This window comes from Aythya fuligula, chromosome 16, assembly GCF_009819795.1.
Source record: "Aythya fuligula isolate bAytFul2 chromosome 16, bAytFul2.pri, whole genome shotgun sequence".
NCBI lineage: Eukaryota > Metazoa > Chordata > Aves > Anseriformes > Anatidae > Aythya > Aythya fuligula.
In genome coordinates this window covers 10,793,116-10,936,567 of record NC_045574.1, presented here as the reverse complement: position 1 = coordinate 10,936,567, position 143,452 = coordinate 10,793,116, and the positions used below count along the sequence as shown (strand labels likewise).

Sequence of the window (143,452 nt, the reverse complement as noted above, 5' to 3'; positions counted from 1 at the left end):
GGCTGCCCGTGCAGACCTACCCTCTGAAGCAGCGAGTCCAGCTCTGTGGTTTCTGGCACTGCAGAACTGACTCCAATGGCAGGAACCCATGGGAACAGCTGGATCCTGCCGGGCATTGCTGAGAGTCTCATTTGTCTTCCTGTCATGGGCATGAGGTTCAACTACCTTTTTCCCCTCTCTCTATTTATTGAAGAACATGATAAAACTCATGCAAATGGTTAAGTATTTGGAAGTATTTCTGCTTGGCAGAGTATCCTTCTCTTCTTGTCTTCACAGCACTTTACTTTGGGGACACACATGCTCACTGAATTCATGTCTGTGGTGCCTTTGCACTGAGCGGATTCCAGTCAGCCTAATCACAAAGCTGGGCAAAGGGAAAACTGAATTTTCAAACTGATGACACATTTATACCAGAATTGTAACTTTATAATATTAATGTATCATTTAACTTACATGTATACTTTGGAATGTTTATAACTTCTGTAAATCATAGGCGAGAGCGGCCAAGAGAGTGCCACACAACATTCCTAGCACAACTTGTAAAATAAATACAACAATCGCAGAAGAACAACATTCCCTGCTACAAAATGGGAACCGTAGCCGCTCTGCTGCAGATGGGAAAAGCGCTCAGCAAAGTCTCCATGAAGCCCAGGCACACGCAGAGGCACTGGAGCGGAGTTTGCCCTGCACTGCCCCCAGTGCTCCAGCTGCCGTGGAGATTTCGAAGGACAAAACGCCAGCAGGCCTGTGTGAATGAAGCATCACGTCTCTGGGAAGTGACACCAGAGCTTTGCTGGCCGTCCTGCTTGGCATCGTTGTCTGCATCTGTGTGGTTTTGTGACATTTCCTTCCCTCCTACAGGGTGTCTACTGAAAAGCCATCCCCACTCCACACAGAGCACTGTGACCTCTGCATGCGGGTACCTTGAACAGAATAAAACCCTACTGTTTCCTGGCCCATAAAATCCCGTGGCTGATTTCTGACCTATTAACCTTCAGTTTTTCTTTTCAGGTTTATAGGACTTTTATGACTTGACCAGCGGACTGTAAAATACACATTTAAATGCATTCAACTCAGATAACAATCTCATCATTAAAACAGCCTAGCTTCTTTGTTTGAAGTTAATCACTCTCAAATTCTTCTGGATTCATCAGCACACTAACCAATACCTGTTTTTTCTCCCTAAAGTTGGCACTGTAACATAACACAAAGACCTTCAGCTCTTAGAAAATAGCATAGAAGACTGCAAATCTTATTGAAAATTCTCTTCATCTTTAGAGAAGAATCTACAGAAAAGTCAAATCCAAATTTGAATTCAGGACATCTTCAAACATTAAAAATTGATCACGTTCTGAGATCCAGGTGGAAGGATGACTGCTTTTCGAGTTTTATTATGCTAAAAGTACAGTGGAGCAGCAAGCACAATGTGGTAACATTGCACAGGCAGCAAAATACCAAAATAACACCAAGGACAGGAGACTGTTTTAATGTACTTTCTGGTAAGTTATTTAACATGCTTTTGTTGGCAGTGCAGCTGGTTTGGGGCTTTGGATCAGGCCTGGATTACTTAGAGCAGGCGGTAGGCAGTGCCTCTCATGTAATGGTCGTTCCCAAATACAGCTGAACGCCGGTGTAACGGGACACTCGGTTCTGTTTCTCTTCTCTAACACTGACACCACGAGTATCCCAGTGTGTCCTTGAGTTTGGAAGAAAAAAAACACACAACATTTCACTGCAGCTGCGGATGCTGAACTGGGGTCCCCCGTTGCTCCTATCACCAGCAGGAAGGATGGGACCCAGAGCTCCGTCTTGGACTGTAGGAGCCAAATGAGTTATGGGGAAAGTAAAGGTGATGGCAGAAATGGGCTGGTGGAGTCCAGGGCTGGCAGGGTCTGGGCACTGTTTGGGACAGGTGGAGAAGAGCTGCCTACAGCAGAACCAGCCCCTCCAGCTGCATGATGTTGCTGCTCAGTAACTTCACCCTGGAAACTTTTGCCAGGTTAACAAGCCCAAAACTGCATTTCCTTCTCTCCACAGTTGGATCCTTTCTTTTTATGGCCAACAATGAAAAGTTTTACTTTAACACATTGCCTAATTTACAGTGGGTTCTGTCCATCATACACTGAAATGCTCATTTTTGGAGTCAAATATAACTGTGCCTGTGCTCATACACTTTCTGTATGCAATCCTTGGCCTCTGCATTTAAGAAATGCAACCCTAGGAGGTGTTTATAGAAGGCTAAATATAGGTTTATCTGTTCTAGTCTTTCCATGAAAGATCTTTTTCCTTCAACACATGCAGATTAAATACACGGAGCAATATTAGTTAACACTTAAGTTATGTCACGCTCCTAAAAACGCCAGGAAATTCCGTTTTGAAGTTGATGTTCCAGCCCTAACTCCTGTTGACTTTATATTTCTTTTCTCTCACAGGCATGAACTGAGGAAGGAGTGTGGCTGGAAGCAGAGTGACACCGCTTCAGGCAGGCACCTCCCGTTAATCTCGTTAGGTGCACGCTGTGGGTTCACTCGGGCCCTCACGGAAAGCAAGAGCAGAAATCCCACTGTTCTCAGCAGCCCAGAACATATCAAAAGCTATATCTGCCATTCTAGTGCATTAAATCCTGGTTAAATGAAGGAAAATGAACCAAACTTTGGGGAATTTACGTCAGAGCAGCTGTTTGTGTGCATCTTCTGCTGGTCTTAACTCTCACACTTTGGGTTTTCCTGTTAGCGTTCGCAATAACGTCATTGCATCATAGTCCTAGTGTTTAATATTCCCTCTTTCAAAATATGAAGTTGCAGCTGACTCCCTGTATCCTTCTGGGATAAATGCAGAAAAAGCTTTACTTAACAGCTGCTATATATTATTATTATTACCTATTACATCATATCTTATTACGGCTCTATTACAAGTTTCCCCTAAAATCTAATCACATTCTGAAATTGTTTACAGCGAAACTAGAAATGGGCCCGAGACATAAAGTTCACATCCCAGCATGGGTCTGAACTTTCTTGAAGTTCAGCTTTATTCAGAGGCAGCGTTTAACTCTCTTGCTCCTGGCAGACGGGAGCGATGGCCAAGGCTGGCTGTGCGCGGCGGTACCGCAGCTGGGAGCATGCGTCGGGGCACCAGAGATGCTCCTGCACAGAGCAGATCTGGCATGGTGGCAGCCGAGACAGGGCTGCACCCTGTGGTGTGTCCATGCCCATGCTCTGAGACCCAGAGGCAGAGGGATAAGGAATAAAATTCTGGCCCCATATATGTTCTGCACTCAGGTCTGCCCAATGAAATGGGTTTGAGAGACTTCACAAACCTCCAGGGACCCAGCCCAGCCCTCGGAAGCCTCACCAGGATGCCTGAACTTCTCTTTCCTCACCTCCTACCATCCAGCCCTGCACAGACTGGGGAACAGCCCCTCGGCGAGACAACAGCAGTGCTGCAGGGAAGTGCCCGTGTGGCTGCTCTTACGGGAGCAGCTGCTGCTGCGGTGGGTAAACCTTCACAGGCTCACTCCCTGAGCAGAACTGCGTGCTCATAAAGGTGGAATAAAAACAATCAAGGTCACCAGCCTCATCCACACACGAACGTTTCTATAGGTCTTCGCTTTACAGCTACGATATTAAGTAGTTTGGCTAACTTTTTAGAAATGTTACTATTTTCTCGACAAAATGTCAAGTAAGTTTTCAGGGGGGAATACTTCATAACTGAAGTATGTTTTCCTAAGGGCAATAAACCACTAAGAAATGTACTTTTTTCCCACCCAGCCTTTGAGCCAAAACTTTCACATGTTTTTCAAAGAAATAAAATTATAGGTGTTTTTCTGTAGTAGGGTGAAGTACCACCTGGGTGGCAGTGGTAGAAAGCTGGGCAAACTTTATAAATCTAGAAGGGGGAGATTGTTTTGGCATGCCTTAGGGTTACAGCCTGGGTTTCCTATGCATAATTTTAAAAGGAGTTGCTCAAAGCATCAGGAAACTCTTGCTGGTACACTATACCCAGTGTACGACTCTTGCCTCTTTAGACTCACGGAAGATTGCCGGGGCTGAAAAGAGGATTTTTTCAATGCAGTGCACAGTAGAGTCAAGAGGCAGGCTTTTAATTATTTCTGTATCTGACAAACCCACGGCCCTTTCACATGCTCATTTAAGCGACCAGAAAAATGTAAAGTGAATTGGAAATAATGAGTTGGTCAGCACGGTTTAATTTGGTTTCCGTGCTGAGGTTAAGGTGGGTTCCCAGAGACTGCTGGCCACGAGGAGGGCAGCCTTGGGCTGGTGTCTGGGACACCTCCAGTGCACTCTTGGCTCTGCAAAACCAATGGGAGGTTTGTTGGCTTTTTGGAATTACTGGTGAAAATCTGAGCAGCTGGAAATGCACTTTGGTTTTGGTCATTTTAATCTTTGGCGTCACAGTGCTCGGAATGCGTGTAAATACTTTTTCTTATTGAAATAAGAGAGAAAATGAATCAACTGAATATCCGTTCATCCACGAACACTTTACACTGGAATGGGAAAGTGAGGAAAAGTGAAGGACAAAGACACTTTTGCTAACGCACCTAAAAGCAGTGCAAGACCACCGTGAGTTAAGGAGCATATAGCTGGGACACCTAGCACCTTGACGGAACAATCCGGGTATTTTTTTAAATATTAAAAAATAGGCAACATAAAATCTCTCTCCTGGAAATCAGTCAGAAGAAAAACTAAAGAAAAGCTACAGAGGAAATCTCATTCTCTGGCCCTCTCTGCATGCTGGCTTCCTATGTGCTGGGCTGGGGAAACTCTGAATCCTGTGGAAGAAATCCATGGAGAGGAAGCAACAGCAATCACAAATTATAAAAGATGGGGCTGGTTTTAATCAGGGCTGACTCTTCACAAATAACAAACGGGAAGGAGAGGTTAAAGCGGGGCATAAGGCTAAGCCAATAAAGCCTTTTTTGAGACAAAATAAGAAGGGTGTATTTCAATATGCCACAGCGAAGGGAAAGTCAAACGAACTAACGTGTCTAGGGTGTAAAAACACTGTCTGACTCCAGGCATATGAGCCTGCGCTGATGCACAGCTCATGGCAAGAAGCAGGCTCCTAATTTAAGAGCTCTGAGTAACCTCGTCGGAAGGTTACACAGTCAGGCCAGATCTTAATTGAATTAGACATCCAAATTTAGACAGAGCAAATGTCCACGCTGCCTCTATCTCCTTCCCACCCCTTAATGTGCACTTTCAGCATTTGCATAAGAGCATTGTAGCATTTTTCCAGACTTTTTGGGGGAAATTACCATTTTTTTGGAAAGCCGTATTAGTGAGAAAGGTGTGATTTAAGTGTGATATAGATTTAGCGCACAGTTTTTAACAATCTTTCTGCAGACAGCATCTAAGGAGCCCTTAAATTGCCGTGCTTGTTTTGCTGAAACCCCGATGTATTCAGAGACTGAATAACCAGGCTGGAAACGAGGGAGTTCTGGGGACAGAGGGCAAAGTTTCAGGAGGAGATCTCAATCTGATGCGCATGTGGGGCATTGGCACTAGATTGCTTAGTGTTGCAGCACCAAGGCCAATAAATGATTCCAGAAAGCTGTGTAAATGCGTCGGGTACCAGCAGCTGTTAGAGCCAAGGAAAAAAGCAGCCCTCTGGATTTCTGTGACAGATATTGGCAACACCTAGGGTAGGATCTTCCAAGACCACAGCAGAATTTTCAGTGCTTACTGGATTTTTTCAGTATAAAGCTGAGGTTTGTGTGGGTTGCTCCTTAGTGTCTTTCAAGTAACTAGCCTGCTGCTATGCAAACATTTGGGGTATGCAGTGGCCTGTGTGGATGCTGTCTTGATTTATCGTAAACCCCGGGAAGAACTCCTATAGCACCTGAAAGCAATCTTTCAGCAACTCAAGGAAGCAGAGTTGGTTTTTAATTCCCCCGTGTTCAGTAAGAAAGCAGGAAACCATACATACACACATATATATTTATATATATTTATATATAGGGAGAGGAGATATAGAAGGGCAAGGGAGTTATGAAACCAGAGATAGGTAAAATGCAAAGCTATTAAAATGCACCTATTGCTGGCTACTAAATGGCAGGTGAGATCTTTTCTGGGTGTTGCAGTATATTATTGGAAATTTATTCCACATTTTGCAACACTGGCTGCTCCATTAACTGATCTCACTAGGAAAAAATCATCTCATAAAATAAATATGACCCCATGGCGTGTGCTAGCCTTTCAAGGACTGAAATCAGTTCCTAGAGATCAAATGGTTTTCATGAGTCTGGAATTTTAAGATCCATAGAGGGTGAATCTCAATGTCAATAATCTTAAATCAGGGTCAAAATTAGCATAAAATTTTAAAAGGAAGTCAAAAAATCTACATTGGCTTGATAAATTATCTGAAAGAAGTGAAACTCCCTGGATATTATGCTATTTTAATAAAAGAGATCACAGCATTTCCCTGGAAGGAATTATATGCCACAGTAAAGCATAGGTGGTTAAACAACAGGAAATTCATGAAGCCAAGCAGAAACCTAGTGATTGTGCAAGTTTATTAGTGAGTTAGATTTGCATTGGATCAAATACACCAACGACCAACTCTATTTTTCCCAGAGTGACTGAGAATAAAAGGATCAGTTTCAAGTAATGTAGTTGCCCTTTGCTGAAGTTGATTTGGAACAGATCTTCCTAAGTATAAATCTTTTATTAAAACAGAAATCATTAAAAAATGATGAAATGTGAGCTAGAGCTCTTGCAGCGAGGCAGCGCTGCCTGTGGTTTCCAGACACCAGAGATTGCCCTGGTCTCCTGCTCTCGGTGGCTCTCCAGGATGCCAGAGCCCAAAGGTTTGACTCGGTGTGCACCAAATGAGGGATGCAAACAATTATTCATGCAGAAAACTCACTGGTGTGAGATTGTTTCCTTTAGAGAAAATAAATTTTCAAAGCCTGAGCTTCATGATTCTTCACCCCTGAAGCAAGTAATTTTCAGCAGTACAGGGAGGGAAAACCAAGTTTGTCTGGAATACAATTTTCTTTCCTAGGACTGAAGGATTGACTTGGCCAGAAGAAAAAGACTAAATCCATCCTGAAGGTAGGAGTTGAGTGTGCAAGTGACACAAGCCAGTGCCTCACCTGCTCTCCGGCAGTGGTGCACATGCTGCAGAGAGAGAAATCACAGATGTGCTGTGAATCGCCGTGCTGAAGGTGGGTTCCCAGAGCCCTCGAGCCTGTGATTCAGTACAGCTTGAACCGAGACATGTCCTCCGTCTGAGAAACTGCGCTAAATTCATTCCTATGACTAATTTTTCTCTGCATCTAATGTCTTAAGTGTTTTCTTTCTTTTTTTTTTTTTTTTCATTTTCTTCCTTCCTTCCTTCCTTCCTTCCTTCCTTCCTTCCTTCCTTCCTTCCTTCCTTCCTTCCTTCCTTCCTTCCTTCCTCTCTCTCTCTCTCTCTCTCTCTCTCTCTCTCTCTCTCTCTCTCCTTTTCTTTCCCCACAGATTACAGTTCAGCACAGCACTAAGGGAAACATTCATCCAGCAACACCAGTAATTGTGACAGTGGCTCATGCAGCTCCAACCCTTTCAGCCCCTACCTGTGCTCCCACAGAGGGAAGCAATACTTCCTTGACGTAGTGGCTCTCCACAGTGCTACAGGTGCTTGGCTTCACCCTGGATGGGAAATCTGCAGCATCTTTGCTGAGATCCAAGAATCAAATTAGGTCTCTGCTTTTTTGTGAGCTCAGGTTTCCATCTCCATCTCACATTGGAGCCCAGGTGCCCTATGTGGAGAGCCAGCTTGGGATTTGCAAGGAGGGAGGGCAAGGAAACCTAGTGCTGGGGAGCAGACCCCCGCTTTGCATTGCCCCTGTGCTCACCCAGCACCACATCCTTTGGGTGTCTGCACTTGAAGAATTGATCCAAAAGGCGTGGAGACCCAGCCAATCTCTACTCCCTTGCACTGCTTCTCCCCTCTGTGAAGGGGAGAAACATGACATGTGGCCCTGTCATTTGGTTTTCCATCCAGAAAGCTTTACCCCAACTTCTGTTTTCTTAGGCAGGCTTGCATTTAATTAGAAGGAGACTATCAGCAGTAAAAGTAACCCTCTTAGATATGCTGAATCTGTTCCCAGCTTTGGCCTGTCCGTGACTTCCCTATGCACGATTTCCTCCAGGATTCCGCCCTAAACCGAGACCCACTGTGATGCAACACCACTTCCAGCGCAGGAGATAGGGTAATGCTGGCTTGACAAGTGAAATTAGTTATTGCATTCCATTAATTTTGAGTCATGCGCCCAGCCCATGGAAGCTAGGAGAACATTGTGAAAAACAAACTCACTACATTGTACTGTAATATTGTTCTTGGCCCGAGTCGGAGGCAGCCTGCTGGGGTCCTTCTCAGCAGCCGAGCTCCACAGCGGCTCCTCCGCTAGCATCAGTCGAGCAGCTGCTGCCTTTGGAGAGAGAAAGAGCAGTTTGGTCTTCGTCTGGGATCCTAACAAGGACAGCAAGGGCCTCCATGGGATCTTTACATGCAAGTTTAACTTGGGAGGGCGGTGATGTTGGCTCCTCAGGCTTTTGAGTGTTTAGCTCCAATTATATATTTACTTGCAATTGCTAAGTGAGTGTTTGGAGCATTTCCTGTGCAAAACTCAGCTCCCGGAGTGTGCCATGGGAACGGCTGCGGCAGTGCAGCGGTTTTGGTAGTGCTGAGAGCAAACGATCTCCATAAAGACCCTGCGACAACCACATGAAATCTTTCACTCCACAGCATTCATCTCAAAGCCCGCAGTAGCATCTTCCCAGTTGTCAGGCTGCGTGTGACTCAGAGCAAAACTCTGCCCATCCCAGACTTTGTACAAAAACTTTGAGCGTGAGTCAGCCCCGTTCCCCCCGGGGAGCACAATTACTGTCAGCAGGCGTCTGCTGCGCCAGGCCCCGCTCAGCGACCACGTCCAGGGGACTCTCCCATGGGAACCCGTGGTGGAGACACCTGGGCATGGCGCTGGCCTGGCACCGCGTAGGTAAGCCCGTGACTCACTGCGGTGGCTGTCTTGTAATGCTGACTTTATCAGACCACGGGGCACTGATGTGAATCTGCCAGACTTGAGGGGAATGGGATAAAGCAGAGCTTCCCAGGCTTGTCCATAGGGCGATCTCATGTTGTGACGGAAAGATATTTTGCTCCTCCTTCAGTAAGGACGGTGGCTAAGGCCTGAGGAGACAAAACTAATGGATAAGATTTTACAGTATTACAGCAGGGAGCAGACCCTGCATCCTCAGCTCGCAGGCCAGGACAGCAGTCCCCATCCCAGTCCCCGTTGTTTCTCTTCAGTCTTCTCCTGGCAGAGTGAAACAGGCTGGGCCTCCACGAGAACTGACTTCAGCTACTTTGGTGAACAGACCTTTCGTCCCAGCTGTAGTGAGCGCAGCGGTGCCCTGAGTCCTTCCCAAATGTGCGGTTTGGTCTCAGGCACGCAGGCCTCACCCCTCCTGGAGAGCCAGGAGGCACAGCTGGCGGCTTCCCCAGGGCCACCCAGGAGCCTCCGCATCGCCTCTTCACTACCAATGTCAACAGAGCGCTTCCCAACCCCACCTCTTTTCCTTATCACCCGTTTTCCATCTCCCTCTGACAGATAATGAAGCATATGAGTGCTGTCTCGTCTCAGGTATCAGTCTGGGGCATCAGAAATCTTCCCTGCAGTGAATGGAGGAGCTTTGGTGCGGTTTGGGGGGCAGCTGCTTGCACGCCACGGGCTGCTGGCAGGCACGGCTTCTGGCTGTTCCCCCGATGAGCTGTCCGCTGTCAGGCTGCTTGTTTTGTGTGGGAAGAGGAACAAGGAGACCGGCAACGGAGATAAAGTTAACTGTGCTGGCAACGTGGAAAGCCTTTCACTGAGCACAAGGACAAAGCGAGGAGGATGTATCAGCAGGAGCACAGTGGTCGTGGGAGACAGGGGAGAGATAAAGAGCCTCCCACTGCCCCTGGGCATCCCACTTGCACGTGCCCCTGCTCTGACCTTGTGGAAGAAGCAGGGGGATGAGGAGAGCTCCGTCCCCACAAGAGTCCTGTCAATGTTGGTTTCCAGTGGAGAGCCTTTCAGTTTGCGTTACTGTTTTCAGGGGAGAAGATCTATTCTCAGCATAGTCCCAGATTTCTGAGAACTGAAACATTGTTAACCTCATTTCTTCATCATTTTTGAACATAAAAATTCACCTATGGAAACCACTGGTCATTTCTGAGTGCCACTTGTCCTTGGAGGAAGAAGAAACAGAAAGCAAAGTTCCAGAAGGACAGCTCCCTTCCTGGGGAGCACAGGAGCTTCTTTTTGCTCTCAGTGTCCTGAAATGGTTCTGAGCCTCTGGCTGGCAGAAGACACCACGCTTACATGATGGTCTGCACCCTGGTCCTCGGGAGATGCTGCAGTACCACTTCAAGGGCACGTCAGTGCACACACCTGCTGGGTGCTCTTCGTGGGCCCACAGGATCCATTTTTGAAGAAAACCCTTCCATTGCACCAGGGTGAGTGGTGCTGAGCATCTCAAAATTTCACATCTGGGTGAATGAAGTTGCACTGTCTCCCATTCTGCAACCAAGAATGTGAACCCAAATCATACTGAAGACCAAAGCCTGGCTCTTCCCTTCCCTGTTCTAACCATGGAACTGGCACCAACAGCCTGGGAGCACAGCCCTGGTAGGAAATTCAAAGTTATAGTGAGCTCAGCGACAGGAGGGAGCAACCCAGTCTACCTGTTGTGAAAATCCAGGTAATAAATATTAATGCATCGAGGCTCTGAGAACAGCAAGGGAAATCAAATCAGAAGCCTTTTGCAGAATTGCAGAGATTACAGTGAAATTTCATTTAAAATAGTCAATAAAGGTTGTTCTGTTTTTACTATTTCATTTCAGTCACATCAAAACTTTTCAGCTTGGGAAGAAAAGAGCAGCTTTGTTTTAACAGTCTCAGTTGGATTTGTTCTGATTTATGTTACTTGCAAAAAAAAAAAAAAAAAAAAAAGTATATATTTTTTTTTTTAGTAAGAACTGCAGTTTCCAAAATTCTGAGAAAAAATGTCATTTTCTGACCCAGGACTTCACAAGCTCATGCTTTGTCCAGGGTGGAGCCGGGACCACATTTAGGCCAGCAATTACAGAGGCACGGCCACCCCGCCCGGGGCTGGAGCTGATGGATTTGGTAGCCGTTTCCCCGCATGCTGTGCAAATTGCTGCAGAGAACAAACCCTGAGAACAACCGTGATGGAGTGACTGCCTGTTCTCTGAGGGCTCCACATAAATCTCCACAGCCTCTCTAACCACTGACCCAGACCGTGCCAGGCTCTCATTAAGGCCTGGAAGCCTTCTTGGGGCGTACAGTGGGATGTCCCTTAATGCTTCCTGCAGCGAAACCCCAGCCTCTGTCTTGCCAACATCCTACACCCAACCGCACACTGAAGTCAGTAGGAATTTAGCATGCAGGGGTCTTGTAAGGTCAAGGTTAGTGTGGATTTTGATCCATCCTGCTTGCAGTTTTTGGAACAGAGCAGTCCCACAGCCACGTAAGAGAACTAAGCTCCCTGTCTAGGCTGCTGAACACACACATATGAGGCAGCACTTCACCTCAAGAGGCTCGCAGAGGAGCCCAGAGTGGTGTGCTGCTGACTCTCATGGGATATAATCCCATTACGCTGCTGTGCAGTTGTAACTGATGGCAAGAAAGCTTGGTGTGTTGGGAGGACAACAATTTTGCAACCACTTGTGAGAAACAAATTTTAGAATGACACAGATTTTACCAAAAGATTTGTTCTTGATACGTCTTGCAGAGAAAAACAACTGATTATAAAGGCTCTGAAATGGACGGTACATCTTAATTTTAAAAACAGAGATGATCACAAACTACATTTTATAACTTATCAGCTCAACAGCATCACTGGTGCAAAATGCCATGTTATATTCATTAGCTGGTAGTTTCCTAGGATCACTCATCCAGGGCCTGGGCATTTGGTGAAAATCTTTGGCTGTAACAGACTGTCTCTTAGGCTTCTTCCTCATGTACATCAGGCTTGAAAACACAGCTAATAAAGGCCAGATGGCTGCAGGCTCCTTCTCACACCCATAATATTGATGGGAACATTCTGGAGGGAGTGGATTCTGCATGAGTCTCTGCCTTGTGCATGACATGATGATAACCACATTTCATCCTTTGCGCTGTTTGGTACTAACTCAATTAAAATGTTTCCTGGATTTCTAGCAAATGAATGAAGTGCAGCTCAAAAGAAAATACATCCAGCCCTTATTATAAAAGGTTGTACTCATCACAAGGCATTTGAGTGTCTTATTTCTGATAGTGGGGAAATCCTTTTATTACTGAATTTGTTTGGGAAGATTTTGAACAATTCATTATAAAATCACATTCATGTCTACCAGAACATACAGAAACTACAGGTTCAGGATTTAGCATTAAATGGCACGACTACTAGGCAGAATGCTTTGATCTGGAATAAAGCATGAAGTGTGATGAAGTGTGCTCTCCAAAGCCACATAGGCCTTGCAGTTAGATTCTGTCTGACTAGGCTAATTAAGAAGACTAATTAATGCCAAAAAATAATTCTCTGGAATGCTGCAGATATCACAGATACTGAACTATTGCACAGGATATTGCACAGGATTAGATGCTGTCTCTGTTGGTAAATTCCTCATGATTAGTAATCTCATCTTTTATATTTAGGTTTTAATAAGGAACTGTCTTCATTTTGAAGCCAGTTCCTTTTAAAGCTGCAAGAAAAAAGTAATTAAATCTGACAGAACTCACTTTCATGCCATATACTGCAGGCTATCTCATGACATGGAGACCTAGTCATATTTTTGTTATAAGGAGGTGATTTATTTTTGCAAGTATTTCCACTGGAGTCAGAGTTTTCCCAAATTCTGCATTTCTTTGGTTAAATGAGACCACTGCCTCTCTCTACTCTAGCTTTGTGCTCTGCAGCACTGCTGGCTGCACACCCTGTGTATGTTGACATGTAATGGTTTGAACATTTGACATTTATATGTAGCTGGCATTTGTTTTGTTGCCTTGCAACCATCTGGTTCCAGAAGAAACTCATAAACTGATCTTGAATCATGCAACCACCAGACAGCAAACAGATAGAGCTGTAGGACTCTGACAGCACATTTATCACACTTCTGTCATAGCTGACACAAACACTGCACTGCACTGTCTTCTCCTATCTCTATCACGCAGACCTGTGAGGGCTGCATTTTAAAAAGAGGATTTGATTCTTCACAGCACAGGGAGCTTGCGGCTTGCACTGACTTTGGCACATCCCTTTAAGGCTTGCTGTTAGCCCAAGAAAGCTCTGCAAGAAGCAGTAAGTGCAGTGTAAGATAGTTAAAAGTTACATTTCTAGCTCGTGTTGATTCTGTTGGTGTTGGCACACCTAAGCAAAGTGGACTGGCAGTGACACGCTGTTACCCCCTGGCTCCATCCACAGAAGCAGAGGGGAAGCAAAGCAGCCTGCTCAGAGGTTTCTACAGGACAGATAACACTTGGGCCAGAATATTCTTGCCACAAAAGCTGTACTGTTTATTGGTAGGTGGTTTGCTCAGTGGATTAACTGATACACGAATGGAAAGTTTCTAGGAACAAAGCATGTTCTTGCAAATAGAGCAAGGCTAGTGCAATTGCGCTTTTTTTTTTTTTTTTTTTTTTTTTTTTTTCCCTGTGGTTTATGTAATAAGACAGTGGCTCCCCTGCCATTCCACTTGCTTGTCTTCCCCTTTTTATTTCCAGTTCCTAACTCCCTGGTCTTGTGTCGATGAAGCAAAGAGATCACCTTTCTCAATAAAAAGAACTGAAAAATGCAGGAAGACCAGTTTATTAAATCCTAAGAACTTTTACTCACACGTTATGTAATACCATTTTTAACAACCATCTTGCCCTGTAATTAGATCCCCATAATTCATCATATAACTGGTACCTCCTCTTTCCAAATTAAACATTGCTTTTCCTATAATTGGATAATATTAGAGTACTAGAGCAGTTTGGGTTAAGATTTCATCATTGGAATCCACTTTTATTTTCAGCTTCCATAAATGTGTACACAAACACATTACACACTAATGCAAAAGAATGACTTTTACATTATAAAATTCAGCAAATAATAGTAGCTGTCACTGGAGGGCACCTACCTGAAATTCTGACCTGGCTAAACATGCCAAAGAGGAAAAGTAAGTGCTTGAGATAATTGGAAACGATTCTTTTGCAATTACTAACTCTTTTTGCCGTCCCTTCCATTTTCTTACTCTTCAGTATGTCAGAAGACAGAGAGCATTTTGTTGCTTCAGCCTTCAAATACTACCACTATTAAGGACAGTTCAAAGTTCCTGTTAAATATTCTCATCATCAGCATTCTCATGCTGATGACTTTATCCCCCAAGACAGCACAAGTTACAATGTCAATTAACAAAGTGCCTGCAAAAAGTTTTATTGGGTCATACTGATTTTTTGAAGCTCTATGGTGTGTGTATGTGTGCGTGCGTGCATGCATGCTCGGGCTGGGTAACCAGGTACGGAGCTGCCCAAGTTCAGACAGTTCAGCACTGACATCAGCAGTTACTTTGCTCGGTATTCTTATGATAAAGAATTATAGGAGAACAGGGTCTCTGCTATGCTAAGGATTTCACGGACTTAGAACTAGAAGCCATTCCTGCGCCAAGGATCCTTATATGTACATAGACAAGACAGTAAAGGAGAGGATGGATGCACAGGCAGTTATGGATGCAAAGCAGGAACAGAGCTTTGTTATCAAGATAGGCCTGAACCTGACAGAGGCAGCAATTTTCAGTGCCCTTTAAAGGTATTCGGTCTTTGGGGAGTGCTTAAAATCTTCTTTAAAATTGCATCTCTGTAAGGGGTAGATAAAAAGAGAAGCATTGCAAAGAGCCAAGGAGTTATATCCAAGCCATTTGCACTGTTTACAGCAGCTGAAAGGCTGTTTCAGCTAAAGGACATTCACAAGTAGAGTTCTTTGAATTTTAAGTTTAGTTTAAAATATTGATTATTTAAATTCTTCTGGTGTGGAAACATCAACAACAACAACAGGAAATCCTTCTCAATCCTTTTCTATTCTGTACACATAAATTGGAACAGAATGCTTATTAAGAAGCCAGTGGATGATTTCAATAACCAGGGTCATTTGGTAGACTAAGCTATCTTTAGGGGAAAACATGTTTACTGCATGAAGATTAAAAGTCCCACGTTAGTGTCTGGGATATTCTCCAGCCCACCACTGAGACGTGCAGTGGGCATTACTCGTTTTTCCATACCACATGAAATGCTATATTCTGGCTATATATTCAGGGAAGTAGAGAAGTTCTGCCTCAGCTGAGACTATGCTTCACTTGGCTTTATGAAAGAAAAGTACTAAGAAACAGAGATGGCCAGTAACTTAGGGCACATTACTGAGTGTCTACTGAGTATCTGCTTCTGTGTGATGGTGGCTGCTTGGTGCCTATATTGCAGCTACACTGAAACAGCAGGAGATTCAAGCCTGGCTTTTCCCAACATCACAGCAAAGCCTGGCTTCCTCTTGCCTTACAGCCAGGTGCTGGAGCACCTACACTTCCCTCTTTTCTACTTATATTTTTCTCTTCCTTAGGTGATATTGAACAATGTATTTAAACACTCTGTTATTTATTAGTTCCACGTAAAAGTGCATACAGCAGAATTTCCCTCACTGGTGGCTTATCGGCCTTGGTTCTTATCCTGCTCATGCTACATCGAGAATATCTTCAACACCAGTTTATGGTGTTTTTATTTCCTGGACTCTCAATTTACTGCAAACCACAGGTGAAAAAACTCTTCACAAAGAAACGCAATGAAATTACTCTCCACAGGGAAATTCTTCCTCTTTAAGAAAACAAACTCCAAGGAAGAAGCTGCGAGAGGCAGAGCTCTGGAAACCATTCACATGGCTGGGCTCTGCAGGCCGCAGCTGTTCTAAGGCCTGCACATTGAAAACATATTTGAGCAGTGTGACAGATAAGAGCAAAGAGGACACAGGAGAACTGTCCTAGCCTATTTTCTTCCAGTTGCTGGCACTCTGTCACTTCCTAGGAGGGCCCCCACTCCTGCCTCAATGGGCACGTTCTGGAGGCTTTGTTCTGAGGCCTGCTCTTGTCATGGCCAATATGTCTCAAAGCCTGGGCTAAGTCCTGGAAGCACGCAGGCTTTACAATTTAAAGCGTTACAGACAGGGGCTCAGGAGGGATCTGTCTCCTGAGGGACAAACAGCAATAGCAGCGCTCCGACCAGGCCGCAGGCTGCAACAACAAAGTCTCACAATGGCTTACCATGCCTTGGTGTCCCGGGTGAGGAAGAAGAAGGTGGTGACTGCAAGCGCCCTGAGCACTGCCATGGCACAGGGCTCTGGCAGGGATGCTACTGCCTGGTAACTTTGGTCTTTGATGGATTTCAGCGATCTGCCGGCAAATCCTTGATGTGTTTTCCAGCTGAGGTTGGCACGAGGCCTCTCGGCGGGCAGCACAGCACGGCCTACATCTAGAAGCACAAACGGCGTGAGAGGATTTCTTGCTGTTTGTCGCGGCAACACGGCAGTCGCGCTGAGGCCCATTTCCAAACAAGATGGAGCTATTCAAAAAGCATTTCCAAGCAATTTAAATCTGGGCTTGAAAACCTCTCCACCTTGACCTTCTTCCTGCAGACACCTCTCTGTGGGTATGTGAGCAGCAAACCACAACCGGAGGGGAATACTGGTCATGAGGAGGGAACATAGAAGTGGCTGTGTAACATGGGCATCAGAAGCATTTGTCTTATCGCTGTTTTACTCCCCAACAGATTTCTTCTATACTTTTCCCCTCATGTATTTTTACCTATTTTCCTATATTTTTTTATAGTTTTATACCAAAGGTAAAAAGATCAATGTCTGTTCAGTCTCCAGTAACCCAATAACTTATCAATCAATGGAAACAGAGGAGAAGAAAGTTCCAGATTTTTTCAAGATCTTTGCAGCAATTTTTAGAAGTGCATTTTTTAATCCTTTTCATTCAAACCAGCCAACACAAAAGTCATTCTTAGGTAATATTTAAGGAGATATTTCACTCAAGTTCTGAACACTCTTGGAATGTTTTCAAAGGAGAAAATGAAGGAAAGTCCACCATTAACAGGCAGTTAGAGAAATTTTCAGATTACTTTCAGTTTCTTACTTATCTTGGCACTCCATTAAAATAATTACGTTTGCTACAGTAACAGAGAGATTGATTAGACAGAAAACCTTATTGTTAGCATGTTTAACATTATATTTACCCCACTTAGCAGCTTTTGATTCAGTGAGACAGTGTGTTGAGTGCATAACCTTAACAATAAAAAAATAGAAAGTAATTTCTGTAAGGAGGCTTCAATTTTAGTAGTAGTAGTATAATAATTATAAAGGGGAACTCTGGTTGAATCTAATTTTTCTTGGGATTAGAAGGCTTTTAATTATTACTTGGAATCAAGCTTGCTAGCCTAGCATGAAGGAACACATTAAAGCAGAGATTTTAAAAGAGCCTAAGGAGTACATATATCATTAAATTTCAGTGACACGAGCAGCTTAGCTCCTTGCCTCCTTTGAACATCTGAAGCTTTCTTATTCATTAAAAAGAAAAAAAAATAAAAAAATCTGGGAAATTTAGAAAAAAATATTAATTTTGTCACCTTTTTTTTTTTTTTTTTTTTTTTTTAAATGGGTATATTGATCCAATGCAAACCTATCCTCCTCTCTCACAAGCCCTTCCTGCAGATTTAACTTGCCTATGAGCAATTTTCTTTAGTCCTAGGAAACGTTTATTGAAATCCAATGTTTCCTCAAAGTAAGAACCTTTCAGAACCGTAGTGGGTGGGTTCTCTGATCATTTCCAGAGACAGAGAGAAATGCGCATCAGCATCAGTCAAGGACTGCATGATGGGATGAACTCTAAAAATGAGAACCTGAACTCTAAAAATGTAACCGATAGCTGTCATTTCTCTCTTATCTGGTAAATGGACACACTACGTTGGTCACCCTTGTACTCAGGCAGACTCTCCCAAATGCAAACCAATGCAGTCCCTCGGGCAATGCTACTACTGCTCTGAAACCTGTCCCTATGACTGAGCTCTGCTAACCCCTTTGGAATGTAATTAGACAAAGCTGCTGCACTAAAAGTGGCATTTATCTTTAATTCTTTCTCCCCCAAAGTTTCCACTGGATTCCCATTACAGACAGAATATTGGCAACTGTTCAGACTAAACACCAGAGTGAATTTGCTTGGCTCCAAATAAGACATTTCTGTGTCGAAAGCTAAACTATGTTGCTGTTTTTCCACCTGTTAATGTGTAGATTATATAATAAAGACATTTTTCTTTTTCTTTTTCTTTCTTTCTTTCTTTCTTTCTTTCTTTCTTTCTTTCTTTCTTTCTTTCTTTCTTTCTTTCTTTCTTTCTTTCTTTCTTCTTGTTCTTATGATTGTATTTGATGTGGAAGACATTGTGATTTTTTTTGCTTCATAGAATAATGCCAATTCTTTTATCAAGAAGATCAAAAAATAATATTTGAAACCATGGGCATTTTTTCTTGCTGCTTACAGAGCTGTTTTTAGTGGTAAATCTTACAGAAATTTTACTCCAAAGCCATTTTTAAGGTTTACAGCTTTGGCAATACAAGAGTTCAGTCCTAAAATCTGGATAGTTGTGGGTAGTGCTGCTGGAAGTCCAGATGTGTGCATCCCAATTTGTGTGTTTTGGGTTGCCTTAATTTCAGGCTAGCCAGCTTGCAACATCTTTTGAAATTCCCAGCTTCCTGGGATGGTATAGTCAGAATATTTGAAGACCAGTCCCAACATATAATGAAAGGGCAAGTACAAGTGGTGAGATGCCCAAATCGTTGGTCTTGCCATGCAAGTTGATAACAGGCTGTGCTATAACCACTGTGTGATTATTTTCTTCAATGGGCTCAAGCTGTATACACTGTAGCAGCATGGATATTACATACTGCATCCACTAGTGCAGCTGGGATTTATATTTTCAGACTGCTCTTGAACACAGAATGGCAATTTCTTGTTACCTTTTAATCTCTCCTTAAACAAAGTCATAGTTCTTAAACAGTCACCTCTGAGACAGGGAGAGAAATATTTTCCTAACAATTACTGAAGTCTGCTTAGCTGGCCATTTGAAAGTGACAGACATTTAAAAATATACAATAATAGTAATCTTTAAAAATACTTTATTTTAAAAATATTATTTGGGGAAAAAAAAAAAGTCCTTGCTCTCTTTATTCAGCAGGAAATGCCACACAATTATCTTTATTTTCTTACTGTTTGTGGGTTGGATTGAAAATCATTGTTTTAGATGAATTTACCTAGCAGCAATTAACATTTAATTTCCTTTAAAAATATAGAAACAAGACTAAAATACCCATTGGGGGATCATTTCTCCTTGATTAAAGTTTAGAAGTGGACAGAAAGGTTGATGTTCAATGCATTAATCAAGAAATAAGAGAATGAAAACTTACACTTGCTATTCCAGAAGCGGCTCAGAAACCATTTTAGCTTACTTTTATTATCAGAGAAATAAGTGTCTTACATACATACAGGGGTGACCACAGCTCAGTGAAGCTGTGGTCTTCCATGAAGGACTGAAGCAGACTTCCCACCAAATTCAGTAGACCTTGGCTTGGGCATGACTGTAAGGTGGACAAATATTTCTACACTCTGTATTTTGTGTTTCCTTTTATGTAAAAGGAAAGATGGGATTCAAATATTATAACTTGCAAAATTCTAATAGTATTTATTCAAATTCTAATAGTATTTACAATCTGCATTAATGTATTGTCTACTACTACAAATATCTGATGCTAGCCTGCTTGTGACCCTGAGAGTCCATGTACTGGAGTTGCCTAGAAAGGTAAATATTTTTGTATTAGAAACCTTTTATCTCAAAGGCTCAACAGGGAGATTTATCAAGGCCATCATATTCTGTTGTGCTGTACTTAGAGGCCTTACAAAGAGGAATAATAAGAAACAATTGTGCAAAAATTCCAGAAGGAAATACGTAACTACTGAGAGAAATGATGCATCGAGTAAGGTGGCACTGCCAGCATAAAGAACGATATTTTTAAAGGGAGTGTACTCCTACATTCCCGGCAACATTTATTTATTTAATGAGAAGCGTGAACTTTACACCTTCAGAAAGACCTAGCTAAAAGGATTAAGAAACATTTACATTCTCCAAGCTTAAAAAGATCTTAGAGGGTGGCTGTTTCCTTACAGTTGCATTATGCATGGCAGTAAATGCTAATTTCCACATACACTGACTTGTGCACAAACACTTACTGGGACATCCAGATATGAGCACGACTGAAAGCCCATTGCTGTTTCTGCTTGAGAGACTTACAGCAGTGGTTTTCTTTCCAAGAACATGACCCAGAATCCACAGTTCTATTTTTCTGTCTTCACAATTTTGTCTACTTTCCTCATTAGCAACTGGACACCTAATGTACTATTGCAGGCTAAAGGCTGATGCAACTCCTTTTTTAGGGTGATGATTTCAACGACAGTGCCTGTGTATGAACAGCCTTTTTAAGCAAGAGAAGAGCAAACAGCTAGAAAAACAAAAATGTAAAGTGCTTATGCAAAAATCTGTCATGGACATCTGGACCACCCTTGTCCAGCTCAGGAAATGTAACACCAGTCATGCCTGTAAGTGAAAAGAATCAATTGCACTTTGTGTGTTCAGAGGATCAAAGGTCCCCCTGTCAGCTCTGCATTTCAGGCTGGGCAGCTCCTCACAGAGCTGGGGTCCTGGTGCAGGTCCCTGCCTCCCCTGTGCTGCATCCCAGCTGCAGGCTCCTGCTGCCTGCATTGTGAGGTGTTTCCAGCGTTCCTCTATCTGAGACTTCTTACCATCCATGCAATCAGGCAGCTACTGACTGTGATGCTGCAGCGGCGATGCAGTGAAAGGGAAAGGCAGGCACTGAGAGTCACAGAAGTCACTTCTTTCAGTGAAAGCTTGATTTCTGAGCCTAACAATATCATTCTTTACAGCACACATAAAACTCTCTGGGATACTGAGATAAAGATCTTTATTCTGTAAATGCACAGCACCTTAGCCCTAGGGTTCTGGGACATATAGGCTTTGTAGTGATGCAATACAGAGCTCAGATTTATAATAATCTTATTTTGGAATACCTAAACTGCCACTGATGCAATTGACTGTACTGGCTGAAAAGCATTGGTATGACTAAACAGAGAAACATAGCTTGATTTAGATTGAGATATTTTTGTAAAAACAAAGCTTTACTAAATACAACATGAGGGGAAATTTGCTGTATTTATAGTTCAAATACCAAAGAAATTTCTCTCCCCAACAGTACTGGGTCTAGACATCTGTTTTTCATGCTTAAAATACAAGTGCTGTAACAGCAAACCAGTTCACAACTGCATGAATTGAAACTGTCTAGAAACAAGAATAAAAATGACTTATCCTCCAAGGCAAGCAAAAAGCAGGAGGTAAAAGCCTCTTGCAATTAGTGGTGGAAAATAAAATTAGTTTTTCGAAATTATTACAGCCATAAGTAAGATGGACTCCCTCCCAGTGAAGCCACAGGCAAAACACAGTCTGGACTGCTCTTCACACACTGGTCCCTAAATAGCTGGGAATGATTGGGACATTTTTGTTTGTAAGGCTCTCAGCTATCTCATAAAACCACATTAGAAAATGCCAGGATAGGTTTTGTGTTCTATCCCCCCTTCCCCCAGTAGAAGAAAGCTGTGCATCCGTCAAAAAGCAGTCTAAATCCAAGTCCCTCTTCACCTGTCTGAGGTTACATCTATCTTCTCTCAGGTCTATTCTTTGTATAATGAACTACACTGTCTACTGACTTAATCCTCCTGAGAGTCATTGATTTACAGCTTCAAATGTAACATGGATAGCATGAAAAGAACCATCTATAAAGAAATACATATGGCCAAATTCACTGGCTACCCTGGACAATGTTCCTTTAAGTTTAAAGCCTCTATTGTGCTAAATACCCAGCTGTTAACAATCTCTTCTAGAGGCTATTGAATGCAGGAAGGACATGTTTTTAGCAATTAGAAAAATAGTAGGACACTTACACATGGCAATATTTAGCAGAGTTTGTTTGGTTAATAGGTCAGCAGTTTGGGACAGTTGGTGGTTGTTATGGGGCAGCAAGGAGGGTTTGTGCAATGAGGCATACTGGAAAGCATGCTGCACTGCCAGATACCACAGGGCACTCACAGATGAAAGTGTGCTCTATAAGCCAAGGCACTCAAAAGACATCCCTTATTCCACCATTTGCTTCTACCTTTAAAAATGCTTTGAAAACTCTGCCACAGGTTTGAACACTGGCAGGAAAAGTGCACACATAAAGCAGAAAAGATGCAAATGGTGGAATAATGTTTCAGGCACATGAGTACTACATATATGGGGCTTGAACTGAAGTTTGTGTCCTTAAGTATTTTTGGGGTAGAGCAAGAATTAAAGAAATGATTAAGCGCTTTCCTGAGCAGGGCACCAGCCCTGACTGCTGTTCGCAGATTCCTACATAGATTATTCCAATTCTTTGCAGGAACAGAACATGCAAGGGACAGGGCTCATGCAGTGAGCAGGTGCACGCTAACATTGCTTCTAGAGGAGACGTGTCTGCTGCAACGATTTATGATGCGTTCCTCACAGTAGCATGAATTTGGCTGGTGGCCTTTGTAATTTATCTATGCTGATATCATTCTCTGCCTTGAGAACATTTATCTTCCTGAACATAAAGAGTAAATGATTGTTTTAACGAGGAGAAAACAAGCCTTATTGTAACAGCCCTGGATGAGGGACTACAGAAAGGCTTGGATTTTTAACACACTTCAATCTGTTTTCACAGCTGTTTATGGTTACTATAGTCACTGAACAAATACATGGTTATTTTACCTTTCTTTACTGATGGCCCAAGTTCCCTTGCATTTCCTCTGTCCTTGCAGAATGGCAGGAGCTGTGCTTGGAGCCACAGACTTTTGCAGCCAGCCAGTTCTGTGCAGTTTTCTGCATGCAGTGGTGCAATTGGCACTTCTTACATTGAAATCTTACACTGAAAATTGGATTACATGGAATACAGAAGGGCCATGTCCAATCTAAACAATCTGTCCACTGATCTCAGTGGTGGTTTTCAACCTTTTAGGATTCATGGACCCTAATGGAGTCTACTGACAATAGACATGCCTCTCAGTTATTTTTTGCAGAACCCTTAGAAGTAGTTCAGACTCACCACCAGGTCCATTTAAAACAGTCTTAAAATCACACATCTGTGGTATTTAAGACACTACAACCTAAATTCCACAGTCCTAATGGGTGAACACTAATAGGCATCGAAGATGTTCTATCACTTGCCCAGCAGATTTGATACATGATTATGCTTGCTTGTACTTCCTAAGCCACACGCTGCCATAAAGGCACCAGCCTCAGTACAGCCTGCATCTGTATGCATATAGTAGCCACTCCTCTAGCAAGAGCTGGTGGTGATTTTTGCAATTCATAAGAATAAAAGTAATTTCTTTCCAGATTGTTATTCTTCTCCCTTCCCGGATATGTGCAGAAATGGAAGAGAACAGGACCTCCCACCGATCTGAAAAAGTTAAACCCAAGAGGATTAAAATTAAATTTTAATGAGGAATCAGGGCTTTGAAAGTGTCAAGTGTTAGAGCATGACTGTCCCAGCTCTCCTGCCACTAGAAGGGAGAATGGAAATTAATGCTGGGCTGCTGGGATTGTGAAGGAAGCAGCATAACCACAGAATCAGCACCAATTTTTTTGAATACAGGCCCAGGTTTTGCTTTGGAACAAGAACTTGGACTCACATGAATTGTGTGAGGGCTTGGCCTTGAAAAATCAATGGGTGCTCAGTATCTGGCAGGATCAAGTCCATGGTGAGCAAGAAACTTGGCCCAGATGTGAAGCAACACTTCTTCTGCTTTCCAACCCCATGGTGTAACCACCAGACCACAAACGTCTTTCCCACTTTTTGCTGTTAAGAAGGAAGCGTCAGTTTTCAAACTTGGAGAAATGTGGTGGACTGAGGGCAGGAAGGATCTGTCATTCATAAGAAAACGTGAGCTAGAGTTTCAAGATCTATTTTAATTTTAAATTTCCCTAATACTGATAGAGTCTGGGGGCAAAAGGTTCTGTTGCCTGTAACTCTCACTGCAGCACGCAGTAGTATCTCTCTTCTAGTCACTTTTAAAGTATCTGTAAAATCTGAAGATGCAATTTCTTCACACTTTGAATAACAGTGGCACCTTGCACAAGATAGAAAGCTGGCTCATTTCTGATTCTTTCTTCTTTCCCCAGCCCCAAAAGGGACCTGGAATTAATGTGCATTCCTGATCAGCACGATGATATAAATCACAGCAAGCTGCTTTCATGTTGAGATGCGAAGCCAGCTCTCCACAGTGCCCTGCAGTGCATATACTCTCAATGACTTGCAGTGAAATAAAACCAAACAAAGTTGCGTCTGGTATAATGTCCTACACAAACTGTTGCAATTATCTCCATGGATGTGGGAGATTTATCTGCTTCAAACCTTTGCTCTCAGACATTATGAAGTTAATTATAAAATGTGCCAAGGGGGAGGCAAGGAGAAACCTTGTTAACCTTTTCTTTCTGTGGTTTTCCCCCCTTCATTGCATTTACATTGGCCTTGAAGAACTGGGACATTTTGCAGATGGTTTAGGGTCTATAAATTCTTATTTAAATCTTCATGAGCCAAGTATAACAGGTAGCAGTCCAGACTTCTCTAGAAAAGACAAGCCCCAGCTAAGCATGTAAATAATACTCCAGTGCTTTTTAGCATATAAATGCATACACTGAGCCAGGTGCCCTAGAAGGTTTATTCACATTTTCCTATTGTTACTCATTGAAGTGCATTGGGTATTTACTGTATGACTCTGCAAGATTTTTTTTTTTTAATGCTACTTCTCAGCGAATAGATCAAGGTAACAGGCTAAAGCATGGTGACATGCCCTTCACAGCTCCGCTGTGAGAAGGCTCTCGTCTCCAGTGACTGATAAAGACAACCCAAACAGCCACAATCTCTGTGTGTATCCACCAGCAGCCTCAAATAGCAATATCCAAATGGCCTGTCACCAATCATAAAAAAGCAAGAGGAAAGCATCTGCTTGACATCAGGTTGGCAGGAGGAATCCGAGGTGATCAAGGTGGGCGATGTTTTGTCTTCCTTACTAATGTCAAAGAGCACGGCAATAATATAGCACATTGCACAGCAGGGGAAGTATTATGCTGTGCTGAACAGAGAGAAATAGGGTACTCGTTACTGCACATTATAGCTGAGAGATGTACTGAGACAGAGACCGATGACATCAGCTATGTTTTTGGGAAATCATATCATCCCTGGAACCTCAGTGTCCCTGTGGGGAAGATAACGCTAGCTCCCTTTGGCCATGTTTATGGGAGTTAAAGAACAAAGGCTCTGTATGTTGTTCTTCAAATCCTCTGCACATATTAACTGTTTTTAGGATCTGCATCTTTTATTTATTTATTTTTTTTTCCTGAGAAATTCAAGAATCCTTTACAGACTTGTTTATTTTTTCTGGCTTTTTTAATATCTTTTTTCTGTCCCCACCTGCCAACTCTGCATCATGGTACATCTGTTGGTGAGTCAAGGAGTGTTAAATGTCTATAGCTCCCTCCAGAGTTTCCCAGTGAGATTCAGTGAAGTTCTTGCCATGAGGGATGCCTAGTTTTTCTCCCACAAGCCCCCTAAAAGTTTATTATTCCATTCTATCTATTCCGCACTTGACAAAAGAAACCTCAGGCTGAAAGCCATTTGCAGACCCTGACAAAGATGCTGGCCATGCCTTTAAACTCTATGCAAATGCAGGACCACATTTTACAGGTGACTATCCATAACAGATGAAGTTATCCAGATGAAAACAGAGTCTGAATGTTAAGAAGTATATATCTTTTTAATACTGTACTTTCCCTAATATGTATGCCATAGTCTTGTGCCTAAATATATAGGCTATCCTAAAAAGCGGCCAGGGCATATTAATTCCCATAGCCCCATAAAATATACCCCTGAACTGAAATAGAGTGCAAGAGGTTCTACAGGGTAAACATTAGTTGTAAATGCACAAACTCAGCACTTTCAGGACACCCAGCATTTTCAGCTCTGCAAACATAATATTTCCTGGTGTTACTTCTTAGAGACTGAACTTCAGAAGTGAAGTTGCTATGGCTTATAGCCATGGGTTTTTGGGGACCCAAGTATCTACTCAGAGGATCTTTCTTCAGACAAACAGTATTTTCATGGCTGTTGGCTTATTAATCATTGGTTTCCTGGCCTTCTGCCTTCATGTGTGGTTGCCTATCCTTGCTAGTCTGGAACAGGGAAGAGAAAATATTTGGCCTTCGGGGGCTAGGCAACTCATTGCCCTGTATTGCTGACAAGAGTGCATGAATCTGAGTTCAAATATTCTGTGCCTATTTTGCACAGGAATGAATATTGCACAAGGTGCCAGGCAAGTGAAGCATAGCTAATGTAAAAACACCTTGGTCTGGTTCCCAGTTACCCTGCAGCTGTGTTAGTATTTACAGCACAGTGAGTAAAGTGCTCCTGAATCAGAATAGGAACCATTTATATTCACTTTGAATGCGTAAATCAGGCCACATAGTTCTGCTGGAATTACAGGATATTTGCAATCATTTGTTTCCCTCCACGTGCTTTGCCCAGCAGGTAGTCAGTAATTATTTGATAATAAAAATAATAAGCACTTTTACATCGCTAGTCCTCTGCAGGAGCTGAAGATTACCCAGCAATTTTTACACGAGCTGAGAATTTAAGCCTGATGTCCTGGCAGTCTTCCAGGTTGGAAGAGTAGATCTCCTATCTAAAGCCTCCCGGCATTTCGAACAGGCTGTGGCACTCTCATCCTCGCGAGGCGGCGCGCTGCAAACAGCTGCGTGGTGGTGTGCAGGCATCCCCGCAGCACAATGGGGGCTGCAGGAATCTTCCAAAGAATGAGTACCTCTAACCTGGTTACTTTGATAAAGCCCTCTGGGAGCTGTGGAGATGGAAGAAGCTATACAACTGAAATCTGTCACTGAGCCCTGGTAGATATTATAGGATAAAACTCAGGATAGTTTACGTAACCGTGTTAAAATTTTCAGACAGCTGTGTAAAAACTGCTCTGAGATTGCTTTGGTTTTACTCCCTCAAAAAATACAAACAAAAAGTCTCAAAATATTGCAGAAGAAATGAAGGACATTAGCATTAGAAGCTTCTATATGTGAAGGATCATAGGAGAAGTGCAGAGCCAAGAACAGAGTTTGGGCCTGGTAGAACCTGTGTCATCATCTGCCAGTGCTTCAGTGGCCTAGGTCCAAAAGGAGTATGTCCAGCTTTGTAAAGGTAACTTCTTGCAAAATGATTTATTTCTCTCTGACAGCATTATAAAGGACAGCTTTTTTTTTGCCTACGCATTTGATGATTTATGTATTTGTAAATATAATAAAACCACAGTGGTTTGGACATTTACCGAGAATGACTGGTTTGGAGAATTTAAGAAACAAAAAGAGATAAAAACATCAGCTTGAAAAAGGAGTGTCTGCATTACAAATGGACTTTGTTATTTTTATCTTGGCAAGTATCATTAAACTTTAATTCCTTAGGCACCCATGACAGATAAGTTTGTCCCACTTTGCTTTAAAGATGTTATGTGTTACTTTTGACAAAGTAATAAAATCACTGCACTGAGACCTCACTCCAGCCTTCTGATGCCTCTGCTCAGCGAATATGGGACTGCGCAATGAGGCCTCCACTTCTCGTTGCAGTCAGTGGAATTGCTGTTGTGAACTGGGAGACTGTTTTTTTTGTTGTTGTTGTTGTTGTTGTTTTTGTTTTTGTTTTTGTTTTTGTTCACCTTAAAGTTTCTGTTTATGGAGCGAAATAGCCACTTTCATTAGAAAAAGTGAGTTTGCAGATTCATGGGATTCTGCTGGGGGTGTGGGGGTGTACATTCATTTTGGTTTGTGCCTGAGCTCTCTCATTTGCAAAAACCGTGCCTAGTTTTTCAGCCCGGAAATATGTGCTAAACCTCAGCCTTTAGTGCAGACACTGGAATGAGTATTAAACTATCAGAGTCATTACAGCTTGGCCTCTTCCTCTCACAGCTTCCCAAGACAACCCAGTCCATACATTATCGGGAAGCACATTGTTTTGCTTGCTTGAAGGGTAGCAAATGACCAGCTTCACCTTCAGCCAACATCTCGTTTCCTGCTCATTGCTAATCACCAGTACAGACAAAGAAAAGCGCTATTTTGTCCTAAGCACATTTCAGTTCAGGTTTGCGCTCAACTTGGTGCCAAGAGGTGGTTATAGGCCCTCTATCCATCATGGCCATCCTGCAGGCCTAGTTTGGGGCAAGACAAGGTGGGGAACAGGCTCACACCAACACCCGCAGCGGGGTGAGCTGAGCTTGACACAGGCCCCTGTGAGCCGCCAGGCCAGGAACACCCTTCAGAGGCTCCCACTTTTCCTCAGTGTGGGATATTACAAGGATTTTTAATGGGTTTAGGCTCTTCAAGGGGCACACTAGTGTCTTGTGATGACCTCCGCAGCAGAGGCTGAAGGGTCTGAGGGATCCGTGGGCCGTAGCGGGACAACCATGCCCACAACATGTGTGGGAGCCGTGGGCCATGGTGGCCATAGCTGTGTGGGACGACCCCGGGGGCGCCCCGCTGAGGAGAGCGCTGGCCCCGGGCAGTCATGGCAGACTGCCCCTGGGACGGGGGGGAGCCCGTCCCAGGGGTGCCGGTGCCGGGGGTGCCGGTCCCAGGGGTGCCGGTCCCGGGGGTGCCGGTGCTTTGGGTGCCGGTGCCGGGGGTGCCGGGGGAGCCGCGGCGGGGCAGCCCCCTCGGCGTGTGCGATGCGCGGCCGCCTGTGGGGCGCAGGCGGCGGAGTCTCCACCTCTTCTGGCAACTTGAACCTGCGGCTGCCAAGCTCCATTAGAGCTATCAGCAGCCGGGGGGGGGGTGTGTGTGTGGGGGGGACGCACTTCACAGCGAAGGCGGAGGTTGAGTTGCTTTTTTTTTTTTTTTTTTTTTTTTTTTCCCTTTTTAAATATATATTTTTTCCCCTCTTCGCAAGCTTGTGGCTGAGCACGGGGACCGCTCCGGAGCCTCCGTCCCAGCTCCCGCCGGGTTGAAGCCGGGGTCCCCCCGCCGCGGGCACCGGGGGCCGCCCATGGCTGCGCCGCCACCGGGCGCCGCTCCCCGCTGAGCTCCCCGGGCACCGGCGGCCATCGCCCCTCTTCGGCCGGCGGCTCGGCGACACGAACCAGGGCGCCCACCATGCTCCGGTGCTGGTGGCTCGCAGGGCTGCTCCTAGGTAGGTGGCACCGGGGGGTGGCGGTGGGAGAGGGGTCGCCCCCTCGGGGTGCTCCACCGGGAGCAAAAGGGGGGTGGCGAGGAGGGTGCAGGGAGGGCGGGCAGGGGGTTGTTAGGAGGCTGCAGGGAGCGTGGGTGAAGAGTGCGAGGGGAGAGCGGAGCGCAGCAGTTCCTCAGCTGAGGAGGAGGGATGCGAGGCGGGTGCGAAGAAGCAGCACGGAAGGTGCCGGGAGTGAAAGGACTTAAAAGAAATCGTCCAGCGGGGCTCGGTGCTGCAGGACCGAGGGTCCCGGTGTGCCCCCCGCAGCCCCAGGCCGGGCAGGAGGCACCCGGAGCCTCAGCCCCGCTCCCCGGGACATCCCCGGCCGTGCTCCTGCTCCTCGCAGCGCCGCTTCCCGCAGGGAGAGCCCCGGGAAGGAGCCCGGAGTCCCGGGGATGCTGCCGGGCTGTGGGACCGGTGTGTGTGGCTGTGCCGGGGGGCACAACTCGCCCAGGGTCCCCTCTCTGCCCCTGGGTGCAGGGTGCCAGGCTGCGGGACCCTCTGCCCAAACCTGTCCCTTCCTCGCCTCCCCGCAGCCTGGGGGTGCCGGGGGGTGGCAGGGCTGGGGAGCAGCCCCCCGGCCATCGCCGCTCGCTCCCGGCCGGCCGGCGGAGCACGGGGAGCGCTGCAGCTCGGCGTGGCTCAAGGAAGGGCTCAGGGGATTCCCAGTGGCTTTGCAGAGCTGCTGGGAGACATCCCTGGGAGGGAGCCCAGCACCTGCCCCGGCCTGGGACTGCTTCAGAAGTCTCCTTCAGGGACACGGAGCCGCAGCTGTACCGACCTCCCCCACCCACCCCGGGCAGCGCAGGCTGCATCTTTGCGGCCGCCTTTTGTTAAGGCTTCTTGCAACCCCACAGCTCCTGGAGCAGTTTCAGAAGAAAAGGTTCTGGCTAAAGAGGCTATATGGGAGAACAAAGACAACTGTGCTGTGAAAAAGGCAAAGTGATTTCTGTTTATGACAAAGAGCAGAGCCTGGGGAATGCTTCCCCATCCTTGGACAGTGTTTTCCTAGGCAATGCACGGGAGACCCTTGAGTGAAACTCCACACCCCTGAACAGGTGAAGAGAAAGGTGGGGAGAGAGCTCCCATGCCCCCTGTGCAGCCTGGACCCTGGATATCCAGACAGCTGGGTTTCCTTTCCTTTCTTTCCCTTCTACCACTTGCTTTACTCCTCTGAGTCTTTGGGCAGCACACTATCACACTAACTTGGCCTCTTAAACTTGGGGCTCTGTTAAGTGAGCATTGCAGAAGCACTGTGTAGTGACAGCTACTGGAAATTATTTGCATAAGTATTTGCATTTGTATAAGGTTACTTTTCTGCTCTCCTTATCTGGGATCTTTGTCATACAGTGTCCCCCAAATACAAGGCTTCACAGGTTGAGAAATAAGTATTCTGCCTCTCTATAGATTTCATTAGTTTAAGTTGCTCTGCTCACAGATCTGTTATGCTGTATTATGAAAGATTACACATACAAGTCTAATTAGAATGCTTTCTTAAATTGTCATACAGTTTTAGTCCAATCTAATTAGAACCCAACGCTTTTCCATCTAATGTCAGTGATAAATTTTCCACTGATTTCAGTAAGAACAGAAGTTGGACCCTAAAACATATGTTTAAATAGCTAAGTCAGATCCAGAACTCATTAAAACCAAAGCAAGGTTTGCCAGTGACTTCAGTGTGAGCAAGACTGGTATTCTGAATTTTGCATAAAACTGAACATCAGTATGACACCAGCGCATAATTAGTTGAAAAAATGCTTCAGTTAGGTAACTGGATCAGATTTTGGAGTCTCCTCCAGCAAAGAATCACTCATTCTTGGAAATGTCCCGAGAGACTTGCTGAGTTTTTACCTAAGCTTTCATTAAAGTCTTTACATTCCAATAACACCACACTGATATTTTTCATGTGTAGCTTCTCCACCATGGTTTTAACATAAAAGATCTATTCTTGCTTCCAAAGTTTATTTTAAATTTGAAAATAACTGTGATGGGGTAAGATAAGATAAGATCAGCAGCTGTATTCATTTGCGTGATTAGGAAGAGAATCCTCTAAATGATAGCAGTGAATTAAATCTAGATGTATGTATTTGCACATACATATATATTTTATACCCACTAGGAAATTAATATCATTGTCTTTGGATCAAATGTTTGTTTGGGGCAATGTTTACTTTGCTAATTTATTTTTTCCAAGTTGGCTTTTTTTCTTCTTCATTTCTCTAGCTGGCCAAAAAATCAACAACTAATGTATTATGCTGGGTTGTGTGATTTGACTCTATTTGTTCTTCCATAATGATAGGTTAGCCATGTTTCAAAGTATATGGATATAGATAAAAACAGGGCTGAGATGTAAAAAAAGCACAAGTGAAAAAAATATCGTGTGGTTTCTATATTTTCCCCACAAGCACAAATTGTTGAGTAAGGAGATTTTCAAAAGCCAGAAATTGCTATGAAGAAAACCAAAGCTGGAATCCAATGCTAGGGGAGGCTGCATCTGGCAGAACAAAGTTTGGAAAGAGATTTTGCTTTCAATGGGATCCTGTGTTTCCCCACAACACAGCATATGTCATCTATAAAAACAACGCTTTCATGGATGAGATACCATCACTGCTATAATCAACCTCAAAATTAGGAAGCACCTACACAATACTGTTACACAGTACCTCTGGTTTTCTTACCTATTTGCTAAGGAAGATAAGGCTGTGAAAACAGAATTACGAACTCTGTGATTTTAAGAAAGAGCATCTCAGCTACAATAATACCAAGAAACTGACAGTGATAAAGTGGGAATTTTAAAATGTAACCCTTTTCCTGTAGGCTAAGGGTTCCGCCAGAACCTGAAAATATGATTCATACGACAGCTCCTTCTCTACCCAATTTAAATTGTGTAACATCTGAGGGGTTAGTAATCTGCAATCTGTTATTTTTTCTCTTTTTTTCTTTAGGGAGTTAAAAGGTCTCATGCTGTAAAGTGTGAAATTGGGAAAGTTGTGTTTCTGTGTATTAGGAAAAAAATCTGATGTCTATGTGAAAAGCCAAAGCTCCAGATTGTTAAGTGATAAAGGGGTTCAAATACATCTTTATTTTTTTATTTTTACCAGGGTGATGGTGTGATAATGTCTTTCATGCTGATGTTTTTTCATTTTCACTGAACAGCTTTTTAAATAATCATGGTTTGAGTTGAACTGAAAGTGAGAATGCTGCTATGAAGCTCAGCTCCTATGGCACTGTAAGAGAGACATTTGGATCAGTTCAGCAACATCTCTTGACTCAGAACTGGTGTGATGGTACATAAATCAACAAGAGAAATCTCACCACTGAGGGTTCAAAGAGATTTGCTTAAGTCTAGTCTTTAAAATGAAGCCTTAAGCATAAGTGCACCCATTTGATCAGTCACTTAAAAAATCCCTCCCCAGGGTTTCTACTGTGTTGATATGAAGCACTGACAAATCTGTGACGTCTTGGTCTTGTCCGTGTCAAAGACAGAGATCCTTGGAAATGAGCTTTTGCCCCTGTAGTCAGCACAACTTATACTCCAAGCTCACCACTGGGAGAACTGGATTCACCTTGTTCCCACTTACTAAATCCACAGGTGCTGGACACAGGTTATGGCTTTTAAGTGTCTCTTCTGTCCTGCTAATACAAAACCATGATGACACTTCATTTTTAAAGCTCTTTCTCGCAGATTTTTTTTTTCCTGGTTAGACTCCCTGGAAAAGGTGAGTGAAAATATAAGCGACAGCAAAGTTTTGCTGTGAAAAAATCCTAAGTTTTGTTAATTTTGAGTAGCGCGAGTCCCTTTATTAGATTATGCAGTGCGTAGGCTGAATGTCAGCTTTGATTTCAGCATCTGTCGGCAGTGTTTAAGAGAACTGGAACACATCAAAACTTGGCTAATGTTGACAGGCAAAACAGTAGACTGAAATTTCAGGCTATCTAGAAACCACACCCAGACCCCAAAACACATGTTAGAAGTAACTTTAATTCTCTGCTTCAGCTGAACAAGTAACCTTTTTCTGTGGTCACTTGTGATTCTAAGTTAAACATGCGTGCATATTTCTGGTGTGGGATGCGTATCAGTTTACCACCTTTGAGCATGAACCTCTTTCTCTGAGGATACCCTCCACTACAACTGCTTTTGAATGCCCTTCTCCTCCTTGGTTTTGTGGGAGCCAAGTAGCCTCAGACTATTAGATCCCATTAGATCCTATTTTTATTACTATAAACAGTATACTTGCAGCAGTGCCAAGAGTCCTATTGTGTTAGGTGCTAAATAAGGAGAGAACAAAAGGATCGTTCTTTTTTTAGAGGGTTTATATTCTAATTTCCTGGACTTAGATTTTCAGCAGTGAGAACTTGACATTGCAGGGACACACTGGGATTCCCAGCTGTGTCCAGCAGTTAGAACCTACTGTGGTCATTTATGTTGTTATGGACCTAAATGCCCTGGTGCTTCTGGCCTGTATCTCTGGTCCCATGGAGGCGATTTCAGTGAGAAGGACGACAAACAATGAGCTTACACAGGGGAGCAGCTGTCTCCCGTGGGAGCCAGGGACTGGGACTGCTCCATGGCAGTGGGAGACTGAAAGGCCACTCTCAGCATCCCGCCAACTCCCTGCCAAGAGCGGGTTATTCCCTGCTGTGCTAAAGCTTTGTTCAACCCCTCAAAATCCTGCCAAGCAAGTGGACTTGTGCTGCCTACTGGATTGTGCCTTGAGAAGTTCACCCTGATATACAAGCCACATTTTTTCCCCTCTTCATTCACTTCCAACAGAACCTCTTTATTCAGTGTAAGGAATTCCTTCCCTTCCTTGGTGTTTATGCTTTGTGAATATTTATAGGCTGTTATCATGTCCATCTCTCCCCAGCTGTCACTCAGCCAGGCTACATGCACTCTGCTCTCTTAAATCTTGCTTCGTAACTCAATGCCTCCCACCCCCTAATCGTTTTTTGTTGTTCTGCTCTCAACTCCCGCCAGTTCCAGTTGCTCATTTTGCTTTGGGTAAATGCTATATTTATGTTAATATTATGTGGTGGGTGGTCTTCTCTGTGCTTACGGTCCATGTGAGTGATTTAGATGTTTAAAATGACGTGGGCATTTTATAGCCAAGCCATTGCCTGATTACAAGTTCCGCTCTTCAAAGCACTCTGGGAAAAAATATGCTTAGCCATCACTATTAAAAATGGCCACAATAGCCACTAATAAAGTGCCTGTGCAAGGGTTTGAAGGAATTGCCAAAACTGCATGGGTGCTCTATACATTCAAAATGATGGTGTGCCATGAATTTTGAAACCATGCGCTATATTTTCTAATGAGTTTCCATCTTATCTAAATTAAAGAAGATAGATGTAATATTTCCCATTTGGTTAGAATATGAATTCTGGTTAGAATTTAACTGAGTCACAGTTGTACCCCTAGGGTGTTGTTTGGCCTTGGACTGAGCACGTTTGCTTTTGGTTTGGAGAGGAAAGGCCTTCCTCCAGCTGTTCTCACTGGACTCCCCAATCCAGGTGTCCAGGGAATTAGAGATCATCGCACTTTGATCTCCCCCATGTCACCGAAATCAAATTTAAACTCTCACTCTGTTCAAGGAAAAAAGCTTGAGCATTCTCCTTCTTCCCTTCACTTTCTGTTGCCTTTTACTTCAGTGTTTCTCTGTGCCAGACTTCTGCGGCAATACTGGTCAGAGCTTAACACAGGTCACAATGTGTTAGTGTTGCCTGAACCCAGTTGCTTTTTTTCAGTGCTTGCCAACGCTGAAAAAAGGAGGCAAGTAGCAATTATCCCATTAGTTCTTAACTCTTCTGATTAACCACCCCTTCCCCTCCTTGCTGTGGGTTTCAGTGGCCGTGGCCGGGGCTCTCAGCTGGCACGGGACACCTGCCCGCTGCCTGGTCCCTGCTGCGGGGCTGGCAGCAGACAGCTTGCTGCTGCCCACAGCAGCTGGGCCAGCTGGGGACTGTCTGGCCATATGGCATTGCTCAGCTGTTCTTGAGGAAATCGTTCGCCTTGGACTGTTTTAGCTGTGGGAGAGGCGTAAGAAGGCCTCTTGCTGAGGCCTCATGGTGCCTGCAGGGTGGAGGGAGGAAGGAGGAAGGGCTGAGGTGGCTCCATGGAGCCTGTGGGCTGCCAGGCCGGCATGGGCATGGTGAGTAAGGCCCCGTCGTGTAACCAAAAGGCCTGGCACCGTGGGCAACGTTAACCCCAGGAGATATTTTGTGGGAGGATGTGCTCACACCCACCGCTGGGGCTGTTTCACATCACGCCGCCCTGGTCCTCTGTGCCAAGTGCCGTGCCTCGTTGTGCTCGCTCCATCTGGGGAGACAGCAGGCCGTATCCCATTTCTCCTTTGTGCCCTTCATTCTTCCAGCGAGTGCTCACTGCCAGCTTGTGGGGAAGGGCATTTTCTGAATAAGGGCCTGATGCTGTGTAGTTACGGTCACGGGATCTTTCCTATTTATGACTCCAATGAAAGTGGGATCAAGCCCTGCAATCCCATTGACAGTGTTAGGCCTGGTTTTCTTCTTCAGGGTAAACAGCCAGAGAGAGCAGTTTTAAGAGCCATTTTATGTAAATGTAGTTTATATTGAAGAAGATCTCTGGGATGCGGGAGAGAAAATCTTCTCCCTTCCCTGCTGCAAATCCCATCTGTCTTGTCATCTGTCCCTGGACATGACACTTACAGGAGAAACAAATGGCTCCATGATTCCAAGAGTAAAATATTTACCTCTCTAGTGCCTTAAAAACCTCTAGTCAACTCACCAGAAGTGCTTCACTATTTTAATCGTGGACATGAAACAAATCAGACAAAGATCACAGCCTCAGAAGACAGCTAGGCTAAAGCCATTTAATACAGCGTCTGAACTTTTTTTTTTTTAATATGCTTAAAGTTACGGGGTGAAAGTATGTTTCAGAAAGTTCTTCTCTAAAATCCTGGTCTCCTTGGGACTTTTGAGTGAGCTGAGTTCCCTCCTAGGATCTGCAGAATTTCATATATAGTTATTCTGCAATGATGGCTAACATATGTAATACGCTTACTGTGCCACCCCTGAAAGAATACCGCGAAACTTCTAGTGAATCCAAAGCATTTTGCAAATAGCATGAACTGAGCATCAAACTGGTAAAAAAGCTATATATAACTATACCCATTTTACTGACAAATAAGAAAAGGGTTGAATAATAGAAATACTTTTCCAGAAGCCAAACAGTACTCCAGTGAAAGCACTGGCATCGTCCCTCAACCACTTGACCACATTCTGGCATCAGTTCAGGGAGGCATTACTAATCAGGAAAAATGTTCATGAACTGGCTTAATTTAAAGCTCATGCTTAAGTTTCACTGAAACCAATTAGACTTAAGCGTGTGCTTAAGTCCTGTGCTGAACTGGGTTTAGTTTGCAGATAAGCAAAATGCAAAACTGTGATGTGATACAGTATTCCACCCCCAGTGGGTTATATTTAAGTTTTTTAACTTTATAGTATTATAAAATAAAATATATATCTTCCCGCAGAATTGTTCTCCTGGGAATGCCTTATTCTGAGCGAATAAAAAGCACCACTAACTTAATCTCCACACAAATGCAAGAGAAATCGATTTGCTTAATACAGACATCTTTGCTTTTGAAAGAATGCTTATTCCTTTAGTGGCTAACCCAAAATCAATTCTGCATGCTCTCAGGAGAGAAAAACACTAAGGAAACACTGTTTTGCTCTGTTAATGATGTCTGTGTGGATAAGTACAATTTGTGCATGCAGAATATATCGATATGTTTCTTATCATCCACTTCATTCCAGTCTGAACATTCCTTAGAAAATATCAAAGGTTTTATGTCATCTCTAAATGAAGAAATGTGTAATGCTCCATGACTTCAGGCACTGATCTTATCCCTGTGAATGTGTGACTAACTGAAACATTAGATTTATAAATTGAAATAATAAATTCTGGCCATAGGAGGCAATAACATGTAACAGATTAAGCAATCTAGCTCTGGAGAAGAGTTGATCTGCAGTAACTAATTTGGTGCAAACTCTAATGTATGCATTTTCTCCTCCATTTATAAAGAAACAGATGTGTGACTCAACTTTGCTTTTTTCCAAAGTCAATCTGTGTGGAGGAACACAAACAAGATTTGTTTCCAACAAGGCATGTTACAGTATTTCTCTCCTGGCTGGTATTTTTTTCCTTCATAACAGAGAAGTGGGTCTGAATCTGCAGCATACAGTAGTTTGTAGCACAGCCCCCGTGGCAGGTTCTCATTTCAGGCTTGGCCATTGCCTAGGAATCTTTCGTCCTAATTTTACCAAGAATTTACTGTGTGTAGGAATTTCCAGTTCTGCCTTTCTATCATTTGATGCTGCGGGTCTGATTTTTCTAAAAGTTGCTTATACAAATGAGTGTATGGAAGAGTTGATTAGTATTTGCTACTGCAGTTGCCTCAAGGCTTGATCCAGTTTCTGCTGATTCCAGGGATCAGCCTCTGTTCCTGGGTACTGGCGTTCCTAATTGCCTGAGAGCTTGTGCAGCCCTATTGCCTGGAGACCTTGGGCCAGTGCTTTGGATGCAGCACGCACCAGAAAGCTGGAAAAAGATACTGTTTTGTCTAGCTGCTGCACTGAGGAGCTCTCTGGAAACGCTTGTGGTTAATCAATACAGACAGACAGGATAACGAGTGAGTGGAAGAGATCACAGTGGAGGTTTTTTTTAGATTTTCCTATGAATGGGTATTTTTGTCTTGAAGATGAATTGTGAATAATTTCCTCCTCCTCCCCCCCAATAACAACTCTATAAAGCAGTCAATTTGACAGAGAGAGAAGCTGCCCTGATGCGCTTCCCCAGGGGCTGAGTAACAGAGTGACATATGAGTGACAGCCACTTTATGCTGCTCTTGGAATAGAAATGTGCCCTAACTACAGATTTTAGGTCTGGAACTGAACTTTTCCAAGTTGAAAGACTGTTTGGATCTGGTGGGACTGGGCTTGGAGTATTTGAGAGAGAAAAGCAGCCACAAAATTTGGATACAAGCCAGTAGCTTTTGGTTTGAGGATGCATCCAGCTTGGAGTCTTGTGTACAGTTAAGTAAGACAAAATCCTTAGGAATTCCTATCATGTCAAATGTTTACATTCTGGAGCTTTTTTTTTTTTTTTTTTTTTCTTTTTTTATTCTTTCTCAATATTTTTTTTTTTTTTTTTTTTTTTTTTTTTCCCATGGAGTGTGATCCTGATTATAAAAATTCCCATTTCTATTGAACGTGTCAAAATCTTGTGATGGTGTTGCCAAAGTGTCTGTGCTCTCAAACAATGCAGACTTTTGGTGTTTCTGCCAAAAGTAGCAATAAGGGTTCAGTCAAATATTGAAGCTTCTGCTGCAATAAACACACACACACAGCAGTTAGCAAGTTCAGCATGCGGCTATACTTTGCACTGTTATTTCGGTATAACTATAGACTGCACCAACACCTCTGGAGTCTTTCTGTGGTTATGAGCAAGAGCAAATTTGGCCTGTATAGTCTGTTACCTCTAATCCAAATACAGTTATTTTTTAGTTTACAGTATTCTCTAGGATAATGATTTCATGTGTCTTTAAGTGTAATTCAGTCTGGACTGTCCTTGAACTGAAAGATCTGCAAAAGCTTTGCCAGTAATTAGGCCTCATGATAGGGCAGGCAGATGAAGCTTGGTGTATTTTGCAGCTGTGTAAAGAAGCACACAGGGGTAAGGCATACACGGGAGTAAATTTTCCTGAGGGCACAGAGCAAAGTCATGGCAGAAGTGGGATGAAAGTGCAGAGCCCTAACCCTGGGCACCCACAGAGATCCTGAAATGAAGGCGTAACTAATAACAATGAGTTTTGTCATTCAATATTGTCTGCTTTTCATATGAGGGCTCACAGGAACTGCTCTTTAGGAAGCACTATGAAAGCAATTGTGAAGGAGCTGGCTATCCCTGCTCGCCATGTCAAGCCCTTACAGATGATTAAAACAGTACAATTGTAAGTCTGCTCCAGAAAGACCCCTTAACACTAATAATATGTCTTTCCAGCTAGTTTATGCACTCCAGTGCATAGTGAGGTACCAGAACATCCATGGCTGGTTTCACTAGCCTTTAGGTAGGTAGGCTGCTTCTGTTACTGCTCCCCTGCTTAGCTGGGGGCTTCATTTTCCATGTGGTTATTCCCTTTGTGACCTGTGATAGTTTAAGGGTTTGTGTGCTAAAATCTGCACAAATGCATTTCAAAGATGCTGTTACTGTGATGTGTAAAACCTTTGCAAACGGCAGGTCTGTAGTGAAGAGACTCAATTTGTGTATCAATTTATGCCTATAAATCTTAAGTTGTATAGTATTAGATCAGTAATAAAATACCATTTGAATGGAAATGCCTCTGCTTTACCACATGTTCAGGAGCCTCTGACTTGCACAAGGGTTTATTTGCTGAGTTGCTGTTTGGCTTGGTGTAGGGCTTGTGTGTATTTGTGGCAAACAGATGCCGAAGATTTTCAGCAGGCAGTTGACCCCGTGTGCATGGAGGACACATTGATGCCAGAGAGGAGAGGCTCCTGTCTCGGAATATATTGGCTGCTGGGAATCGAGGGAGCCTCCCTGGTAGACCCCAGCTGTGAATCTGGCCCCGACTGTTTATATTGGTGTTACATCCCAAGCTTTTGAGCCAGGGAATTTTGCTGACGTTGCTCAGCCGCTTGTATGTAGTCTTGCCCATGGTTGACAGCAGACCCACATGTGCTAGCTGCCTTCGCAAACACTTCTTGTTACAAGGGCGCTGCTCAGAGAGGTGCTTGTGCCCTCCCAGCCTGGCTCAGGCCCTTTGTGATTGCAGCGGTTCCTTCCCTCACGTACAGTCAGATGGTTTGGGTTTCCCTTCCAATGAGAGGTTTGGTTTAAACAAAGCTCCCTACAAAGATCACGGCGTGGTTCAGGTTATACGAAGGCGTTGGCTCACGGGGACTAGGAGGAGCAGTTGCGATTTGTTGTGGAGCACACAAAGATCAGATCTTGAGCAGATCTCCAGTCGTGATCTTGAGTGAGGAGAGGAATGGATTACATGTGCAAAACCCATAAAAGTTGGCTTGAAATTTTCCAGCACACTACTACAAAAATTGCAAAGCACAGCTCGGGCGAGTGAACGCCGGCTGGGCTAATAAACCCAGGGCAGTGCTGGACTGGAACCGCACCAGGCTGCGGGACCTGGCTTTGCCTGACTGACACTTGTCCAACTGCAGAAAATCGGTGGGGTTTCAGGAGCTGTGCTGGGAACTCGTTTCACATCGTTACAGGGGCAAATCCCATGTTTCTTACTGAAGCAAACTCACGGTGAGTGCCACAGAAGTCTGCCTAAGTAAAGAGTGAATAACATATAGGAATATATGCATATATATGTGTGTGTGCATGCAAAGGTCTTCAGGATTTAGCTGAGTGTTCGCACATTCCCTAAGCCAATAACATCCGTTGTTATGGGAAATGAGGTAAGTGACAGAATTACTGTCCTTATGGCGGGCGACAGGCGAGTCTAATGTTCCCATGCTGTAATTCCCCGTTCCAGTTACTGCTTCAACAATAGCTTCGGAGAGGGAGAGAACAGGAACAAAGCACGCTCAGTTTGATTCGAAGACTTCATCTAAAAATACGCCTGCATTTTGTTCAAACCAAAGCTAGAAAACACTAAATAAATAAAATTTCGTTATCCTTAACCAACCACTCGCTTCTCCGCTAACCTGGCTGGGGTGTCAGCGTCTGACTGGATCTTCTGGTGAACGTAACCCAGGAGGTTTCTGGGCCACGGTGCTTAACAGGGTCTGTGCCCGTCCTGCTTGGCAGGGCCTGGCCGTGGGTGCCCACCCGTGGGTGCTGGGGCCCAGCTGTGGGTGCTTGGGTCCAGCTGGGGGTGCCCTCAGCGGGGTCCCCATCCCCGAGCACCCCCCGGGGCCTTCCCGGGAGCTCTGCCGGGCCCCGCGGCTGGGTGTGAGCGGAGGGGGCGCACCCTCCGCGCCGCTGACGCCCTTTTTCCCTCCCTTTTTCTTTCTCCCTCGCCCCCATTTTCTCTCCCCCGGCCCTTCGCAGCCTGCGCTGCCGCGGAGCCGCCGCTGCGCTGGGAGCCGCGGTGCAGGCAGCAGCTCCGCCACCTGCAGGACGGCGCCAGGATCGCGGCGCGGCTGCCGCCCCGCTTGGAGGGCCGCTGGGTGTCCACCGGGTAAGGACCTTTCTCCTCCTCCTCCTCCTCCTCCTCCTCCTCCTCCTCCTCCTCTTCCTCTCTCACCCCCGAGACCCCCAGTGCCCCCCGCCCCGAGCCCCCTGGCAGCCCTCTTGCCTCTGCCTCCCTCCCCAGAGCTCCCGTCCCCGGGGCACAAAGCGCGGTGTCATGCCCAAAGTGTGCCACCAGCACCCGTGGGGTTTTGCAGGATTGCAGGACGGCTCGGGTCGGATGGGACCCTAAAAGTCACTTGTTTCCAGCCCCCTGGCACGGGCAAGGCCACCACCCGCTAGGTCAGGTTGCCCAGGGTTTGGGGAGCAGGTGCTCAAAATCACCCACCTGAGCGCTGCCACCGGTGCTGCTCACCCCCACGCTCGCCCCTGCGCTCTCCACACCCCAATTTCACCCATGTTGGGTGTCCTCATCCCATGTCACCCCGCTGTACCCCATCCTGCTCCACGTAGGCTGTCTGCCTGCTGTGCCCCGTGCTCACCCCTGCCTCCGTCCCCAGGTGCGAGGTGCGGCCGGGCCCCGAGTTCCTCACCCGATCCTACCTCTTCTACGCCAACCGCCTCTTCAAGGCTTACCAGTTCTACTACTGGGACCCCTCCTGCCGGGAGCCCTCGTACTCCCTGGTCATCAAGGGCAAGCTGCGCCTGCGCCAGGCCTCCTGGATCACCCGCGGGGCCACCGAGGCCGACTACCACCTCCACAAAGTCGGCATCGTTTTCCACAGCCAGAAAGCCATGCGGGAGGTGGCCTCCTGGATCAACCAGACCTCGAGCGAGGGCTGCAGCGGGTTCCTGCCGCCGGGGCGCACCTGGGCTCCCGGAGCCCTCTACGAACTGCTGAGCGCCAAGTCCGAGCGCGACTGCACCGCGGCCCTGGGCTTTGCTATGCACGAGCTCAGCCTCTTGCGGGTGGAGAAGCATTACCAGCCCTTGCTGGAGCCGCAGCAGAGCGGCAGCCAGCTGGTGGAAGAGCTGTACCTGGGGGACATTCACACGGACTGGCTGGAGAGGCTCCACTACCGACCGACCGGTTACCAGCGACCGCTGCAGAGCGCTGTGGTAAGAGCAATGCTTTTGCACCGGCCCTATCGCGAGCAGATGCCCAGCTCTCCCCTCATCAGTTCACTGGGCTTTGCGAAGCACACGTTATTTTCATACTATTAAAATACTGATTGCTAGCACCTCAAGCCCTTGTTATCCCACAGACCTGCAGGAAGACATGCAGGGTACGGGTGTGGGTGCACAGCATAAGAAATAAGCCTGCAATGGCACGAGCCTGGAGTTAATGGCTTTTCGTTGGCTCTGTTTTCCTAGGAAATGCAATTTCCTAGTTTCCTGCACCACAGTCAGTGAAAGCTTTGGGCTGCACATCATTAGAGGCTGCCTACGCGCTGTTTGTCTTCCATCCCTCTCTCACTCTTTGTCATGTCCTTCAGGTTTAGAGAGGAGCGAGGAAGCAAGTGTCTGCCATTAAATCATTGCTCCTCAGCGTAATGCCATTAGAGGAGGAAGTTGCTCCGAGTAACGCTATTACACTGAGATTTAACTTTTAGTTTGACATAAATAAAACTGAGCAGGAGACCTGGTTGCTTTTTATTTTATATTTTACTTTGTTTCCAGGAAAGCGTATTTTTATGTGAATCACAGCTTATCAATTCAGAAATTACTGAGTAGTGAGATGGGGTAAAAAATCCTCTTAGAACTTTACAGTCTAGATGGAATTCAATTAATTGAAAAAAAATCTTTTGTGTGCAGCTTTTGAGGGGCAACATTTCCCCACACCCCAAACAACAGCAACTAGACTTGGAAAAAGAAAACCACAGAGCAACACCCCTTTCCCCCTCAAAAAATAACCTTCTCAAATTGGTTAAACTTGTGTTATCCTGGGCCAAAACCATATATATGAGCAAAACCAGATGGTAAACATAAACACTTCTAAAAGTTAATTTAAAACCAAACCTAAAGATACTGAAATTCACTCTCTGAATATAGCACTGTAATTAATCAGCTAACAGCTCTCCAATGTACCCGCACATGATGTCACCACTTGGCGATAATTAGAAGCTGCCATACATTAGAAATAACTTCACACGACTGGTTTAAGCAAGTAAGGTTTTTGGCTTCATGTCTATAGTGATAATTTTATTGGGCATGGGGTTTTTTCTTTCTTTTTTCACCAAACTAATATCCATTTGCCTGCACTAGTGAGAGCTACGCAGCTATGTTAGGAATTATTTTTTAACCCTCTTTATGAAAATATTACCCTTATTCCCTTAAATTTATACCTCTTTTAAAGAAACCCATTCTCCCCAAATTACCTTTCATTATCAAAGAATTTCCTGTCTAAGGAGAGCATATATATTTGCCAACTTCTGGGATTATTTAGCCATAATGTACTGTGTACTGTCAGCACTCATTAACGTGACAGTAGCAGTAAAACAAGCTGAAAATGACTAAATTACAGTAGACTCCAATCAACTCCCATGTAAATTACCCACCCTACAGTTAACTACTGAGTTATTCAACCTTGCTGCATACGACAGCTCAGTAAAGATTACCTCGTGTTCTAGAAAATGATATAATGTCCAAACCCTGGTTATTTAAAAATAAATCAGTTGTGATGTACGAAGTACCAGAAAAAGTTCCAAGCCACCCCAAAACAACCCTCTGGCATTTGATCGGCTGCAGGACTGCTTTGACTCGGAGTGTCACACAAAGCACGGGCAGAGCCCTGGGGCAGCTCCTGCTCCTTCTCCTTCTCCTTCTCCTTCTCCTTCTCCTTCTCCTTCTCCTTCTCCTTCTCCTTCTCCTTCTCCTTCTCCTTCTCCACTGCCACATCTGCTCCAGCAGCTCCCAGTGAACCTCTGCCTCCCTTCGGACTGGGGTGGCCGGGGAGCTCTCCCTGCCTGTCCAGCAGTTCTGCCCTTACCCCGTCCTCCCCCTGTCCTCCGCATGTCCTCAGCAGCCCCGCGCAGAGCACAGCCCTTCTGTCCTCCCCAGGGAACCAGAATAGCAAAGAGCCCGGGCAGCTCTTTATCTCACTTAATCTGCTTGGCTGCCTTGGGCCAAGTTTGCTGCAGCTGAACACCCTGGCGTGGGAGAGGGGAGCGTGAGCTTTTTGAGTATTCTGGAAAGGGTTTTTTTTGGCTTATCAGTTTACAAAAATACCGTTCTTTGTCTTCCGCAGCACCACGTGCATCCTTGCCCAGCCTGTGGGATTATATACAGAGCTGATGAACACCACCCCCCCATCCTCCCCGCCAGAGCCGAGCCACCGATGCAGCTGAGCGGCAGCTGGGTGAGCACCCACTGCGAGGTGCGGCCCGCGGTGCTGTTCCTCACCAGGTACTTCATCTTCCACGGTAACAACCACACCTGGGAAGGCTACTACTACCACTACTCCGACCCGCTCTGCAAGCAGCCGACTTTCACCATCTACGCGTCTGGGCGTTACACCCAAGGCGTCCCCTCCTCTAAAGTGAGAGGCGGCACGGAGCTGGCTTTTAAAGTCACGCAGGCTCGGGTGACGCCGATGGACCAGCTAACGGTGATGATGCTGAACTCCTCCGAGCCAGGCAGCTGCGGGCTGACAAACTCCTGGAGTGCCGGGGTGGAGCAGGATATAACGCCGACGAACGGCTGCTTGGCTTTGGGCATCAAACTGCCCCACACGGAGTACGAGCTCTTCAAAACGGAGCACGACACGAGAGACCGCAGCCTGCTGTATGTTGGCGAGAGGCCCACGGACGGATCCAGTCCCGACCGTCCCGACAAGCGACCCACCTCGTACCAGGCGCCTCTGATCCGGTGTGCTGGGGCGCCGGAGTTCTCTAACTATGTTAGTCTAAAGTACTTGGGAGAAGAGGATGCTAACAGCAGTGAAGCACTAAAACCTTTGCCTGTGGCCTTTTTATTGTTTATAGCACTGCAGTTTTTAAGATGGGACTAGCAATCTATTCAGGTACAGCACAGAATCCAGATAGTCTTGGTGCTAGTGTCATTTTTATATCCTTCAAATGAGTACATCTGGAATCAGTTTTACTTAGATTTGGAAACACTTTTTTTTAAAAAAAAAACAACAACAAAACACAGTGAATGAAGCCAAGAAGATATGCCTATGTACTGTTTGTCCTGTGGCTTTATTGCCTAATCTCCCCTCTTCTCTGCATAAAAATTTAATGTGGTGACATGGATGCACTGCACATTCAGTAGATAATTTAGCAATATGAGGGGAAAAAAAAGAGCAACATCAATTACAATTGCTGCTTTGAGCTTTTGACACTGCTAAGATTTAATCAAGGGCTTGATTCAGATGTAATTCAAACATCCAAAGTGTCAGCTGCTGAGTTTCTTTGAGGTTAAGTTCCCTCCCATCGTACTCCTTATTGCTGTTTGTGCAAATTTGATCTGCCGTGTCAGTCAGCAACAGCTCCACAGTCAGCAAGTGCTCTTGGTAAGGGCACAGTTAATCAGGCCTCTCGGTTTATAGATCCTTTCTGCAGTTTGTGTGTGTATGTACACACATGGAGATACAACATAGTCTTCCACTTAACTGTGTACAAAAAAAACGCCCTCGGAGCATTACCCTGACAGCTATGCCTGACTCTGGTCATAAGAGATGATACAGCAAATGGAGAAGGCGTGTGCACAACTGCTCCAACTTTCAGCCTTACAGCGCTGCAGACGCTGCATCCTTGCTGCGTTAGTCCAGCTTTCCCCATGCAGTGCAGGCCTGTGCCTCGGTCCATCAGCAAAGGCAACGCAGCACTGCACACATGTCCAGCAGGCACGGGCACTGCCAGTCGGGACTCCAACTCGCCAGGCACTGTGCAAAGTGAAAGATCACTCATGAGTCTTCCCAGGCCATTTATTTTCACTGTCTCCTCTCTAAGCGTACTGACACACGGGTTGTTGATCCAGCTGTCTTTTCAATCAGAAGTCACTTCCAGGCATTCACATAAAGATGGCTTATAAACCTGCCTCTAGCGAACAGGGGGCTGAAGAGAGAACTGACCAGCTCCAGGACAACTGGAGCTCCACCAGCAAGAAGGACAAAGTAAGAAATTACATTCCCTTGTCTGCTGCAGCTAAGAAGCACATAACTTACTTGGGGAAGACCTCCTCCCAGTAGCTAAATCCCCTCCACATAAGCCTATATATCTTACAAAGGATATTTTTGTTAAACCATCTATGCAATAGCTACCTTCTTAATGCTGTATTTACAAACTTGCAGCTTGTACTTAGATAATTTATGGGTTTTATAACATAAAATACTTTTTTTGAGGGAAAATTGTACATTAATAATTCAAATGAGATGCTTATTAAATGCATACAATTGTGACAGAAATGTTGTCAGCATGTTTGCATGTTTCAGGCACGATCAGCTATTAATCATGCACATAAACAGTTGTACTTGGTACACAAAGAGGCCAAGCTTGGCTAACTTGTCTTCAGTTCCATCTGCAGACAATGGAGAGGGAGACATCTCTGGGGATTAGTAGAGCAGGCAGAACAGCTCCCTGTTTCTAAGGGTTGCTGTTCTTTGTTGCCTGCTACTGCACGGAGATCCATGGGCAAACGTTTGAAAGACTGGAAGCACGTTTTGGAGAGCAGGGCTTTGTCTCCTTTGGATGCCCTGTTAGGATGCTACGAATCAGGGCAAGCCAGGGTAGCAGAGCTGCATCTCATGTGAGCCATACACATTTTTTCCCTCAGCAGACCTGTTTGCCATCACTCGTGGCAGCCCCAAGCAAAGGCTACCATTCCCCAGATCAGCAAGGAGGCATTTCAGCAGGACCCAGAGATGTCCATGGCAAGAACAGGGAGCAGCTTTGTACTTGGGAGGGTGGGGAAAAGAGGGGAAACGCAATTCCTGCTCTACATTCTTACACACACAAATGAGATAAATGAGATATGTGTGCTAATATTTTTTTTTTTTCATTTACATACCATAGAAATTGTTTAAACTTCGCAAGTGCTCAGCATTGCTACTGCATGATGTAAAAACACCTCAGAGACCACACATCCTTTCAAAGTGGTGATGGGATTAATGCCATGTAAAAAAGTTACAAAACAACCAAAGACTGGAGCAAGCCCCAGCTCCTCCTGCAGCAGCACTCACCACAGCTCAGCTCCAGGAGCTGAGAACCTGCTTACACCCAGCTCCACCACCCCGCACAGCAGATGGGATGTGCTGACTAAGCTTCCCTATGAAAGCCTCATCAGGAGCCTCTTTGTCCTGTTTCCCCCCCTTTAAGCATACTTCTGAAAAGAAAGGAAAGCCATGAAAATAATATTTGCATAAATATTGCAACTTTTATTGTTCTGTTCACAATTTTTGGAGAAACATTCCTAAATTACACAGTTATTCTCTCAAGAATTTGTGCCTTTTTCCAATTTGAATTTGCCTGGCTCTGATTGCCAGTCAGTGATTCTTGTTTTGCTAAGATCAAAGAGAGCTGCAGTGTTCAGTATTTTCTCCGCGTGAAGGTACTTGTGCACTGTAATCAAGACATTCTCAGTTTTGGTAGATAAACTCAGCCAACCGAGTTCTCTCTCTCTCTAAGGCATTTTCACACTCCACTAGTAATTTTTGAATCTCTTTTTGCACCCAGTCCAATTATGCGGCTTCTCTCTTAAAATGTAAATATCCAAATTGCATCCAAAATCCCCAGCTCTCACAGCTGAGACATACAGAAGTACAATCACCCACTGCTAACTATAATTCAAAACAAGAACACGTCCTTAGTCAGTAGTCTTTCACCCTGGGACTGCACTGGGAGCACATGTGGAGCTCTTACTCGCTCTGGTTCTGGGTATGGGTATTTTTGTCACGTTACCATTTTCTCAGTAGAGATTTTGTGTGTATTTTCACCAGCGATATGGAAGCACTGAATTGTATCAGATCCCAGCAGGAGCCTTCTGTGAGCATCCCCATTTCATTATGGTTCTCTTTAAACGACCACTTCTGAAATGTGTGATTATCACAACACATCAGGCTTTGTAGGGGTGCAGATATTGCAATTGACTTTAATCCCAAAGAAAACTGAAAAACAAAGATAGACTGAAATGACTTCCTTAGTTTATGCTCCTTCACTAACATTCGCCTCCTTTCCCATCCCTTCCTTGGGCTGTCAGGCTAACCAGGCACCGTACCCAGCTCATCCTGTCCTGCTTGCCTCTCCTCTTGTTACATGTAAGAGACAGCCTCAGACACCTCCTGTGGAAGTATTGATGCAGGTTTTCTAGACCCAGTGAATGTCATTTATTTTTATTTTTTTATTAAGCATTGCTAATGAATTAATTCAGTTCTCTTACCTCATCACTAGCAGTTTCACCACCTGCATCTAGTAACGGTCCTCATCCTACTGCAAAGATTCCCCCTGTACTTCAGCTCTTATCATCCCCTCCAAGCACTCTGGCTCATTCTTTTCCTTTGGCTATTGCTTTTCTTACTGATTTTCTACACTTCATAACTCATTTCGTGTTGATTACTGTTTCCCTTTATTTTATTTGTTATTTTTTACATTTATTTTTTCCCTTCTTTTCATCACTGAATAAGGACGGGCTTTTAGCTAGTTGTTCTCGATTGCAAAATTGTTGGGTTTTTGGCCATTTACTACCTTTCTCTTAGCAAATGGCCAATCCTGTTTCAGCTTTCCATTTAATTTCTTCTTCACTACCACATCTGATGTGAAATTTGCTAAGCTATGCCACCCTTTTGAAGCAGTACTTGCATCCACTAGCAGTTTGCATGGCCACATGCCCAGCAGAACGCAGTCAGGATTCCACAGAAACCACCAGTTTCTGTGATTCCTTTATCTTTAACCAACATAACCAAGACAAAGCCAAATACTGCCATGTCTAAAGCTGTATTGGAATCTAGGACATAAACAACAAACATTAGTCCTGACCACTGGCTTCTATTCAACTGTAAAATCCGTATCTGCCTTCTTACTGTACCTTACGAAGAAAAACCAAGCTAACACAGATGCACTGGCAGGTTGGTACCAGCTGAAAAACAACAACGGGCACGTCTTAAAAAAATCTCCCCCTCAACTTCTAATGTAATACTTTTCAAGTTTTATCACTTTTAACTATCCCCCAAAAAGAGAAAATAAAGACATTTCAAACATTCTGAATACATTTACTAGCTTCCTACACTAGGTCTGCACATGGAAGTCTTTTGTACCTTCTTTAGCCCATGAGCTACTCAGACACGTTGCCTTTCTAATTTTCTGCTTCTGTAGCAGGCACAAGAATTTAAAGCACGAGCTCAGTTTTCTGGGCAAACTTAGACTTGGGTCTGTTCTCCTGATTTTGCAGCTAGCCACTTTCACGTCCCCTCTGTTTAAAATGCTCCAGGATGTATTTTGCATTTTAACTTCCCAAACGATTCTTAAAATGAAACACACTGAAGTTTTAGAACGCTTCTGGATAAATCAATAGCACTGAGTTAATGCTCCATTTGATAAACAATCCGCACTGAAAAGTCTCTTATTGACCATAAACAGATGTGCTGCAGTGAAGCAGCAGAGAAAAGATGGAGCCTGAAAGGAGATGGTTGACAGGACACATGGTTCTATGCTACCTAGAATTAGAAGAGGGATGAGCAACCTTGGTCACAAAGGAAGCAAATGGGTGAGTTGTAACCCGGGGTGGGAGCTGGCACCTGGGAGCAGCCAGACGCATCAGGGACTGCTCCACAGGCAGCCTGCAAGCAGCCACCAAGGGCTGCTGTGGGCCAGAAGTCTGGGACACGCAGGGAAGGTCACAGGGAAGAGCAAGACTGGAAAAGGAGCCAAGGGAAGAAAGAGATGGAAAATGAAAGAGGCTAGGCTGAACACCAGTGCCTTTGCAAAGGAGCAGTGCGGGAATGAAGATGACTTGGTTGAACCAAGGGGCTAGGGACTGGACTGATCTGACAGCTCAGGCAGAATACGTCAGAAAAGAAACTGGGCAGGAGAGGCTGCAGCTGTCACAGGAACGCTCTTCTGGGCTCAGAACTGTAGCAAAAATTCCTGGCTCCAGGCATATTTCTGTGTGGCCTGCCAGTGACATGTGGGCCCAGGAGCTGCTGCTTCAGCTCGGGCCATTACTCACCGCTAGATCAGATGCTTGGGTTGAGAATGGGTCTGTGCATAGGGTGCAAAGGAGCCGATCGTGACATACACGTGGGTTATCCGTAATGCTGTAACACCATTTTTTAAGGTGACCTTTCAAAACTCCAATTACATGTGTTTTAAGAGAACTTAATGTTATGCAGGGTCAGGCACACGATGCTGGGCAGCTTTAGACACCTTCTGGTCCACCTAAGCTCATGTTTTGAGTGGATGCTGAAGGCTTGATCAGATACTGCGAGATACTCACACCGAGCAGACTAACAGTGCACATGCACACTTGGTTTTGCCATTTCCTAACTTCTGAGTGCTTGACTTTGTACAGCCTTAATAAAGTTCTTTTAAAAGTAGTTGTGTGTGGATAATTACGCGTGGGAATTCTGCCAACTCAAACAGGAGGGAGCTCAGGAGGCTCTTCTGGTCTTGTGAGTTTCTCCACTGAATAAAAAGATTTGATTAAAAAAATGAAGTACAGCTAAACTGGGGACAATGCTTTACTGCAGGCTGTTCTTCAGTTCTTCATAGGCACTTCAAAAGCTTAAAAAAAAAAAAATCACAAAATTAGGAACTTATTAAATAAGAATGAAATGTACCGATGTAGAAACATAAACAGAAATGCCAGATGTATAATGTCAACTTGTAATATGCAGCTTCAATTAATTCTTCTTAATTCATTTGTTTTCTTAACTTCTTTTGTTTTGCCATCTGGAAAAGGCCATTCTCCAATGACAGATCATACGAGAAAAGACCCAAAGTTCAAGTTTGCTTCAAGGAAAAGCAGCCTTATTTCTGTACTCAGACTAGAGAGCTCCTTTTTGTGGTCTTCATTCATGCAAATGCTTCAGGACAGACTTAGGCCTGGACAGGGAGGCAAAACATCTACATGGAAATGTAGTACACCATTCAAACTTTTACTCTTCAAAGTAAAAATGCAAAAGCAGCTCTGTAAAAGGAAATGAAGCCATGGGAAATGGAGGAGTTAACAACAGGCATCCACTCGGTTTGGAAGTGCAAATGCACACTTATTAGGAACTTCTGGCCAGCTCTTACTTGTGTTATTTTAAAAAACAACCTACATTTATCCAGTAAAAGAAAAACCAACCCATTAATAAAACAGACATATTTTATAGTTTAGCAGATTTGAGTAGTGGAAATACACAATTACTTTGTTCTCTGAAGCTAATGAAAACAAAAGGCAGCAGTACAATGCACAGTGTCACTTTAGCACTGACACCCATTAGACAAAGTGATTCAGTATACATGAAGCTGTCAGCATAGTATAAAGAAATCTTAGCTGGACATGTTCAAAGGATCTGCATTGCCCTGCTTTAACAATAAATCCCTCTATTTATCTAACTGCAACAGATGATTTATACTGGCATTGTAGCCCATTGTCATCTTTTAATCAAGTCAATCTACAGAACAGCTAGGTTTCACTCTATACAAGCAAGCAAAGCACCCCTGCCCAGTAGATGCTTTTCTTTCTAAAGTGCCTACACATTGATTTACATTTATATTTTCTGAACAGTAAATTAAATTTGTAGATATGTATCCAATTATAGGGAAAACTAACTTCCACATATGGTATTGAACTGATCTCACTCCTATACAGATTATTTTTTTTTTTTAAATGAGTTTCTGAATCAAAAAAAATCTCAAATATGTACACTGCAATTCACTCACCACCTGTCCTTTCTCAACTTGCTCACTTGAGCATCTAAGTAATGGATGCTAACCCATTTTCAGACAGAATTAGGAAGCAGCTCTAACCCCAAGCTGCTTTAGTGCTGCTGAGTACTACCGCAGCTGTAGCACAGCCACAACAAACACGAGGTTCAGAGGACTTGTTTTAGGCATTCTTAAATTTCAAACAGAGGCCTTTTTGGTTGTTTTTTCTTAGTTGCTTTATAAAGCAAACAGAACATGGGATATGTTGTTTCAGGACATTATGTAAAGCAAAATAAGAATAGTTTGAGAACTTATGAATTCCACAGTTAGGTTGCTATTGTGCCCAACAATTAAGGGGATGTTCCAATTAGGATATGAACATGACACCCTTTTGCTAAAAAAGAGTTTTCTTGCATTAGGTGACTGCAATATCAAGTATCTTCAGACACTAAAAATCCATTTTTTGTGTGCCCACCACTATGTAAATGTGCTGACTGCTAAATCAAGATCATAGTAAGAATTGCAAGTGTACATGTGCAGCAACTAGACACCCTTAATAATTTATTGGTGAGAAGAAATTCTAGCAATTTGTGAAGCGAGTTTCCAACTTTATCCCATTACCAGCATTTCAGTAAAAAGTTAACATGGAATACCATTACCAAGCTATTACAATCCTGTATTTTTAGAAAATTACATTATGGTACATCAATCCCTCTCGACGTGACATCCACGGTATTAACTTTCTCTGTGATCCCTAGGGCTATTTAACAACAGCTCGAAACCGGGGGCCCAGCCTGCACATGCACTGCCATAACTGTGCAGTCACACTCAGCGACTGCTAATGCAGAGCAATAATTACGATCATTCATGCACAGAGCATTTACTTTAAGATGTGATTTTAACTATTTTCACAGTTATTTTTTCAATCATTTCTCAGTACTAGACTTCAAGCCCTTTTAGCCATCTGTTTGTGCTGTGGACCCAAAGAGCACGGTCAGGAGTGTGAAGCTCCACAAAGCAGAGACCCAAGCAACTTCTACCGGCTTCTCAAAAATTAACAGTAAACCTAAAAGAACAGTATGGACAACAACTAGATTAAAGGTAATAACTTGGTTTCTCCTATCACTTTTCCAATATCTGGTGTTGTGCAAAGACACCAGACAATAATGCTATTTATAAGCTGTGTGTCATGCATAACTTCCTGAGCTCTACAACGCCCTCCAGAAGAATTCATTTTCTCTGAATACTTCAGGAAAGCATTTCTGATGTCATCAAATAAAGGATGGTTTGTAAGAGAACAAAGTGGCTTTAGAACATCCATCCAATATAGAAATTATTTTTGCAATATATCCACAAGCTGGCTTTTTATGAGCCTTCGCAAGAAAAAATATTTTTAGTTTTCTTTCTGTTGCATATGAACGAAGGGCCTGGTCAAACAGACAGGCAATACACACTCCACTGATCAGTCATTTTATTTTGAGCCCAGCAAAAGCAAAGCACTATCAATACAATTCAGTGCTACTGCCTGTTTAGGCTGTTGTCAAAAATGGTTATGGAAAGACCTCAAGCTTTTTTTAATTCCAAAATATAAAAAGTTAAATTTATGTTTTGGACGGATAATGGGGGCCTGCTCCTATTGCAGACTACAGTTGTTATCAATAGATCCCTACCTACCTAATGTCCCTCGTGCGCTGGTCTCTAACTGTGCCTTTGTAGGGCACCAAGCAGAGCATGAGAGCATTTTTTTCAGGACTTCTTTGCAATCCTGGAGCGCAAACAGAAACAGCTTTGCTCACAAATGACTTGAAGCTCCAAATTGTCACAGATCACTGAGAAGTGTGACTATTGAACACTGGAAGGAGGACAGACATTCTGCTGACTTTCCACTTCATCTGGGAGCTGCCCATGCCAAGCCAACTTCAGCAGCTAACTGTGTGTAAAATTTGCCTGGCGCGTTATTACAGATACACTCACAAGAGACCAGTTTAACGCTTCGATCCCTCTGCCCTGCAAAGACAGCAAATTTCTTTTAAACGCTTTTTTGAGGGTGTTTTTCAGCAGAACAAAGGACTCCAAAACAAGTTTATACCTTTTCTTAAAAAGAAAAAAAAATAAAAAAAGCAAATTAGGAATTTACCCGTTCTGATAACATTCTTAGCTAGGTAAAGATGTTTACAGCCCCTTTAAAAGTACAGGGTAGTCCAGTCTCCCTTCAGCGCACATTTTCTCAAATACATTCTTCAAAGCCACAAAAACTAATTTTGCATCACTTACATCACTTTTCTGTCTGAAAGGGTTCTTTTACCATGTTTCCTGGGAAAGTTTTCATTAGCTTCTATAGCCCAGAAAGCATCTCTTTCTTGATCGGTTCTGCCCAATTTGTCACACTGAACTTGCGGCTTCGTTCTTTCCAGCTCATCTCCCACTTCCCTGGCCTTTGCAGGCACACCTTAATTGCTTCGCCCCTTCCATCTTGAGCAGACAAGAAGGCACTAACACTTTAAAGGAATAAAGACAGACCTCTTGTTTCTGTTGGGTCTCCTAAAGGTACTTCCAGAGTTGTGTTCCTGAGCTGAACACACCAGCTAGCATTCCCTCCCCGAGTCCATTTTCTTATTAAAGCTCAGATAAAATTTCACTTATTTGCACTTGCAAAACAAGAAATCCTTGAGAAACAAATATAAAGGTCAATGATGTAGGAAGAGTGTAGTAGACAGCCTGCCACCCAAACAAACACCTTTCTCTAGGAATCACAGGAACAATGCAGGAATGGAGGAAGCCACTTCTTACAGATGTATCATAATCCTGAAGGGTGTTACAAAAATTTTGTCAGCAACAGTTTCTGAACCTAGCATCTAGGACTATACAAGAATTCACTTGCTCAAAACCTATTTTGACTACTGAAGTCCAACACAGAGTTTATGTTTTTTGTAATACAAGTATGCTTAGAAACAAAATTACCTTAGCTTCACTTTCAATACGCTATCAAGTGTCTTGACTACTGAATCCAACTAAGCTGACAAACGAGGAGTTATGCAGTACCTGAGCAGTCAGCACAGTTACTGCGAACACATTTCATGGTAAATCAGTAAAGCATGCTCAGGATGGGGCTGTTCAGACCGATTTTAAAATTAGGCTGGAAAAAAAACACAAAAAACTGAAACATGGCTACTAGTTTCCTTATGCCATAAACAAACTTCAGTTGACAGAGAACACTGCTCCCCCCCGAAACTGAGAACATGACAAAAGTAACAGAAGAAACATTAATTTGGGGGCTTTATTTAATTCCTTTTTTCTTTTCCTTTTTTTTTTTTTTTTTTTTTTTAGATGCTACATCATCAAACAGGATTGGTCTTTTTACGGCATAGGACTAGTTTACTACTAATATTTTTTCCCCTAGATAGACTTATTTACATACAAAAACAGTTTCCTGACCACTGTTTCTCCAATGCTTGGATGATCAAAACTCCCAACAATTTACGTGTAGTGCCCAAAACACCAGGAGGCAGAAGAATCTCGCATCACTACAGCAGCAGTTTTTTAGTTCTAGTCACTGGCTTTAGAACAGGTGTCTTTTCATACCATATAGTATTAGTCAATTTTGTGACAGTAAGGAAACATGAGATGAAATACATTAAATAAGTTAAATATGCATTAAACATCTCTGAATAACATTTTAATTCAACTAAATGAACCAACAGCAATGTAGCTTGGTCCCTTCATGAGAACAAGGCATTGACCTTTATTCCAAACGAGCGTCATACCAGTCAATATACGCCTCTTAATGATGCCTAGCACATTCAGCATTGCCACATACAATTCTTCTCAGCTTCTCACTATTCATTTAAGTGCCAAGAAATTGGTAACTTGCACAGAGTTGAAGACACTGACAGAAACTGTTAAATTTATGAGCAGAATGGTGGATTAACGTATTTTACAGAAGTTATCAACACCTCCTGCCTAACCCAGCTCCAAACATCCAATAGGGCCAGCTCCAGCAGTGGAGGAATAGTTTTTTTCTATTTTCCTTTTTTTTTCTCCCTTTTTTTAAAAAGAGGTAATTCAGCAACATGTACCAGGGTCTAAGAATGTTTAAAATGACATATACAATATTCCATTGTAGTGTTAAATCATGATTTTCTTCCTGCCTTCATCACTGAAGATTATTCTCTTTCATTCACTCATTCATTGTACATTTTAAACTTTCTAGATTATGTTACATAATATTTGTGCAGGGGTAATTTAAAGGCAAGACCTGTGAGATGTCATACATTAATTTTTTTTAAACATTGTTATGAATAAATTTAATCCAATGATATGGCAGAACCATCAAATCAATTTACAATTTCCAGCATGCTGCCTCTACAAGGCTATTTTTCCTATAATTACACCAAAGACAAAGAACAAAACCACCAAAGCGAGTATTCTGGAGCTGAACCCTTCATCCTTGACAGCAGCTGCAGAAGCAGATATTGGGTTGTTTGTCTGGGGTGCCTTCCTCATCCGAAGTCCATCTTCTTCCTACAGGAAGATAAATTGCTTAATTCTACTGGAAAAAAAAGTTTTAATTATTCACCTTGTATTTATTTTAGGTGTGAATAATAAAATAGGGGAGCGCTAATTTACAGCTTATTTAGAGTTCCATACACTAGATAACCCTAAGGAGAGGAGTTCTCTGTCTGCTTTGCTGGCAGAGAAAAAAAAATACATTCTCTTCAAGTTTTCTCCTATGAAAGGTAATAAATAAGCCCTAAGTAAGGCTAAGGTAATAGAGGAAGCAATGAGGAAGCCTGCAAGAACACTTGTCTGGAGTCTGGAGACAGGTCCAGAGCATTAAGAGCAACGATGAAGGGAATGGCATGAAGACGCTCGTCTTGCTCTGTAAAACTGAGTATAATGCTGTTGGGGAAAATGCTTTAAAATATAACTCAGTAAGACAGGTTGTGAAAAATATGAAGCTTTAAGGGAATTATATTCATCATTGCCCTAGTGAGATTTCACAAACAAATTTTTGCCAGCACTTGAAAACTATTTCCTCCACCATAGTAATACTGAAGTTTTGTGACAAAACTAACGTTAACTATTAGGATGCTCTTTTGACATGAATTTGACAGCTCTCTTGATTGAAAGATGCATGGTACAACACCTAATAACATCATAACACCAGATACTATCATTTCAAGTGGATACAATGCCCAACACTTCTTGATCTGAAGTGTTGTGCAGCACAGCTGGGTGTTAGCGCGCTCCATTCCACACACACATCACTTTAGGAGCTGGTAAAAAGCAAGGCTTTGTGACCTAACTGAACAGCTGAAGCAATGGTGTTAAGCTTTTTTATGTGACACATTATGAGAGTGCAAAAAGTATAAGCTATTGAAGCAAAAGCCTCCAGTCTACACATAAAAAAACACTCTAGAAATAAAATTGTAATAAAAGTTACTGCAGCCCCAAAAACTGACAGGTAAGAGGAATTCAAAACGCTTTGTCTATGTGAGTGGTTTTCCACTTTTGAATTCAAAGAGGCAACTCATTTTCTTCAGGAAAATATTAAAGAAATCACAGACTACCTGATATCTCATTGCTGCTACAAATCTGGATGGGAACAACTGACTTTTTTTTTTTTTTTAATAAAAAACAAGATACTGTTTAACTAAATGGTAATTTTACTGCTAGAAAGCAAAACTTTAAATTTTAACTTTTCATTTTAAATATTTAAACATCTTGAGCAAGATCTAGTCTGACACTGGCAGCACTTGGTGGCTGGTGGTAATGTAACATTGTTTTCTGACCTTTTACAGATGTTCCTAACACTTCACTAAAGGGAACAGAGATCACAGTTTTAAGATGTTACCAAAGGTGTGAGCTCCCATACAGGATTTACTCAAGACTGACTTGTAAAAAAAAAAAAAAAAAAAAAAAAATACGGATAGTATTCATAGTACTGGGAGACACTGGAAAAGCTAAGCTTATGTCTCAGCTATACATGTATGCTATTTCTATAAGCAAAACAAAATTGTTTTACAAATGTTTAAATAATTTATTTATGTACCAGCCAGCCATGCAGCATCAGAGCTGACAGAAGAGTTCCTTTCACTGAGGTCCAGTACTCACAAATTTCAAGTTTTTATTAGTGCTGTTATCTACGAAACTAGACATTTATAATAAATGAAACTATTGCCTTTTTTTTTTTTTTTTCCAGCACGGTGATAAAGCCTTCTGTTTGGTTTCACAGTGATGTGCTGGATATGAGAGGAAGCATATTTCCTTTTCATTTGCGTTACTTTGGTCATTTCAACTAACATTATAGGTGCAATTACTTAAAACTTAATATTAGTATAACATTGCCCTCAAGCTCCCATCAGTTTGAGAGAACAGGGCCAAATCCAACACTAAATGCTGATTTCAGACTCAGGAAATTAGATGGGAAAAGAAAAAACAAAAGAATGTGAATTTATTACTTTGGGTTGCTATCCAATCAGCTTCTGACTGCATGAGTTGCAATATTCCTTTTGAAGGAACCACAGATTTCAACACTTTTTTATGACTTTACAGGGAGAAACTTACATTCTTTTAATTGACAGACAATAATAAAATATTATGCTGAAAAGAAGTAACCAAGCCTTTCAGTTTGAATTCTATATTTCGAAAAAGGGGTAAACCTGGAAAAAAAAAAATCTCTTTACCTTAAACTGTTTATTCTCCTCCCGTAACCTCTGAACTTCTACTTGAAGCCTCTTATATTCTTCCATTACTTTCTTAACTTCAGAGTCATCCAAAGAAGAACTTATTGATTTAGACATTACAGAGGAATCTGTCTTTGTTGCAGTTGTGGATACAATTTTATTTATTTCTATGTCATGCTGTTAAAAAAGGATAGAGTGATTTTTGGTTAGTTAACGCCACACCACAAACCTGATACTTAGGAGGAGAATCAGGTAAAATTTTCTGTGCACACTTGCAACGTGCCTGTATCAAAAGAAATAAGCAACATTTTTCTTTCTGCAAGCTTCACTTCCCCTTCCTGTTTTTCCACAGAAAACACCACATCAGCAGCTATAAGTGCAGACAGAATGACCCCTGGTTTTCAGTCATGTAAAAAAGGAAATATGTCCCACCATGTCCCGCAGTAAGAAAGGGAACTTGAATTATTTGCTCACACACTGCTTATGGAGTCCTCGTGCTCCCCTCGCCTTTCCCTCTCCAAGCACAACACCAGCAGCTATCCAAGAGCCATTCTATTGCTAGGCACCACCCAGCTGCTCTGCTGCAGTTCTCTCTTCGCTCCTCATAGCTATCATCTCTCCACCTTTCTGTTTTTCTATGGTGATTGAGGAACTTTTAGCCCAAGTTAGGAAAGAGAAGCTGCAAAGCTCCAAAGCCCCCTCCTTCTCCTGGCTTTGGATCCTCTCTGTTCCTCTCTGGTGCAACAGGCTCAGCTCTAACAAGAGCAAACTGCTCTCTCCCCACCCAAACTGCCCCCAAAGTCTTAACATGAAGCTTTTATTTATAAAGTCAGAAGAACTTGTTAGTACTTGTGCTTTATTTTGCTCTAATAAATTTTAGGCATTATAGAAAAAAAATTCTCTTTCCTTCCTCTTGTCACACCTCTAAATGGGAAACGCAGAAAGCACCCAGGCCCAATACAGAAGCACCTACTTTTAGAGCAGGTGTTCACTCTTTGGAGCAGGTAGAGAAGACAGTGAGACCACAACAGTGCAATTTTAACAACGCGTAATTGTAATCACAAGCTGCCCAGTGCAATATATAGTGCTTGTGCCTTCAGTATCTGTGTATTAGGAAACAATCCTCAGTTCACTCAGCCTATTACCAGCTCTACGCTTAATACTACACACTTCCTTCAGAAATTGATCAGTGTTCATAGCTCTAACAAACAAAGGATCCTACAATATTATAGCTGCTTACTGCAACATAACCCCTAACTGCATTTTTTCAATCTTCCTTACTAGGTGTATACCAACTTACTTGCAAAAACCAGTGTCGTATAAAGGAAGCAAAAGGGGAGTGCTGGACAAGCAAATTTGTATTGTTCACAGCTATTAAGCTTGGAGCTTACGTGGAAGCACTAATGAACATCAATCAGCTTTTGTTTTGTTTTAATATTTTTATCCAATGTGATCTCATTCAATGAAGAAAGATCAACTCAAAGATTTCCTTATGGTTGTGTTGCATTCACATTGCTCAAGTTAGCTGCTAGTAATATTAAGTATCACTAGGATTTAAAAACATAAAATAAAACCATTTAAAACAGGGATGCCATCCAGACGGTGAAACAGAGGGTTCTGTCTTTTGCTTATATAGCTGTCTGTATAAACATGCCATTTTACATGATTTACTGTGGTATTAAGTTAAGTCACACAATATGCAGCTGAAAATACTCACAGGCTTATCATTTTCCGCTGGTAGCTCAAACACACACCTAAGTTTCGAATCCATGAGCTCCTCTGGTTTTGCCTCTTTCCACTGTAATAATTTAATATTAAACAGAGTATAATAAGACACATGGAAAATGTAGCGGATTGTATAAACAAATCACATCATCTCATGAAAAACTCCACAGGTGTTTATCATGTTACCATTAACCATATACAGGACCAAAAATGAAAATCAAGTACATAATTGAGTAGTAATGTTAAAGACCAGACCAGACATTTTAAAATAAATAATTCTGAATAGTCTGAAACTTTCACACGTAATTTATGAGTGAACTGGGAAATGTGTAAGAGTAATTAGCATAGACAGGGGGAGCTATGGTCCTGATTTAAAAAAAAAAATAAAAAAGACAGGAGGGGTATATTTAAAGGAAGGGAATGATGTTTTGCACCTGCTTATGTTTCAGCATCAATGCCTAAACAATAACAAATGTACTACAAATCAAAATGGGTAACTCTCCCTCTCATCCTTCTTTGCTCTTCAATTAAAAGAGTCTATCATAATATAATTTCCTTCCAATATTTTTAATAGGGATTAACAGTCATAAATCTATGCTCAATATCAGCCATAACCCTGAACTGAAAAGATTGGTTTGTAGCAGTGATAATAGTAGTGATAAACAGTGAGAAGCGTCCACAGTTTATGTCCTGGGGTGCTCATGCTTCTTCTCACTTTGCCCATACTTCTGGGCCAAGCACAGCATGGCTCAGCACATCTCAAGTAGGTGTCAAATTATGGCTTACCCCTGTGCAACCTGAAGAAGAATTTGACCCATCCTAAATAGCTGAATAGTACTTCAGCTCTTCTGTGGGTGAAGTCAGAATCCTATTTTGAGCTTGTTGGCTGCTGGGGACGTGTTGAAAGCTTTATAGTATTCTAGTAATTTGTCTCACCTGTTTATCCAGAATAGGAAGATACTTGGAGAGCGGTAACAAAACTGAGAAGTGACCAAATGTTACAGGAAAAGAAATGGTATTGGTCTGAGGAGCTCTGGAAAACTGAAAGGACCATCTAGATCCTTAAAAATATTCTTTGCTAGCAGAATAACATTTTAATTTAATGAGTTACTTTATACCATGTAGAGTTAGAAAGAAATGCAGACGGGATTATTCTTCTAGTGATGCAGACATTTCATTACTATTGCTTTTTCTCCCACTGGATCTTATTTTAAGGTCATTAAACAAATACAGTTCCATAAATCTCCTTCTAAAAGGGAAATTCTTAACTCTACAAAGTGCCTCAGCTTTAAAGAGCTGTTCAGAAGACATGTATTGTAAAGACTACTGTAAAAAAAAAAAAAAAAAATGCATTCTGAGTTTGTTTTTGTTTTTTTTTAAGTTAGACATATACATTCAAACATACACAGAGCTGTATATGTTAGAGAATAAAGGGCATTTTTTCTAATTTATTGTTTCCTCAACAATTACTACATGTTCTGTCAAACTAACAAAAGCTAAACCAGGGAAAGCTTCCTTGAAGTAGCAAATATCTCATTGCTATAGGAAAACCACCAGCAGACATACTGCTTTTTTTCTTTCTTGGTCACCTTAACATAGCCATCTTATTTCTACATATTTTTGTCCTTCTTTACTTCAGAACTTATATGCTTCTGTTACTCTCATTTGTAATCCATAGAACAAGATCTCTAAGGGCAGTTCATTTAAGCCACAACAGTAAGGATAAAGAAAAAAAAAACAGTATTTGTAAACCATCTTCCCAATTCCTCCTGGGAAAAGGAGCTGCTTAAAAAGAAGACTCAAGACAGCGTACAAAGGCATAAAATATAGGAGATGCCACAGAACTGATCCTTAGAATATGTAGCCCAAGTTTGCCTTTTTTTTTTTTTTTAAAAAAGTCACTTTATGTAAAAAAAATTTACAACTACTTAGCATGTTTCATGGCTTGGTATCCCATTGCTGACAGGAGCCTCTTAAGAAAGCAACCACAGACTGTTGTGCTGTGCTGAAAGACACAGTGCTGACACAAGAATCCTGAGGCTTCAGACAAATACACAAAACCTCACCATGCCCAGAGATGGAAACCTAGTCATGCTTTCAAGGAACATTCCAGTGTTGTCTGCAACAGGCTTTATGCAATGTGGTAAAATGTCTTAAAAAAATATAGAAACAGAATTAAATTAATTAAAATTGACTTCTATACTTACTACTGCTTCCATATCTGAAGTATCAGCTGGAGCAAACATAGACTGAACCATGAACTTGTGTTTACTTTTCTCATTAGGGTCATAGTCAAAAGGCTGTAGCATCACTGCAAGAAAAAAAACACACATTATGTTAACATTGCTTGGATGCATAGTCATGCACTGATGATATAGTTAACAGATTTGAGAAATAAAGACATTAAAATGACTTGAAGTGTTAACTCTCTCTGACCGAAGTAGCAGCTGAGATCAGGAACTTCATTCAAAAAAAATAAAAAATAAAAAATAAAAAAGGTAATAGAAACTAACTTCTTCAGTCTGCACAAATTTTTGTCTTGAGAATTTTGGAAATGCTGATCACAATACAATATTCTGTCCACGACTATGGCAATATAGTAGTAGCAATTTAGAGTGAACAGGATAATTTACATATCTTCTGGGACAGAGGGAAAAATTTCTCAAAGAAAGCATCATGTGTTTTCCCTCCATCCCTGGGGCCGAAGTAAGCTGGCATTCTGATTAGTTGCACACGGTGTTGTGGATGGTTCAGGAGAAAGGCTGCAGAGGCAGGCAAAGACAACGATTTTAAACCTTGAGGATTCAGAATGCAAATCTCCTCTACAAAGCAGAAAAATCTCATGATATTTATCAAGTACAGCTACTTCCCTTCCAAAATAAGTTGCTGAAAGCTTGTTAAAAATATAGAGCTGAAAGTTTATGGTTAAATGAGAAGAACTACGTTCAGGGGGCAAAAAAAAAAGGAAATGTTGGGCAGGGGGGAGGGAAGGAATGGTATGGGAAGGAGATGAGTGCCTTAGTTTATTTTTTTATTTTTATTTATTTTAACATATTGGGAACTTTCATGGCCTCTCTTTCAATCACAGTGGTCACTTAGAACCTCTACATTTTGCAAATGACACCTGGATATTTAACACTGATATTAAAAAAACACAGGACTTGCTTTGAGATCAGACAGCACAAAATGTAAAAAAATAAGTATTTTATACAAACTTGTTATTAGATATTGCAAAAAGCTGCACACCCTCAAAAAAAAAAGATATTTAAAATGACCTTTTGTGAACTGCAATTACTGCTAACATTAAAAGAAATGGTGTAAGGATTAAAAATTCACATTTTATGACCCATAGGCTACTTCAGGCCCTCAATTCAATCACAGTGAACAGTTCGAGAACTGGGATTGCTTTCAAGCAGTAGTGCCATTAACATGTGCTGAAATTCATGTGCTAATTGCAGGGATTTATAGTATACAAGTGATATCCAGAGATCCCATTTATTACAAATGAAGAAAAAACAAACCAATCTGCCCCTTTCAATAAGCAAAATATGTTACACTTGTGCCATCTTTATTATGCACACAGTCTGTGGCCATCAACAACCAAATGACTTTTAAAGCTGCAGGAAAAGCAAGACAGCCAGTTGTCTCAAATATGCTGTGAAAATTATTATACATTTTTGACTTGCCTTGCAGTAATCAAATACTAGTCCAAAATAAATATTTGTGTTATTAACAGGTTGCATTTATAACTCCTCTTCCAAACAGAAGCGATTGAACTGTGAAAGCACGGCTATTTCAACATTGCATGACACATCACTGAAAAGCAGCAAAATAATTTCTCGTCCCTTTTGTAGCCACCTAGCTGTTGTTTCAAGTCTACACAATGTTGAAGAGCCAACTGGGTTGTCAGAGCTATCCGCTGTTTCTGGAACTCATCCAGACCTGCAGTTTTAACAGTTTGCTTTGCAGAGTGCAACTATAAGCTCATTTGAAAATCATTATTTCCCCAGTGGTAGTGCTGAAGCCGTGCTTCAACGCCAAACGAGTGCTGCTCTGAATTCCATTCACCGAATCCTAACAGCAAGCAGCTCGAGAGGGCTCGGCAGTATAAACGTTGTTAGCACTTTATTTTTAGATCAATACACGAAAGCCACATCGACACAAATTATTCAACAAATGTCTTGTAAGCCAGATGGGAAGCTCAAAAATACTTACTTTGTTCAAAAGGAAACCAAAGCATTCAACATTTATTCACGTACTATTGGGGGTTTCTGTGAAAGGGTGCTTCCATGGATCTGCCCTAATTGCCAGAGAAGTGGCTATGGTGAGCACGACTCCTTTGCTTTGCCTGGAAATTCCATACCTTGCACGAGAACTACCTGAAAAGGGCACATTCCTACAAAATACCTTACAAAATCAGCCTTCTTAGCTGGTCAGAAGTTTCTGACCAGCTGTCATCAGAAGTCAGTGACCCAACAAAATGACTAACAGGAGTTTCAAGTATGCTGGTACCAGCATCCATGAGGATGCGGCTGGGATATGCATCCCTCTGCCCACATTGATGGCCCTACAGCGTCCTATCACAAGTAAAACCTGCAAAGCCATTGGGAGACCAATGGAATAAGAAATAACATCAGTTGTACTTGCTAGCCCAGTTGCCTTTTCCAAAATTCAAAGGACCAAGCTGATGTACATCCTGTCCTGAAACATTTCCACATAATGGCCACCAGTTTACTCCCAGGCTCCTGTTACACCCCTTCATTTGTTACACGAGGATCCACAGATAGCGAAGCAGAGACGAAATGCTCCTTTTTCCCCAGTGCAGTTTAATGGCAAAGCTAATATCAGTATCAAGGGCAGAGGAAATTTGAAGCAAGGAAGGAAGATGGAAGGCCACACTCTGCTCTAAAAGCCTGCCGGGATCTACCCCTCCCTTCAAAGAGCAGAAGGAACAGAAAAGTCTCCCTGCTCAGATCGTCAGCAACCTTCCCCTGCTTTCCATCTCAATTTATTAATGGCTGTTTACTTGGTCTTGGACCAACGCTGCCCTTGTGCTTAAATATCACAGAAGGGGAAGAGTCCTTTACTTCCAGTGCATTCCAAGGCATCAATCACAGCAACTCCTGGCCTCCTGGTGAACCAATAGGCCAGACTGCCAGTCCTCTCTGGGTCAGGCTCCCCATTCATTCTCTGCACCTGCTCTGCCTCAAATTCCTCTCTGTCAGTTACTCTACGTATACAAACACAACATTTTATTAGTGCCTTGGACAATAGCATTTATGCTCTCTCTTCCATTACCTAGATGGACTGTACATACTACATTTGCCCTACTCACAGTTGTGTTATGTTGTTATGTTAGTTGTTATGTTAACAATTTGGTCACCCTATGATTAGTCACAACATCCCCATAACCCTCCCATTTTGTTCAACGATCTTGTAATTACAGCAGAAGTATTTTATTCTCCAAGTACATGATTTTGCAGTTTTTACAACGAGGCTCATCCTGGTTCTCTTACTGAAGCTTTCAAGGACGCCTAGTTCTAGCTGCATATCTTCAGCCTCCCAACTTTACGTCATCATCAGGGTTTTTAGTGTACTCTTTGTGCCAGAATTGCTTACAAAAGCATGAAGCAAGCTTAATACCAAACATCATTCTCGAGAAACATCACTGGTCACTTCCTCCTGGTGCAGTTCAGAAGCTATCCATCCACTGCAGCACTGCTTACTCTTCAGCAGCCCACTCAGTAGCCTGTGAGTCTATTTGTGTCTTTTCGACCTTTATTAATGGTTTTCCTATACGACATGGGATTAAATTCTTTATGGTCTGGCTAGATCAGAACTACCACGCCTCACCTTCACACAAACAACCCACGCTGCTACAGGGATGAGACTCAAGGTCACGGTGCCGGAGGTGAACGAAGGACACCTGCATCAACAAACAGGCAGAAGCCACTGTCTCCCTTTGTTTGTTCCACGTTTGCATAGCTCTTTCTGTAAATACTGCAGTAACACTGAAAATTGTTGACTCCTGCAGATCAAGATAGACTCTCCTAAAGCAAGCAGACAAAACCAGCCCCAGACTCAGGGACCACCACGTAGCCTTGGGGGGTGCAGGGGAATGGCAGCGGCCGATGTCTTAGCGGAAGAGGCAGACCCTGTGACCAGCACAGTCCTGAAGGAAAACACAAACTGCCTTTTCCAACTCAGGCAAGCTCACAAAAGACTAAAAATCCCCCCAAGGATGCCCTCAGCCTCCCCCAGTTTCCAGGGAGCACGTTCATTCTGCGCTGTGCGGCAGGATGCTGCACGCACACGGCACCATCTGTACTTCATCTCTCCCGTTATACACCTAGCTGCAGACTCATCAGCAGCTGCTTGTATTTTCTCACTTTTTCCCTTGTAATCTATTCATGCCTTTTATTTAGATTCCAGCCTCTTGGGAGCCGCAAAATCAGATATCTTTGTTCAAGTAAGGCATGTTTAACAAAAAACAGAATGTGTGCAAATCCCCTTCTCCAAGTGCTTCAGACCAAATGCAATCAAAGAGGGTGACAGCACATACGCACACTTCCCGACAGTTACATAAACTCAGCTGTTAAAATTACATGCCATTATATAACAGGTGAAAACAGGGACTACAAACCTGACATCGCAGCGAGCAGCGCATGCTGACAGAGCCTTAAATGCTGGCATTTAGGAAAAGCTGCGCTATGGCATAAGCAGACAGTATCTGACACCCCACTAGAATAAGGAAAGCTTTGCTTTTCTAGCGTTTTTGTGTGTTAAGTGAGCCAACATACTAGCAAGAAATAACGTTCAGATAGCTGCCTGCCTTAGGACAGAACACCTTTTCGTGAGCTTGTATCAAAATAGGATCCGCCTGTGGGACTGTATGGAAGAGAGGCAGCCAGTTGCTACAGTGCAAGGGAGACAGAGGCTGCCCCAAAGGCAGCAGTCAGTCCGTAATATTCTAAAAACCACAAATTGTTCCAGAGCTTCAACTCCATTGTGCTTTGGCACTGCATTTTTCTGGAGGCACAAGGTGCAGTACCAACGCAGTGCCACTGTGTTAATGCCAGTCAGCAGTTCTCAAGAGAACACATTGCATAAACTACACACACCCCAATTAGTTTAAGTGTCTGGAAGTTATTACCGAGCTATATTCTAATAACTTCTAGCAAAAATGCGGCTAAAATAAAGGTTTGGAAGAATTCAAGTCCTATTTTTATGCCTTACGTGAGACTTGAATCCCATGACTGAAGAATAACTGATTCAGAGGCAAAGAAAATATTTTCTATTTATATTTCTCTTTATTAAATCCAAAATCATCCTCTGTTCCTAAGCAGTATTACTCCAAAGCAGAGGTGAAACATCTCCTTTTCCAAGGATCTGAAAACAATTCTGATTTGTAAATTAATGAAAGTCCCCTTTCAATTCCTCATATCCAATAAATCCCTTTGGTAATCAGAACCAATGATGCTGCCATCTTCAGTACCAAAATTACGTCTCACACATGGTTTATAGAAGCTAGAAGCAAGACTGCAATGAATACAACTCTACTAAAGAGAAATTCACCCATAGCACAAGGTGAAGACAGCTTCTGTTTAGAACATTTTAGGAAATGAAGAATTAACATGCATAATCCCTGAAAGTTCTGTAACATATCTACCTAGAAATTTACCTATTAATATAGTAATTACTTAACGTACCATCTGAGGAACAACATGTACTGCTTGCATTTTAATATGCAATGTTAATAGAAGGGCTGGCAATTCAGCATAGTTATTTATTACTACTAAGTCAAGAGCAGCATGGAAGTACACCACAAATGTGACTTCTGTAATTAAATATACCAAAGCCATCAGCAAAACTGAATCATAAATCACCACAAAGGAAATTATCAAAAAGGGAAGTTCTTCAAAGCTTTGTAAGCAAAAGCAAAGCATAACTTAGAGTAAGCACAGCAATCTCTCAAAATTGGATACTTTAAGTCAAGTCTTGGACTGGATCCATATCCTGTCCAGCAGGCTGCTATGAAGAGCGAGGTTGGAAAAGCATGTAAGAGGAAAGCATGCTGGTAGCATAATAAGTCTTGCGGTTCACACAAGACTTGCCTATACTATGTACTGCTCAAGGTAGAGCAAAGGGTCACTGTAAGCAGAAGTTTAAGAAAAAGAATCAATGTTGAGCTCAAGACAACATTTCAAAAAGTATATGAAGCACTAGCAAAGGAAAAGGGCTTTTAATTTTGAAAGTTCATCTGAAAGATTAAAAGAATTGCCATCTTTATAGCATATAGATAATTTGTAGCTAGAAACCATACTAATTTTCTTTATCGCTTCATTGATTTCAATGCATTTAATATGCTTGCCTGCAGCTAGTATAGATGACAGACAGCTTTACTTGGGAATTGTCCGTAGTTTAAAAGAATTTCGATTCCTCTCTAGAGATCTTTTTCATTTACATATCAGTCATTTCAGAGCTTACTGCATACTTGCTAGGCTTCTCCTGAAGCAGAACTGCTTTGCCTGTCCCACCTGTAGGTACCACAGCACACCGGTTATCTCCTCACTCTGTGACATTCTCCAGATACCAAGTGCAAGCAAGGTACAATTCTGCAATCATATGCACGCTTAATTCGACACAGTAAGAATCCCCAAAGACAAAACACCAGTGAGTTTGCAAATGCAGGCGTATAGGAGAAGATTCACAACATTAGAGTCTCTGAGTATTATAATGTGAAGTATTTTTGGGATCAGTTTTTATTGTGCTGAAGCAAGGTCTCCAAGAACAAAGCATTCAAATACTTTACCTTTTATGCATTAGTAACTTAAGTCCTGCTTTTTACATTTTGATTTTTTTTCAAGTATAAAGCAGTAGTTATAGCTCACAAAATTATTTAGTACATGATAAGTTTGGTAAGACTAATGGCAAACCACGCAACCTATTAGTAAGTAATTTTTGTTGGGGTGGGCTCCCCATAGGCCAGTACCTTGTGTGCTTCTCTTATGCAATATTAAAATTTATTAAAAATAGTAAAACAAGTCTGCATGTTTACAGATACCATTTTCTTAACTCAGAAGTCAGACTTAATTTCTGCAGCCTGACACAATTAAATGCTTTGACGAAGTCCTTTAGATTATTAAGCTAATCAGTCCTCTATGCTTTCAATGTAACACACTCCTTTGTTTTTCCATTACCAAACTCAGGCAAGCCAAGAGCTACTGACTCATTAGAGAAAATCATTAACTTTTCCTATGAAACAGCAAAGATTTAGTCACTTGACATTTCTAGCACCAAAGCATACAGCATCTCCAAGGAACACAAAACAAGCACGGCTGCAAAGTAAATGTTTGCATTACTGCTTGGTTATATTAGGCAGTTTGGCAAAAGCCTATCAGTCTAAGCTGTGTGGCTGCAGTCCACCCAGTTTTATTCTTCCCTCAATGTGCCTGTCCAAGCACTTGTCTGACCCTGCAATGAGCTGGTTCAGGAAGTTAAGCTGGCAAAAAACTAGCCGTACAAAAATAATCCCACAGGGAGGGCAGGGCTGCAGCGGTACCGACTTGGATAGGCTGGCTAATGCTGCTATGGAACCACATAAATTATTTATATAGTCCCCCTCCCCCTGCCCTAAAACAAGATGTCAAAACAAGCCCATTACTGCTAGACCAGGAATAAGGGAAGTAAAGACAGATAAAATGGCTGCATCCCTATGAAATCACCACCTCTTGCTTTTACAAGCATTCCACAAAATACTTTCAGATGGCAAAGCATTCCAAGAACTAACTCATTTGATGAGGCTATTTTCAATTACTAAAAAAGACACTTGAATGACTTACCAGAAACATTAATTGATGTTCCTGCATCAATAATTCCACTGTTAGGCCTTACACAGTATCTGCGTGGTGCTGTGGTCTTGACTTTGAAGCACACATTTCTGTCTGTAGGGTTGCCGAGTTTCAGGTTTGTAGTGACAACATCTGTGAAAGGGCCTGCAGAAGAGAGCAAGAGCAGCCTTTAAATCACAACAGAAAGCACTCGTCAAGCAGAGGCTGAGCAGGCTCCAGATCCCTGCTCACAAATCTCATAAAGTACTGAGATGTTTGGCTTCCCTCTGTGGCACGCACGGTAACCGCGCACGCAGCTCGGGATGCAACAAGGCTGCGGAGCAGCTTGCTCATGGCACCACAGCTGAAGTTGGTCATTAATAGCAAACAGCAAGGGGGGGGATCATGTATACGTGCTGCCAACACAGCAACATGGCATTCAAACGGTGCCAAGTCCTGTGCTGTATCAGTTATTCCCCTCCAACACTGAACCAGAGTAAAGGCAGGCTTGCAGGGTACCACGTACATCTGTGCATGGACAAAAATAGGTGGGGTATAGGGAAATGGTTCTGGCTGCTAGAAATGGTACATCAGAAGCAATCTTCATAAACAAAATCCTGCCTCAGAGACAGGAAATAACCCCATGGAAACAGGAAAGTTCCCGGTGGCTGACAGCACCGGCTGTGACTTCTGTATCAGCACAGGCAGCTCCGACCCACCGTCAACTTCTGCAACACCGAGTGCAGGCAAACACATTTCTCGTAGGCTCACTGCCCACCTGAAACTGCCCAAATCCCTTTGGTTAGAGCAAAGGCTGGCTACTGGTTTTCTGTAAGGCACCGATAAATCAGGCAGGCTGCATGCGACTGCACTGCTTGCTCTGATCACAGAGAATTAAAATTAAAGAAATATAAACACAATTTTATCAACTGTCTTCTGCATAAAAAACAGTAGCTTCATGCCTGAATATTTTCATCTCCCTTCAGGAGTGAAAGTCCTAAAATTTTAAAAGCAAATAATCATTTTTATAATTAATACTAATAAGAACACACACTATTCCCCCATCATCCTCCTGCTCTCTGCAGAAAATAGGATTGGTCCTCGGCTGCAGCATGGTTGGCTTAAAAGCACTTAAGATTGCTTACTTTTCTGATTTATGACAAATTCATCTCCTAAAATGCCGCTTAACACAGCTGTGCAAGGATTACAGTCCTGCAGCCACAACCCTCAATCCAATTTGTTTTAAGCGATAATTAAACAAACACAAAGAGACGGCACCCCAGCAGCAGCATGGGACCACGCTGCTCGCGCTCCCAACAAGCCAGCCCTGCCCATACAACACAACCTGGCAGCAAAAAAAGTGAAGCAGGGAAATTTTCAGATCCGATGACAAAGGTTTCACCAAATCTGGGCCTGGTGATGAAACATCAGGATGTGAAGAATGAAACAGGAGTTCTGCCTGTGTGCTGCAGGGGGGGAGCCTTCAGGTCTAATGGAAAAGAACCGGGCAGAGCAGCTGGGAGTTGTTAAAGACATTCAACTAGCAGAAAAATCCAGCAACCATTTACGCATGTAAAGACAGTAGCAGATCTTCAAGGTAGATCTAACTGGGGGAACTCTAATGTTTCGGAAGGAATTACTTGATGCCTCGGAGTTATGGATGTGCCCTAGGAAGCTCGAGCACAGCACAGAGGGAGGGTCAGGGCTGTCTGCCCGCGGCCCTATGAGTGCAGCTGTGTCCTCGGCAGCTTCACCAGTCTGCGTGCTGGGATAGATTTCCCGGGGGAAATGCCGTGTTTTCACTTGGCTGATCCATGAATGCATGCAGGATTTGTACACCCCAGCTTCGAGCTGCTGTTTGTAATAGTAATACGACAAAAGTCTGCGTGTAAAATAATTTCCAAATGGATTTACTTACTGCTAACACGGACCATACCGAAATCGTTGGCAGCAAAACCTTTCAGCAGACTGAACTCATTTCTTGTCTGCTTGACTTTTCCTCTTTTTCTGTCCGCTAGGCTACAGAAAGTTTTTAGATGCGTTTTCCCCAAATTACAGGTCTCACAGATCAGCCAGCACAACTGCACGGCGAGGCTGACGCCCGCTCGCAGCAGACGCGTGCCAGGCACGCTCCTTCTGGCACCGCTGTCCAAACACCGTAGGCAAAGCAAACAGGAACAGACAAACGCGGGATTACAGTGCCATTATAGGTGTTCTGAAGTGCGTAACAGAAGAAGAAATAGACAACCGAGTACTGCTTGGGTAATTAGGGCACGGCAATGAAATACTATCGGCCTGGTCCCTGCCTTCTAAAAGCAAGGCCCGCGGCCTGCCAGCTCCGGCTGGGTGAAACCCTGACAGCTGTTGTTAAAGGATCACAGCCGACGTTAGGCTTTTGGGGGGAGGCTGGGGTGTGTAGGAACAGACCCTGGGTTAAGCACAGCCTAATTCTGTACTGGAGATGTGCTTTTGCTTTCTAACTGCTGGATCTGAGCATTTCGGGTAAGGGTGGCTTGGGTGTTAATGGCCACACGAGACTCACACATCGATGCTGGGGCTTCAATTTTCAATGCGAGGCAATGGAGCTTCTGGAGCCAGCTTGAACCAAAAGACTGTATTTGTGATTGTTTTCAATATTGTTGGAAAAGCAAAGCTTATATTTCTGTAAACACCAACCCAGCAAGTTTCAGGGCAGGGCGCTTTCCAAAATGACATTTCACACTTAAAACAAACAAAACAAACAAGAAAACACTTTTCTCCCATGTTTTTAAAGATCATGAGAAAAATGCCACTGGTGTCATCCCAAGGATAAAGTTATGAGAAACTCAGGGTCTGTATGTGCATCATCTGACACGGGTCGCCATGGGAGTGAGCTGTCCAGAAGGAAGAATGCGGCAAATTGAATTTGGTGCTGAAAGTTGGGAATATTCCACAAGGACCGACGACAATTTCCTGCCAGTTAGGATAAAGTCAACTTGTGTTAATACAAACCATGGGCATCTAACATAAACAAGCAGGTACCAAGACGAAAAACAAAAAAAACACCACAGATGTCATATTCATGCAACAACAAGCAACAGTGAGTGTCATGTTTTTTCACATGGTCTCTTTTCACCAGGGTTAGTTTCAAGCTACAGCTGTGGCTTTCCACCCAGGAGCTATGCATACAAGCCTTCACATTTGAAGATCACAGCATTATCTCAGAATTTGCCACGCTCCATTTCCTATTCAAACACCAGTGCTGTATCAATCTTTCCTAGGAGTGTCATTCCGCAGCGTACTGCATTATAATATCCCAGATCATTTTAGTAATAATAAAAAAGCCTGAGAATTAGGTCAGAAGAACATGATGTCAACTCTATTTAAATTTTAAATAAGTCTCCTCGCAATAAAAAGAAGCGCACATAATTGTAACAGCAAATCCAGGCTGAGAACTTTTTGGTTAGCGCAGTGCTTCACTACAAGCTTCGCACCACTGGCTGCTCCCAGTAACCGTGCTGCACAGCTACTGCACTTGAGCAGAATCCTAAATACAGTTTTTCCTCATCTTAACTGAAACTTCGTGCTTCAGCATGGCCAAGAAACAATCTTCATATATATGTACTTGCAGTGCTGCAAGACTACTGCTGGAGCATGGTCTGGCACATGAAAAGTCAGCGTAAGCATCAGAGGCAGAGCTTTGATGCCACATGCTTGGGCAGGAACTCTGCAGATTTTTATGTGCAAATACAACCATTAATACTTCTTTATAGTTAACTGCAAACTTGCAAGGCTGCAGTCTCACGGCCACTTGATCCTCGCACGTCTGTCTCGCTGCTGCAAGGGGAGGTGGTCTGACCTCTCCTCTCCACTAACTGCTTGTGCGAGCTGCGGTGTTCATCTGCTGCACGGAGAGCTGAGCCAGGGAGCTGCTTATGCTGAAAATTAATCCACTTAAAAGGCAGGGAGTGAGGGAGAGGGCAGTGGGGAAGAGAAAAAGGAGAATCAGTTTTCAGCCAGATCGAGCAGCACTCAGACACTGCCATCAGGCAAACCGCATCTTCCTGCGCAGCAGCCTTCTGCCAAATTGAGGCACTAAGGTCTCATATTTAGCAGGTTAAAGCTGGCACATCTAGGTGTACGCTCTGCAGCCACACTTTCCCTTGAAGCATTGGCACAGTCGTTTGAAGTAATTAAGGCACATGCCTAATTTTTTTGTTGTGTGTTTAAATCTAATGCAAATTCTTATCTGCTTAACGCTGGGCATCCCCTAAAGCAAATTTCCTGAACTGGTGCTTCTCGGAGCAAATGCAATACGTGGTACAACCACAGTCATGTCAGATTAAACTGGTAATCAGTAATTAGCATGGGTAAGAATAAATTCCCTTGTTGTTCCCAGAATGTCTTAGATGCACTTTCATCACCTTTTCCTGAACAACAATTTTCACCCCTTCATCCCAGCACCACAGACGTTTATCAGAAGGCAGAATAACCAGAAATACAACCAGAGCCTCGAGCAATGCAGCCGCTTGCAGTTCCGTTGGGGAAAGCAGCCGAATGCACCACCAGGAGGGGAAGGACGTATTTCACCGCGGCTGAATCCCATCGATGTGTCAGATGAAAGTCATTAATCACATGATAGAGTCATCAACCTTAGCAAGGTAACCAAGGAATCTTTAACAAGCGAGATGGTAGAAAGCCATAGAAGGGGAAACTTAAATTGTTTCATGGCTTTTCTCAAGAGCCCAAGCCGCACGCATTGATGCATCCTAACTAGATGTCCACATGGAGCAATAACTCATCGACTGAAAGAGCCACATTTACTGTGTGTGAGTGAGAGCGTGGGGGCTGAACACGATGCTTCAGGCTCCCCTCCCCACTACGCACACGCAATGCCTGCACACCTGCCCCTTGTCCCAGCCTCAGTACATGTGAACATCCTGCTGGGTCCCAGCCAGCATCACCCTGCCGACAGATCGAGGGCTGCCCAAAAGCACAGCCAGCTCTCCATCTGAGCAATTTTACCCCTCAACTTCCAGCTTTCCTTACCACTACATCCAAATTGTTTCCCAATTTATTATGCATCTGACAGTACTGATTTTGCTTTCTATCCCCAGCTTCTGCCATTTTCGGGGGTGGCTATCAGCAGAGCGATGGTTAAAATAAACACACTATTGGCAAAACATTAGCAAGAAGGCTCAATAACAGGTGTAGAATTGCCTTACTATACATTTCTTTTTAAAGTTACATATAAAGTTGATGACCTTTACAAACAAACTCTGAAATGTCAAGCAATGCGTTCTGAGCTATCAGCCAGGTGCCTGTGAATCAAGAACACCTAAGATCCAATCAAACTCTCCCCCTTCCTTACTTGTCTTAAGACAAATCACTTAAGGGCTTGATCTTCTGCTATTAAAAGCCTTAAGAGTTGACAGCAATTCCAAAACAGGAGCAGGTTTGGACCCTTAGTTTGCCTCTCTGTGAAGTCAGGAGAATACTTACCTAATTAAAACACTAATCTTCACAAGATTTTCTGTAAAAAGCACTGTATGCCAAGTTTTAATCATCACCACCATCTGGCTCTGGAGACATTCATAATTAAGTGAGCATCAGCAACTTTTGAAATCAAAGAAGTCGAAGAATGAGAAACAAGAATTGCCTGTGTTGCATAAACATCTTATTTCACAAGTAACTCCCTGAAAAGACCCAGCTATCCCAAATTTGGTAATTATGTTAAAGAAAAAACTTACGCTGCTTTTAATGCTCATGTAAACCACTCATAAACCTGTCAGTCTCAGCTCAGGTTTTGTAGGGAAGCAGCTAGAAAAGTGTGCCCTTGTGGAATCAATTTCATTACTCTTACTGTGCCTATCCTCACCCAAAGAGCCCTTGAAGCAAGAACGGAGGGAGGGAAGTGGCCACTTCCACTTTTGCTGTGCTAAGCAGTAGAAGCCTTGCTGAAAAAAATATTACAAGAAGTGCCATCCAAATCCCTCTCTGTGAAATAATTTATGCAGTGAGTTTTGTTTTTTTGTTTTTTAATATCATGTAATCAATAAGATGATCTACAAGGTGGGAAAAGGACACAGAAAGCCAGCAGAATTACATGATTCAGGTGCCAAAGTTGGATCAAGGCTGGCAGTAAATGATTTCATTTGGATGGATTAATCAGTGTCCTTCCCTGGCCTATTTTGACACAACCTATTTTTGCCAGAGCATGCCTCATGTTCAAGAGGAAAGAAAGACAAAAAACAACCATGAGTCTGATGACTATTTACAGAACATCTATTACGATGTAATTTTTGTCACCTTCTATTCCTCAGAGCATCATTAACAGTTTGATTTCACAGTTTTAAGAGCTGTGAGGCCACACATAAGGTTCCAGGCGAAATAGAAGAATGTCCTTCACGTAATTTTGGTACCGCTGCCATTTATTATTTTTTCCCCCCGAACTGATGTGTTCAGAGTTTTATTAGACCTGAGCATTACTTATAGGGATCTTCAACACCAAAATAACGTAAGAAGAAATATTTTCTCTATATCATCAGCTTTGTGCAGATTTCTGCATACAACTGAATAACCGAAGACCGATAGCAGCTGGCTAGCTTTTAGAGGTGTATCTGTTTCAAATGTGCTTTCATATCCTTTTAGAACCGAGTGCCAAACATATCATGTTTCTTTGTTCACTCCACTCACAAACGCCACACATATCAACTCTCTCCAGGTAGGAAAACAGCTCAGAAAACAGTGGCATGCTCTCTTTTCACAGTGAAATAGCATCTACATCTCTTTCAATAACCAGGAAATACTAAGTCTTCCATATAAAAGATAGCTCCTTATTTCTGCACAGCTCGAAGCCTCACACGGGTTGCTGGGTGGGTACCAAAAGGATGCTGAAACACAGCGCAGGCCCCTGGGGAGAAGAGTGGATGCAGCAGTGGAGTGGGTGCAGCACCACGGCCTCGTGCGCAGCCTCCCCTGGGAAAAACAGTGCTGGCTGAAGACTGAAGTCAGCACGAAGCATCTCCCTGGAAGAGACATCATGGTTTTATCCCCCTCCACCCATCCCAAATTACCCTTTTTTCTTGTACTTCTTGCAAAGTAATTTTCCCTGGTCTAATTTAATCACTAATCTCCATTTCAGATGCACATGCAAATGGTAGGGAAGGAACAACATAACTACGCTAATTTTATGCTCGTATATACTCTTCAAATAGACAAGTCTGATGTGTAACTTAAATAGCAACTGAACAAATATTAACTGCAAAATTATGCATAAATTGCAAATACCAGAAGAAAAGAGCAAAATTAGAGATTTTGGGACGCACAATGAGTAGCTGCTTTTGCAAGTTTAAAAAAAAAAGTCTAAATAGGCAGTGAGATACTAATTATATCTACAAATTAGGAGGAATCCTGAATTTAGCAAGATACATTTCTTGGGAGCCATTTAAAACTAGCCCATTAACTGTGCTTTCAAGATCAAAGGAAAAAATAAAACAAAAACAACTCAGAAAATTAATCATAAGCAGTGAGAGAACTTAATAAAGGGGAAAAATACCTGACAGTTTATACCACTTGGCATAGAACAAGACAAATGTGTGAAGTGGCATTCTACAAACCTAAACTCCCATACGCATTATCTACATCCCCGTATGGGTGAAATCAAGAAGTTCAGAGTAAAAAAAGCTATAAAAATATTAAAAAAAATACCTTACTGCCCTTTGACCTTCGCTCTCAGTCTGGTGAGCACGTAGGAAGGCCAGATGAGAAGATACTGCAAACCAGCGGAAATTATGCATGCAAACACTTTGAGAAGATGCAAAATGCACTGGTAAGTCACATACTGCAAAATGCAACAGCTGCAAATATAAACAGGCAAGGGTGACAGTCCAAACACACAACTGCACTCTGGAGTGGTGAATTTCTGCTTGCAAGAAACATTAGAAGCACCAGCAAGGATAAAATAACTGGCTAGATGAAAAAAACAGTCAGGGGAAAACCAAAAGTTTTTTCTTTTTTTAATTAGAGTTCCATAGTCACTTGACATGGCTTCTACAAACACAACTAACTTGAATCAAGGCTTTAGAAATGTCTGCAAAAACATGAGATTTAGCTGCATAGTGAGTCCCACACCTACACGATTTTATAATTTGCATCAAAAGTAAACGGATCACCAGGCAAACCTCCCCCTTCTCTATTTTTTCCACACCTCGTGGAAACCAACCAAGAAAACAGGATTAAATTTAGAACTATGAAATCTTTAATCCACAGCACCATGGTATGAAGGGCTTCGTTTACAGCTTGGAAAACGAGACACTAAGGTAGTTTGGTAAAGAGATTATTTTCATAAAGTATTTATAATAATGTGGGATAAAAGTACTGCATGCGGCAGCAGCACCCAATTTGTACAAACACATACAAATGTTTTTGGGGCCAGAAGGCTTCCAGTGGAGGTAAGCACTTTTCAGAGAACCTATAAGGCAGAAAGGACAGGCTTGGTCAACTCTCGGTAGGGTTGTCCTGCTAGTGTGAATACTCAATCACTTCTGTCCATGTGCATCTTAATCCCGCACTGAATTAAACATGGAAATGGTGATTTGCTTTGCATATGTTTTCGGTGACAGCAAGACTGGGACAGCTGCTCTGGACTGATGGCACAAATCCCTCCTTCAGGAAGGTTGCCTAGCAGGCCAAGACTTCAAGCTCACCAACAGCCCAGGCACGTTATGGATATTCCGTGTGTTTTTGACAGAGCTCTGAGTCTACAAAGGAGGTATGAAAGGATTTATACATTGAATAAATTTGGGGTCAAAAGTCAGAGAAAGAGATTTGGCACGAGGCTGGCCCTTAATTTAGATAAAGGGCTGTTTAAATATTGATGTGTATAAGCAGCACAGGCTTCCTTTCGGCCTCACTTATCACTTCACACGGTGAGGGAAGCAGGCCTGGGCCCTCAGCCTAGGCAGGCTCTGGCTGAAATCACTCAGGTTTGGCTTACAGGGAGAAAACGATGGCTTACAGTGGCACGGTGATAACGTGAAAGATCATATTCCCTGCAAAAACGAAGATGAAATTGAGGTCTGAAACAACAGCTGGTACCACAAACAAAACTGTTGCAAACATCATCAATAAAAGCTCTTGGAGCCAACCAACTGCACTGACAGAAAAAGCAAAAAGGCTGTTATTGTACCAACTGTGAAATGCTTTCAGTAGTTATTAGTTGTTCCCAGCAGGGAGCAAACATAAGACCAATATGGTAACAAGATAGTAGAAAATGAGTGTGGCTGCAAGACGTGGGCAGAATTAGCAAGGGTCATTTGACTCCTGCATTGTCTCCGGCGAGGCCAAAGCCGTGTTTGGAGGAGCTCTGAAAGCAAGAAACAAGACAAACCCCCAGGTCAGCCAGTTTTCTGCAGAAATTGCATTATAACACATGCAGAAGTCGCTCACTTGATCCAAAGCGCATTTGATGCAATCAATACCTTCTAGAGCGGGGTGCATGCAACAAATTAAGCTTCTTTTGAAGCGGGCATTTGTTCGTAGATGTAAGCTGAGCTGAGCTCATAAAGTTGGATCACTCACTATGGCAATGATGCCATTTTTCCAGTTGAGTTTCAAAACAGATCCAAGAATCTATTTAAAGGCTTGCGCTGATTTTTACAATCCTAATTCTGAATTAAAGTACAATTAGGCAAAATTCAGCCTTGTATTAAGATGCAGCTCACTTATTTAAAAAGTTTTTTTTTTTTTTTTTTTAAATTTCTTCAATTTGATTTCTTTTTGCTTTGATTTATAAATGATTTATAAGACATGTTAGGTAAGAAGACAGATGCAATCATTTTATTTCCAGGGAGAATAAGCTATCAGAAACTCCTGTGCAGATTTTGACTCCACATTCCCATTTCACAGGTGACAAGACATAACACACGGCCTGGTGGGCTGCAGCTGGTAAATACACGATTTGCGGCTCTGCACATGCGTGAATCTGCATCTGCTATGACACATTACCTGTCTGTAGAGAGACAGTCACTCCTTACCTTCAATATAGTTTATTACCCAGGCATATTTTCTGAAGCAATGAACAGAGGACACATGCCATCGCCAGCTCAGACTGGCATTCTGCCACCGAGGAGCTTTCAATAACCAGCTGGACAGCCTTGTTTGTCACCTATCATTGCAACAGTTCCATAGCTCAAACTGAGCACATCTTTCCACTACAAGGACCTCTTAAAAGAGCAGTTCTATGCTTTTCCTATTAAAAATTAGCTTAGCTGAAAATCAGTGCACAAACTTCAGATTCCTGAGGAACTGGAAATTCTGAACGTACGTGCCCCTTCCAATATGATCAGCTCTTTGCCTTTATTGAAAACACAAAATGCCACAAACCTAAGAGAAGAAGTAAGCTCCAAATTATAATTGCTCATGCTGATTTTATCACTGCATTAGGCTCTTCCTTGAACTAGTAATACTTTGATCCCATTAATGCTCATTACTTCAACTGCAATTCTTAGAATCAATGCAGTACAAAATTATTCAAAAGCCCTTAACCCATCCATCGCATTGGCTGAAACCTTCAAGTTGATTGTGAGATTTTTGGAAATAATCTTAGAAGACCTAAATATGTTAATTAAATTTAAAAGAAAACATAGCTAAACTTCTTTTATTTGCTTCACACATCCCAAATAATCATTATTTGGCTCCCTAACCAAAGATGCGTTCTGTTCTAAGTTTCAAACTTTTGTCAGCTCACACTCGTACAATTCCTCCTCCTTTCCCAGCAGGGCCGTGTCATGTCTCTAGAGCGCAGCACACCAGCTGATTAAGGAAACACCGTCTTTAACTTATTCCACCTTTCAAAAAATGAGACATATCACTAAATAGGTACAATGCATCATTCTGTTGCCTTTATCTTCAGTTCTTCTCCTCCAAGCATTGCTCTTTTTAAGTGAAGAGTCTATGGAAAGCCATGAGGCAATTATAAAACTAACGCACGTGAAATTAGAATAATTCAGTGAGATGCAGCAAGTCTGTCCAACTATAACAAACTCTTAATAATTAGAATAAAACTAGTGATTTTACCTAAGTTGCGAGAATAGCTGGCGTAAGATGAACTACAAATATTTAAGTGTCACCAAAAAATGACTAATGAACTATAGCTTCATACAGATTTATGAAGCCTGCCTGTTATTTAAATACTGTTCTCTTTTTGAGTGTAAAACTTGATCAAATATGCAGAAGGATGTGAAGGTTTACTCATATTTGATCTACCAATGATTTTATTAGGAATTGGGCTAAACAGAAGCAAGCACAGAATGGTACATATTCCAGCAGAAGAGCAGCCAGCCATTGACACAGCAGCTTTCAAAGAGTAAAGAAATCCTAGCTCTGACTGCCATTATGCTGTGAACACCAGAAGGGCTCTAACAATTTAAAGGAAACACTGTATAAATTTTCAACTTAAAAGATGCATATTAATTATCCTAAAGAGGCAACTTCTCATAATGCTGTCAGTATTTTACATTCTTAAACAAAGCCTGTTCCAGCGGCAGCGATGAGAAATCCCTGTTTATCCAATAGGGAACAGGATGAGCAGGCAGCCAAATCCCTCTGAATACCCCCAGTGCCTGGGCCTTGCACACAGATCACGACAGGGAGGGAGCGGTAAGCACACAGTTGAGTCACAACATCCCGCTAGGTCCTCAGCCTTTCTTCCCAGCCCTGACAACAGCAGATTCAAGGCTGATCACACGTCCCAAGCGCTGCCAAGCCGCTGGACCGAAAAGCCTTAGCTCAGTCTCCGGTAAGAATTGGGCATTCGCATCGGACAGAGGAGGTTTTGCCAACCTGCAAGGCATGGATCTGGCTGTAGCTTGCCCAGATGCACACAAAGGAGCTCAGAGCCATGCACCTGGGAGTGTGCTGCAAGGGCTGAGGCCACACCTTTGGCCGCAGCTCTGACATACCCTGGGGATGCAGCAGAGCCAGCGACAGGCGATGGCTTGGAAGGAACACCGCTGGGCCTGGAGCCACTGCTGGAGCAGTATGATTAAGAATGGAGAGTACAGGTCATTCCTGTTTGTTATTGTGCCCTTCGCAGAAAGCAGAGCTACACAGAGGCGTATTGCAGGCGTGCAGGTGGAAAAAATCACGCACCGGACACAGGAAACTGCATTTGCAACTGGCAGCAACTTGTGCTGGTTGGCGAGGAATTAATGTGGTTGCACAATACTGCTACTTGCCACTTGGGGAGCACTGCAACAGAGTGAGTGCTGAGTCATAAGCCCAGGCTCACCTGTAGCAACCCCCCAAAACCCCTCTGACACGCATCACAGCCCACGCCACCTCCACCCGCTGGCACAAGCCCTCTGCCAGCCACCCCCACCCCAAACTGCACCTGCAGAGGATGCTGCAGCAATTTCAAGCAGCTGAAAACCCAGGTGGGTCCTAAAATAAGTTCAATTCTAACAAAACATCACTTGCTGGCACTAAATAAATCTGTTCCAGGTGGGCCTGTGATGCTGGAAGGATGGATCTGCCTGACTGGGAGCCATCCTGTGAAGCAAATGAGGCAGTGCCCCATAGCACAAGTGTGGCACTGTAATTACCAATGCTATCAAAACACATCTAACTAAAGGGGCCAGAATTACACACCCCCGCACAAGTTTAAAGCTTGTGCTTCCTTAAGTCTGGTCCTTGAATATCATGATCTAATTCATGGCAGAAAATCTCATTGTTGCATGCTGTGTGATTAACAAAAAGGAAGGGAAACATACATGCAGACGTTCTCACGTACAGCACCAAGGGTCTTTTTCACCATTCATTTCCAGTGAAGTCTCAATGATAAACCTATAGTTCAACGCTTTCTCACCTAGGCAGCAAAACTGCAGTGACCAACAGAAGTCACTGGCACAGCTGCACAGCTGCTGTTGCACATGAGCAGGGTAAGGAACGGGCACCTCCAGCCACACTGTGATCAGAGAGGAGTGTCCTGCCTCCTGCTATTCACAGCTGCATTTCAGCGCAGCACATGGTGATGCTATTTTGGAGCGTGTGTTATGGTGTAGGAGATGGAGAGGAAAGACAACCCCTGCTCATGCTCACATGCTATGAAAAGCAATTCTGGCATGAATATCTTCTTTGATATTTCTGAAAAAAAAAAAAAAAATAATAATAATAATAATAGACAAATGGTATTTTGAAAGACCTAAACACATTTAGAAGAACTGCTGCAAAATGAGGGGTTACAAAAGCTTCTTAGAAAAGGTCTTCAGATCCTTTCTTTTAAATGAAAGCAGTGGCTAACAGAGACTGCTGCAATCCCACACACTGGGACACACAGAATGAATCCTCACTTCGGTATCTTGTTCCTGCCTCCTTTCATAAATGTCACACCTCCCTCTAGATTTTATATTTAAGAATCAAAACAGAGCAGCGTGACAACAGCATAGCCGATTATTTTCTGCATTTTCTACCCGTGTGCATTTTGACAGAGACCTCTATCCATTTCCAGCGTTTGTGAAACTCGGTTTAGGATCCCACCTTGCTGCTGCTGCCGCCCTAAAGCGTCGAATCTTTTGGGCACACCAGTGAGGAAGCGGAGCCGCACCGGTCGGCAGCGCTGCTGGCACCTGGCAGTCCGCATCCGCACGCGCTGAGCACAGCAATGCTTTGCACAGAAATGCAACTGTTTACAGAGGCAAGAGAACCGTTGCTGCCACATTAGCAGGCAGCAGGCCACCACAACAACAGGACGAGAATCGCTTAGAGCGGAATTGACTTCATGAATACTTCAAACTGGCCTTTCCTGAATGAAGGCCGGTGGTCAGCACTGCCTGTCAGGAAGGGCTGTAAGACAGGATTTATTGCCAAGGCATATGAAGGCTATCCATAGCATTAGGCCTATTCCAACATTAATATTTAAGCATACTTTTAAACTAAGCCATAGATTAGCTGCAGCTAGTCAAGCAACATTGTACATTATAAGAAGCGTACGATGCTGGCTAAAGATTTGACAAAGAAAACCTCCACGGTTGGTGGATTTAACTTCAGCAGTCCCAGATCCTCCACTGAGGGCCAGGCAGCCTGACTAGTTAGCTTTACCCCAACAACAACACCACCCCACGGTTTTTGGCTAGTTTTATACCTGCTTGCAACCAAGTGATAAGAAAACGCCCCAAACCACAATTAGGTGCCCCTGGCAAGTCTGTACCAATTAAGGCCCCGCTTCTTGCCCGCCTCAGCTTCCTTGATGGAAGTAACGTTACTGACATTCACAACAAGCATAATTAGATGAACATCAGCCCTTAACATAAACAATATTAGAGCAGTTTGCTTCTTGAGCATGTTTGATTCTGCTGCCATAACAACATGCAAAGACTTCAGCCTGCAACAAAGACACATTCAGTCCAGCCAGGGTTTATTACTGTGCCTTTTGGTAAATCCAGTTTATACTAATAGTTTATATTGAAATATTTAGTATTAAATACAGGCAAAGACTTCTCCTAGGTGTAAAAATGTTACATGAAATGTTATATGAAATGTTATATGTAAAAGTGCTATACTGCTTTTGAGTAAGCAGTAATTTTACCACACGCCACCAAATAGGTCGCTATTTTTAAAAAAGGAAGATTTGCCAGATATTCATCCGAAGCTCTACAGCACCTCTGACTCCTGCAGCATAAATAAACTTGCCGAATGCTTATTTGTAATCCCCGAATATTGCGTTACAGCAGCGCTATCCCTCAGGTCACAACGCTGGAATCTCAACGCCAGCTCCAACCCATTCAAGTGCTGGGCTTGCGGGAAAGACGGGGTTGGGGGCAGGCGGAATATTCGCAAGGAATGCGTCTGAACGCCTCGCAGCGTTATGGTAACGGGGATAAAAGGAAAAAAAAAAAACACGCCACGAGAGGCCACCAGGGATGGAGCCGGGGGGGCTCAGGGTTTCCCGCAGCCCGGCCGAGCCCCGCCGCACACACCCGGGGGTGCCCCGGCTCCTCGGGGACCTCGGGGAGCGCCTGCCCCCGCCTCAGCCCGCAGCGCATCTCCCTTCCCCGAGGCCCCGGCTCCGTCCTTCCCCCTCCCGGGGGCACAACGGGCGCTTCCCCGGCTCCCTCCCGGCTTCTCCTCAGCCCCGCAGCGCGGCCATGGCGGGGCCGGGCCCGGGACGCCCACCCCCCCCCCGCACCGCGCTGCGGCCCCGCGGGGCCGGGGGCTGCGGGAGAGGAGCCGGGGGAGTGGGAACGGGGAGGAAGAAGGAGGAGGAGAAGGAGGAAAAGGAGGAGGGGGACGGGGAAAGCCGCGGCGCTGAAGGACATTTTGGCAGCGGGCGCCCGGCCCCGGCCCTACGGAAAATGGCTGCCGCCGGAGCGGGGCCGGGCGGTGGGGAAGGCGGCGGCGGGCGGGAGGGCGGCGGGCCCCGTACCTTTGAATTTGAGCTCGTGCTGCGGTTCGAGGCTGAGGACCTGCTCCGCTTTCGCCATGTTCCTCCTCCTCTTCCTCCTCCTCGGCGGTGGCGGCACCAGGCGGAGAGAGGAAGGGAGGGAGGAAGGGAGGGGAAGGGGAAGGGAGGGCCGGCAGCGGGCGGGCCCCGCGGCTTTATTCAGCGCCCCCGAGCGGGGCCGAGCCGGAGCCGGAGCCGGGGCCGGGCGGGCAGCGGCGGCTCCCGGTGGGCTGACGGGGACGCGGGGAGAGGCCGGGAGGGCCGGGGGCGAGGCGGGGATGATGCAGCACGGAGCGGCCCAGGGAGAGGCTGCGGCTGACGTCTGCCGCCCGCCCGCCTCCTGCCGCGGGGGCCGGGCCCGGGGAGGGGAGCCCGGAGCCCCCCGAGGCCCCGCACAGGGGCGGCTCCGGGCCGGGCCCCGACCCCCGGGTAAGGACAGGGCGCTGCGGGGCTGGCCTCCAGCCACGGGCTTTGTAGTGGATAAAGACACGTTCAGGGCAGCTCGGGGGGTTGAAGGCTGCCCCTACGTACAGGCTAACGGAAGCTTTTTTCCTTTTTTCTCCACATGACTTGAAATATTTTTCAGTTTACAAATTTGTCTACTTAACGTGAAGAGCCACTCTTCTGCTGACCTTAAGGCCATAACAGTTGTAACAGCACTACATAATCATCCACCTGTCCCCTCCCCTAGTATTCTACAATCTAAAACTTCGTAAGAATTCATAAAACATTACTGACACGTCAAATCAAGGGGGCTGCAACAAAGCAAGAGATTGGGGTGTCCCTTTTACCAGAAGAAATGTGCCAAGGATTGGGGTCCTAAAGTTTAGTTTATGTATAATTAATAAACAAGTCTTTGTGTATACAAATTCTTTTCTTGGACTTCAGATGGGTAGGACGGGGGAGGAGATACCATGGTATCAAGGATAAAAGCAGTCCTATTAACAGAGAAAAACTTTCAAAGCATTCCAGTTATGTTAGAGCAAGTCCTAATGAGGGGTGACTGGCTAACAGGTAAGAGATTAATAAAAATATAGTAATAAAACATTAATGTGAAAATTCATGTTACCACAGGACTACAAGCTCTGTGATACATATGGTACCTCACATGCCTACAGGTTCTTTGTATTATGAATGTTATCACAAATATTGTTTTACTTTGTAATTGCCAAAAACGTATAAAAATGACTAAAAATAGCTGGAATAAAAGGGTTGCTGTGTTGCTGGCAATAAAAGCAATAGCAAACGAGTGATGTGTATGTTCAAATTAACAGCACTAAATGGATGATGACATTCAGTGCTGTAAGGAAGCCTTGCAAAAGCACAGCTGCAGTATTTGTACCAAGTCTCAACACCAGCTGCTCTTGTCCATGATAATTTCTTTTTTTCAATTAGTTCGTTTAACCATCTCCCATCATGTTTCACCTTTTGTTTTTGTTCCAACACTGTTTTCGTTCCATGCCAAAACAACATAAACCCATATAAATATTTAGTACAACTCTGAGTTTTGTAGTGAAACTTGGCAATGCTTTCTACCCAATACATCAGGACTAGTTAAAAGCTTCAGCAATGTATAGCAACATGCTCGAATAACGTACTGCTGTTCTTCCTTAACTTCCTTCTCCTTCCTTCTGTTGAAAGAAAAGATGGTCACAATGTCATAAAGGCATGCTTTTTTTTTTTTTTTCCAGGTCTCTGCTATTCTACTGTTAATTGGATTTGGAGCCTAGGATGTCACTAGCTTATTATTTTTGCTATTTGTGGGGGTTTAATTTATACTATAAACTACAGATTATGTCATAACATTTTATTAGATTTCAAATCAGGAGGTAATTCAGTTCACTTACGACTTGCAGTAGAGCTTTCTTTGGCTGATATTCTGGAAACATTGTCTTCTTTCACATAATCTCTTAGATTTTTTTTTTTTTTTTTTTTTTAAATAAACAGATTCTCTCATTGAGCTATAAAACACGGCTGTCCATAAACATTCCAATTAATTGGTAGAAAATGATAAGGTTTATATACATCTGCAAGTTAATTGGAAACTAATGAGGAATAAGACAAAGGAAACATTATACAACATATAGTCATACATAATAGAAGTCCTTAAAGTAAACAACTGTTCAGCATTGCTGCCCAGACCTTTCCACATGCTGCTTTTTCTGAAAGAAGTTCAAAGTACACCGTTAAGAGTTTGATGAACCACAGCATAAAGGGTTTGCCAAGTTGGCATCATCTTGCAAAAGTAGATTGCAGCTGGCAGCTCCGAACTTACCTGCTCGGATGTGGAGAACTCCCCTACATTTTCATCCATGCTGAAATTCATATAGAGCACAGCAGTTTTTACTCAAAGTTGAAAACTTATGAAGTCTTATGAATGTAGTTTGCCTTTTTTACATATATATTAATGTGCATACAGTCATTATTGTTCAGATCAGATTAATTGCAATGGACATGCATCAAGGTCACCTGCAATACTACATTGCTATCAGTTACATAAAACAACCCTCACTTTGTTAACAATTTCAGCCACACCAAGGCTAGAAGAAAACTTGTTGCCAAGGTGCATTTTTGAATAATAGGAGAAAATAGTGATGAATGCTATTGGAAAAACCTGAAGAGCATGTGAAAGCTTTGTACTGGAACAACTTGAACGAACACTTGGTACAAAACTTTCACCTTAAAAGCTATGAAAGTCTCTATCCATGAAAAATATTATTCCTTTATATTGCGTGCATGCAAATGACATGGTTTGCATCCAGTTTCCCTATACAAACATGTAAATGTATCCCTCTCTATTCTAGCACATTCCTTGTGTTTACCCTGCTTATACACTCTCCAAAGCACACTTGTACCCTTTACACAAATACATTTGACACTCTTCAAAGCAGCTAATACACATCTGAAAGGACAACCTAAAAATAGCAGACACCAAACAATAAATTTACATTATTCCAAGTCTGTGTTAAAGAGATCTTACTGTTTATTTTTGCATGTGAACTGTAGCCAGCTGCTTAGTAGAAACCTGGATACAGGATTTTCAGGTGAGAAAAATATTCAGGAGAAAAATATTAGAAACAGGATTCTTTTTCTTTTATTTATGCTTTTAAAGGCTGCTGTTAGATAAACATGTTAACTTGCATCACACATTTGAACACAAAAACTACATCTTAAACATTATCCAAGTGAGATAACTTTAGCCAAGTCTATATTTTTGTGCTGTACATAACCAAAGCAGTTTCTAAGAGGGAAAAAAAAAAAGCAGCCAAGCAGCTAGCTGTACTAGCAAATGAGAAAAGATCCCTTCTCGCATGACAGCCCCCCACAACACCATACAGATATTAAAAGCACTTTACAGTTTTGATTGACAGAAATCTGGCTTAAGCAGTTAAGAATTCAACTTTTGATACAGACTAAGCTAAATGCAATGTATTAAATAACGTGACCCCAGTAGAACTTGTCAGGCCTTGCGCTGGCTGACAAGACTGTGTGTGGCCTGCAGTTTCTCAGACATCATGCTCCAAAGAAAGGAAGTGTAAGACAAAAGCTGCATTCTCCTTACTGTTTCTCCCCATCCTTTTTTTGTACAAGTTTGTCTGTTGTCTGTCTGTGTATACTTACGCCATGGAAAAGCTTCAGTTTCTGAATGACCAGCAGTCACTGCTTTTAGAAAACAGATATTTGAACTGTCACTTAGATTCACTTCTACTGTGGTATTGCTTAGCATTCCTCTTCTGGAACTCTATTACTATAGAGACTACTTTTGATGATGTTGAGAATTTTGGAACCACTTAAAAACAAGGCCAGCAGGTTTATAAACAAAGCTTTTTATTAATAAAATGTTTACACCTTTTTTTGCACAATACATCGGACTGGTAGTGATTTAGCATGTTATTACACTATAAAAGTTTATTATGGATGCTTAAGCTGAAAATGCTGTTTACATTATGCCAAACCAACATTTCTTTATTTTCAGTCTATGCACTATATGGGAGTGTAACAATACAAACAAAAAGGAGAGAACAAAAGTCTGGTTTTCCTCATTAGCATCTACAAACCAACAATACAGACAAACCTGTACACACCCTCGGGACCAGCCCAAGAGAAGACTATAAAAGTCTCAAAAACATTCATAAGCTTGAGAATTCATCACTATATTTCATCACTCGCAATCTGACTACATTTCATGCAGTGAAGCAATGGTTGTAAATTTGTGCAGTTTACAGTGCTGCAAATGCTCTGTAACTTTGAGCGGCTTTAGTTTGTCTTAATAAGAGATATTATAATAAGAAGGCACAGACCTTTCAATCTTTTTTAACAGGTTAACCCAATACTATAACAAAAAGACAGAACATTCTCAGGAGGGACAAGAACTGCTGATACAAAGGTTAACCTTCACGCTTAATTTTACAGGCATACATTTAGTACACTGCAAGAGCTATATGCATATCAGGTTATTTTTGTGCCCTGAATACACAAATGCAAATGCAAAGTTTTTGTTTTTTAACCTTCAGAATTATTTCCTTTTTTCTTCATTGGACTGGGGGCCAAGGAACACAAGGGGGAAAATTGCCAAGAAGTCTTAAGTGTCCTACAGCTACAGAAATATGATCCATTCATGTTTCGTATCAATTCATTCTGCCACAATTTCAATGCTGGATGCACTGTATTCAGAAATAGGAAGTACAGAAGTTAAAATACAGAAGAGTTCAAATTATGTTATTAGGGCTTTACTATAATTTACTTCCTTCAGGTGAATGTGCTTTTAGCCTCCTATCTAGTGTAATAAAATAGCGGTATGTGTCTCAGCTGCTATGATTTCTTAATTTCATAACGCTGTACTAATGAATTACCACTTTGTTAAAAAATATTTGCTGCTGTGACAGATACTTCTTGAACCTTTAAGGAGAAAAAAAGACACTTGCCACATTTTCTTGGCTAGATCCCATAAGGAAACAAAGAACAAATTCTCAAGAAAAGAGAATGGATTTAATAATAGGAAATACATACTGCAACGTGAGTAAAAGTAAGGCAAGAAAGTAGCAGTGAATCTGAACTGGACTGCAACAACTGGATGGAATATTACACCCACACAAATGAAGAGAATGACAGAAAAGGTTGTCTGTATCCTTCAACATCAGAAAAGGAGTAGCAGTTGGTTTGTTCAACAAAGCACGTGAAAATATTAACATGAATGAAACAAAGAAAACCCAACCTCCTTGAATAAAATTGTTAGTGTTTAAGAAAAAATTTAACCCCCCTCCCTCCCAACTTGCAGTATGATGCAATGGGAAAAACAAATTTCTTTCTTCTAGAAATTCTCTATTCTAGAATTAGAACAATTTCAGCAAATACTCTACTGAATTTTAACGGGACACATTCATCCTAGTGCCTTGATTTCCTACGTGAAATAGGAAGCATCAAATAACTCTAAGCCACTAGAAGTTTTGTAAGCATTTTTAAATAGCTCTTTATAGCACGCACACTCACAGTACTTAAAAATTCAGGCTTGGGTGGGGGGGAATTGAGAGGGGAAAGGAAGAAAAAGTTGAGCCTAGAATTCCTTTGACATGTCAGAGGAAACCCATAAATATTCTTGGGTTGTAGGATAGTCTTATAGGCCTTGAATGACTTTTTAATTTTTTAAAATCTGTGACACTTCATGGATAAAGTTTGATAATGCTTGTTCAGCTTTTGCACATTGAGTGTTTTTGATCCTATCTGACTTTAAAGTTTGCATTCAAAAGTCCAGAAAGTGATATATATAATTTTTTTTTTAAACAAGCATTGGTGTCAGAAGGCCTAACAATTAGAGAGAAATATGTTTTGGCACTTGAATTCTCGTATGAGAAACAAAGATGCAGTTTCAAGCTTATTTCTTTTGACAGGGTGGAGCCATACAACTCTGAAAAGGTCAGCTGACAAATCTTATATTAAACTTCTTTCTTTTCTTTTTTTTTTTTTTTTTTTTTTTTTTTTTAATCTTAGATTGGTAATTCACACCTGGAATAATAAGTCTTCTGTTGCCAAACATTAGTATGGGTATGATCTACAAATAGAGATGCAATGTGAGCATAGAATAGTTCAGTTGAAAGGGACCTACAAAGCTGATCTAGTCCAACTGCCTGGCCACCCCAGGGCTAACCAGAAGCTAAAGCACAGTATGGGTGGCATTATCCCAAAGCCCCCTGAACACCAACAAGCACGAGGCATCAGCCACCTCCCTAGAAAGCCTGCTGCAGCATTTGACCACGCTCCCAGAACCTCCCTGGCACAGCTTTGTGCTGTTCCCTCATATTCCACCGTCAGTTACCAGGGAGCACAGACCAGCACCTCTCTCCCTGCTTCCCCTCCCCAGGATTTGTAGAGCACAATAAGGTCACCTCTTGGCCTTCTCTTCTCCAAACTAGACAACCCAAGTGTCCTCAACCTCTACTCACAGGACATGCCTCCCAGACCGTTTACCATCAGCTTTGTTGTTTTCCTCTGGATCTTAACATCATTTCTATGTTGTGGGCACAGAACTGCACGTGATATTCAAGGAGAGGCTGCACCAGTGCAAAATACAGTGGAGAATCACCTCTTCTGACTGGCTGCCTATGCTGTGTTTAATAGACCCCAAAATATGGTTTGCTCTTTTGGCTGCCAGGGCACAGTGCTGGCTTGTGTTGCGCCTGCTGTCACCAGTACCCCTGGGGCCCTTTCTGCAGAGCCATTCTCCAGCCACTCATCTCCCAGGCTGTACCCGTGTCCAGAATTACTCCATCCCAGTGCAGTCCAGCATTTACCCTTGTCAGACTTGGCACTGATGATTGTCCATTGCTCCAGTCTGCCTAGATCCCTCTGCAAGGCCCCTCACCCCTCCAGGGAGTCAACAGCACCTCCCAGTTTAGTGTCATCAGCGAACTTGCCCAGGATGCATTCCACTCCTGCACCCAGATCACTGATAAAAATGTTGAACATAACTGGCCCTACAATTGAGCCTTGGGAAACATTGCTAGGGACTTGCCACCAAGCAGACACAGCCCCATTTACTACCTTTTTTTGAGCTCTACTGTCAAGCCAGTTCATCACCCAGCGCAGTGTGAACCTGTTTAACTCAGCTAGACCATCTCTCCAGGATATTCTGAGGGACAGTATGAAAGACATTATTAAAATCCAGAAAGACTGCATGCACTGCCTTCCCTTCATCCATTAAGTGGTTGACCTTGTCACTGAAGGAGATCAAATGACTAAGGTAGGACCTTTCCTTCATGAATCCATGCTGACTACACCTGATCAAAGTTTTGTTCTTTTATTACCTTTCAGCAGCACTCAAGATAATCTTCTCCATAACTTTTCCTGGGACTGAGGTTAGACTGACACGTCTGTAACTTCCTGGGTCCCCTCTAGTGACCTTCTCGTAGATGGGTAAAACACTGGCCAGCTTCCAGTCAGCAGGGAACACCCTAGACTACCAAGACCTTTGGTAAATTGTTGAGAGAGGTTCAGACGTTACGAGTTATCTCTGAAGAATGTTATACAGATCTTTGAAAACCTTACTTCCACACACACAATTCTCATGCTTTGAGAAACCGACTCATCACATACAAACACAGTCTTGGGTCATTGTAAAACAACTTCCCGCTAAGTTAAGAAAGTTCATCCCTGTCTCTTGTCCATGGGAAGACAAGCCTCTTTTTAGAGATTTGAAGTGTTTAAGAAAGATATCCGAAGTATTTTAGAAAATGAATAGGCAGTGTAGAAATTGATGTTGGTTGTATATTCAGAGTCTCCCCATGCTTGAGATATTTTTCTACTTTTATGCAGTTATTGCTGCTTATAAGCGAGGCTCCCTACAGGGTGACTAGCCACACAATTTATACAGCTTCTGTCCTGTAAATCATCAATTCCCAAGATAGTCTTTGCAGACTGCTGACATAGCACGCCACAAATAGACTGCCTCATCCTTAATAAACACTAAAGAGTTTCACAAGAACATCATTCAATCATCACTAATAAAGTTTTCTTTTCCAACTAATACTCAATATGTTATATTGGAAATGAACACTAATGTTAAGGAACAATTTAGGATTAGCATCATAACAAAAAGCTTGTCAAGGCCAACTTTTTTAAACCATTCATGATATTGAAAATGGATTATTTTTTGATCTCTAAAATGAAGCTTTAACCATGAATGAAAGCAATTCCCAATGAATCTCACATCTCTCGACCAGGTTAAAGGAACAGAATTCAGGATCAGTGAGTAGGCATGGCTGCCTCTCCTATTATTCTCTTCCCAGGCATGTAAGTATTCTTTCCTGAGCATGCCGGTAGCATTAAATTGGTACTATGTATACACAAACGTCAAAGACAAGTCTGCATTGAACACCCCTCTGAACTGTTAGCTGTCTGATACTGTGGCACTTAAAGGAAAGGTCTCACTGATACCAGTAGGAATTTAAAGTGCAATGATTTTTGTTTCAACATGGATCTAATAATATACAGTCTTTACCTTCCTGGAAACAGCAAAAGTTGTTGGAATTCTCTTAGAACTTTTCAAAGCACCTATTACAATTTTCAGTAGTTTGGCCACTAAATGCCTTTGTATTTTATTAAACAGAAGCTTCCCCAACTCACCTATCTAGGCACTTAGCATGCCAGTTTCCAGCATGTATCTAAAATATGCTACAAAGCTACCCATATAGCATAGCAAGCCATTTAAGAAGCTTATATTTTATAGGGAATGATGAAGACACCCTCCAAAACTTGGGCAGCACATTTAAGTAACTCCAAAGCTTAGGAACAAACCATTTGTCAAGTACAATTTTTATAGACATCTACACTTTTGTACGAAAGAGTTGGCGTTGTATAGAGGTGGAAATAGTAGCATTTTGTCAATTTAAAAATGCTCTAAATCAATTTTATGACATGCACCTCATTATCTTTTTACAAATTTGACACTTGTCCCTCTCAACTATTTTTTTTAAGCCATCAATTCCCTTTCAGATTATTTTAAAACCAAGTCTCTATGATGATCACAATTCATGAAAAAGAAAGGTGTAGCAGAATAAAACTCAAGTCCCAAGCTTTTTTCAGTAACTTCTTAACAAAGTTACTAAAAAGGTTATTGGAATGGTTGATAATCAATCCTTCAAACACTCAAAAGCTAATTTTTCTCCAAATAGAGAGGCTATGTTAGGGAAAAACATAATCAATTCCAGTAAGCCTAGTGCAAAATGATAGCAGGTGGCCTAAAAAAAATATTAGTACAGAAGAAACCATTTTTCTCCAACAAAAATGAGATCTCAAACATGCACATCTCATCCAGGCAAGACTGCATTTCAACTTTTAGTTAAGGCCAACTGATCAACAAGAAGTTATCTTGGCCCAAATGAACTGACATCTACAGGCTGTCATTTTCCATAGGCATGGTCTTAAAAAGCAGTCTCACTTCAGTGTTTCTAGTTTGGGCAAACCCTGGTCACTTCCATGTCTTCATTAACTGGAGTAATTCAAGATCAGGAGCGCAAAAAAGCTACGAAGTATGCTTGTATTCCACCCAGGTTAGTAACATGTACACAAAAGGAGTCTGAAGCATCAAGATTCAGCTACATCGGTGAAGAGCCAGGTTGATGCTGCTGCTTGCTTTTTTTGTTTGTTTTAAGACTAATTGTGGTATGCATCAAGTAAAAGAATAGCTCAGAATGTACTTTATAAAGATTTCCTAAGAGATACTATACAGGATCAGTGAGATAATAAAAGTGGTGTAATAGTACATGATGCAGTATAACTAGAGACAGCTACAATAATCTCAGTGTACTAACCTAGCTCTGTCCCACCTAGAATTCAGTATTTCTTCTCAAGTTAATAAATATTGGATATGTAATATTACACGATTTTTATTATCTCATGGAAAAGAAGACAAACTTCATTTTTATTCCATGCTACAAGCAATAAACATAATTTAGCAAGTCCAAAAACCTTTTTCTACTAACCTGCATGGAAGATATTCCTGATATTTGGTATTTTCCTTTTCTTACTATATTTTCTAGTTCAAGAAAACTTCCAGATTTATTATTTAATAAATGAAATATTTTATATATGAAGCATGAAGCCTGTACAATGATTTTAAAAACATAGTCAAATTTCATTAAAATATACTGATCCATTTAAAATTTCACCCTAACAGTTTAACTGTTCTGCTCCATAAGAGCTCTACAAGAATTCTGATTAATACAAACTAATCTGAATTGTAAATTCTTTCATTTTTAAAAAACTTTTCTCCCATTTCCTTAAGAGAAAATACTTGAGATGATAGAAAGCCAGATTATAGAGAACAAATATCTCACCATGACCTCATTTCAGTTGGAAAGCTTAACAGCACAGTAGTATATACTTGAGTATTTTATGATCTTTTTCTTCAAAAGTATAAAGTTCCTCACTACTGCTAGTAGGAAACAAAAAGCAAAAATAAATAAAAAAGCACAAAAGGGTATGGTCAATCTATAGTTTAATTGAGAACATACTAAAACCAACACAATATAAGCTAAACACTGATTTACTTAAAAGTCCTCACAGGTGAAAAAGCCCAGGAACCAAGAGGTAATGATCTACATTACCACATGTCTTAAGGTTACTTCCTATTTGTACTTTTGTGCCCAAAAGAGGAAAGACTGGGTGCACCACAGATGAAAACTTGTTCAACAGACAGACCTGACATTGCACCAACAGCAGCCTCTATTAATTGGTTCTTTCAAATGGGATTTAAAGAGTGAATTTCAGCCTGTCTCTGGATGAAGTCACCAACAGTGACAATAACATAAAATGCTGGAAAAAAAACAAACTGATAGATAACCCCAGAAGTTTATCCATAGGTGTGGAATGGAAGGAGTGAATAAGATTGCATTAAAAAAAAAATGTTTTTACATAATTTATAATACTTTAAACACTGGTCTCTTAAATATAATATGAACACTTTACACATGCTAAGCAACTGAAAGCTTTCCCCCCCAGCCTTTTAAGTCTTACCAGAACTATTGGCAGCATCTGTTTACAGCATCTGTTTTTAGTCAGTAATCACTTAATTTAGTCAGAACTACAGCTAGGTTTTCTTCAATCAACATCTTAATATTAAAAACCTTCTATGAACAAGAAGATGACTATAAAGCATATCAGTTTGCCTTAAAGTGATTAAAGTCAGCATGGAAAAAAAGATTGTCCATGGTTTAAGACCTCTCGTTTGTGTCCCCATCCCCGGTGTGTATCATCTTTAAATAAAAAGTGCAAATGGGTTCTGGGGAGTGGATGGACTGATTTGCCTATTATCTGTCTTCAGTTGCTTATTCTGTAGCCACCTCAAACCAACTGTCCCATTATACTTTGGATTAGCTACAGTTAAATCTCAAATAAGGCTCACTGAAGAAAAGGAAGAAATGACATCTGACTAACTTTCAAAGTTCAACAGACTCCTCCCACCCCCAAGTCCCACAAAAGTGCTCATTTCCCTTTTTACAAAAAAACCAAAATCTTGATTACAAAACTACTAAGCATTTCAGTTCTACCATCCATAGTCACCTTCCTTTTAAGCAAGGCCACAAAACTGATGATGGATTCCCTTTTAATACAAGAGATACTACACTTTTTGTAAGTAAACAGGCTGACATTATGATTGCAGTCTTTTCTGCGAGCATACAGATGTCAGATGAACTGGTCCGTTTTTGTAGGACCTTGGGCGTATGAACACCAGCAGATAGAGATCTAAGACTGATAATATAAACCCAACGTGAACTATTAACTTCCAAGACCACCTACTGTATAAACAAGTCTGATTTTCTAATGGATCAGTCAACAGCAGCTGCGCTTTGTCACCGATGGCTGTCTTCTAAGTTTGAATCCCTTACCACTAGTTGGGGGGTTCGTGTCAGTTGATGGAATTCTACGACCTATAAGGAGGCAGAAAATAACATTTATTGCAAACATTATACTTGGAACTAATTGTATGCATTCAATGTATGTTTTGTCAGATGTTATTAATGACGATATTCCCGCATAACAGAAGGATGGCAGTTAACAGTTTATACAGTGCCCATAAGAGGTACAGTTCCACAAAAAAGAGCAGAGGCAGCTTTAAGCTAACTTTGCACTTCAGGCTAAATCAGTCTTAAGAGACCTAAGTTATGGAAGCACCCAGAGAATAAACTTTGCAGCACACAATACCATCTGGAATCTCTTTGTCGAGATCTATCATCTAGACCTGCATTTCCACAGCAGATCACCTGTGTCAGGCTTAACACTGAAGCGCTTGTAAAGGTAGCTACTTCAGTCATCTAGTCGGTGTTTGAAGTTGACCATTCATGGCTGAGAATTCTTTTTTGAGAGGTTTAAGATGTTTTTTCAATGTTTAAACTAGGCCATTTTTTAAGATTATAGAGAGCAACTATAAAGTCAGTAAACCATGAAGCTTAACTACAGTGCATATTTTTGACATCAGCTTCAATATACTCATCTGCTTTCAAGAACTTTTTTTTCTAAAATATAACATTGTTGTAGTCACCCGAAGTTAAATAATAGTGCATACACACACAAATGGACTGTTGGTTCTAATTTCACAAGCAGACTGATATATCTGCATCTTGATGTTGCTGCTTGAAATACATCTTACAAACAAAAAAAACAAGATATCACAACAGTACTGGTGGAAAATCCACACACTAGTTGCTATCTCCCAGGCAGTAATCTAGCACTTCTGAATTCTTCTGTTTTTGAAAACACACTGTTCTAAACTAAGCACAAACATTAAGAGCAAGAATCAAATTCTTTTTCTCAGTTGTATAAAGTTTGGATAGTTCTCATGCCATTTGCTGTCCCTTCCATAACCTTGGATGTACCAGTTAAATCATTTAACAATGGATATAGTAAGATGACACTGACTTCTGACATCAGTGCCCTGCTTGCTATTTGTCCAGCAGCATCACAGTAGGCTTAAAATCCCTACAAGGAATCTTTAGAGGTCATTAGATGACCAAAAATTTACACACCTCAGTTAGCATTTACATCAGCATACTATCACCTAAATAGCACCCCCAAAAAATTACAGTAACCAAATTTCTACTTGAACGTCTTTCAGAAGAAAACATTACCTGTTTAAATACTTACTAATTTCTATAAAGAGTTCATTAATGTTTATTGCATTTTTCGCACTTGTCTCTACAAATATTGCATGAATGGAATCTGCATAGTCTTTAGCATCTTTTTCCATGACTTCTCTAAAAAAAAAAAAAAAAAAAAACAAAAAAAAACTGAATGCAGAAAAAAAAACAGGATTCAGAATTTTAAGTGTCTCACTTAGCAAGTATTTCATATTACCCATTTCTCATCACCCTGCTCCCTCATCCTGAAGTTGATGCTCATTCTTTACTGTATGCTTTCTTCCAGAGGTACAAGCACCACTGAAGCACAATCAAACTAAATGACCTCAATCCATCTGACGTTACAATGGAGTTTGTTTCTTGAGTGCTTTAAGCACAGGTCTGCAATCAGTCATTGGGGGTACTTTGCTCTTCACACACACAAGTTTTAGGGACTCTGAAAAGATCCTGAAGTTTTCATTCCGCTAATCCAGTGGATTTCCTACAACTGCTCCCCAAACTAGATCTCTCTGAACACTGCATGGATTATTAGTATACCATTTAGTTTATGTGAAGCAATGAGGACGTTGCTATGAACAGAAATGTATTTTGACTGTGCTAACAACAAGACAGCCAAGTAGTGAAAAAAACTATTTTCCACCCTTAAGTTGATAGGCAAGTTGATAATGCAATGCATAAACAACAAGAAAAAAAAACAAAACCCAACAGCTGAAGGGAAGGCTATATGACTATACCCCACACAGCTTTACATACCATTTCTAAGACACATCTCTCCTGTCAGTAATAACAGGCTTAGGACATCAAAACACACAAAAGCAGAGACTTTAGGTCAATGACACAAACACTGTCTCTGTAGTAGAAGGAATCTTGGCCATTAGCTTGAATAGCAATGTTTACATGCTTTATGATGCCACCTAAGTACCAAGATGTAAGCACAAGTGGGAGATTTAATACTGCATGCCTTAAAATTTTCTTCTAAGGAATTTTATGCCATATTTACTCCAAGAGATATGTTGTTTCTGAGAAGAGTTATTAGAGCTCACTAGGTTACTAAAGTATACTAATGATTTGTAAAACCACACTAAGAATCAACTTCGCAGTGGTTTTTCAAACATAACCAACCATGCTGTTGCCTCTGGACAGCAACAGTGGTACCTTTTCCAATGAAATCTAAAAACAAGAAGTTTGCACACACCTTTCTGAATTTTGGCTTATTTAACCAGGACATCAATAAAAAAGGGCTTCTTTTGTTTTTAATACATGCTTTCTTGAGACTTTGGCTGTCCATAAAGTTTCTCAAGAGTTTTTCCCACTTCCTGCAACCATCTCAACTACAGCCAATTCCACCCTGGCATTTAAGCAGAAAGGGTAGGCACCTGAACAAGCAAGTCAGAAGAACCTACACAATGCTTTCCAACAGGCTCGATGTTTTTCATAACAGAATGAGGTGCTACAGACTGACAGGGTACTTGTTACAAATGAGGTAAACAGGTCGTATTACACCGTAGTTTCACGGGCAGTTTAAGCTTGTATAACTTGGCACTGCCACCAGAAAAGGTAATCCCGTCTCCCTATAAACTGCTCGTTCCTAACCCTGCTACCCTACCTCTGTCATGCTAGCAAGTGATCATGTTGTGAACAAGATAAATACACTTGGATAGGTTTTCCCTTTTTTTAATTGGTTAGTTTTAATCTGGATGCATTTTACAGCCTGATTTGCTGCCCAACCACACATATACTTGCACCAAAGGGGAGGAAGTGGGCAAGAAAAACAAAGGCAGACTAACCAAATCTTTTGGCAGTAGAAAACTCAGACTCCTTGTGAAACTCCAAGTTTCACGAGACAGTGCAAAACTGCTGAAGTTTAACTGCTTAAGATTTCAGAGCTGGTGAAACATATTAAGTATTTAAAGGTCTATGAGCTTATCTCCTGAAATTAAGATTGAACCATCAACAGTTATTTACCTTACATCATTAAGATCACACTTATTTCCCGCGATAGCTACAACAATGTTTGGAGGTCCATGTTGTCGAAGCTCTTTAACCCAATTCTTTAACGTTGAGAAAGTTTCCTGATGTGGAAGAAGAACAGAAGGAAATAAGAATCAGAACTGGCCCATGTCACAATAACCAGAAGTTGTAATGCTGAGTCAAAGTCCAATTTCTTACCTCTTTTGTGATGTCATAAACTATAATGGCTGCTGCTGACCCTCTGTAGTACATTGGGGCTAAAGCACGAAACTGAAAGAAAGAGACCGTACATCATGAATCTCATTTTCACTGACCTCCACAGCTTCCTTATTTAACAGTACAGTAAGAGATAACTAGCTTTAAATGTAACATTAGGGGAAAACTTTTCGTTGCAGAGAGCCCGCACAGCGGACTACATAAACTTCCATGAAAATATTGTTTTACACAGGCCAAACAATAAACAGTCTAGGAATCAGCAGCACACCTGTGGTAAAAAAAAGCACGCAGCTTACCTTGACCTTATTTTGACTAGATTAAAATCTCTCATTTAAGAAGAGGCTGGCGATACAGACACAAACCTGCAGCACACATGCTCAACTTCAAATACTGAGCAAGGGGGAAAAAAAGTCAAAACTGAACTTGTTTCTTCTTGCTGGTGTTTTTGGACAAAAAGTAGTTTAAAAAAAAATAGCATGTATTATTGCTGATTTGAAAAGTTCATAGGCTGGTGTCAAACTCTAGCCCTACTGAAAAATGAGTAACTCACCCCATTCATTTAATGCTAAAAATGCTGTTTTCTCCCTGATCTAATTTATAGCATTAGGGGTTTTGCTCAAGTTTTTCCTCAAAGCTCAAAAATTTGAAGGATGTTTATATCTTAAAAAAAAAAAAAAAGTCCAAAGCTATGTGATCCATTGCAAATAAAGCTTTAAGAAACATGTTGGATAATAAACGCCTACAGTAATTTTATTGCAATATTCAAAATTAAACCTGTAACAGGAATATTTGGTTGGTAGTGAGTTTGCAGGGTATAAACCAGGGCTGTAACTTTGCACAGACAGTGTTTTGAATCCAGGATTGGGGGGGGGGGGGGGGAAGAACACAATTGAAGTCGCATCTAAAATATTATTAAAAATTTCTTAACAAAATAACAATATGATGTTCTAATTGAAAAAGCACCATACAACTGGTCCAGCAAACTAAACTCTCAGCTGAAGCAGAGAGTATGCTACATGTGCTGTTTTGATGTGAGCATGTGGTACTTCAATCTTTCACGCATCTTGCTACTCATAGTAAAAACCATGAGTAGAATACAGATTTCCAGGAAGGCTGATATTTTATTAGAACCAAGCAAATTTCCTTTTGCTTAATACAGTGCAACTGAGAGCAATATTATGAATCATAAAAGTTTTGGTATAAAGGCAAATTCCAGACCATTTACATTTAGATCTCAAATTCTGTGTTGAAAACGGGGTTTTGAACACAAAGTTCAGAATATGAAAATATTTAATAGTGAGAAAGGGAAACACAGGCAGGTATTCAGTTCACATTGGGGCATAATCCCTCTCCTCCATATAAATACTAAAATGCAAAGGGAAGCATATTTGGTAAACCACTACTTGGACTCCTTGCAACCTGGCTTTTTGATTATTTGACTGTTTACATTGGGAATAAACCAACTTTCACTTGCTGATTTGGTATTACTCTCATTTCCTGCCTAACACTTAGATACGTGTTTTTTTTTTTCCACCTAAGAGCAGTCAGTAGGTAAAATACATTAACAAAACACATGCCACCAGAAACACCAATTTTTTGTTTTGCTGCTTTTTCTAAGACTTCAGCTTGCCCTCCTGTCTCTTGATTGACGTTTTGACAGAATTATTAACAACGTAATTATCCAGACAACTTTTCTCAATTCTTAGGTATGAATGCAGAAATCCTAGCTGCTGTAAGTAATCTTCTACCAACTTTATATAGTTCAGAAGAAATGAGAGAACAAATAAGACATGCAGGGAAGCCAGCTGTGTGAAGTGAATTAGCACACGTTTCTACCTTTGGAGCAAGGCTAGTTTGTCACTTCCTGAAGCCATTTCGAACACGAGGTTGCCTAGTATAACCTAGACCCATTTGCTGATGGGCTTTAGAAGTAGAAGATAGTAAACATTCCTCAAAAAGACCAGGAATTGTGTTTGTTACTATCATAGCTCGTAAGAGAAATCATAATCCCAAGAACAGTTTGGGCGTTTTTGGTGTTCCAGACCACCGCAGATGGGATCCCTTCCAAACACCCTGCCAAACATATTGCTTACTAGAAAACAGCGCTGCAGAGTTCAGCACAAGGCATGCATATGGACCAATTGTAACCAGCAGTAAGAGAGAGCGTCAGCTTGGTTTTGGAGAGAATGTGTCTATGAAGACACTGACACCCTATCAAAGAAAATATTCTTGCTCCCAATTTGCTGATTTCCTCGGATATATTGGGCCCCACAGTGATGACTTCTTGTGTGGAACAAGCTTTAGAGATATCACAGATCTTGGGTCAGGGGCCAGGTAAGCCATCTTTTCTGACTTTCACAAGCGTAACATGCAACTTGAACGGAAGAAAATAAAAAGATGTCACAGTCTAAAAACAGACAGGGAATGTGCTAGTCATGTACAGATACACTTCCTCAGATTGTAGCGTGCTGAATCCAAATTAGGGCGTTCTCCCATTGCCTGCAAACACAGTTAAAGTGAACAGGATGGAATGCTACTACGTAATAGATATTTCCTGCCAAGTTGTTGCAGGCACGTTTGTAAAGCTTTCTGTTTAAGAGTACCAGCCTCTTCAGTCATGCTCTACCCCTCAGAAGCCTGATTCAAGCATTAACATTTCAGAATGTGCTATGATGTTCACTTAACTGTTGACAGCAAATGCCAACTGAACTCTGGTAATGGAAGGGCTGGGATATTTCTGATAACCTACATAAATAGGACATATCCCTGGGACACATCCCCAGTGACCTAAGTTTGCCTTATATCATGCCGCTGGGAGGAAGTAAGTAGTCATTCAGAATCTAGAACGCTGAATGCAACACAAATATACTTGAGTAACTTTTCTACCCATGAAGGCTGTTATCACATTAAAAAGCCACCAAGTCAGTTCCACCAGGACTTCCAAGAGTTTGAGTGACTGCACGAGGTTGACTGAGCCTTTACAATATTTTCCCTTTTTTTTTTTCTTGAGCCAATCCTGAATATACTATAGTTGCATTTGCCAGTTACAGTCTTAAAATAACTCAACCTGATCAAACTGACTCTTCACAGGGAGCACTGTAGTATCTATCTTTGTTACAGTTAGCACACATCCTGAGTAAACTCATAGGTAACTGACAGTTGCCAGTAGCTAACAGTCAAGAATCTGAACTGCAAGAGTAAGCGCTGTTAAGGGGGTTCATTTCTATCATTGTTACTGGCAGACCAGAAACAAACAAGTTAACTAGCAAACCTTTCCTTTCCCAAAGTAAAACTGATGCAAAGTAATTAACTGTGATTTCATTTGACTAGTCAGTTTCTTGAATGTTTTTATTATCTCTGCTCAGAATGCATGCTGCATTTGGCCCTCTGCACACTGCAGATATCAAAGTCTCAAGCTATCTAATTAAAATGTGAATTTCAAAATAGATTTCTTGACGTAGCTTTTAACACTACCAGATTTGGGCAGATAACTCCATGAAGTAATAGAAGATCAGTTCTCATCCAAAATACTGCTTGAAACAATTTTTGATCACCTAAACCCACATCCTACAAACAAATTAAAAACCTTAGTAGCACCTTAATAAGGTGCTGAACCTTAATAAGCTGAACATTTAAGCTAACAGAATGTGTTAGCAGTTGTGTATTTTTCCAGAATCAGGAAAAATAGCCTTACCTGTACAATGAAACAAGAACATTCGTTTCACTCTGATGCTCATGTTAGCAGTCACAGTGAGTGTTTAAAACTCAAATAAAAATGGTACCAGAGACAGGTGCTGGCTTTTTGCCCTCCCTTGTTTTCTTTCATACACCACTTACTTTCAGTGAAAATAATCCCAATCTTTTGTTTTCTGTGCTACTATTAGGTAATCATCCTTAACTCCACTTTTCAGCTCTAATACCAGTAACGGAAAATATATTTACATCACCAGTATCTTGACAGAAACCTGCACAGAAACTAATATTCTAATAGAAGTTCATAAAACCAGATCACTTCGCAACTTTCAGGGGTGGGGTTGAAAAGCACCCCAAACTCTAACCAGAACCACCACCACAAGTCTGATGAAAGATATGTGATTAAAGATATGTATAAAACTCTACTCACCCGTTCCTGTCCAGCTGTATCCCAAATTAGGAATTTATGCAGCTCATTTTGATACTGTACAGTCTTGGTCATAAATGAGGCTCTGGAAAAGAAAATAGTTTACGATTTTCAGAATATTAATGCCAAAATATAAATGCCTTCTTCAAACATTAGTATCATGAACGTTTAAAGAAGTCTGTATTTCAGCAAAAGTGCTTCTCCACCCCACCCCGACAAAACCAAGTAAGATTTTCATATACAAATGTTGAAATTAATTTGAAGAAAAGGGTACTGTTACAGAAGGACAAAATAGCTACTTAAATTTAAAATAAAGGGGAGCAAATATTAAATGTTTTCCAATGTTAAGAATTAATCTCCTTCCCATTCCTTAAGCTCAGACGGCTGGCCAAATAGTATCACTGTCCAAAGTTGGGTGTTCTTTTAAGAAGCCAAATATAAGATGCAACATCCCTACAAACTAAGTCTAACTACAGTTTACTTAAATGCAGGTAACTCAATGTATTTTAGCAAGGAGTAAAAATAAATAAAGTGATAGGAGCATCTGTAGTAAAGCACAAAGACTTCAATTTCCTTAAGACTGATGAAAATCAGGCATTAATTCCTAAATTAGATTCTCACTGAAAACCAAACTACACCAGTACAGTCAATTCGAACAGCTGCACTAATCCATGTCACAACTAAACATCCCAAATGGTGGCTGACTCCACTTGAAATTCTTTGAGAAAACGAAGATTTCAATGACGAGTAAGCAAGAGCACGAGAGAGAGAGCACACAACTCAGAGACAAGTTGCTTTGGGAACACCTAAATTAGTTACCCTTGACTTATAGTAAGAAGACTGGCAGTATCTAACCTAAATTTCCTATCTGCTTCTTCCAGCCAACACCATAACTGCACGAACAACATCTATACACATTCAAGAAGCCTGTTTAATGGTATAAAGAAATACTGAAGACTCTGCAGGCCCTAGAGATGCAGGAGTGGAAAGCATCCTCAGCACTGAGTACAAAAGTTCTGAAGTTCTGACAGGGTTTCTACAAGTTACCTATATTCAAATTTGAATCATGAACTAATCGTGAACACTTACGATGAAGTGTGATTGCTCAAATATTCTAAGACAAATAGAAGTAGGACAGGAAATGTAAGATTGTATCTCATGAACTCAAAAAGTAAAAGGAGTAAAAGCTTTACTTCTCAGCTTTCGTTTTGTAAGATGCTCTAAAACCTCTCTCTAATCTTTTATCAATCTTTAATCAATTTACTCTTTCCACCTCCTAGTCTCAATCAGAAAATTAATGCAAAGTCTAGCAAAAGTTTCAAAAATGAATTTGCTTAGAATTTTTGGGCTGCTTCTTACTGGAACTTCACACAATTCCTGCGTTTGGACGAGTCTTGATCCATACTGCTATACCAAAGTACCAACAGTACGAGTTGTTGAACCTCTTAATCATTTTATTAATACAGCTGAAAGACAGATTTTAATCCATCACTTCAAGAACCCATATGAATTCCACAACTATCACTAAATTAATGAAAAACAAATTAACTCCTGCAAATTATCCTAATTACCGCAATGGTGGGCAACTTCTAAGAGCACTGTAAGATACTGCGTAGCATCTGTTACAGACATTTCACTGAGAAAATGAGTCTAGGTCATATCTTTTGGTTCCTGCCTTCAAATATATATCCCCTCCCTACGCAAAAGGGAGGGGAAAAAAAGTAATAAAAAAATCAACCATCACAGAAACAGAAAACTACAAGATGAAAATAAACTGACTCTAGAAAGAAGACAACAACATTTTATGAAGTTCATTCTAGTCTCAGCCCTTTTACCAGGCAAAATAAAACAAAAACCACTTGAGGTTTCTCCAGAATATAGGAAATTCTACTTCGCCTAAATAGAAGCATCACAGATCACAGCCTTTGCTCCGCAGCGTTATGCAGTCTCACAGACATGCACGGCAACACAGTTTTCCAGAACTTAAAAACTGACAGCAAATTTGACAAGGCTGGAGTTCATGTGTGATGTGAGGACATAATGCAAATTCCATACTAGTTTACTCAGAGGTTTAACCCAGGTAGTTCAGATGTCTGGCCATATACATGTAACTATAGAAAAGAGCACCACAGCCAAATAAATAAGTACTCCTCACATTTTCAATGCTTACGTCTGTGGTACCATGGCAGGTCACTTACTGCTTAGACTTTTTTTTAAATGAAAAAACAGGCACTACATGCACAAGCACGAACGCTAACTTTGGGCTGCTGTAGATAACACTCATATTAGCCAACTATTTAACAGTATAAGTTAAAAAAAAAAAAATTTTTTTTTTTTTTTAAGTACTTGGATGATTAGGAATGAAGACAGATTACCAATTTCTCATTAACCTCAGGTAATAGAAAAAATAAATTGATCTTGCAGTACTGTCTGTCTCAACAAAGAGGTTTGCTTGTAGTTGTTATTACTGTGTGCAGTAAGTCTTAGCCTTCTGAACAATTTATGTTTAAGTGTTTAGGACAGCCTGGTCCCTACTTAAGCAAATAGCAGTCTGGCTACTATCCCCACATCAGTTCCATTGTCCTCCGAAAAACAACATCTACTGTAGCTAATTTGACAGTAACTAAAGATGTTCAAGCCTTGAAGATCTAAGACAAACAATCTAGCAATCTGTCTTAAAGGCTACCTTTGTTAACAGGGAAATTAAAAAGCATGGTTCCTACAGAATATCTTGCAGTTCAATACCAATTTCTACACAGAAAAATTGGGGGGCGAGGGGGTCTTTGAGGGGGAGGGAAGGAGAGAGAGCGCAAGGAAACCACATTCTCTAGAAGGGCAGGATGAGACACAGCTAATCTTTATCAACAGAATCTTTTCAGTCAAAGCTGTAGTAGAGGCTGTATGGCACCTTAGACAGGAAATTCTATTGACCCCCCACGCTTCTCAGCATCAAGTAAAGTCATGTCCTCCTGTAAGTAAGGAATTGCTTCTGAGCCAAGCAGTGCATAAGAGACTTGGAAAACAAACAGGACAGCAAAGGAAATAAACAGAAGAACTTCCCAGCACTCCAAGAATTCCTGACGTTCTCCCTCTTATCTATTTGAAAATTTGAGCTCAGTAACACTGCTCTTCTGAGGCTCATCTTTCGAACATCCTTAGCTGTGTGGCTGATTGCATTAACAATTTCATCAGTTACTCGAGCGAGTGCGTAACATATTGACGTATAATAATAGATCGAACTAAAGAGAACCTACAACCTGAATTAGTATATTAGCTACCTTTGAAAACCTAGTAGACTTGTTATTGTACTTGACTTGTCAAAAAAAAACAACCTTCAACAAATCATGCAGTCACATAATAATCATACTTTGAAACTCAAGAATAGTGCATGACAAAGGCATGTTGTTCTTTAACAGAAGCATCTATAGTAGAATACTTTTAAAAGGATTTTATTAGCCATGATTAGCAACACAAAATGGGTTCAGATCTTACATATGAAAATGGAAGCTGCAGTAGGGCCAAATACACTCCCAGGTTTCCTAAGGTAGCTCAGGGGCTAATTAAGACTACAGTCATATTTATTACCACATTTAGCTGCCACACACAGAAAAGCCTCATATGATCTTTTAAAGAGGTATATATACATGCTCCTACAATTTAGTCTGATCTTTGAACGAGTCACGTTTACTTTAGTTTCTTACCCTATTGTTGGGTTAATGTTGGGATCAAAGCTATCTTCTACAAATCTCCACACAATACTTGATTTGCCCACACCAGTGTCCTAGAAAAAAACAAAACACAGAACAATTGAAAGAGATATTAGTTGCTGTAAACCTTTTATTCTTTTTGGTCTCACATCTATTTTTCATGAATAATATGTTCCTGCAGACAATCTCAGAGAACTTGGATTAGATTCTGAAATATTTTGGGTATTAGCATATTGTTTACTAGAAAAATGAAAGGTCTCTCTGCTAAGTTATAGTTCTCCAAATTGTTATAAAGAAATTTTTATGGAGAATAAAAATCTGCATTCCTGCTTTTTATCAGTTATTCAAGCTTTCCTCCCACAAAGTATACACAAACCAAACTTGAACTAGAGCAGAGAAAGACCTACCACATTTAGTAAAATATAGAGCAACTGAATATTGTACTCCACCTTTGCAAGGCAATCGAGCACATGAAATTATACAAGTGTGACACACACATTTCAACTTCTGACTAATGCTGTCCCACCCTGCATAATGAAAGGCCTGAAGTGTCTTCATGACACACCTGAAACATGTTTCAAATACAACTTTGCAGGTTTATAAATGGTAGAAGAGGAGACTCAACATAAAAATTTCAGGGCACACATGTATTTGTACCACCAAATCAACTGGGAAAAGAAAGCAAGCAGTAGTGGGCATATTTAGGAATGACATAACAGATTACTAGTACTAAGACCATTCTCAATAACAGTTGGACATTTTAAATAGTCACTTAACTAAGACAGGTGACAACAAACTTTTTGCTTTACATCTACAGAGCGAACAATTTTAAGGAAAACCAGCACAAGCGCTGTTGAAGTTTTACACCGTTCATGTATTATCTTTAATCTTCTATTATAATAAAACTGGGTACAGCACGTACACTTATGTTTATCTTTTCAAATTGTTGTCCTTGCGAAGAACGTGTATGACCTCAGTTTTGTATTTTAGAGTGTTTGCAGTCTCAATGAACAACACAAACCTCAAAAAGAGAAATTTAGATGCAGTTTCTGGCTCTGGGAGTTCAGGAATCAGTTTTCATAGGTGTTTACTCTCCTCTTCTTACAGGAGAAAATACTTTGCAGGCAGAGCCAACTGTAGCTCAGTTACCTCAAACGTTTTCATAACATGAAGAGCACAGAAACAATTTTCTCTCTGAAGGGCAATGGGGCCATTTACAGGCAGACCATTTTGCCTGTCACACTCTGTACAGCACAGGATTTAGATGTAGAAAACTCCACCTATTCAAAAGGAGACTCTCCAATGAAGTCCTCAGGGTGAACCCAACCCAAGCCAACACATGGCTTATCCCTGGAATTCCAAAACTCCTACTTCACTTCGCTTGATGTCTCCTCCTTCCTCTACCTGCTCCACTTAATGCACTTTCAAAGGCTATGCATACTGTTAAAAAATAAAAATCACACACAGAAAAAAAAGAAAGAACAGTTCAGCTTCCCTGCCTCTCTCCAGTTTGATTTCAGATGCTTTTACTTATTCCTTTTACGAACTCCAAGGCCGAGGAAGAGGGAAGCACACACTGAGCCTTCGCGCTTCCTCTCTGCTTCTCCTCAGAGGCCAAGGCCGAACGAGGAGGATGAGGATGATGATGATGAGGAGGAGGAGGAGGAGGACGACGTCTCCCCATGAAAACGCCTCTCCCCACAGGGAAAGGCCTGGCCGCCCCCCCGACCGCTCTCCTCCAGGGACCAGGGCCGGGAAGCCGGGGCCCAGCTCTGGGGGTGCAGGGCCCCAGGCTCAACCCCAGCAGCCACCACCAGCCCGGGGAGCCCCTCAGCAGGGTTGGCGAGGGCAGGCAGCCCCCCGCCCTGCCTCCTCCCCTCCCCTCCCCGCTGCCCCGCGCCACTTACCCCCAGCAGGCAAACTTTCAGCTCCCTCAGAGCCATGGTCGGGCGGGCTGCGCCTTCACCGAGCGCCGGAGACACGGCCCAGAACGATCATAGCCCCTTCCCCGCTCGGCAGACGGACACCCGGACAGGACACACGGACAGCCCGACGCCAGCGCGGGCAGCCCCCCGCTCCCCGCCCCTCAGCTACGGGCGGATCTCCCCCCTCAGCCGCCGCGGCCCGGCCGCCATTTTGGGCGGCCCGTCCGCCGTCACCTGACTGCAGCCCCGGCGGGGCGGCCGCGCTTCTCCTCCCTCTGAGGAGAGGGACGGGGGACGTTTAGGGGCGATTCTGTTCTCCCCCCCACCCCTTTCGGGAGCTGCTGTTTGCTCAGCCGCTCGGGTTCGCCTCCGTGCGAGGGGCAGGAAGCACCGGCGGCTCCTCCCTGCGCCCTCCTCCTCCGCCTCCTCCTCCTCCTCCTCGCCCATGTCCATTCCAAGATGGCCGGTAAGTGGGGCCGGCGGGCGGGGGGCGCCTCACCGGGGGCACCGCCACGGCCCGGCCCGGCCGCCCTCGCCGCTGCCCCTCCGAAGCCAACCCCCCCTCCCCGGTGTCTCTCTTTTTGTTTTCTGTTTGTAGGGATCCCTTTGTATTTTGTGGATTTGCAGGATGACTTAGATGATTGTGAGTAACTGTCGTTTTGTTTTGTGTTTTTTTTTTTTTTTTTTTTTTTAAATTTTTTAATTTTTATTTTTCCGCTCGCTGCTTGGGCCCCCCAGTCGCTCTCTTTTCCCTCTCCGCCTTTTTAATTCGCGACAGGAGCGAGCCGGGGCCGTGCGGAGCCTCTCAGCGCGAGCTGAAGGCTCCTCCGTGGCTGTGGGGGCAGCTCGGGGCCTGACAGGGCCCTTCCTTCCCTCGCCTTTTCGGCCTCTCAGCCCTGACACCCGCAGCCGTGCCCGCTCTGAGGGCCGGGAACCACTCGGTGCCCGCTGCCGTCCTGTGGGGAAGGAGGGCCCGAGGTGAGGGGCCGCTGGCTGTGGGGGCAGCTGGGGGCTGTGGCAGCAGCGCCTTGGGCAGCTGAACCTCAGGGAGAGGGAAATGGGCCCTGTCCAGACCCCCTCTGAGAGGATCAGCCCCGTCCTGAGGCCTCAGGGGTCTTGTGGCTGCCGGCTGGTGAGGCTCAAAGGGGCTTTGGGGGTGGTTCCAGGCTCTGGGGGTTCCGCTGGGCATGCACCGCTGAGGTGCAGGCGTTGTCGTGTGTGTGCCCTTCAGAAATGGGAAATAAATGGAAATAAACGCCTTTGTGCGCCAGCTGGCTGGCAGAAGCTAGTGGTTTTAGGTTAAGTACCCTGTTCTTGGTGCTAGGCGAGGCGGTTCAGCTGGTACAGTGTGGAGTTTTGTTAGGGGATTAGAGCTGAATGCGGCTCAGACAACTTGAAGGAGCTGTTGCTTAAGGAGGTAAATCTGTAGCCGCTAATCGCTGAAGTGGTGTTGCTTTGGGAACCAGCTAGGTGCAGGGGGTGGTTTCGTTTGCACTTGGGATGCTGGATTGACATTTCCATTAAAAGACAAACTGATGCTTGAATTTGGTGTTTGTGAGAGACTTGATTTGTTTACCACATAAATGTTTGAGGGGGCATCTTACTGTGAGGGTGACAGAGCACTGGAACGGGTTGCTCAGAGGTGTTGTGGAGTGTCCTTCTCTGGAGATGCATCTCCACCTGGATGTCATCCTGCACAGCGTGCTCTATGTGATCCTGCTCGGCAGGGGCTTGGGCCAGATGATCTTCAGAGCTCCCTTCTAACCTCAACCACTCTGTTACTGTGTAATAGTACTTGAAAATGCACAACAGAAGGCTTTTGCTTCCCTGTCTACTGTAAACATTCAAAATTAGGAAGAAGATGATCTTGAGCAACACCAGGAGAAACATGAGAGCATAATGGAAGCTAAAGCCTTCTTTTGGAAGGATGTGCAGGGACACTGCTTCTGCAGGCAGGGGATCACCCTGTGGAATTTTGTTAGTTGCTGTTAACTGTTTTTTGCTCTCAGTGCGTCAGGTTTCAGCATTTCACGAGTAGGTAGCAGAAAAACAAATGACAGTTCTATTTTTTTAGATGAAATTAATGGTTAAGTGGTGAGAGCTGTTGGTTCATTTTGTGTCTGTGTCTTTTTGCGTGTCGCAGAACATCTTTGATGTTTTTCTTAGAATTAAAGTGTAACTGTGTGTATCTTAATGATTTTAAAGCCATCATTAGAAAGCATTTTCCTTCCTTAATAGTATCTATTTGGAAAGCTAGAAATCTAAAAAGTAAATAAATCAAAATTTGCAAACCTTGGAGTATAATGCTTGAAATGCATGTTTTTAGCATGTAGGGATTTGAAATCATGATAACATTGGAGGAAGTTGCTTAATAATGGGTACTAAAAGATATTGCTTGCTGCAGTAAGTAAATGAAAGAAGTCCGTGTCAAGACCTTAAATGGCTAAAAGCATGCATATGTTGAACAGGATTGAAGTGACAAGGAAATTAGGAGATGCATTTCAATGTGCTTAGGCTGATTTGAAGGCTGTTCTGCAGAGCTCAGCACATCAATCTCACCTGAGCTCCTCTAATCACAGGAGAGCTGCAACAGTTGTTGCAGTACCTTAAGACTTGAAAATTCTTAATTCTCTCTGCCCTAATTAAAAAAAAAAAAACAACAAACAAACAAACAAAACACACACACAAAAATCCCCTTCATAGTGCCAACAAATGGTTAGTTCTTTGAACTGATTGTGTTTTTCTGAATTGCTCCCAATTCCCTTTATTTTTTTTTCTTTTTTTTTTAATCCATGTAATAAAACAAAGATAGTATTGAATTCTGTTTGCTCAGTGTAAAGCACAAACAGAAATAAATGCAAATTTCCCATAATGTTTTATGGATCTTGGCATTGATCTGGGAGTAGACTTCAGTAGGAGTTAAGCGTTCATTCTCCGATATTTTTCGGTCTTTGGCTGTTTCTTTGAGACTGTTGGTTAAAAATTAGTATGATAAGCTGATGAATAAGTCTGTTGCTTGAATGCAAAACTCTGATTTGAGTCATGAAGTTAATTTAAAAAAAAATAAAAGGTTCGGATTAAAAAAAGGTTTTGCCGTATGCAGTCATTAATAAGCATTTTACATGGGTCACTTAACATTTGTGTAAAAGGAATGATCATTTTTAGGATGGGCATGTAAATAAAGGGAAATATATTTGAAAGCATTATGCAAATCTTGTTTATGCTTTAAAAATAACCTTTGATTAAGTTCATGAATTTGGCAATATGGTTAGAATTGGGGCACTCAAGGCGGTTTTCAATTTCTGATACAGTGGAGTTCAGGAAATCCTGTCTAGATTGAGATACTGGGCTAATCCAATGACTAGTCTCTAGCAAAGAGTTCATGGCGCATTTCAGGAAAATTACAGTCAAATAAGTAACAAGGACTGGATTTTTACTTTCTTAAGTTGATGAAATAGTGTTATCCACAGTGAGGTTCAGCTCCATGGGAACAGACAGCTGGGGGTATTCCATTGAATAGGGGGTCAAGCTATCATAGAAGCTACCTAAATTAATCAACTACAGTTTGACGTCTTGTTTTTGTAAGGTGAGAAAAATAATTAGCTCAAATATCTCCTTAATAGACTTAAGAATATATATTTTAAAATTGGTTTTACCTCTAAAAACTGTGGAAGAAAAAAGAATTAACTAGTTGAGCTCATAAAGTTGTTACATAGTGAACCAGTATTTAATGTTTTGTGTTGGAAAAAGTGGTTAGTGATACAGTGACGGTAGCTGGTGATGTGCTGTGTAGTTAAATTCGGTAATGCTGTAGGTGGTTCTTGTAGGCTCTAAGCAGCTTTTGAGTCTAGGTCAAACTGAGGCATGGCAAACTCAAACTCAGCAGTCTTCAAGTAGATAGAATAGACTAGAATAGAGTTCAGTCAGAAGGGACCTGCAGAGATCTTCAAATCCAACTGCCCGGCCACTTCAGGGCTGAGCAAAAGATCTTGTTTATAGATGGACAAATTACACACTTGTTTGGTACCATTAGAGGGAAAACGCTGAATGCGTGGTTCACCTCTGAAGGAGTATTATTAGATACAGTAGAAGTACAAGTTCAACATATTTCTGTAATTTATTTTCTGGTATTATGTATTTTAAAATTTGTAAGTACCTATAGCTTCTTGTTTTATGGAAGAAAAATTCTTGAGAGAAGGCAAAATGGATTGTTTCTAACTTATGTGTACTGAGTCTGTGTGGAAAAAATTTCAGGTATTTAACTCTCTTCATCCTCAGCATAAGTAGTTTGCTCTGTGTTCCCTCAAGTCCTAGAAGCACTAATGTGTGCTTAGCTAATATAAAATAAAAATAAAACTGCTTAGGTAGAGAAGTAAAGCATGTTTATCATGTTTCGAAAATTAGTCCTTGGTGTAGTGTTGTAGCCAGATTTATAATTGAGATTTACTTTCTTGTTTTTTGACCTGGTAGGAATTCTGCTGAAATGTTTGAAGGGACTAATAGTAAAGTGAAACGAGTTCATTTTTTAGACTGTTAATTCTGTAATAAGTGCATTTCAGAAATATATATTATAACTGCACAGGCATAAGTATGGTCAGAGTTAGGTTTTGGAGGTGGACAGAGTGTTGCAACCTCCAAAAGGAAATCTACAATCTTAGTCTGGCTTCCTGCGAGCTTTCGGTGCTGCAGTGGGTTACTTCTGGAGCAGAAGCACTGGGTGCTGCCTCTTCAGGTGCTGTGCTTGGTGGGAGTGTTAGCCCTGGGACAGGTGCACAGATGATCCCTATTAGGGCATTGTAATGTAAGTTACCTACACTTGTGCAAATAAATGTTTTGACACTGACAACTTGAAAAGTATATTAAAAAAAAAGCCTTTAGAAATGATAACGGCCAATTGAATGGAAATAAGGGTGTCATAAGAATCCACAGTCATGCTAGTTACTCGTGTCTTAAAATACGTTGCTGATCACGTAGCTGTGGAGTCGCATGTTTGTGTAAACATTTTCAACAAAAGCAACACAAAATCTAATCCCCCAGTTTTCTTCTGTTTGAGTCCTGTTGAATTTTTTGATTGGAGCTCACTGTCTGCAAGAGCGCAGAATTGCTGTTTTACGATTCAAGTAGCTTTCTTGGAAACTGTGTTGTCATAAGTATAGTCTGCTTTTTTTTTTTTTTTTTTTTTCCTCCTGAGGCCCCCAGGTATAACCTTTTGTCTCGAATATGTTCGATGTAGTTTATTTTTTAAGCGCTGTGTTTCTGTGGAAGATGTTTTGGCTTCAGTTTGTGTCCGATACTAGGAAACCATGTTTCAGTTGTCTTCATCTCAGGCCTGTAATTTGTCCCAGTAACTTTTGCTTTCTTATTCATTGAGGACAGCAGAATAATATGTGTGCTGATAAGTATTTCTTCATTAAGTTAATAATAACTTCTGTGAGTTTGGAAAACAGTGTCTTCTAGAGATTCAGTCTATTTAAGGATACAAAGCAAAAACAAAGTATTAAATAATGGGAAATCAATTACAGGCATATGAAATCAGATTCTCTTGTAGGGAAAAAAGCAGAGGCTTGGTACCTCTTGGTAATAGAGTATTTGTATATAAAAATAATTTATAATGGGTATTAACACAGTTCATTGTGCAGGTTTCAGATTAAGGAGTTCTTCAGAGAAGTGTCGGTGACATAAACCTGTAGATAGAATAAGAGGATAGAGTTGAAACTTAATTATTCTGATTAAGGTACAGCCACTTCAATCCTGAAGGAGCTGTTGTATCAGAGACCTTGCAATTACATACAGACACCATTAAACCCACTGGCAATTTCAGAGTGTATTATGAAATAATGAAGGCTTCTCTTTAAGATGTGCAAAAGCGTTGTAGTGATTGGGCTGGCGCATTGAGAAGGACTGTGAGTTTATTTACCCCGAATACTGGAGATGGGGACGCACAGCTCTTTACGCACACATTTGCTAATCTTCTGAGCGCGTCAAAGGGAGAGGGTGTTTCTGTTCTTCCCATTTTGCAAGCAGAGGAAACTGATGCTATAAATGAAACAAGATTTGGTTTGCTCATTTGTTTAGCCACATCTCTGCTGGTTTCTAATGTGGAAGCACAGTGTAACTTCCCCTCCCTGAGGACAAGAGGCCTGTAGAGCCCTGGCTTGGAGTGCCTGGGCTTCATTCCTACAGGCATTGTTCTTACAGCCCATTTGGCTTGTCATTGTGCTTGCAAATTACTGCCAGTGTTGTGCTTTCTTTACCAATTCAAATACCTAATATTTTGTCCTGCCAAGTCAGAAACTGGCGTGTTTTCTTCAGTGGCTGTCACTCTTAGCACATTTGCTGGCCTGAGAGAGATTACTTCTCGCATATGTGAAGCAGTGTGGCACCATTTGTACTTCAGGAAGGTCACGGGTGTTGTGTGATTTGTGTGAGCAAAGTGTGCTTGGTTGGGGAAGTTGCATGCCCAGAGCAGTGTCAGCTACTCCAGTGTAACTTTTTCCTGTAGTTTTAGTTACTGTACATGTTCCTGTATCTGTTGCAGAAATGAGAGAATTTGTCTGGAAGATTGAGTTGCAGACAGATTTCTTCAGTGCCTATGCTTTAAGAAATGAGCACAGGAAATAATTTGACAGCGAAGTTATAATTTTTCCTATCCCCCTCACAGCCTTATTTTTTTTGCCTGTAATCTATAATCAAGGGTGTGTTACTGGATTCAGTGCCTGTAAGATTTTGGTGGTATGGGGTTGGTATAGTAATACTTGGCTAAAAAGTTCACAAATAGAAAAAAGGTTTAGAAAACAGTAGTTTTGTTTGGGGAATCTCGGTAGTTAAGAACATCTGCAGTAGAAGTCACCCGGTATGTTCACAAATAAAGTTGTTTTCTCTCCAAAGCCACCTGTGTGGTGTGAATGTTTGGGACTCTGTAATTGCGGTGAGAAAAATGTGCCTTGGTAACTTTGAAACAGACACAAGTTTGCTGTTTTAAAGCAATATGCTTTTGCATTTTCTATCACTGAAAATGTCATTTTCTTTTAATGGGACTTACTTTCCTTTTGAATTTGTCTGTCAGTTTGTGGCATGCAGTTCTGTCAGCTGAGCTCTCTTAATTTTGTAGTGTGGCTAGTTCTGTCAAATTGCAAAGTAAAATGTGTTAAAAGCCAAGGATATTGTGACAGCTGAAACAGGTTACATTTCAGTTCCATTTCAAGGCTTGAATTTACTGGTCTCTATGCAAGTATTGCCCTTGAGTTCATTGGGTATAACTAAAGATTTCTTCTGGTAAGCAGTTTTCAGTGATACACAAATAGTTTTGCTTTGAAGAATAGCTCTAAAAATAGGTAGAGGTATTGGCATATTTTATATTCCAGCATCTTTTGCGGACTTTTGGGTGATTTTTCTTTTCTTTTGTTACTCTTCTTGTCTTTCAAGTTGGATTTGAAGATTATGGACCAGACTGTGATAGCATGAGGATAACAGCATTCTTGGACATTCCAGGACAGGATAATTTGACTCCGCTGGCTCGTCTAGAAAAATATGCCTTCAGCGATAACGTATTTAACAGGTACAGTTACAACAATCACACCTGATGGCGATACAAGTTTTACAGCATGGTGGGTTTGGGGGCATTGCTGTTACTTTCATTATTTTGCTAAATGCAAAATTTCAGTTTGAATAACTGTTATGTAAAATTTCCATTAATAGCTCTTCTTTCTTGTTCATCGAATATCTCTGGACTCAGTCTTCGTTTTTTTGGGGGTGTGGCAAAATTGTATAGCTAATACGACTGAATATTTAGAGAAGAGCTTGATGTGTGTGGTTTTTTTTTAAGTGTCCCTTTCCATTTATTAAGTTCCTCCTGCATCTCACCTGTATGTTGTTGACAAGATATCAAGGCAGTTAATCTGTTGTTCTTCCACAGGCAAATTATTGCCAGAGGTCTTTTGGATGTCTTTCGAGATTTCAGTAACAATGAGGAAGACTTCCTGACTGTAATGGAAATAGTAGTCAGACTCTCTGAAGATGCAGGTTTGAATGCATTTATTTTAATTTTTCTAACTCTGGACTGTGGTGATAACGTGTAAGGCTATTTTATTTGTGTTTCCTTTATGAACTGGCAGTCTTAGTGGTGATATTTCCTTATGTTTCTAGTCTTTTCATCTTTTTCTGTTGTGAAAGCTTTAAAGCAAAACAAAATCCTAGCTTTTTCGTAATGTACTTTCTTTTTTTTTTAATTTTCAATTTACTAATGTAGCTTTTACTTCTGATTTATTGGTAGAACCAACTGTACGTACAGAGCTGATGGAACAAATACCTCCAATTGCCATTTTTCTGCAAGAAAGTCGACCAAAATTCCCAACAGCATTTTTTGAATACCTTATGCCCATAGTAGTGAGGTATCTAACAGATGTTAACAATCAGGTAGGTAAAACAGACTGTGAGTTGAATAGTTGGAAAACATGCTGTGGTTTGAACTAGAGATATGAGGAAAAGAGAATAAATTTCCTGTTAATTGATACCTGGTTATTACATATTATTGGTATGTGTTGATTTCAGCACACTTTGCTAGGGAGGTCTGAATATACATATTTTTACCCTAGCGGGTAATGGGAAATGTGTAGGATTTTCCTAATGACATACTGACACAGTCTGTTATTGAAGTTGTAACATACAGGTCCTGACTTCTACTTCACATTTTGGTTTCTCAGGATTTGATTAAAGGGCATCTAACAATTACATTAAAATTTACTGTTTATTACTAATTCCTTTTATTGTTAAAGCTGAGGGATTTTTTTCTATTTTTTAACTTGTACCTCTGTGTTCAATGAAAACAAGCTTTCTGTAGTTCTCGTGTCACTAAATGATGTTTTTACAGTGATAGACTTCTGTTCTGTTCGTTCTTATTACTAGGTCAGAAAGGCAGGTCAAGAAGCACTGCTCATACTGCTGGAACAAGATCTTGTTGCTCAGAGTGACATAGAAAACAAGGTGTGTCCAATTCTGTTGGACCTCTCTGCTCCTGACAGTGATGATGAGTACAAGGTGGAAGCTGTGAATGTAAGTGAATTTGAAAAACTCAGTTTGAAAGAAAGCTTGTATCTTTACCTTTTAGGCTTTTTATTGCTTTTGTTCTTTATTTTTTAGCAGTGCTATTACAAAGCTTTTTTAGAATATATTTATAACAACTTTGTGCAAGCCTTGAATAAGCATAAGGAAGGGGAAATCAGAATTGTACGTACACTTGTATTGGCTTGAGAGCTTTACATTAATAATAGAACCTAAACTTTCTATACCATTATTTCAGTTTCCTGTATTCTTCTATTCGTTAGTTGCTCTGTTGAGAATTGAAACACTGATGTGATATAGTTGAAGCTTGGATCTATGTATGTTAAGCTGTTAAGTGCTGAATTGGTAGGTTTCTTAGTCATTTGTAATGTTGAGCACCATTGGAGAAAAAAAAAAAAAAAGACAATTCTCAAAGAATTGGAACAGGGTCAGGACTTGATACATCATGTAACACATGGTGTAACACATGCTTATGTTGTGTAAGCATTAAACTCCCAGTGCTGCGGGCAGAATAGTTGAGGAGAAAGGTGCATGGGTGCCCCTTCCTTTTTACCACTTCAAAAGTAAAGATTACAGCATGTTATTCCAGAAAGTGCAAGGTGAAAGGAGACCTAAAGTCCAAAGAACCTGATTTTCACAGCAGTAAAACAGTTTGCTGTGGTAGGTGCAGTTGGCAGTTTCTCAGAGAAAGGAGCTAAATTAATGAATTTGTTACTAACTAATTATGGAATTAAGATGTTAATTCTTAAAAGTTCTGAGTGTGATTCCTGTAAAGTATGCGTTAGCTTACATATGTGACTAGTTTGTCTTATTCTCCCTTATCTCTCTTCTTGTATGGCAAACTTTTGCCTTATCATGTTGTCTGATCCTATATAGAACTAGGATGATGCTTGTTTTTAAGCATTTGAGCAGTCCTAAGTTTGAGATATTTGCCATATACTTAAAGATTGTGCTTTTACGTACTGGCTAGTGCAGTGGGACTTTGTCTTCCATGTATAAAAATACCGCTGTATGTATGCCACACTGTAAATCATATTGAAAATGTATTTATTAATAAAAGCCACTTCACTGTCTTTTTAATCCAGTTAAATAATGTAAAGAAATATTATGTTCAGGAGTGACAGTACAGAATGATTTTAAATACAGTATGGAATGATTTTAAATAAAAACTACAGTTGTGCTTTACATAAACAAGTGTACAAAAATATGAATAATCTAGAGCACTGAAATCTATTTGATGGTAGTTGCTTTCTTGCTCTCAGAAGTAATTTCTAAGAGGAGGTTTGGGCCATGCTTATAAGTTGTATATTTTTTTTGTCCTTCCTCATATCCCCTTCTTGATTTTAGATAATCTGTAAAATGGCTTCTATGTTGAGCAGAACAACAGTTGAGCACATGCTGCTTCCTCGTTTTTGTGAACTTTGCAGTGATGGGAAATTGTTTCAAGTCCGAAAGGTAGGTGTGTTTTCAACTCTGAAATGCTTCAAAGGAATTTGTATGTACACAGCTATTCAAATGCCTTCTTGAGGAATTTAATCATGGCTTTCACTGATGAAATTTGAAAGGGTCTGGAAGAACAGTTTTAATTTATTAGCATGGCTTATAGATTCTGTATTTCACTAAATAATTAGATAACAGTCCTTGGGGAATAGTAGGGTTTGCACCATTTAATAGTATTTCACAACCTATTTTTAAGCCACAATATTTGGTTCTGTGATGCAAATCAATTACCTGCTCTGTTATCTTATTTCAAAACCAGAAATTCAAAAATAGGTATTAGACATTCTTCCTTTTTTAAAACCTGTTATTGTTCAAAGGAGAAATCTCTGAAGTGCAAGATTCCTTTTAAATCATGGTCAAGTACAAAGGGAAACTTACAGCATAAGAAGTCTTAAAATAATTCATCAGACTTAAGGGTCATGCTGAGCTGCAGCTTGGTCCTTAACACAAGCTGTTGGTGTTGGAATTTGACCTGTGTTACGGCATTATAATTCTGTTTTACATTAAATAAATAGTATGTTAACATAGGCTCATGTAAATTCATTTCAGATTTCAGCTGTTTGGTGTTGTGTGGTTTTTTTTTGGGCAACAAGGGAATGTGCCTTCTGCATTAATTACAGAATTTGAATATAATGCACTGTAAATGGGACTAACTTGAGATGTTGATTAAAGTTTGCTTCAGCAAAGTGCTTAAGCCAGTTTCAGCTATAGCAAAGATAATTCTGTCTGTACACCTAAGTCCTGACACTCATATCATATTTTAATCTGTTTTGTTTTGACAGCTGCTGTTCAAAGTCATTAAAGCTTCCAAGTAGGCTTATTAGTCCTTTTTAATTATTACTGAAGTAGAAGACTCTCTTCACAATGCAGAAGCCTTTTCTGCTATTGATTTCAAAGGCATGTGGTTTATGGAAGCCTGCTCTAATGAGTATTTGTTCAGAATGAGTTAAGGTTACAGGATGTAGTTACATGGCTGAAATTTGAATAGTCAAATGTGCATTTATTACAGGGGTTAAATAATGCATGGTGAAGTTGATGATAAACCTAATGCACTTGAAAGTGTGTTAGCCAGAATATTATTCATGATGTTTTCTGTTTCTTAGATTTGTGCAGCTAATTTTGGTGACATTTGTAATGCAGTTGGACAAGAAGCCACAGAAAGACTTCTGGTAGGTAAAAAATCAAAATCCATTTACAAGACATGTATTTATCAGTTCAAATGGTTTAATAATATTTCTTCTGTTGTCTTTTCTGTTATATAATCTGTTTATGTATTTTTTTGAAATGGCTTTATTGGAGGCTTTGAATGTACTTATATGGCAAAACTGGGATTGAGTAGAAATAGAAAATTCTTGTTATGCAAAGCATTTTTAAAATGTAATTGATGGTTCATATGCATACTTCAGAATTACTGACTTTCTCTTTTCCCTGAACTAGATGAGTTAAATTACAACTTCAGGAAAAATAAGCCATTAATTCTATTCTTTCCTAATGTGTGTAGTCAAACATGAAATCCCAGTGAGGGGAAGATAATTTTTTCCAGTTTCTTCAGTTAATGCATTTTTTTAACCTGTCCCTATTTTATTATTTTCTTCACTCATTTTATTCTGAGTTCTCATTGTCTCCAGTTTCCAAACAAATACCTTGATAGTAAGTTGCTGCAGCCTTTGCTTAGTTTTTAATTAGTCTTGGTTTTGTTTATTTTTGGCAGATTCCCAAGTTCTTTGAACTTTGCTCTGATAGTGTTTGGGGAATGAGAAAAGCTTGTGCTGAATGCTTTATGGCAGTGTCTTACACTACATCCCCAGAAGTCCGCAGAAGCAAACTATCCCCACTCTTCATCAGTCTTATTAGTGACACTTGTAGATGGGTAAGCAACTCACTCTATAATTGATGTGTCTTCCCAGGCAGACACGATAATGGGCAAGGTTGTTGGTTTTTTTTTTTGTTTTTTTTTTTTTTTTTTGCTGCGATTAGATTCTTATCTAGAAAAAGCTAATCTTACCTAAGAGATAAGCCTAAGAGAGAACCTCGTTTTTCTTCTCTTTTGTTATTTAGAATTCCTGTCAATGTTTTTTGTAAGTGTACTGCTCTTCTGAGAGTATGTTGCTTGTGTTTAAGATACTAGTTGAAGTATACAATGATATCCTTCAAATTTGAAATTTTAAAAAAATCCATATGTTTCTTAATATTCTGACACCCTTTGTGTAGGTGTCACTTATTGGATAGTTGGTAAAATTTGGCATTAAATGAAGCTATTACAGTAACAAACAACTTGGGATCAAACTTTATTTTTTAGCATTAATTCTATGGGAGTTACGTGAATCCTGAATGTTGTCTTTATACTATCCCAGGTTCGTCAGGCAGCTTTTCAGTCTCTTGGCCCCTTTATTTCTACTTTTGCAAACCCTTCAAGTGCTGGTCTTTACATTCGAGAAGATGGGACGCTGAGTATCCGACCATCAACACAAGATGTAAATTCCAATTCCTGTCAACCAAGCAACAATATAACTTTAATTGCCTCTAGTACAAATGCTACATCATCCAGGTAAAATCATAGGAAAGATGTGGTATAGTGGAAGGGAGAAGCAAGAAGGTAATTCCTTTAGTTGCTGCTTAGGGCTGCAAATCTTAAGAAAAGAGTTCCAGAAATGGTATGAAAGGTGAGGTCGTACATGTACGTCTATTTGCATGTAGCCATGTTATTGAAGTGAAATTAACTTAGATGGCTTGACAGGAAGATAAAGGGAAAACTGTCGAAGTAAAGTGTAGCCCTAACATTGTCTTTCTGTGGAGAAAGTAAGCTTCTGTAGTTGATGCTACCTTTTATGAAGTATTTTACTTCAAAAGTACTGTTAGAGATATTTTATATGGATAATTGTGTGTCTGTTATTAGTTCAGAACAACCAATGGAAATCAAACCAGAGCCTTCAACTGAGGAGACTTCAGCTGAAGTGAATATGCCGCTCTCAGTTGAGAACCTGAATAAAGACACATGGGAAGCAAGTTCAGATTGTCGTACAAATCCTGGAGAAGATCTGTCTAGGTTGTCTCAGGATGATAAAGTTGTTGCTGGTATGGTTGAAGTCTCTACAGACAGCAGTTTTCCAGGAACGAACTCAAGGCTACAGTCTGCTGAGGATGTGTTTAATACATTTCTATACTGGCGCCCTCCTCTGCCTGATATAAGTCAGGACCTGGAGTTGCTTCAGTTCAAGACTGAGAAGCACAAAGACAGCTGCTCTGTGCCATGTAATAACTGTGTTGCTAGCAGTGAAATAAAAAAAGTTCTAGAAAGCTTACAGGAGCACATAGATGATCCAGATGTTCAAGGTGAGACTCTGTAATAGAATAACGTTCTCCCCCAGAAAGGTTTCTCCTGGCTTTTATAGAAACCCTTGACTGTGTTTTAAATGGTTTGGTACTCATATGGTGCTAGGACTCACCTGACAAGCCTGTCATCCATAGTCAACTGTTTCTCATTCCGCTAAGTCTTGAGTAAATTATCAATTTTCATCTGTCTGTTTATTCATTCATTTTTTCTGCATGCAACTGGAGTTTTATTTGGCTTCTTTGCTATGCTGTGAGCAGTGGCAGAGTGGCAGTATGGCATATCTAGTTGGCTCCTCATGGCAAGCTAGAAAGGCATCAGGAGAGTTTTTCATGTCTGAGAATGGAAAGGGGAAGGCTTAGAGGTGAAATATTAAAAATTAAAGTCGTGAAAGAAAGCAGAAACTGAAGTGTATGAATGAAAAAAGAAAAAAAGTGTAAATGAGTTTTGGAAAGAAAAGGGAGATAGAAAAGAGCAGAAGTGTATTATGTTCAACTAAAGCAAATGGAAAGATGTTAGCTTGACAGTTATGCAGTGGGAAAATGAATGGTTTGGAGAGACATGGGAGAAAGCAAGAACATGTCCATACATCCCCTTTTCCTTCTGACTTTAGTTGAACAGTCATGCTTCAATTCTCAGAATAAGGAGATGTGGTTATTAATCTTTGTTTCCCTTCTGCTTTGACATCCAGAACAGTTATAAAACAGCAAAAGAACTGATAACAGGCATATTTATAAATTGTCCTATCCCCTCGTTTCCAAAGTATTCTAGTATTCTTCACCTTTAAATTATGCTCTAACGTCTCTATAGTCTTGAGACTATATTTTCTTTAGGCCTGTGGAGATATAACTACCTCAAGGTGTTTGCATTCTGACCTCTTAGTAACTTCATGTTCTTAGCAGCAAAGTTTCTCCGACGTTTATTGGTGACGTAGTGGTAAACCCAACCGCTAGTGTTCTGTCCACTTCTGCAGATAAGTTCAGAGGTGGTTTTACTAACTCCTTCCTCTAGCTAGATTGTTGTGGGTTTTTTGAGAAATGTTTTAAATGCACATTATTGCCTTTTCCAGGTAGCTGAAGCAATTCAAGAATATTAATAAAGAATTTACATTAATATGTTTGACAATATGAAGAGTGAAATGTGAACCAGTATACTGTGATACCTTGGGGGGGTTATCATAAACATGTTTCAGTGGGAGAAGTTAGTAGAATGCTCCTGCTGAAAATGTTAATGTATTCATGTCATTTCTCTTAGTTTATGTGAAGATTTCGTGGAAGAGTAATAGGCCTTTCTAACAGTAAATGTTTGCTAATATGTTTTTGTGAAGCTTAGATCTGATTTCTTTTTATCCTTTCAAATTAAGTAACTAAGTTTAATGCTTTTAAGTGCAGAAAGGATACTAAATGGTCTCTTGCTTTATAACAGCTCAGGTCCAAGTGTTGTCTGCTGCTCTAAGAGCTGCTCAGTTTGATTCTGTTGGGAACTGTGAGACCAAAAAAATGGAAGAGAGCAGTGGCAAACTTCAGAACAAGACTATTTCAGGTGAAACAGCTGTTTCAGATACTACCTGCAACCAGCTGGAGGAAGACACCCTTTCATCCACTGCATCCCAAGATGATATCAGCGATGAGTCTGCCACCAGTATACTGAAAAGCACAGTAAGTGTGCATTGGGCTCCATGACTGAAGTGAATTCTTACCAACTGAAGTAATGTGTATGTTGGTGTAGTCCCTGACATAAGTGACCTGCTTCAGATCTGAAGCCATTACTACATTGTAACTACTATATGCTACTTATTTTAAAAAACAAAATTGAGTGCTATTATTTCTGCTTGTGCACAGGCTACTTAAGAGTTATTTTTTGCAGTAGCCTTGTAGTAGTTTTCAGGGGAAACGTATCAAGTATGGTCTCACCTCTTCCTGCAATCGATCTAAAATTAGCCTGTGATCTTCAAGCAGGAGGCTGAATCAGGTGGTGATACCTACACAGTTCCTGGTTACTATTTCTTGACAGTAATGTACAGATAGGAGTAAAAAGAATCATTTGTGCAGTATTTAATGTTGTTAGAGCTAATTGTGAATGATTAAGAAAAAATGTCTACAAAGAAAAATTGCACATAAGACCTGTACAAATAATGTAAATAGCCAAAAACAAACAAACAAGAAAACCCTGTGATCTTTTAGACTTTCTGTGATTTTGGTCTTTTAAACCTTTAGAGTCTTTCAAAGGTTTCCATTGATACTTATTTGGGGAGAGGTGTGTGTGTGTGCTTCATGATTTGATAGGCTTGGAGCTTCCAGTGGTATTTTCCAAAATAAGTGATGCTTTTATCATGATATTGACCTGGAGTAACTGCTCAACTGCCTTGTTTAATAGTTAAATTCATGCCAAGAATAAAAAATCTCTAAGAGTATAATAAAAGTAACTGCACAAAGTCTGAATGAATGATGGGTTTGTTGCATTAAATTCTGTTCTAGAAGCAAATCTATCTGTGATCTTAACAGTGTTTGTAGTGTACAACTGTTGTCTTTTTTGCACTTGTATAAACACAGTGAATAAGGCTTTGTCTCTAAAAGGCTATTTTGTAACTGAATTGCTTTGTTCTTACTGTGATGCTTTGAAATAATTGCAAACACTGCTAAGTCTAACTCATTTCACTAACTAGTATGTCCATTTACAGGATTCAGGGGAACAACACAGAGGAAACAGTGTATTTTTAAAGAAAGACCAGGAAAAGAATCCACCATTTGAAGATGACAAGTCAAAGTTACAGGTGATTAAAATAGCATCTACCTGCTTTAGTGGAGTACTAGACACAGTTCATCTCATCCTTCATACAGCAGTAGCTTTTGCAGTTGATCAGTTGCAGAAGGTGAAGAAATGCTCTGGGCATTTAAAGAGAACTATTTTAAATCAGAAAACTAGAAAAAATATGTTTTTGGTAAACAAGCCTACCTGTTGTCTTTTTGGTGCTTTAGAGGCAATTCACGCAACAGACTTTAGGAGCTGATGATACTGCTTTGTCATTGGATTTAATGTTTGTCTATAGTAAAGAATAAATCTTCAGTTTGATTTGACGTAGTCTGTTCAAGAAGTAATATTTACTGTTCATTGCTGACATCTCTGGCCTAATGGGAAGGCAAATAACTACTCATTTGCAGTTTGTAAAGCAAAACCACAAAATGGGTGTCTTGCCACTGTTCTTATTTTGCTCCCCACTGGTTGGTAGGAAGAGAATACTGCAGCACAGCAGGTGTATTTTCTTACTGGTCCTAAATTAATGGAAATGTGTGTTGTTGCTGTGCTCTCTCTTTAGGATATCATACCTCAACCTTTACTAGACCAGTACTTGTCAATGACTGACCCTGCTCGTGCCCAGACTGTTGATACTGAAATAGCCAAACACTGTGCATATAGTCTTCCTGGAGTGGCCTTAACGCTGGGCAGGCAGAACTGGCACTGCCTGAAAGATACGTATGAGACGCTGGCCTCAGATGTACAGGTAAAAAAAAACAACAAAAAACACCACCACCAAAACCAACAATAAAAAATTCTTACAGCTTTCTAATGATAAAGCATAATTTTGAGATTCTTGTAGCTTTTGTTCTATTTGCTTTGCTGAAGCTATAACATCATATTCTTTTTTGTAAGGGATTTAAATGTGGAGTAGGAGTTTAAAATTCAAGATTTAAATCAGTCATCATAAATGTAACTAACATTTTCTGCTTCTATGTAGCTTGCCCCATTTGTCAGTCCCTCACGTAGGTGGTGTTTAAAAGCTGTGAGGATTTTTTTCCACTTATGGTACCTAATATGTATCTCTTCTTAAACTGTTTGCAGTGGAAGGTACGCCGGACACTAGCTTTCTCAATCCATGAACTAGCAGTTATTTTGGGGGATCAGCTAACAGCTGCTGATCTGGTGCCAATTTTCAATGGATTCTTGAAAGATCTAGATGAAGTGCGCATTGGTGTCCTTAAACATCTCTATGACTTCCTAAAGGTAGGAAAGTGTAATTTAATTTCTGAAGATAGTATCTTCAGAGTTTTGAATTTGATCAGCTTTATGCTAGTAATGTTTTTCCTTTAGTTACTTCATGCAGACAAAAGGCGAGAGTATCTTTATCAACTTCAAGAATTTGTGGTGACTGATAACAGCAGGAACTGGAGGTTTCGTTATGAGCTGGCAGAGTACGTAATTTTCTTAATGTCTGATTTTCATGTATATCACTAACTTGGAAATAGAGAATTATATTCAGAAGTTAGTGCACCCTAATTCTGAGCTAAAAGATCACAACCATTCTTTATTAAGGAACTTAATCAGGGAACTTAGCTACTGGCAATTTTTTTTTAAATGCAAACTGTTGCGATCAACCACAATAGAAACTAAAACATCACATGCCAAAATGGAGATCTGGTTTGCATGTAGCTTTTGAAATATGACAGTCTGATAGGTACTATTCACTGAGAGTTCAGATTTTACTCAGTTCTGGACTGCATGTAAAATTAGGGAAATGTATATACAGAGTCATTTTTGTATTACATATCTGCAGGATAGAAAAGACTTCTTCAAAAATATATATGTATTTGTTTGGTATTTCCATATGGCTGGGTATATAATGGAGATAGTGACATCTCACAGTTCTTTTTCAACAAGCCCTGTTGATATTTAAAGAACCCGAGGAATGTTTTGTGGACATGGTTTGCAGCTAAAATCTGACCTTCGTCTTTATCTCGTCGCTTTATTTGGGCTGTTGAGGATTTATTCTCCCTTTTGTTGTTTGGCTCAACAAACTGAATCTTACTCTGGTGCAGTGCTGTTGTACAGCAGTCCTCTGACATCTAGTGGAGAGTTAGGTAACTTTGTGTTGTTTGTTGATGTGACTGAAATGAGTCCTGTGCAGTTTTGTAGATTTAAATAATTTTTAAAATGTAGACTTGTAGACCAGAGCAAATCTCTGATTTTTACTTTGAGGGAAGGTACATGACACTGGTCTGAAGTTACAGAGAAACATCTCATTGTACTTCTGTTTGTAGGTTTTTTTGTTATTTTGATGCAACAAATGTGATGCTTTGTTGATACAGCTTGATTAAAAGTTTCTTGCATCTCTTGTGTCTTTTCTAATATGTGTTCTCACCTTTATAAAGAGAAGACCTAACCTCTCCAGGTGCTTCATAATAACCATGGCCTTTTCAAGGCTCCAAGTGATCGTTACTGAGTTTCAACAGTTGGTTAGTGCTGCACTTGGTTGAGTTAATAACTTCTTTGTTTCAGGCAGCTGATCCTGATACTGGAACTCTACAATCCTAATGATGTCTACGACTACTTAAGACATATTGCACTGACTCTCTGCTCCGATAAAGTTTCAGAAGTTCGGTGGATCTCCTTCAAACTGGTAGAGGATTTAGTTCACTTACTTGGAAGGACAGGAGGAATATTATTCTTGAGAGGGATATCTGAAATCACTTATTGTTATATCCTCAGGAGCTTCTGTCCATCTGTAGGCAGAAGTTACCGGCCTTTTGAACTTGCTCTGTTTTGATGCATGCGGTTAAAAGGAAACTGTATAAAATACATTGAGTTGTCTGACTTCTGCATGTCCTAAAGCCTTCCTCATTTGGCTGTATGTGAGTGATAAATGTTTTTAACTGGATAGAAACCAGGAAATAAGACTTTTCAGAAGAACTTTCCCTGAATTCTACCTTTAGAAACAACCAAAGAAACAAAACAAACAAAAAAAACCACAACTGACCTTTCCTCAAAGTTTGTTTAATCTATGGACTTCATGATAATGCCATCATCCCGTAGATGAATGAGTAGAAGGATTTCTTGTTTGTGGAACCATGGATAAAGGCATTATTTTAATGGTGGTTTTATTTTAATTTTGTTTGTTTAACTTGAACATCATCTTATGCTTTCTCTACAGAAGGCTTTTCTCCAATATAAATGTAATAATTCATTAAATTCTTCAGGCAGAGCTGGTTATACTGTATATGTTTGTTGTTTCTTTATAAGGTTCAAATACAACGATGCCTTTTCCTAAGGGCTAAAATTTAAATCTTTCTTCCTTTGCTTCACAGGTTGTAGCAATACTACAGAAGTTCTATGCAAACAATGCAAATGCACTGGGACTAAATTTCATTAATGAACTTATAGTGCGGTTTCGTCACTGTTCCAAGTGGGTTGGAAGACAAGCTTTTGCCTTCATTTGTCAGGTTGGAGCATTCTTTCTCTGAGGGTCTACATACATTTAATTTGGAGCCAGTTTGAGAATTTTCAGTAATGTAGGCAAAACTGAAATTCGGACTTGAGAATTTTTTTAGTGATTCTGTGGGCTGGGCTGGTGTCAGTAGTAGCAAATGGTTATTCAGGTTTGAAGCTGTGGTGAATTTTGTGCTACGCCTCCTGCTGGTACAGCTGATCCTTGTTCCTTTCTACCATCCTAGTAGCCAAGTTAGGAAGTAAATCCTAAAGGGATAAACATTTTATAATACCTGTGTCGATGTGCTGGGATAAGGGTTTACAAGATCTCTTCGAGCTAACAATCGCTGCCGGATGCCAGGAACTACTTTGCTCTATTTTCATGCCTCCCATCCATCACACTTCAGCCCCCTACAAAGGTTTGCTCTAATAGGGATGGAGAAGAAGGGGAAGTGAGTTTAATACTGAAAGGCAAAGGAGTGATGACAGGCAAGAGAGCAGTATTTCCTAAAATAGAGCTGAAATTAAGTTATCTGCCCATGTTGGGTCATCTTCAGAATGGCAAGATGCATTTTTAGAATGTTTTTCAAAGGTTGCACTGCAATATAAGGTGTGGTTAAACTCTTAGTTAAGTTAAAGTTAAACTCTGTCTTTTCTAAATGGTCAGACAAAATTAAGGATAAGATAGAAAGGAATGGCAAATGCTGTAATTTTAACATAAATCTTGCTTTCTCATGTTCTGTCCTTATCCTGTAGGCTGTGGTGGAAGAAGAATGTATGCCTGTTGACCAATTTGTTGAACACTTACTCCCCAGTCTTTTAAGTCTTGCTTCAGATCCTGTGCCAAACGTAAGGGTTCTGCTCGCCAAGGCTCTAAGGCAGACGTTACTGGAGAAAGGTGTGGTCATTAATTTCCTCTGAAAGAATTAATGTCTTACAAATGCTGTCCTTCATCTGCCAGTGCAGTTCTTTATAAATTGGCTCACTCGACTAGTAAAAGCCTGTTTGGTTCTGCTTATACGGAGAACACAAATGTATGTTGTAATCTGGGATGCTGTATTTAAATTTAGATTGAGGGATATAGATTTAGAAATGCATAATACAGTGGCTGTTCAGTCTTGGATTCTAATTGTTCATCATCATCATCCCTGAAGGGCCTGAAACTGACATGGATAATATATCCAATGTAATAATGCTTCATCCACTAGAGGGCAGCTACATACTTGTTTATAGCAGGAAGTAATGCAGTTCCTGCATGTTGCTGCCTATGTTTATATTTGGTGTCTGTAGTGCTTGTGGAAAATAGATTTTTATTGGGAAATTTTAAACATCACCTTAGATTGTATTGTTTTGTTTCAAAACTTTATTTTAATTAAGTCTTCTTTGTGGTCCGTCAAATGAAGTGTCATTCCTCTTTTGTGTGATGGAATTGTTAGCTGAAGCTAACACTTGTAGTAGGAAATAATATAATTTTGTGCGCTGCTACAATTTCCTTTATTACAATTCCTTAGAAAACAAAACTCTTATCATTTCTGAGTTAAAGTATGGAGAGTGTTTTGCGAAACACTGGACAAAGGCAGCTTCCTGAGCTTGCTTTTCCTTGTTGGCATGTTTCCATTTAGGGCTTATCAAAAATAATTTATTTTTATAAATACTTAAGTACCTTATAAGATGAGTAAAACGTAGCGTATTTCTTTCTCTGACAGTTTCCTCAGCTTGCTGTAGTTCCTCTAAGAAGTTCATTAATTGGATGAGCTATCCCAGATGTTTTTGGCATCCTCTATATTTAGGCATTGTGCATGCCCTGTAGCTTTAAAAAAAAAATGTTTAATTTCTTCTTTTGGCTTTGATTAAAATTGTCTTTTTCTCACCTTATTCTAGCTTATTTTAAAAGTGTTGGCAATCCTCATCTAGAAGCTGCAGAGGAGACCATTCTAGCTCTTCAATCTGACAGAGATCAAGATGTGGCCTTCTTTGCTACCATAAAACTAAAACAAAACAACATGGACAATACTCCCATTGAAAAACAAAACTAATGCGTTCTTCTGCAATAGCCCTGGATGCCAAAATGGTTATTTGCACAACATTCATGGTTAGTATGAATAAGATGAACAAATAAGAAAATTAAGTTTTTGGCACAAAGTGACAAAACAGCTAGAAAGGGCTTTTTGAGAAATACCATACTTCTTATTTCATGACCACCTTTCATCTACAGATGTTTCTACGTTTGTCTGATATGCATGAGCAATTTATTTCTTTTCCTAAATGTGGGTGGTAACTCTGATCTTACCTGCAGTTCAGTATTGTATGTAAATTCTTGCACATACTCAGTGTTTCAGTGTAATTGAAATTTATTTCTTTTTTAACAAAACAGTTCCTGTAGTAGTCTGCTATAAGCTTCTAATGTGTTTTGAATCTTTTTTTGATTATAGCAAACTTACATACAGATATTTTTCTCATTTGTTACTGTAGCTTTTGTATCATTTCAAATATTGTGTTTTATTTTGTCTGAAAGAAGTGTATGTATGTGAATAGCTCTTAAATTTCAACAAAAAAAAGGATGAAGAATTTAATTCTGTATCAGTGGGGAAAAAAGTTCAATCATTTCATTTTATAAAGTAGTTATTCTGCTAGAGCTAAGGCATGATTCGTTTTTACTTAATATAATGTGATAATTTTCAAAGCACAGAGTTTGACATTCTTTGTATATCGTGACTTTTCTATTTTATTTCTAAACTATACTCCTACAGGTGTTAACACTGTCTGTTTCTATTACTGCTGGTGCTGGTTAGTTGTAGATAGACCATTAATTTTCCAAACTGAAAATTACTCATTCTGCTCTGCTGAAGTTCCCTTCAACTAAAGGATTCAGTTCCTTCAGCGTGTGCTATTTCTTTAGAAGGGTGTTAGAGTTTTACAGACTTAAGCTTTTTTACAGGTCTCTTTCATTCCTACTTCATTTGAAAAGCACCTTTTAACTGGTCCAACATTCAGATCCCCATCAACCTGTTAATTTGTTTGTAAGACACGGGATATATAAATTCTGGAGAAACTTCCAGTAGTAAGTGTTCAGAAAGAAGGTGTTAATGCAGTTTATAACTTCTGTGGATTCTGTGGTCAGGGTTGGGGCAGACGACAAATGGAGGCTATTGAGATCTTTAAGCTTACATAGGACATGCCTTCTGTGTATTTAGATGACTGTTTCAGAAGAAGGATGGAGTTAGTATACAGGTAGAGCAAAATTCTGTTAATGAAATCTGAGAGCATCTGACTGGTTTGCAAAATTCCAAAACTAATATGTTCTGGTGGATCCTGTTTTCTGTCATGTCCCAAACCTGTTGTTAGAATGGGGCTTGAAAAAAAAAGAAAAAAAAACTCTCTTCAGATTTTGGATCGGTACTTAGTCCTGTTCAAAAACTAATGATTACTAAAGAAACGTTTTTATGTAATGATACTTACTTTCTCAGTGAACACAATTTGTCATAAATAGGCCTGTGGAACTGTTTCTTTTCCCCTTGTTTCACTGTTATTACTAGTAAGTAGTTCAAGTGGGTGAAGATTTTTGCAGAAATAACTTTTTTCCTTCTTTTGTTTTAAATCTGGCTTGTCTGTGATAGAGCAAGTAGGTTCCTCAGCTGGGCTCTACTTTCTGAGGGTTCAGTTATGCTGAAAAACTGAATGTTTGTCTAACTAGTCTTGTATTATAATGTACAGTATTTGTATTAAATTGTTTCCTTGTGAGCTCACAAAATGCTTTTGGAAGCAAAAGGCAGAAATGTACCACTGCTATCACTGCTCTTACAGTAAACAGTATAAGCTCTGTAAATTCTGCAACATTCTACATTTAATTTTTTACAATTTTTTATAATTTAAAATGGTTCTTCACTACAGACTTTTTATGATTGCGATTTCTTAACAAAAGACCCCTCAAGTTAATTTTTTCTAGTTCTAATATCTTTTTCTAATGCTGGCATTACACTAGTATTTTCTAACAGTTCAAATTTTCTAAGGCCTTTCTGACAAGGTTTTACTTCTGTTTTTCTATTATCAGTTCATTAAATTTCTCAGCACTGATCAAATTTTTTAAGTGTGTGTGTGTGTATGTAAGTATGTTTGAAATGTACATATACTAGATACTTTGAACATTAACCCAACCCAGGTTTCTGTTTGTCAGATAATCTTTTAATAATTACCTTTTCTTGCAATAATCCACTGGAAAACACAAGCTTTTGTATGATTTAGTGTGTTTGATTAGTGTTCATTAAGGATTTTTTAATTAAAATATTTGTAAACAATAAGCCACCAGCTATAGAAGTTCACTAAAAGGCTAAACAAAGTTGCTTGTTTTTTAACAACATTTGGTACCTCTCTAGCTCCAGAAATCAAAATCATGTCTATTCCAGATGATAAGATTTCAGTAGAGCATTTAAAACCTTTTTCAGCTCTACAGTTGCATGCACTAACAGAGGGCACCATAGTTTTGGGGTATGTTTTTTTTTTGTTTTTTTGTTTTGTTTTTTTTTGTAGGCAATGTGCAGGTCTGTTAAAACAGGTTTACCCTTTACAAGGTTTGCCCTTTTGTTTTAATTTTATACTAGAAGTGGTTTCAGCATGACTAAAGACCGCACTTTACGTCTTGTAATAGACAAATGTATGCAATGATGAGTAAAGCTGTGTGTTAACATACAATTCTCTGGGTTGTTTAAATTATGCAAAAATATGTATTTTAAAAGCCAGATGGAGCAAAGTTAGGTAGCTGATCCACTCTCACAAAAGCAGTAAGAATATCACTTCAAAGCATTTCTAGCTAAGGAACATGAGAATAACGTTAGTGGGTGCAATATTGCTTGAATGCTATAGGGAATTATCAAGCACTTGTAATCCAAAGCATGTTAGTCATGTTACTTAGAACTCGAATTCACTGGTAACTTATGTATGATGTACACTTGGCATCTGTGAGGATGCTGCCCTAGTGGCAGTTGTGACTGTACACAGTGTTGTTTAGAACCCAATTAAATGAGGACACTCTGGCAGTGTCATTCATTTGTCAGAATAGAGAATCTATGTAACTTTGTATTTATCTCAATAAATTCTGTGACTGTTTTATAAATCAATGTGTAGTAACTGGCTTTTGTTACAAGTGGGGTGTGAATGTATTCTTTTGGTTAGTGAAACTTCTCCCTAGCAAAATTAACTGCTTTCTTACACCAGGGTTGAGTGTGGAATTCATCATGCTGATGATGTGAGGGGGAGACTGGATGAGGGAATGAGTAATCAACACCTGGCTGGATGTTTTTTCCTCTCATATCGGAGTTTTCTGTTTCTTCTGCTGCCGCAGTTGACCTTTTGTTCCTTTCAGACATTGACTGGCTGCTCCACCCTGTGCTCTAAAACTTCTGCCAAGTGCTGCAAAAGAATAATGACCTTCCTTTCTTTTTCTTTGCATGATGCAAAAGTGGGGGGAATAAACAGCCCCCCCCCACCTCCTAGTGAAGCCTACCCACACACTTTGAGGTAGGACACAAGATCCCGGTGAATAAACTGGAAACACAAATGGAACAGCCATGTGCTCTTTTTATGACACATCAAACTAAACACGTTTATTGTGACCTAAACCTGAGCAAAGAAAACAGGAACATAAAATACGGACAGCTTGGGTATTTACTGGAGTTACTGTCTTGTTTGTCTACTGCTTTCCTTGCCTGAAAGGGACCTGCAAGGTATGGCTACCTGAAAGGAGGCTGCAGCAAGGTGGGTTTTGGTCTCTTGTCTCATGTGACAAGCGGTAGGATGCAAGGAAACAGCCTCAAGATGCAGCAGGGAAGGTTAAATTAGATGTCAGAAAGAATTTATTCATTGAAAGCGTGGCCAGGTATTGGAACGGGCTGCCCAGGGAGGTGGTGGGGTCACCATTCCTAGAGGTATTTAAGAGATGCATGGATGTGACACCTGGGGACATGGTTTAGTGGTGGACTTGTAGTGGTAGGTGACGGTTGGATTTGATCATCTTGCGGGGCTTTTCTAACCTAAATGATTCTGTGATTCTACATAAGCTTGTGTCATCCTAGTGAAAATCAAGAAGTGGTCAAGAACAAATCCTCTGTAATAATCCTGGTGCATTACTTTGTCATGTTCCTGGCTGTGTTCATACAGGCTCTTCCATCACACAGGCAGGTTGTTCTTCTGTGATGTCACTTGGTGCTGCCTGGATACTGTACAGTGCTAATGGTGTACAGGGGTCTACCCTCAATGGCATGGAGGGTTCTGATGATAAGGGGAGTGTCCAGGGAAGAGAGGGATCACGACTGGATGTAGACTCTGTCCTTGTAACGACAGCAAGCTTTTTGTAAGAGGGAAGTCTTATAAACTTCTAGTCACAAACCACTTGATGACCATGTCTTCCTTGCCTCCAAGGACTTTCGGTGTCCGCCTTTGTCTGGCAGAAACTAATGAAATGTTTTCCCTGCCTCAGTGCCAGAATGACTTGACTCTGAAGAAGCTTAAGTCCCATTTAGAATTACTGACTGGGATCCCCCTTCATTTCCAGCGGCTTCAATACCTGGATGAAAGTGAGAACGTGTAACCTCTGGGGTTTGTGGAGGTTTTTCATTGTGTCTCTACCTGCTAGTTACACCTGTGTGTAACCCTGGGTGAGGGTTGGAGTTTTTTCCTCCTTTTTGCTGTACTGCAGTTGGAATTCAGCTCTTGACTTCACTTTGCTTCCTACTGCTGAGGGGTAATAGTCTAACTAACAGGGTCTTCTTAGATTAGGAATTGCAAAAACTGACCTCTAAATTCCTGCTTAGCCTTGTCGGTAGCCAATGCCAGTACCTGGCTGACCTCAGCGTGGCATAGCTCTAGCAAGGCTCTGGCTAACTTCACAGTTGGAGTTGTGTGGAACAGTGTTTGTGCCCACTGCATCAGAGACTGCATGGTGTTGGAGAACTTGGTTTTGGAGGTTGCAAGTGGGGAAGTTGCAAGCAGAAAGCTTATTTTAGAATAGAGACACCCTGTGTGCAGGGATATTTTCTCCTATGGTTTTGGTACTTAACGTGTTAACTATAGCTGTCTGTGCATTATGACCCTATTATCCCAACAGCGCTATACTCTAGCCTTTTCCAGGCTGGGAGGATGTCTGTTTTCATAGTTCTAGTACAGTGGGACCTAAGGTGTCCTTGATGCGTTATGACAGCAAAATCAGAGAACATGGACATTGTTAAAAAGAATTGTCACTTTTTTTTCTTTAAGATGGTCATCGTCATCTTCTCTGAGGATATGTTGACTGACTTTTATTGTGTTACTCCCTACAGTGGATCTGCTAGATGATTCTACATTTAAGGACAATGATATTATCCGTGGTGGAACAATTACGATGCGCATCTGGAGACAAGATGGCTGGGGGCATCTTGTAGCAGCTGCTGCAAAAGGAGACATTGTGAAGGTTGACTCCGTTACTTTGGTGAACGTGTGGGGTGTGCTGTCTGCAGAAATGCTGAAAGCACGTTGCTGAAGGGCTTACGTGCTTTTATAAAGGAAGAGTTCATAGAGAAAATAGCGGGGAAGTCTTTAACGGAAGAGACAAAAATTAAGTAGGTTACGTGTGCTTCTTGTAACAGTGAACAGTGAAAATCAAGGATCAGGAGCCATTCTGCATTTCTTGCACTTCACCTGCTGCAAGCTTACAGACCTTGATTTTGTAATACTGTCAAGTCTGATTAGTAAGACAGCTTTTTTTTTCTGTGTGCGTGGAATGAATCGTTTCTGTGGTGCTTTTATAGAGGGCATGCTGCTTTCTCGATTTAGGACTGAAACGTTGTCTCAGCAGAAACACAAGGTACTCTGATTTGTACTGTAAACCTTCAGGCCTGAACAGATGTGATCATGAAATATCCTTTGGTGCCTTTCATAAAGAACCATTATCTCTGTTGCCCTGGCCAAATTCCAGCTTGGCTAATTACATTCTGTTCCTCTGCATTCCCCCAACCATTGCAAATGGATACCACAGGGTTCTTCACTTCCTATCGTTAACTGTTGTGTAGTGTTGCGGTTCGTTGGTAAGCAGCTGTTCTGCCTCGTGCCACAAATGGTTTGCATTTTGCTATTGGATGAAGTTTTGCTTTTTTCTCCATGTTTTGAGTTCCCTGTGTATTAGAGAATCTTCCTACTCAGTGTAGAGCAGGAAGCAGAAAGGTGTGCCACAAAGACAATAGTCTCCTTTGAAATGAAAGATGTATTGGAGACAAAAAAAAAAAGTTTGACACTGACTTTCAACTGGAATAAAAAAAAAAGAAAACTGTACAGCTGCTCTACCAATGTGCTTCCATTTACTAGATGAGGAAACCATGGTGCACTGTGGAAGATGTAGTCCAATGTGGAAATGACTTCTCAAGAAGAACAGCAGCGTAGCAGCATGAGGCAACTGAAAATTGTTCTGAAGAGGCCTCTCAGCATCCCTTAAAGCCAAACACATCAGTTCTAAACAAAACAAAAAAATCACAGAACTCCTCCTGGGAAAGAATACGACACAGGGCCAAGTCCTGAAGTAGTCTGAGCTGTCTGCTGGAATTAAGGCCTGAAGTCTTGCTTAGATCCTAAGGACCTTGTGCTTACATGGCCAATACTGTCTGTGTTCTTCCCCCAAAAGCTTGGAACCTGGCCAGTCTTCAATAAATTTGAGAGGGACAGGGACTGTGAAGACATGGTTTTGATAAGATTTTGTGGAGCTCAGTATCTATATAGAAAAGGAAAACCCAAATTAATGTTCCAAGGGATGGCTGTGAATAAATGTCATTATATGTTATTCTGCTTTATCTTGATTCTCTAATACAAAACAAGCAGGTATTATTTAGGTGATCATAGAATGATTTATGCCGTGTGCTAGCATACCTGATGTGCAGATACAAGACTTCATAAAGAATCAGGTTACACTTCTGAAAGAGGCTAAAAGGTTTCTGTTTGTTCTGCAGCTGGCCCATCTGGGAGTTACAGAGGATTTTGCTGGCACCACACCGTATGCAGAGATACTGGGACCAGAGCAGAAAAAGGAATGGGTGGCGCACCGAGCTTTTGTGGCGCTGTTTGTTGCCAGCCACAGAGGTCATGTTAGAACTGCCACGTTTCTCCTGAGACATGGTAATGTTGTTAGATAGAATGATTCTTCTCTGGCTGTACCTGCATAGCATACCATGCCTTTCTGCTCATCAAGATCATAAAATAGGGATTAATTGGGTAAAATTCTGTATTTGAGGTAGGGAATGTATTAAGCCCATCAATCCTAATGTAAACATTAAAACAATGAAAACTGTTCTTGCTAGATGTGATGAGTTTGCTCTTAAAGTAGGTAAATTCATAATGCAAAACAGGAGTTATGTTTTCTTACTTCCCTCCTTGAGTATCATTTATTGGCATGCTTGTTTTTTATCACTCCCATGCAATATTTTATCAGCTTTTTAAGAAATAATAGAAGTGCTCAGAAATACAAGAGTTGCAAGCTCTAGTTCTATAGCTCTGACACTTGAGTTTTTTGATGCTTTGCAACTTGCCTTTCCCTCAGATCTGCGTTTGCACGACAGGCAGTCCTTTCCATCAGTTACCTCCTTTTTGTGAGCCTTGTCACACTCGGACTACGTGTCTCTTTGCAGGTGCAGATGTGCATTCCAAAACCCCGCTAGGAAGGACCGCCCTTCATGTAGCTGCTGTCATGGGCCGCTGTGACTGCATTGAGCTGCTCCTTAGCTGTGGAGCACGAGCCCTCGACCCGGATAGCGAGGGACGAACAGCAGTGAGCCTCGCCCGCCTGTGGGGCCAGCAGCAGAGCGAGCGCACGATGATCCGCTTCAAGTGGCAGAAGAAGTCGGCTGCTGCTGTGCTGCCCTCCAGTTCTGAGAGTCTGGCCATGCTGGAGACGTCTGGCCACACGTCCTAAAATACATATGGCATAACTTGGTTCTGGCAGGCCTCAAGGGACAGTGACTTTCCCAAAGACACATGCTTCAAAGATAGGTCACTAGGTGGGGTTTGTAGGGTTTAGTTATGAAATAGGGTCATGTACTGGTGATGCTGCAGTGAAGATGACAGCTAGCTTGACAGCAACGCTTGCAAACACGGTCCTAATTTATAGCTTAACTTTTTATAAAATTGTTCCATGGCCAGAATGGTCATTTGGTTAATAACAGCTTGTAGGAGAGCTCAAGGCTGTCTACAAGTTCTTTGGAGTGCTTCTTGCTAGGGTAATTTCCTAATAGTTGGCAACAGACCAGAGTGATGTAGTGTAATGGGTATTTCAGGGGACTGGAAATCCCTAGATCTTTAATTCACTTCTGGCCCTGACTGGCTTTATTGCCTCTAGCAGATCAGTTAAGGGTTTTGTAAATAGAGCAGTTGGTCTACCGAGGGAGGGTGCAGGCAAACTTAATGTGCATGGAAGTGGCTAATTATGATTGCTCAGAGTCAAAATTGGTGCTTTCTTAGAACCTCCAACATATTAAGCCTCAGGAACTTGAAGACTGGGATTTCTTCAAGTCAGTGACTTGCCGTCCATCTGCTTTCAAGTATCCCATGTTCCTGAAATGCTTAAGTAAAAATAGACCTCATGGTCTTGTTACGTCTCTATGATGAGTAGAAGGAAGCTGAGCTTCTGGTCTGTTTCTTGAGGGCTTATTAGTGTCTCAGTGCTCCATCTTGAGCAGTTTCCATTGTTTTGCTTAGAGAGACTTGGGTGGATTTATTTTATTTTATTTTTTTTCCTGAAGAGCTCAGCACTTGACTTTCACTTAACCGTAGAAGAGGCAGTTCTCAGTGGGACAAGCACTTGTGAGAACTTGGCCCACTCAGTTTTTTGCTTGCAAAGCCCAGTGCACAGCCCGGAGACTCTATAAATAACTAATGTAAGGGTTTTTTTTGTTTGTTTGTTTGTTTCTTTGTGTCAGAGGTTTTTTTGTTGTTTTTTGACTTCAGTGCCCGGCCATTGGACTACACACTGAACCAGGAATGGAGACAGAGCAATGAAAACCATAGATTCAACTTCTAGACCAATCTGGGGAAAAAAAAAATACACGTTTACTGCAGCTTTCTTTTGTAAACTAAAAGGGCTTTGGGGTGGTGGCTGTGCTTTTTTGTTGGTATTGCTTTCCTTGAGTTTAAAAGGCTGCAGCCGCGAGGGAAAGCAAACCTGTGGCTGCTTCTTACCGTGCCTGGAGTCGCGCTGCGCCTGCAGAGCCAAAGCGCCGCAGCAGCCGACAGAGGGAGCCCGGGCACCGGGCACCTGGGGCTGCGCCTCCCGCTGCTGCTCCACTGCTCCTGCAGCTCGGCGTCCGTTCGCAGTCCAGCTCTCAAGTTTAAGATGACAAATAGCACAGAATATCCCAGTTGGGAGCGAACCACAAGGATCATCGAATTCAGCTCCAGGGTCACCAAAGGACCACCCAAAAATCAGACCGTGTGTCCGAGAGCGTTGTCCACGTGCTGCTTGAACTCCGGCAGGCTCAGTCCCGTGACCGCTTCCTTTAATTCCTTCTTTTAATAAAGTCCTAAAGCAAGGTTGGGAGCTTCAGGCTGTGCCAAGTGCTGCTTTGGAAGGCAGTTCCTGTGGGAGGCCGTGTGGTGATGCTTATACGTGCTGACATCAATCGCAGCAAACGAACGGAGGTTTCCTGCTGTGTGAGGGGAGACTTGCAGGGGATCATCCGAAGGAAGTTCACTTAAACAGGCCTTATGTTGATTAATAATTCTATGTGATTCAAATAGATGGTTGATATATAACTGCCTAGGAGAATGACAAGATCACAATTTCTATCGGGGTAACCAGCAGACAAGATACAAACAATGCTGTTTCTGGTATTCTGCTGAGCCTTTGAATATTGCAAGCAGGATTATAGAGAAAAGTCTACAGAAATCCTTTATTCTTTTTTTCTGTTGTCTGTCTAGACTGTGTAATCCATACCCAAGCTTCTAGAAATGGGGAGAGGTTTTGTAGTTGCTTTTAGACATAATGCAGCATGCCGCATAATTCTAGGAAAAAACAGACACAGTGTCAGACAGAGAGAACTGGGTGACCTCAGGAGAAGGATGCCAGAAATGGTAGAAAATTGTGTAGTATATGAGCACGTAGTGAGGGACAAATAGCAAGTATTTTTTACTGGTAGCTGGAGACTCACCCTTTGGAAAG

General features: G+C 41.5%; 5 protein-coding genes across 6 annotated transcripts; 3 read left to right on the top strand and 2 right to left on the bottom strand.

Annotated features, from left to right (window-relative positions):
• The first annotated feature begins 29,163 nt into the window (after positions 1-29,163).
• APCDD1L (APC down-regulated 1 like) lies at positions 29,164-47,023 on the top strand. The gene is made up of 4 exons (XM_032198091.1): positions 29,164-29,423; positions 41,536-41,665; positions 42,177-42,735; positions 44,864-47,023. Exons 1-4 carry the CDS (start codon positions 29,387-29,389, stop codon positions 45,623-45,625), a joined length of 1,488 nt encoding a protein of 495 aa, XP_032053982.1. The 5' UTR covers positions 29,164-29,386; the 3' UTR covers positions 45,626-47,023.
• A 4,881-nt stretch (positions 47,024-51,904) lies between these two features.
• VAPB (VAMP associated protein B and C) lies at positions 51,905-86,310 on the bottom strand. The gene is made up of 6 exons (XM_032198092.1): positions 86,108-86,310; positions 70,717-70,869; positions 63,082-63,185; positions 60,867-60,947; positions 59,150-59,326; positions 51,905-56,984 (listed from the first exon to the last, which is right to left on the bottom strand). Exons 1-6 carry the CDS (start codon positions 86,163-86,165, stop codon positions 56,826-56,828), a joined length of 732 nt encoding a protein of 243 aa, XP_032053983.1. The 5' UTR covers positions 86,166-86,310; the 3' UTR covers positions 51,905-56,825.
• Positions 86,311-89,936: 3,626 nt separating this feature from the next.
• RAB22A (RAB22A, member RAS oncogene family) lies at positions 89,937-111,485 on the bottom strand. The gene is made up of 7 exons (XM_032198327.1): positions 111,177-111,485; positions 109,264-109,343; positions 105,566-105,647; positions 101,425-101,496; positions 101,221-101,327; positions 99,263-99,372; positions 89,937-98,049 (listed from the first exon to the last, which is right to left on the bottom strand). The coding sequence occupies exons 1-7, from the start codon at positions 111,210-111,212 to the stop codon at positions 97,952-97,954; spliced, it is 585 nt and encodes a 194-aa protein (XP_032054218.1). The 5' UTR covers positions 111,213-111,485; the 3' UTR covers positions 89,937-97,951.
• Positions 111,486-111,578: 93 nt separating this feature from the next.
• LOC116495673 (serine/threonine-protein phosphatase 4 regulatory subunit 1-like) lies at positions 111,579-136,400 on the top strand. 2 transcript variants are annotated; one of them, XM_032198325.1, is made up of 20 exons: positions 111,648-111,660; positions 111,793-111,837; positions 118,620-118,752; positions 119,110-119,216; positions 119,467-119,609; positions 120,099-120,245; positions 121,602-121,709; positions 122,858-122,923; positions 123,466-123,624; positions 124,109-124,302; positions 124,651-125,087; positions 126,511-126,743; positions 127,766-127,858; positions 128,402-128,587; positions 128,926-129,087; positions 129,175-129,275; positions 130,360-130,480; positions 131,166-131,300; positions 132,043-132,184; positions 133,168-136,400. In XM_032198325.1, the coding sequence occupies exons 1-20, from the start codon at positions 111,654-111,656 to the stop codon at positions 133,320-133,322; spliced, it is 2,874 nt and encodes a 957-aa protein (XP_032054216.1). In that variant the 5' UTR covers positions 111,648-111,653; the 3' UTR covers positions 133,323-136,400. The 2 variants fall into 2 exon arrangements, with proteins under 2 accessions (XP_032054217.1, XP_032054216.1); XM_032198326.1 differs by lacking the exon at positions 111,793-111,837 and having other exon boundaries at positions 111,579-111,660.
• Positions 136,401-137,680: 1,280 nt separating this feature from the next.
• Positions 137,681-141,211, top strand: ANKRD60 (ankyrin repeat domain 60). The gene is made up of 4 exons (XM_032198529.1): positions 137,681-137,855; positions 138,597-138,745; positions 140,253-140,418; positions 140,928-141,211. The coding sequence occupies exons 1-4, from the start codon at positions 137,681-137,683 to the stop codon at positions 141,209-141,211; spliced, it is 774 nt and encodes a 257-aa protein (XP_032054420.1).
• Positions 141,212-143,452: the final 2,241 nt, after the last annotated feature.

What these genes read in the sequence shown, in the direction of transcription:
- APCDD1L (XM_032198091.1), top strand. Translation starts at nt 29,387, where the DNA reads ATGCTCCGGTGCTGGTGGCTCGCAGGGCTGCTCCTAG. An exon ending in GCTCGCAGGGCTGCTCCTAG is followed by an intron (nt 29,424 to 41,535) that starts GTAGGTGGCACC and finishes GGCCCTTCGCAG; the next exon opens with CCTGCGCTGCCGCGGAGCCG. An exon ending in GACCGCTGCAGAGCGCTGTG is followed by an intron (nt 42,736 to 44,863) that starts GTAAGAGCAATG and finishes TGTCTTCCGCAG; the next exon opens with CACCACGTGCATCCTTGCCC.
- VAPB (XM_032198092.1), bottom strand. Translation starts at nt 86,165, where the DNA reads ATGGCGAAAGCGGAGCAGGTCCTCAGCCTCGAACCGCAGCACGAGCTC. An exon ending in GCACGAGCTCAAATTCAAAG is followed by an intron (nt 70,870 to 86,107) that starts GTACGGGGCCCG and finishes TCTCTTCTGCAG; the next exon opens with GCCCTTTCACAGATGTTGTC. An exon ending in AACATCAATTAATGTTTCTG is followed by an intron (nt 63,186 to 70,716) that starts GTAAGTCATTCA and finishes TTTTTCTTGCAG; the next exon opens with TGATGCTACAGCCTTTTGAC.
- RAB22A (XM_032198327.1), bottom strand. Translation starts at nt 111,212, where the DNA reads ATGGCTCTGAGGGAGCTGAAAGTTTGCCTGCTGGGG. An exon ending in TTTATGACATCACAAAAGAG is followed by an intron (nt 101,328 to 101,424) that starts GTAAGAAATTGG and finishes CTTCCACATCAG; the next exon opens with GAAACTTTCTCAACGTTAAA. An exon ending in TGAACTCTTTATAGAAATTA is followed by an intron (nt 98,050 to 99,262) that starts GTAAGTATTTAA and finishes GCCTCCTTATAG; the next exon opens with GTCGTAGAATTCCATCAACT.
- LOC116495673 (XM_032198325.1), top strand. An exon ending in ACAAGGTGGAAGCTGTGAAT is followed by an intron (nt 120,246 to 121,601) that starts GTAAGTGAATTT and finishes TCTTGATTTTAG; the next exon opens with ATAATCTGTAAAATGGCTTC. An exon ending in ATGACAAGTCAAAGTTACAG is followed by an intron (nt 127,859 to 128,401) that starts GTGATTAAAATA and finishes CTCTCTCTTTAG; the next exon opens with GATATCATACCTCAACCTTT.
- ANKRD60 (XM_032198529.1), top strand. Translation starts at nt 137,681, where the DNA reads ATGTCTTCCTTGCCTCCAAGGACTTTCGGTGTCCGCCTTTGTCTGGCA. An exon ending in GCTTCAATACCTGGATGAAA is followed by an intron (nt 137,856 to 138,596) that starts GTGAGAACGTGT and finishes TACTCCCTACAG; the next exon opens with TGGATCTGCTAGATGATTCT. An exon ending in CACGTTTCTCCTGAGACATG is followed by an intron (nt 140,419 to 140,927) that starts GTAATGTTGTTA and finishes GTCTCTTTGCAG; the next exon opens with GTGCAGATGTGCATTCCAAA.